Source organism: Stegostoma tigrinum, chromosome 6 (genome assembly GCF_030684315.1).
Source record: "Stegostoma tigrinum isolate sSteTig4 chromosome 6, sSteTig4.hap1, whole genome shotgun sequence".
Taxonomy (NCBI): Eukaryota; Metazoa; Chordata; class Chondrichthyes; order Orectolobiformes; family Stegostomatidae; genus Stegostoma; species Stegostoma tigrinum.
The window spans coordinates 109,071,164-109,215,342 of NC_081359.1; the positions used below are offsets into that span (position 1 = coordinate 109,071,164).

At 44.7% G+C, this 144,179-nt stretch overlaps 2 protein-coding genes across 3 annotated transcripts in view; both read left to right on the plus strand.

The window, feature by feature from the left end:
* The window catches only part of LOC125453589 (olfactory receptor 52P1-like), a 7,432-nt gene extending 2,298 nt beyond the window's left edge, over window positions 1-5,134 (plus strand). Inside the window, exon 2 of the mRNA XM_048533355.2 lies at window positions 5,076-5,134. Coding sequence (XP_048389312.2) covers window positions 5,076-5,134 — 59 coding nt within the window. The remainder of the gene's footprint in view (window positions 1-5,075) is intronic.
* A 9,425-nt stretch (window positions 5,135-14,559) lies between these two features.
* On the plus strand, window positions 14,560-108,018 carry slco2b1 (solute carrier organic anion transporter family, member 2B1). Of its 2 annotated transcripts, XM_048532954.2 has the most exons (15): window positions 14,560-14,696; window positions 51,952-52,065; window positions 55,342-55,479; window positions 56,399-56,561; window positions 57,755-57,976; window positions 64,791-64,889; window positions 66,458-66,588; window positions 71,880-71,988; window positions 75,591-75,755; window positions 80,646-80,850; window positions 81,742-81,892; window positions 92,921-93,081; window positions 97,928-97,992; window positions 99,066-99,186; window positions 102,809-108,018. In XM_048532954.2, exons 2-15 carry the CDS (start codon window positions 51,970-51,972, stop codon window positions 103,014-103,016), a joined length of 2,034 nt encoding a protein of 677 aa, XP_048388911.1. In that variant the 5' UTR covers window positions 14,560-14,696; window positions 51,952-51,969; the 3' UTR covers window positions 103,017-108,018. The 2 variants fall into 2 exon arrangements, with proteins under 2 accessions (XP_048388911.1, XP_048388912.1); XM_048532955.2 differs by lacking the exon at window positions 57,755-57,976.
* Window positions 108,019-144,179: the final 36,161 nt, after the last annotated feature.

Here is a 144,179-nt window from a genome sequence, read left to right on the forward strand (position 1 = left end):
TGAAGGCTCCCAACTTCCTAACCTCATCCCTTGCCTGGAGTGTGGTGAACCTCAGGTTAAACTCACCGTCTTTCTCTAATGAGGGGGAAACCCCTCTGTGATGGGGGTGACTTTATTTTTTACACAGTCTTCCAGCTGAGGTCTAACAAACAAGTTCAACCTCACCTCCTTGCTCCTGTACTATATTCATACTAATAAGAGATCACTCCATGTCTTATTAGCCACCCTCTCCACCTGCCCTGCTGCCTTCAAGAATCATATATATTTTCTGATAGTGACATTCAGTCAAATATAGGCATACGTTTTCTACAAAAACAGTGATATGTTCAGATCCGGCATTTAGTTTTAATTATTTGGAAGCTTCGGGGAACCCATAGTTTCCCATAGTTTTCTCCATGGTAACACCTCAGCCAACTGCCAACCAATCAGCATGCTTTACCCTTTAACATACAATTGATATTCTTGCATTTCATCCTAGAAGAAATTGTTCAGCAACCCGTCTGTCTCTTCATAGAGTCATACAGCACAGAAACAGACCCTTTGGTCCATGCTGAACATAATCCCAAACTAAACTAGTCCCATCTGCCTACTCCTGGCCCGTATCCCTCCAAACTTTTCATAATCATGTACTTATCCAAATGTCTTTTAAATGTTGCAACTGTAGCCACATCCATTACTTACTCTGGCAGTTCATTCCACACACAAACCAGTCTGTGCCCACGTCCACCACTTCTTCAGGAAGTTCATTCCACACACAAACAACTCGTTGTGTAAAGAATTTGCACCTCAAGTATTTTTGAAATGTCTCTCTTCTCACCTTAAAAATGTTTTGAAATCCCCCATCCTAGGGAAAAAGTCAACTACTATTAACTCTATGTATACCCCTTGCTACTTTATGAACTTTTATAAGATCGCCTCTCAACCTCCTAAATTTGTCCCAGCCTATGCGTGGTATGGTGGCTCAGTGATTAGCACTGCTGCCTCACAGAGCTAGGGATCCAGGTTCAATTCCACCCTGGGTGACTGTCTGTGTGGAACATAGAACATGACAGCGCAGCATAGGCCCTTCGGCCCTCAATGTTGCGCTGACCTGTGAAACCAATCTGAAGCCCATCTAGCCTACACTATTCCATTACCTTCCATATGTTTATCCAATGATTGAGTTTGTACATTCTCCCTGTGTCTTTGTCATAGAACTTGGAACATTACTGCACAGTACAGGCCCTTCGGCCCTCGATGTTGTGTCGACCTGTCATACCGATCTCAAGCCCATCTAACCTACACTATTCCATGTACGTCCATATGCTTATCTAATGACGACTTAAATGTACCTAAAGTTGGCGAATCTACTACCATTGCGGGCAAAGCGTTCCATTCTCTTACTACTCTCTGAGTAAAGAAACTACCTCTGACATCTGTCCTATATCTTTCAATCCTCAATTTAAAGCTATGCCCCCTCGTGCTCACCGTCACCATCCTAGGAAAAAGGCTCTCCCTATCCACCCTATCTAACCCTATGATTATTTTATAAGTTTCAATTAAGTCACCTCGCAACTTTCTTCTCTCTAATGAAAACAGCCTCAAGTCCCTCAGCCTTTCCTTGTAAGACCTTCCCTCCATACCAGGCAACATCCTAGTAAATCTCCTCTGCACCCTTTCCAAAGCTTCCACATCCTCCTTATAATGCGGTGACCAGAACTGTACACAATACTCCAAGTGCGGCCGCACCAGAGTTTTGTACAGCTTCACCATAACCTCTTGGTTCCGGAACTCGATCCCTCTATTAATAAAAGCTAAAACACTGTATGCCTCCTTAACAGCCCTGTCAACCTGGGTGGCAACTTTCAAGGATCTGTGTACATGAACACCGAGATCTCTCTGCTCATCAACACTACTAAGAATCTTACCATTAGCCCTGTACTTTGCCTTCCGGTTACTCCTACCAAAGTGCATCACCTCACACTTGTCTGCATTAAACTCCATTTGCCACCTCTCAGCCCAGCTCTGCAGCTTATCGATGTCAGTTTCCTCCCACAGTCCAAGGATATGCAGGGTAGGTGGATTGGCCAAGCTAAACTGTCCATAGTGCCCAGGGATGTTTAGTTTAGGTGGGTTAGACATGCAAAATGTTCCTCCAGTTCCATACTGTGCTGCCTCTAATTTCAGCATCTGCAGATCTTGCTATGTACTGTTGACCTGATACTCCTCAACTCCGTTTTCCCGCCTATTCCCCGTAATCTTCAATTCCCTTACTGATTAAAGATCTGTCTATCTCAACTTTAAATATACTGAACAATCCAGGCTTGACAGCCCTCTGTGATAACGAATTGCACAGATTCACGTTCATCTAAAAGAAGAAATTCCTCCCCATCTCAGTCTTAAATGGGCAACGTATTATTGTAAGGTTATGCCCTCTAGTTCTAGACTCTCCCACAAGTGGAAACAATCTCTCCACATTTGCTCTGTTAAATATCTAAGAATCTTGTATATTTCAGTCCTCTGAATTCTAAAGTTCTAAACTAACAATTGCAGTGCTAGTGGCTGTGCTGAACTTGGTTCATATTATTAAACTGGAGAGAGTTCAGAAGACAATTACCAGGATGCTGCTGGGTATGGAAGGTTTGAGTTATAAAGAAAGCCTGGATAGAATCATCATAGAATCCCTACAGTATGGAAACAGGCCATTCGGCCCAACAATTCCACACTGCCCCTCTGAAGAGCATCTCACCCAGACCCATTCCCTGACCTGAAACATCAACTTCCCTGCTCCTCTGATGCTACCTGTCCTGCTGTGATCCTCCAACTTCACATTGCTTTGTCTCAAATTAGCCATGGTCGCATTGAATGGTGGAGAAGACTCGATGGGCTGAATGGCCAGCTTCTGCTCCTAAGGCTATGGTCTTATGTTTTTGTAAGTACTGACCTAGCCAGAGACACCCACTTCCCAAGAATTGATCAAAAATGCTTTGTCTTAAGCAATTTATTTGAATCGCCCATCAATTTTATATAAAAAAAATCATTTGGAACTGTGTTAGAACACCATGAACAGCACAGTTTGTTACACCTTGCCAGATTGAAAAGAGCCGGGAGCTTCCATCAAAACAGCTCTGTACTCCTGCAATATCTGTTTTCTCTCAGCAGGGGGCAACGTTTTTACAGTAATTGTTTTCAGTTCAACCCTCTCAGAGTAAAGAACTCACAGCTACCAGAAAATAACTAACTTTCCCTTATAATTTACTTGTACACTAAATATTTACGGTTGTGCAATCCTTCAATAATTTAAAACATATTTTAATTTTAATGATTGTTCATAAGTAGGTTATGCATCATAATTAAAAATCAGAAGAACTGCAGATGCTGTAAATCAGGAACAAAAATAGAAGTTGCTGGAAAAGCTCGGCAGGCCTGGCAGCATCTGTGAAGGAAAAAAGTCAGCGTTAACGTTTTGGATCTGGTGACCCTTCCTCTGGACTGACTGGACCTGAAACATTAACTCCATTTTTTGCTTCACACACGTTGCCACACCTGCTAAACTTTTCCAGCAACTTCTGTTTATGAATCATAATTGCCTGTTTATTTTTATCACCCTCACAATTCAGCACTTAATGCCAGGGTAATTTCTCAACAAGCTAATTGTCTCTCTGTCTGCCTATCTATCTAGCTAATACTTTATCTGTCATTCTCACTCCATCCTTTTCTCACTTTCTCTTGCTGGATAATCTAATTTGCATTCATATTGCATCTTTAATCAAGTAAACCATCCCAATATGCTTTATCATTGGTGTTACCCTGAGGCTTGATAGTGAGCTAGGTAAGCGGATATTGGAGCTAATGACTTAAATCTTGGTCAAAGTGGTAGATTTTCAGTAGTATCTTCAAGGAAGTGGAGAGTTGTCCGGGGACAGAGGAGGATAGGGAGGATGTTCCAGAGCTTTGAGCAACTGAATGCATGTCCCCTGATGGTTGGAAGTCGAATTTGAGGGAGATATGAAAGACTAGAATTCAAACAATACAGATGGCTCAGAGGTTAATAGGCCTGGATGAGGTCAGACAGTTAGAGAAGGGTAAGCAATGTAGCGATGTGACAACAGTTATAAGAAATGAAGGCTGTAGAAGCAGAAAAAACAGAAAGCGCTGGGAAAACTCAGTAGGCCTGGCAGTATCTGTGGAAAGAGAAGCAGACTTAATGCTTTGAGTGACCCTTCTTCAGGTTTTTGTTTTATTTTACGGCTGAAGAAGAGCTCTGGAGTCAAATCATACCAGACTTGAAATGTTAACTCTGTTTCTGTCTCCACAGATGTGGAGATGTGGAGGTGTCAGTGTTGGACTGAGGTAGACAAATTCAGAAGTCACATGACACCAGGTTATAGTCCCACAGGTTTATTTGAAAACACACAAACTTTCTGAGTGCTGCTCCTTCGTCAGGTGAATTAGAGGGAGTCAGACAAATTCTGTGCCTGTGCACTTCCATCCACCTCACCTGATGAAGGAGCAGTGCTCCAAAAGCTTGTAATTTCAAACGTATTGGACTACAACCTGCTGTCCTGTGACTTCTGACTCTCTCCACAGATGCTGTCAGACCTGCTGAGTTTCACCAGCAATTTCTGTTTTTGTTTAAGAAATGAATGCATTGCTTAACATGGAAGCAAAATAGCTAGTGAGTTCTGGGTTGATGGAACTTGAAGCAAGTTAAGAACAATAGATTTCTGCCTTGATCAGAAGGAATGTGGGTGACTGGCCTGGAGTTCATTTGAATAATTACATCTGTGGGTAAAAAATGCCTTGAGGAGAGTTTCAGCAGCTGTGTTCCATGATTCTGGGTGAATTTACATGACTTTGGAACAGTGAGGCGGAGCTGTGAGCACAATGGTGTGATCATAAAATGTGAGGCTGGATGAACACAGCAGGGCCAGCAGCATCTCAGGAGCACAAAAGCCGACGTTTTGGGCCTGAACCCTTCATCAGAGAGGGTGTGATTGTTGTGTTTGTAATCCAGTCACAAGGAAGTGGGATTAAATCCCACCAGGAGATCGAGTGGAATTTAAATTCAATTTAGTGATTAAAATATTTAGATTTCAAAGTCAGCATCAGAATTGATAATAAACACTGTTTTGCTCTCTACAGGAGCTGCTAAGCCTGCTGAGTTTCTCCACAACTTTGTGCTATTGTACCATTAGAATTAACTTCATTGTTAAAAATCTATGTGTTCATTCCTCCTTTAGGGAAGGAAATCTGTTGTTCTTCTGTGGTTTGTGTGAAACTCCAGACGAATAAAGTCTGAAATGGCCTAGAAAGGTAATAACAGATAATAAGACATAGGAACATAAGTGGTCTATCCACTCTGATAACCCTCAACTCTATTTTCCTGCCTTTTCCCATTAACCTTCGACCCCCTTACTAATTAACAATCTGTCTCTCTCAGCCTTGAGTACTCGCAATGACCCAACCTCTACAGACCTCTGTGGTAAAGAATTCTACCAATTCACTATCCTCTGAGAGAAGAAATTCCTCCTCATCTCTGTCTTAAATGTGTGGCTCCTTATTCTGAGATTTTTCCCTCTGGTCCTAGACTCCACCACAAGGAGAAACAGTCTCTCTACATCTACCCTGTCAAGTCCCTGTAGAATCTTGTACATTTCAATAAGATCACCTCTCATTCTTCTGCACTTCGTTGAGTATAGATAACGACAAACCAGCTAGCGCTGATTTGATTTCATTTCATTTGGTGTTGTCCCGTGTCCCAAGATAGAATGAAAAGCATTGTTTTGCATGCTATACATGCAATTTATACCATACAAAGTGCAAAGTGCACCAGGGCAGCAGGACAGAGTGCAGAATACAGTGTTTCAGATGCAGAGAAGGTGCAGACAGAGATCAGAATTAGCATTTGAGAGGTCTGTTCAAAAGCCTGATATCAGCAGGGAAGAAGCTGTTCCTAAATCCATATATTCAATTTTTAAAATATCTTTTGCTCAATAGAAAAGGGTGAAAGTGAGCATAACTAGGGTGGGAGGGGTCTTTAATTGTGTTGGTTACATTCCCAAGGCATGGAAAGTATAGATGCGATCAATGGATGGAAGGCTGGTTTGTGTGTTGGACTGGGCTGTGTTCGAGACTCTCTGTAGTTTCTTATGCTGTTGGGAAGCGCAGTTGCCGTACCACGCTGTGATACATCCAGATTGTATGCTTTCTATGGTGCTTCTATAAAACTTGGTAAGAGTCTTTATGGACATGCCGAATTTTCTTAGCCTCCTGAGGAAGAAGAGATGTTTTAGATTAATTAGATTAGATTCCCTACAGTGTGGAAACAGGCCCTTCAGCCCAGCAAGTCCACACCACCCCTTGAAGCATCCCACCCAGACCCATCCCCCTGTAACCCACACACCCTGAACACTACGGGCAATTTAGCATGGCCGATCCACCTAGCCTGCATATCTTTGGACTGTGGGAGGAAATTGGAGCACCCGGAGGAAACCCACGCAGACACGGGGAGAATGTGCAAACTTCACATGTTGTTGTGCTTTCTTGCCCATCTTGTCGACATGGATGGGCGAAGTTAGATTGTTGGTGATCTTCACTCCCAGGAACGCGATGCTCTTGATTATCCCCACCTCCGCAGAGTGCCTTCCACCCTGCCTCTTGAAGTCAATGGCCAGCTGTTTTGTTGAAATTGAGGGAGAGATTGTTGTCTTTACACCATGCCACTGAGCTCTCCATCTCTCTCCTGTGTTCTGTCTCTTCATTCGAGATCTGACCAATAACAGTGGCATTGTTAGCAAACTTGTAAATGCAGTAGGCATGGAATTTGTTCACACCATCATGAGCGTACAGGGAGTATGGTAGGGGGCTGAGTATGCAGCCTTGCGGGCCACCATTGTTGAGGATTATGGTCGAGGAGGTATCATCACCTATTCTTAGTGATTGCAGTCCATGGGTCAGGTAGTCACTTACAGAAGGTGAGCCGAGACTTGGGTCGTTGGAGTTTAGAGAGGAGTTTGTTTGGAATTATAGTGTTGAAGGCAGGGCTGTAGCAAATAAGTAGATGCCAGATGTAGTTGCCATTGTTATCCAGATGATCCAAGAATGAGTATATGGCCAAGGAGCTGGTGCCTACTGTAGGCTTGTTACGCCAGTAGGTAATTGCAAAGGGTCAAGGCAGGCTGGGAATCTCCAGGTGATGTGAGCCATGACTAACCTCCCAAAGCACTTCATTATTATGGAAGTCAGAGCCACTCGCTGGTCATTGAGGCACGCTACATGATTTTTCTTTGGCACGGGGACGATGGTGGTCTTCTTAAAGCAGATGGGGGCTTCAGATCATAGTTAGGAGAGGTTAAAGATTTCTGTGAATACTCCTGCCAGTAGGTTCCCACAGGATCTGAATGCACAGCCAGGAACTCCATCTGGGCCTGTCATTTTCCTTGGTCTCACCCTCAGGATGGCTGATCTAACGTCAGCGGCAGTGGCTGTGGTCACCGGTATATCTAAGGCTGTTGGAGCAGGTGTCATCATTTCACTGACGTTCTATTCAAAGCGAGTGTAGAATGCATTAAGTTTGTTGTGTAGGAATGTACTGTTGCCCACGATTCTGTTTGACTTTGCTTTGTAGCCCATTATATCGTGTAAATTGCCTGTCTCCCACGATGAATTTAAAAAAGTGATAAAAACCTTTGATATAGTCGCCTTCAGTTTAGGCATGGGAGCCACGAAATCCACCACTTGAAACACAATGCAGTGCTCAGACAACATGCTGCAGTGCTGCTAGCTCTGATGAAGGGTCTAGGCCTGAAACGTCAGCTTTTATGCTCCTGAGATGCTGCTTGGCCTGCTGTGTTCATCCAGCTCCACACTTTGTTATCTTGGCTCACAAATGACCATTAGGGAAGGAAACTGCCATCGTTACCTAGTCTGGCCTACATGTGACTCCAGACCTCACAGCAGCTCAGAAGTTAGGAATACTGCAGCGAGTAACTCACTTCCTACCTGCCCAAAGCCTGTACACCATCTACAAGGCACAAGTCAGGAGTGTGATGGAATACTCCCCACTTGCCTGGATGGGTGCAGCCCCAACAACACTCAAGGCAATTTTGGTCTCATTTTCTGGGGAAGGATGCTTTTACTCTTGAAGGAGTGTAGCGAAAGTTTACCAGGCTGATTCTGGGGATGGTAGGCTGACATATGAGGAGAGATTGACTAAGTTGTGATTGTTTTTGCTAGAGTCCAGACAAATGAGGGGAGATCTCATAGAGACTTGTAAAATTCTAACAGAACTGGAGAGGGTAAATGCAGGGAGGATGTTTCTGATGGTTGGTGTGTCCAGAAATCGGGGTAACAGTATGAGAATTCTGGGTAGACGATTTAGGACTGAGATGAGGCGACATTTCTTTACTTAAAGAGTGGTGAGCCTGTGGAATTCATTGCCACAGGAAGTAGTTGATGCCAAAGCAGTGAAAGCATTCAAGACGCAACTAGATATAGCACTTGGGGTGAATGGGATCAAAAATTATGGGGATAAAGCAGGATAAAGCTCTAGAGTTGGATGATCAGCCATGATTGTGAAGAATGGCAGAACAGGTTCAAAGGGCTAAATGGCCCCCTCCTGCTCCTATTTTCTATGTTGAAATCCAGGATAAAGCAGCTGCTTGATTGGCACCACATCCACAAGCATCCACTCCCTCTACCACTAACATTCGGTAGCAGCAGTGTGTACTATCCACAAGATGCACTTCATGAATTCACCAAAGGTCCTTTGAAAGCACATTCCAAACCCATGACCACTTCCACCTCAAAGGACAAAGGCAGAAGATACAGGGGAACACCGCCAACTTCAAGTTCCCCTCCAAGCCTTTCACCATGCTGACTTGGAAATATATCACCATTCTTTCAGTGTCTCTTCGTCAAAATCCTGGAATTCCTGCCCTAATGGAATTGTGGGTCTACCTAAGGCACACGGACTGCAGCGGTTCAAGAAGGCAGCTCACCACCACCTTCTCAAGGACAGCAATGGGCAATAAACTCTTGTCTGCCAGTGATGCCAACATCCCACAAATCAAAACAAATATAGGAGCAGAATCAGGCTGTTTGGACCATTAAGTCTGCTCTGCCATTTCATCCTGGCTGATATGTTTCTCAACCCCAATCTCCTGCCTTCTTCCTGTAACTCTTTATCGCTTTACTAATCAAGAGCCTATCTATCTTCATCTTGCATACACTCAATGACTTGGTCTCCACAGTCTTTTGCGGCAATGACTTCCACAGATTTACCACCCTCTGATTGAAGAAATTCCTTCTCCTTTCAGTTCTGAAGGGTCGTCCCTTCGCTCTGACGCTATGCCTCTGTGTCCTACTCTCACTGGTGGAAACATCTTCTCCACGTCCATTCTATCTAGACCTCTCAGTATTCTGTAACTTTCAATGAGATCCCCCCTCATCCATTTAAACTCCATCAAATACAGACTCAGAATCCTCAACTACTCCTCATGTGACAAGCCATTCATCCCCAGGATCGTTCTAGTAAACTTCCACCAGACCATCTCCAAGGCCAGCACATCCTTCCCTAGATATGGGACCTATTTCAAAGTTGGAAGGTTGGGAGAAGGGGATGCAGACCCCTAAGACCTTTTCAGAATAGGAATGAAGTGGAGTGGGGAAGGTTGGGAGGTAACAGGAGATGTTCTGTATTCTTGTTTAAGTGGTTGAAAACCTTCCTGCTGCAGGACCCAGTCCTTGAGATTGTGTTGTTTATTTCTACATTCCAAAAAAGATCCGATGAATTAAAGCTGTTTGTCAGCTGCAGTTTCAGTCAAACAAAGAACAAAACATTTGTACAGCACAGGACTAGGCCCTTTAGCCCTCCAAACCTGTGCTCTGACTAAACTAAAAAAACAAACCTGCTGCCCTTATTCGGTCTGAATCTCTCTATTCCCTTCCTATTCATGTAACCAACCAGATGCCTATTAAATGTTACCAATGTAATGAAATGTGAGGCTGGATGAACACAGCAGGCCCAGCAGCATCTCAGGAGCACAAAAGCTGACGTTTCGGGCCTAGACCCTTCATCAGATGAAGGGTCTAGGCCCGAAACGTCAGCTTTTGTGCTCCTGAGATGCTGCTGGGCCTGCTGTGTTCATCCAGCCTCACATTTCATTATCTTGGATTCTCCAGCATCTGCAGTTCCCATTATCACAAATGTTACCAATGTGCCTGCTTTCACCAGCTCCTCTGGTAGTGTATTCCAGGTTCCTAACTATTCTCTGCGTGACAAAATTTCTTTGTACATCTCCCTTAAACTTTTGCACTCTCACCTTGAACATGCGCTCCCTTGTAATTGAAACTTCAACCCAGGGAAAAAGCCTCTGACTATCCATCCTATCTATGCCTTTCATAATTTTGAAGCCCTCTGTCAGCTCCCCTCTGAACTGCTGTCTTTCCCGTGAGCTCCAGTCAGAACTCCTTATGGCTCAGAGCCCATGAGCCCAAAATCCCAGCTTGCAACATCTCACTTTGAGATGTCTTGCTGTAAGGCACCATCTGAATTTCTATGGGCCCCCATGAACTTTGGAGAGGTGGGGTTTATGGGGGGAGGTTTGAGGTGGGACGTCAGATAGGAGACTCTCACCAAGGTCAAAAACAGAAATTGCTGGAAAAGCTCAGCTGGTCCATAAGACCATAAGACATAGAAGTGAAAGTAAGGCCATTTGGGCCATCAAGTCCACTCCGCCATTTAAATCATGGCTGATGGGCATTTCAACTCCACTTCCCTGCACTCTCCCCGTAGCCCTTAATTCCTTCTGAGATCAAGAATTTGTCGATCTCTGCCTTGAAGGCATCCAACATCCCGGCCTTTGCACAGGTCTGGTGGCATCTGTTGGGAGAAATCAGAGTTAACATTTCAGGTCGATGACCATTCCTTAGAACTCATCAGGGGAGAGATGAAAAGTCCTGAGAACTGTATTTCAAACCTGTGACCTCAAGTGTTGACCTTTTCAGCCTGATGTGTGACAGGGAGGCAACTGTGCTTGTGCTAGGAGCAGAAAATCCTGACTTCCTTCTACCCAATATTTCATGGCAGAATCATGCAGTTTCTCTGGTCCAGAGAATCGGGCAAGCAGTCTGATCAATCAGGGACTGTGATGCAGGGAAGAGTGGAGAGAATTGGCGGAGGTTTGGAGTCGCGTGTTATCTCTGCATATATCGCGGGGAACGCTCTGCCTTTCCAATGAAGCCACTGAGGGACAGCATTATGCGTATTTTTCATTCACTGGGAAAAGGCATCATTGCCATGGCCAGCATTGACCGTCCATCCCTGACCGCTAAGAAGGCAGTTATGTGTCAACCACATTGGCGTGGGTCTGGCATCACTCAACTCAAGGACAGTTAGGGATGCGCAAAAAGTGTTGGCCTTCCCAGCAACACCCTCATGAAATAATTAAAAGGAGAAACCATGCATCTATTGAGAATTGGAATCAAGCCTGTTTGGTTGACATTCAAGATTCATCCAGTTAGGTCATAAAAGTGTCATTTGTTTTCAGTTGGTGTAGGAAAACCGCAGTTGCAAGGATGCACATTCATGGGATGTGTATATCACTGGTTGGGCTGGTACTTATTGTCAACCACTGGATTGCCTGATGGCTATTGTGGTGAGCTGGCATCTTAAACCATTGCAGTCAGTGTGGGTACAAGACAACAATAGCAGGGGAATGGGGATAGGGGATTTGTTTGCAATCAATCAAGTCTTTTGGCAAATTTTCTGGAATATATCCAACTCTCTCTCTCTCTATCTATCTATCTACTTATCTATCCTTCATTAATATTGTTGTATTCCTTAAAGATTAATTCGATGCATGCACTATATTTGAGCGATGGTGGCCTTTTCCTAACTTAGATTCACCATTTGGGAATGCAGCGTAAGTTAATTGTGGTCTCTCGCGCTTTATACTTCCCCAGTCCATTTTGATGTGTGTGGGTAGGGGATGGAGTGGATGTGTGAGACGAGGGTAGTTTACAGTAATACACTCAGAGTGAATCTAAACCCCGGGACGGTTGCCATGTTGGACATCAATATTTGGAAAGCAATAAACTTCTATTTGTTTGCAATCTGTAGATCCATGTCTGCGGATTAGTCAAGCAGCTAATTTTATCTTAAGCATTTCACATAGACTGGTGGAGAATAGTTTGAAAGGCTTATGCAATGCACTGACAGTGTCCCTGCCTCTGTGCAAGTGGCTCAATGTCAAGTCTGACTTGCCTTAAAACAGTCAAGGATTTTGCTTCCTGTGCTAATAGCTTCTGAGAAATAGAGTTCCAAAGACTCAAGGCCCTGAGAAAGAGGAAAAAAATATTTTCCTCATTCTGTTTGAATGGGTGACCTTTGGTGTTGAGACAGTGACCATTAGATTCTCCCACAAAGGGAACCATCCTTTCCACCTCCATCAAGATGATCAGAGGATTAGATAAGATGGACAGTGAGAGTCTTTTTCCGAGGATGATGACATCAGCGTGTACAAGGGGGCATAGCTACAAATTGAGTGGTGATGGATTTAAGACAGATGTCAGAGGCAGGTTCTTTACTCAGAGAGTGGTAAGGGCGTGGAACGCCCTGCCTGCCAATGTGGTTAACACAGCCACATTAGGGGCATTTAAACAGTCCTTGGATAAGCATATGGATGATGATGGGATAGTGTAGTGGGAGGGGCTTAGATTAGATCACAGGTCGGCGCAACATCGAGGGCTGAATGGCCTGTTCTGCGCTGTATTGTTCTATGTTCTATGTTCTATGTTCTATAATAAAACAAAGAATTGTAGATATGAAATAAAAACTGAAATTACTGAAAAATCTCAGCAGATCTGGCAGCAGCTGAGGGGAGAAAGTAGAGGAGAGAGATAATGGGAACTGCAGATGCTGGAGAATCCAAGATAATAAAATGTGAGGCTGGATGAACACAGCAGGCCAAGCAGCATCTCAGGAGCACAAAAGCTGACGTTTCGGGCCTAGACCCTTCATCAGAAAGTAGAGTTAACTTTTCAGGTTGAGTGATTCTTCAGAACTGTTAGCAGATAGGAAAATGTGGTATTTATGTTAAAGCTGGGTGAAGGAGAAGGGGGAGATGAAGCCCAAAGAGAGAGACACAGAGAGAGTACAGCCCTGTGTCATAACAGGACTGGGTGTGAAGTGTGTAAAAAACATGGCCCAATGGAATCAGATCTAAAGCTACTGAACTTGATGCTGAGCCTTGAAGGCTACAGGCTCTCCAAGTGGAAAATGTGATGTGATTCTTTGAGCTTGCATTGAGGCTTGTTGGAGCACAACAGCAGGTCTGTGGCAGAAATGTTGTTAAATGCTGAGCATTATCTGCTTGGGGACCCTGCAGCCTTTAGGGCCCGGTATCAAGTTGAATAAAATCAGATCCTGATTCCACCTGTTCATGTTTTTTACCCACCTCACACCCGGTCCTGTTATGACATGAGTTGATTTAGCACAATGACAATTCTCACTTACTCCCCAGTCTATTTTCACATTATATGGGTTGCATTTAGTACAGCTCACCTCTGTTCTCCTACTCTTAGCGCTTGTCATAATTTATTCAGCTTTTCTACTGTGCTGGCCATGAAGGGTCTAGGCCCGAAACGTCAGCTTTTGTGCTCCTGAGATGCTGCTTGGCCTGCTGTGTTCATCCAGCTCCACACTTTGTTATCTCCAATAGATTCACGAACAGCTTCTTCCCTGCTGTCATTAGAGTTCTGAATGATTCTCTCAAATTTAAAGCTTAATGGTGTGGTCCTTCTTTCTGCACCTCCTCTGCAGCCATAGCATTGTACTCTGTTCCATTACCCTCATGAAGATCTGCCTGCACTGCACGCAAAACAAAACTTTTCACTGTATTTAGGTACATGTGACAAGAATAAATCTGACCAAGCTATAAAAACACTTCCCCACCAGTCCTCTTCCAAGTCACACAACATCCTGATTTGGGACTATGATGGTGCCATTCTATAATCAAAATCATAATCAAATTAAAATTCCGTTCCTAGCAACACTTTGGGTGTCCCTATACCCCAAGGACTGCAACAGTTCAACAAGGCATATCATCATCATCTCCTACAGAGAAAATAAAGATGGCAATAAATATTGGCAATGCCCATTTCCCATGAAAAACAACAACAAAAAGGCTATATTAGAGAGCCAGTACAGCTCTGCCTGGCATGTTCTCCATATGCCAGCCTGATTTTCGGCTGGATGCTCTCCCGTGCTCCAAAGATGCGCAGGTTAGGGTGGATTGGTCATGCTAAATGCCCTACAGACTGCAGGCAAGATTGGGTAGCCTTGGGAAATGTAGGGATTCTGGGGTGGGTCTAGGAGGTAATGATCTTCGGAAGGTCAGTGTGGACTCGATGGGCCGAATGGTCTGCTTCCATGCTGCAGGGGTCCCATAATTCTATACTTCCAATCTCAATCTCCTTTCTGCAGTCGAATGAATGCTGCAAGAAATTATGTTCTAAATTGATTAATTTCCAAGAAACAATCTTTGCAGTCAGATGTGTGTGCGCGTTTATTTGTTTCATGTTCCTGAATGGACGAGCTTCCTTAACACACCCTGGCCCTCCTCCCAGAGTTTTGCCAGCAAAACCGGAGCTCCTTTGCCGAGTCAAATCCAAACTCACGCGAGCAGTTTGCCAGGGAAAGTCGACAAGGAACTGTGAGTAAAAGTTCTTTCCAACTTAATGAAAAGTTCCTTAAAATCCTAGCAACCGAGGTGGACTGTAGAGGGAGAGAAAGAGAGGAATTGTTTCGATCCGTGGCAACATTTTACTTTTAAAAAAATGTAGAACTCTTTCGCTTTCTTTTGGACGCCTGTAAACTTTGATCTGAGTTCGTTCGAATCGGGGAAGTAGGGCTTTTAAAATTCCACAGTGGGGTTTAATTTGGATTACACTGTTACCCCTCTCACAACTTACACTTGCAAATTGTCCGGCAGGAATTCTGACAAGTCCCCCCAACCTCCAGCCCCGCCGTATTCTGTCAGCGGCTCGCTCTGAAGCCAGAGCTTGGCATTTGAAAAACCATTAAGTTCTAAAAAAAACTTGCCCGTGTGTTGGGAGGAACGAAAGTTTTCTCGTTTAACAGATACGTTATCAGGTGCAGATTATGCGAGAAACACCAATCAGTTAGGCAACAGACTTATTTTCAAAACTTTAGATAACTGGGGCTTTTTTTAAAAAGAAGCTCTAACTGACAGATCTGTTAGTGGAAAAGTCATGTTTTCATAGCTTTTGAGATTATGCTGGAGCCCAAGCTATGTCTCCCCAACCACTAAAAGCACATTAAACTTACATAAGATACAAACCCGGAGAATTCTGGCAGCATCTGCAGAGAGGAAGCAGAGTCAATGTTTCAAGTCAGGTTTAGCACTTCTTCAGAACTCCCTTTTTGTGGGTTTCTCTTGGGAGAAGGGCAACATTGTACAGCAGTAGAATTTTTGATTAATTTATAAGGAAACAAGACCTGCATTTATATAGCAACTGCAGTTGATGTTGATGACTTAGCCAGGCGGTCTGCTGTCATGGTATGTCACAATTTTTTGCCCTGCACCGTCCTATCACACCCATTGTAGCTGATCTGTAGCTGCTCAGTTGCATCAACCAAGCAACTGTGTTGAGTTTGGCCTCCTTTCTGCTTCCAGCTCTGGTGTCAAGGGCTCACCTACTGGGTGAGTTAAGCTAATAGCAGAGCTTCAGCTCACCCGTCAGAATTTCCATTAAGAGATGATGATGCACAGAATCGGCAGCCAATTTATCATACTGCGATGATGATTAAGGATTTCCTTTGCCTAGAGCTGTATGAAAACTGATAGCCCATGTTCAATTTCTTTGTCCACCTGGTCCACTCCTCTTTCACTCCCATAGCCCCATGCCAACTTCATTTGCAACTGCAGAAGGTGTAACACCTGCCCATTTACTTCCCTCCTCACTATCCAAAGGCCCAAACATGCCTTCCAGGTGAACCAGCACTTTACCTGCAACTCACACAAGATAGTCTACTGCATTCACTGTTCATAGTGTGGTATCCCCTACACCAGGGAAATGAAGTGTAGACTGGGTAGACACTTGGTGGAACATCTACATGTCGTCCACAAAAAAGACCCTGAGCTTTCAGTTGCCTGTCACTTCAACACACTACCGTGTTTCCTGGCCAACATCTTCGGCTTGCTGCGGTGCCCTGAGGGCAGCTTAGTGCAAGCTGGAAGAACACCACCTCATTTTCCTCTTGGGAACTCTTACAGCCTTCTGGACTGAATATCGAGGTCGACAATTTTAGGGCTGCTCTGCTTTAATTCAGTTCTGAGGAAGGATCACCGGACTGGAAACGTTAACTCTGTTTTTTCCTTCACAGATGCTGCCAGACCTGCTGAGCTTTTCCAGCAGGGATAATGGCAACTGCAGATGCTGGAGAATTTCAAGATAATAAAATGTGAGGCTGGATGAACACAGCAGGCCAAGCAGCATCTCAGGAGCACAAAAGCTGACGTTTCGGGCCTAGACCCTTCATCAGAGGATGAAGGGTCTAGGCCCGAAACGTCAGCTTTTGTGCTCCTGATATGCTGCTTGGCCTGCTGTGTTCATCCAGCCTCACATTTTATTATCTTGAGCTTTTCTAGCAACTTGGTTTTTGTTCCTGATTTACAGCATCCACAGTTCTTTCAGTTTTTATTCAACACTTTGGGGCGGCACAGTAGCTCAGTGGTTAGCACTGCAGCCTCACAGCGCCAGGGACCCGGGTTCGATTCTAGCCTCAGGTCTGTGCGGAGTTTGCACGTTCTCCCTGTGTCTGAGTGGGTTTCCTCCGGGTGCTCCGGTTTCCTCCCACAGTCCAGAGATGTGCAGGCTGGGTGGATTGGCCATGCTAAATTGCCTATAGTGTTCAGGGGTGTGTGGGTTATTGGGGGATGGGTCTGGGTGGGATGCTCCAAGGGGCAGTGTGGACTTGTTGGGCCGAAGGGCCTGTTTCCACACTGTAGGGAATCTAATCTAATCTAACTTTCAGGGTTTGAGGCACCTTCGTCCATGTCCTTAGCCAAACTCCACACACCAGGCCTTGTTATAACATGGTCTGTTATTACACATTACCCATTGTTAGCCAATAATTGCCCTCATTACAGCTATTCATTGTCCTAGGCTGATGTTTATCCACTCCTTGTCCAATTATCCTTCTCTCCCTTTGGGGTCTATCTCCAACTATTGTTTACTCCTTAATCCCACCCTATTTTCTGCATTAAAAGCCAACATTTTCCTAACAGCCATCAGTTCTGAAGAAGTGTCCCCGACCCAAAATGTTAATTCCGACTTCTCTGCATGAATGCTGCGGACCTGCTGAGCTTTTCCGGCAATTTCAGTTTTTGTTTCTTATTTCCAGCATCCTCCGGTTTTTTTTTTTTAGTGTTTTTTTTCAATTCCATTGTGTCAGCTTTACAACATTGGGGTTTCAGGAGCTTCTGGAAACAGAATCAGACGATCAGCGTCAGCCACTTCTGTTCATTTTTCTTTGAAAAAATGGAATTTAAAGAAGAAAATGCAGAAAAGAGCACTGTTTGTTTTGGAATTACTCTTGCTGTCTGGACATGTCAGTGCTAAGGCAAGGAATTTGGGTTAAACCTGGTTAAAACACTGGTTTATTTTCAACTAGATGTTGTGCCTGGTCCTTAGCACCATACTTTAGGAAGGAATGTGCAGGAAGGGTTTTTTTCATTAATTCACAGGATGACATCACTGGTTGTAATTATTGCCCATCCCTAATTGCCCAAAGGGGCAGTTGAGAATCAATCATATTGCTGTGTGTCTGGCCTCATATGTAGATCAGACCAGATAAGGATGGCAGATTTCCTTCCCTAAAAGACATTATAGAACCAGATCCGTTTTCCATCGTCATCGTCATCCACAGTCATCGTCAGACTCATAATTCCAGATATTATTGAATTCACGTTCCACCCAGAACATTACCTATTTCTTTGGATTAGTAATCTTGAAATAATACTACCAGACCATTACCTGCCCTTTGGCAAGGATGGTATCAGGAATGAAGAAATTTAGTTCCCTAAATAGATTGGAGTCAATCCTGGAGAAGGGAAAGCTGGAGAGGAACATCTAATAAAAGCGCTAAAAATCATGAGAGACTGAGACGGACTAGGTGGAGAAAAAAGCAGTTCCCATCATTGGATGGGTTGAGAAGCAGAGGACACAGATTTAAAACAATTGGCAAAATAAGCAATAGTGACATGAGGGAAAGCTTTTCAATGCAGTGAATGGTCAGGAGATTAGAATGAAACTGATGGAGGCAGATTCAACTGGAAAAGAAATTGGATAAAAGTCCAAAGAGAAAGAAATTGAATGGAAGGGCAAGAGAGTGGGGCTTGCTGAGTTGATCTTCCAGACAGTAACATCGGCACAAGGAGGTGAATGGCATCCTTTATACGATTCGATCTGACTGGATTGGGTCTTGAACCAGAGGCAAGGGAGCAATTATAAGACAATAAGCTGTTGAAGCAGACATAGGCCATTCAGCCCATTGAGACTACTATTTTGAGACACCATTTAATGATGCCGTGGCTGCGTTGATCAATCTCAACTCCACTCTCCTGTCTTTTACTGAAAACCCTTGATTTCCTTTTTGATTAAAAATCTATCTCAGCCTTGAATATACTTAATACCCAATCTTGACAACTGTCTGCAGAAAAGAATTCCACAGATTCACTACCTTTTGGGTGAAGAAATTACTCCTCATCTTTGCCTTAAATGTATAACCCCTTATTCTAAGACGATGTCCTTTGGTCTATACTCTCCCACAAGGGGAAACAACTGCATGACACCTCCCTGTCAAGCCTCCTAGGAATTGTATATGTTTCAATAATGTTGCCTTTCGTTCTTTTATCCAATGAGTACAGGCCCAACCTGCTCAACCTATCCTAACTCCTCCATTCCCGAATCAACCTGATGAACATTCTTTGGACTGCCTCTAATACCAGTATATCTTTTGTTAGGTAAGGAACCAAAATGGGTTCACAGTATTTCTCTGGCTGTGGTCTGGATCAGTGCCTTGTAAAGGTTTTGTATGATGTCCCTATTTTATATTCCATTCCCTATGAAATATAGGCTAATTGATTCACAGCCCACAGTGAGAAAGCTCCATTTCCTACAGGATTTCCCTTCCAATTGTTAGCAAGAGCGAATGTATTTGAGGCACTGAATGGGTCAGGCACCCCTTGTGCGCCCGCAGCACACAAGACAGATGGAACAATAGCAAAACAATGGGTGGAAACTGTGAAGTGAGTGAAGACAACATACAGTCAGTTCTGCTACAACACATGTTCCTTCAATGCAAATTAGCTGTATTGTGATTGACAAAAAGGGGGAAGCTATTTCCAAAACGTGAACCTGTGTTGGCTATAATTCGATTCATCGGTGCGCGGAGGAGTATGTGTCAAAATCACATGATCGTTTCACAGGCATTGTCCTAAATGCGTACAATGTTAGCACCAAAGGAGTCTCCAGTCTGACTCATGTTATCATCTTGCAGGCTTTGTCATGAACCACTTCCTTGAGGGGTACTGTACTACCTTCTCCCCCATCAAGTCATCTCGATTTTTGTTTCAAGTCACTGAATTTGCTTTTATTTCATTATTAGATATGAATTAAGCATTTATTCAAATTGTGCTGTTCTTTGTGTTAGGCTTTTGAGTTATTTTTGAGTGAATTTTTTTGTTGGTCTGTCCCTAACTCAACTTTTTCTATAGGGCCTGTTATTTCTATAGTACAATTTTCTATAACATGATGTTGCACAGGAACACAACAATGGCATTATAGTAGAATCAACTGTACATAAATAGACTGGTTGATGAAAGGAGATTGATGATGGACCTGTCTCTCTAAGGTTGTGCCTAACCTGTTGGCCCTATGCCCCTGTTGTTACACTAATGCAGAAAGGTCAAATGGGAACTTTGTTGTCTTTAGAAGTGGATATTGAATTGAGCTCCGGTTTCCTTACATATCTGTATGTGGGTGTGAGAAATCCATCTGCCAGTATTCCAGCAATGGAGTAGGGAGTACTTCCCTTGTCTTGGCAATATTTGTCCCTCAATCAGGATCAGTTCAGTGAGCTGTGAGGCCAATAAGCAGAAACAACAGCTTTAAAGTAAGCAGTCAAGCACTGAGAGAGGTTTGGAGGAGTAACCTCTTTTAGCCAGAAGCTGTTGGAATTCTGGTAGTCACTGCCTGAAAGGGGGATAGAGGCAGAAACTCTGGCTGTATTTTAAAGATAGTTGGATATGCAGTTTAGGTGCTGTAACCTTTGACCTATGGGTCAAGATTTGTAAAGTGGGATAGGCTGCGTCATCAGATTTTGGCAGTGCGCAAATTGTGGGCTGAATGGCCTCCTTCTGTTCCTTGAATTTTCAATGTTTTTGACATCGCCACAAACATTATTTATCACAATGCTGCTTCTGAGAGCTCACCGTGAGCAAATTGGCTGACGCGTCAACTTTAAGCTTTTGTGCTCCTGAGATGCTGCTTGGCCTGCTGTGTTCATCCAGCTTCACACTTTGTTATACTTTAACACATGAATTTGTACATCATTGGCATCAAGTACATGTGGCAGGTAGGCATTGCAGAGAATTCTCAAGTCATGGTGTGGTTATAGTACGGAAGAAGGCCATTCAGTCCATCATATATGTCTCAGCTCTTTGCCAGACCTACTCAGCTAGTCCCACTCCTTTTCTTCATTGCTCTATATTGCTATTTCCTTCCAAAACAGTGATCCAATTCCTGTTCAAAATGAATCTGCTTTCACATCTTAACCACCCTCTGTGTAAATGAAATGCAGGGCCATTTAAACTTTTCCTGCACGCCAGCGTGTGAATGGAAACTTTTTGTTCACTCCTGTTATCCCTGTGAAGATGTGGAATGTAATCTGTGCCTCGTTCAAATTAACACATTGAGTCAGATTTGCTGATTCTGACTTCAAACGATTGCTGAGGGGAAAAAACCAGCAGCTGTCCGCGATACCATGAGTTTAGATCCCATCACAACAATCCGATCATCAGGAAAAGTAAACAGGGAGCCTTCAGAACTGAAAGAACTGCAGATGCTGCGAATCAGGAACAAACACAGAAGTTTGCTAGAAAAGCTCAGCAGGTCTGGCAGCATCAGTGAAGGAAAAAGCAGAAGGAAAAAATGTTAACTCTGTTTTTTCCTTCACAGGGAGCCTTTAGAATGTTGTTAAAACATAAATCGTTCATTAATGTTCCAATAAGGAAGAGAACTTAGCATTCTTACCTGGCTCTTGATCTCAGTGACACAGTTGGTGTCAATCTTGCTGATCAATCAGAAGGTTGTAGGCTCAAGTCCCCTTCAAGACTGACGCTCTTACAAATATATAAATCAGGAGCAAGGGTAGGCCATATGACCCTTCAGCCTGCTCTGTCATATGGGGCAGATGTGATTGCTCCATACTGTCATCTAGTCCCTTGGGGCTGATGGCCTGGTGCTGTTAACACAAGACAATTGGTACTGAAACCTGGGGACCCAGGTTCGATTCCGACCATAGTAGCTGTTGGAATTTGAATTGAATGGACATCTCAATTTAAGAGTCTAATGATGACCATTGTCAGGGAAAGCTACCATCATGATACCCTTTAGGGAAGGAAACTGCAGCCTTTGGAGATAGCAAGAACTGGCATCCTGTAGAAGGGTCTAGACCTGAAAGGTCAGCTTTCCTGATGTTGCCTGACCTGCTGTATTTTTCCAGCTCCACACTGGATCGACAGCTCTCCCTACCTGGTCTGACCTCCATGTGAATCTAGAACCAAAGCAAAGATGATTGACTTTTGACTGACCTCAAGGCACTTAGGGATGAGCAATAACAGCTGGCCTAGCCAGTGACACCCACATCCTGTAATTAAAAAAAAAACACACCCACTGCAATACTAGAAGAGTGTTGCACTGAGGGGCAGCACGGTGGCTTGGTGGTTAGCGCTGCTTCCTCATAGCACCAGGAACTGAGGTTTGCTTCTAGTCTGGGCAACTGTCTGTGAGTTTGCATGTTCTCCCGGTGTCCATGTGGGTTTCTTTTGGCTACTCCAGTTTCTTCCCACTGTCCAAAGATGTGCAAATTTTGTGGATTAGCCATGCTAATTATTTTCTGCAGTATCCAGGGATGTGCAGGCTCGGTGGATTAGCCATGGGAAATACGGGGATAAGGTTGGGGACTAGGTCCGGCTGGGATGCTCTCTGAAGGATTGGTGTAGACTTAACTGGCTGAATGGCCTCATTCCGCACTGTAAGAATTAGAAGATTCCAGTGAAGACATTATCCTTTGTTGAAATGTTAAACACATTTGCCCTCACTGTTGCATATAAATGATCAGATCCCTAGCACTAGCTTGAAGAAAAGCAGGTGAACTCTCCCCATATCCCAGTTGGTTTATATGAGAATAAGAGAAATAGAAATGGGTGAGATCATTCAGCCCATTGACCAAATCAGTTTGATCATGGCAGATCAGAACAGTGACCCAAAGTGCACTTTCCAGCTTATCTTTAACAGCCCCCATTGTTAAAGTACAAGTCATTCACCAGCGTTCTGATGGGGATGGAAATCTGCCATCTCTACCTTGATTGGCATGACTTAGTTGGCATCAATCCAGCTGCTAAATCAAAAGATCCCACTCTCACTATCTCTCTCACACACACACACACACACACACACACACCCACACACACCCACACCCACACCCACACCCACACACACACACACACACACACACACACACACACACACACACACACACACACACACTCTCTTTCTGACATACACACACTCTTTGTCTTACACACACGCACGCACACACACTCTCTCTGACACACACACACTCTCTTACATACACTCTCTCTCTTACACACACACTCACACACACACCCTCTCTTACACAAACAAATACTTTCTCTCTTACACACACACTCTCTCTCATACACACACTCTCTCTTACATACACACACTCTCTCTCTCTCTCTCTCACACACACACACACACACACACACACACACACACACACACACTCTCTCTCTCTCTCTTACACACACACAAACTCTCTCACGCATGCACACGCATGCTCACGTGCAAACGTACACACACGCAGACACACATGCACACACACTCTCCTTCACATACACATGCGCGCACACACACTCACAATTTAACAGCAGGAGTCACTGAAAATTTAACTCAGCCTTGAATATATTTAATGACCCAGCATCCAGTGTTCTCTGGGGTAACGTGACTGGAACTGTACACAGGACTCCAGGTGTGGTCTCACGAATGCCCTGTACAGCTGTAGCAAGACTTCCCCATCCTTGACCCTCCATTCCACTTGTAGTAGAGACCTATTGGCTTGGATTGCAGTCTGTTTGAAAAAGAAAAATGACCTTTCAAATGCCCACAGTATCCATAAGTAGTTTAGCATTTTGATCCTTTGACATGAGTGCTACTCAGCAGGGTGGCATATTTAAAACTGAGTTGAGGAGAAATTACTTTTCAAAAGGCATGAACCTGTGGAATTCACAATCCCAGAGTTCAGTGGATGCTAGGACATTGAGTAAATTTAAGGAGGAGATGGACAGATTTTAAGTTAGTAATGATTAAAGGGTTATGGTGAGTGGGCAGGAAAGTCGAGTTGAGTCTGGGGATTAGATCAGCTCATCAAATGAATGGCCTACTGCTGCTCCAACTTCCTATGTTCTAATTTGACATGGCAGAATATGCTTCTGGTGCACACAGGCATGTAATCTGGTCCACCGTAAAACATCATGCCGCACTCGTGATGTAGCGGAGACAAAAGCTTCCAAAGAATCACAGCTGTAACTTGCAGTTCCACCACCTCAGGATATCCCAGTGCACATTCCAGGCAATGAAGCTTTGTCACTGCTGAGATGTAGGAATCCTTGTAGCCAACATGAATTAGATCCCACAAGCAACAAAGAGATAACGACAGGATAGTCTATTTCTCGTGATGTTGGTTGAGGGAGGAATATTTGTCAGGACACCAGGGAAGGATCTCTCTGCTCTTCCTCACATAAGTAAGGAGACAGCTTGATGTCACATCTGGTAAGCAGCTGACAATGCTGTACACCCTCAGTAATATCCTGGGTGTGTCAGCCTAGGTTTTAAGACTGTGCGATTATTCAAAATAGGAACAAGAATAGACCATTCAGGCCCTTCAGCTTGTTCCACCATTGATTAGGATCATGGCTGATCCAACTTTCCCTTTCCCTGTAATCCTTGATCAAAAATCTATCTATCTCAGCCTTAAATATGTGTAAGGAGTCTGCGACCCCCTCCCCCCCCAAGCTCTCTGTGGCAAGGAGTTCCAAAGGCGTGCAAGCCTCTAAGAGAATAAATTCCCACTCATCTCAGCCTTAAATTGGTGCCCCTTTATTCTAAGACTTTATTCTATTCCCCTCTGGCCCCAGATTCTCCCATGGCAGGAAACATTCTCTCAGCATTTACCCTGTCAAGCCCCTTAAGAATCCTATATGTTTCAATGAGATCACCTCTCATACTTACAAACTCTGGCGAGCAGGCTCCCAACCTGTTATTATTATGCTCAAGCCTCTGGGTTACTCTTGAGCATTTTTGCTTGATGATGCCAACCGCAGTCATTAGGGCACTGAACGAGGCCATTGAGGCCATTCAGCCCATCCAAGTCATGCTGGATCACTATCAGGCAATCAGGTCAACCTCATTATCCTTGCACTGCACATTTGTTCCTCTGACCAAACCAATTATTGCTGTCGTCATTTGTAATGAAGTATTATAACCTAATCAAAATGCAACTAATCTGTTGCTTGATTTTGTAGAAACTGCTCCTTCCTCATCTGCTCTGCAGTGTTCTCTGGGGAGATTGGTTTATGCAGTTCCGTAATTCACCACAGCCTTCAACAACCTCAACCACACCAGTCTACATTGGTATTCCAATATCAAAGTCTTGAAGAAAGCTGTCATTGCCAAATGGAAGCTAGGAGCTATAAGAAATGTTCCTGTACTCAGGATTAGTAGAGCTATTGAGGAGATGGAGGGAACTAAGACTTAGCAACAACGTGCATTTGTATGGCATCTCAAATGTTGCAATGAATCTCTAGGGACTGCACAAGAGAAAACAGAAACAAAATTTGACACTGAGCCGCTTAAAGAGATCACAAATCCCATGGGCAATGGCTTGGTCAAGGACAAAAACAGTCGCTGGAAAAGCTCAGAGATAATGGGAACTGCAGATGCTGGAGAATTCCAAGATAATAAAATGTGAGGCTGGATGAGCACAGCAGGCCAAGCAGCATCTCAGGAGCACAAAAGCTGACGTTTCGGGCCTAGACCCTTCATCAGAGAGGGGGATGGGGAGAGGGAACTGGAATAAATAGGGAGAGAGGGGGAGGCAGACCGAAGATGGAGAGAAAAGAAGATAGGTGGAGAGAGTATAGGTGGGGAGGTAGGGAGGGGATAGGTCAGTCCAGGGAAGACAGAAAGGTCAAGGAGGTGGGATGAGGTTAGTAGGTAGATGGGGGTGCGGCTTGGGGTGGGAGGAAGGGATGGGTGAGAGGAAGAACCGGTTAGGGAGGCAGAGACAGGTTGGACTGGTTTTGGGATGCAGTGGGTGGGGGGGAAGAGCTGGGTTGGTTGTGTGGTGCAGTGGGGGGAGGGGACGAACTGGGCTGGTTTAGGGATGCAGTAGGGGAAGGGGAGATTTTGAAACTGGTGAAGTCCACATTGATACCATTAGGCTGCAGGGTTCCCAGGCGGAATATGAGTTGCTGTTCCTGCAACCTTCGGGTGGCATCATTGTGGCAGTGCAGGAGGCCCATCATGGACATGTCATCTAAAGAATGGGAGGGGGAGTGGAAATGGTTAGCGACTGGGAGGTGCAGTTGTTTGTTGCGAACTGAGCGGAGGTGTTCTGCAAAGCGGTCTCCAAGCCTCCGCTTCGTTTCCCCAATGTAGAGGAAGCCACACCGGGTACAGTGGATGCAGTATACCACAGTTCGCAACAAACAACTGCACCTCCCAGTCGCAAACCATTTCCACTCCCCCTCCCATTCTCTTGATGACATGTCCATCATGGGCCTCCTGCACTGCCACAATGATGCCACCCGAAGGTTGCAGGAACAGCAACTCATATTCTGCCTGGGAACCCTGCAGCCTAATGGTATCAATGTGGACTTCACCAGCTTCAAAATCTCCCCTTCCCCTACTGCATCCCTAAACCAGCCCAGTTCGTCTCCTCCCCCCACTGCACCACACAACCAACCCAGCTCTTCCCCCCCACCCACTGCATCCCAAAACCAGTCCAACCTGTCTCTGCCTCCCTAACCGGTTCTTCCTCTCACCCATCCCTTCCTCCCACCCCAAGCCGCACCCCCATCTACCTACTAACCTCATCCCACCTCCTTGACCTGTCCGTCTTCCCTGGACTGACCTATCCCCTCCCTACCTCTCCACCGATCTTCTTTACTCTCCATCTTCGGTCCGCCTCCCCCTCTCTCCCTATTTATTCCAGTTCCCTCTCCCCATCCCCCTCTCTGATGAAGGGTCTAGGCCCGAAACGTCAGCTTTTGTGCTCCTGAGATTCTGCTTGGCCTGCTGTGTTCATCCAGCCTCACATTTTATTGTGCTGGAAAAGCTCAGCAGGTCTGGCAGCATCTGTGGAGGAGAAAACAGAGTTCTTCCTCAGAACTCGGGTCACCTGTCCCGAAACGATAACTCTGTTTTCTCCTCCACAGATGCTGCCAGACCTGCTGAGCTTTTCCAGCAACTTTGTTTTTGTTCGTGATTTACAACATCCGCAGTTCTTTTGGTTTTGGTTTGGTCAAGGAGTTGGGTTTTAACGGGCAGGGACCTTAAAGGAAGAAAATGAGGTAGAGAGGTAGTTCAGAGATAGAATTCCAAGGCTTGGAGACTTGGGTTTGGGACCGAGTCAACTGAAGACACAGCTGTCATTGGTGACGTTGTTAAGATCAAGGATTAGCAAGGGGTCAGAATTGGAAATGGCAAAGGACCTTAGTGTGTCGGGCGGGGGGGTTGGCATCTGGAAATTTGAATTTTGATTTGCTTGACGTCCACTGCTTTTCATCATTTAATTAAATGATCTGGATGTGAACGTAAGAGATATGGTTAGTAAGTTTACAGAGGACACTAAAAGTGGAGGTGTAGTGGACAACAAAAAAAGGTTACCTCAGAGTACAACGGGATCTCGATCAGATGAACAAAGAGACCTTGGAGTGCAGCTTCATAGTTCTTTGAAAGTGGATAGGTAGATAGGATGGTGAACAAGGCTATTGATATGTTTGCCTTTATTGGTCAGTGGATTGAGTGTAGGAGTTGAGAGACAGGACATTGGTTCAGCCACTTTTGGTGTATTGCATGCAATTCTGGTTTCCCTCCTATAGATAGGATGTTGTGAACCTAGAAAGAGTTCAGAGAAGATTTACAAAGATATTTCTGGGGTTGGAAGGTTTGAGCAATGGGGAGATGCTGAATAGTTTAGGGCTGTTTTCTCTGGAATATTGGAGGCTGAGGGGTGACCTTATAGAGTTTTATAAAATCATGTGGGACGTGGATAGGGTAAATGGGCAAAACTTTTCCCCAGGAGTCCAAAACTAGAGAGCATAAGTGTAATGCGAGAGGGGAGAGCTATAAAAGGTAGATAAGGGACGACTTTTTCATGCAGAGGGTGGTGCGAATATGGAATGAGCTGCAAAAGGAAGTGGTTGAGGCTGGTACGATTACAACTTTTAAAAGGTATTTGGATGGGTATATGAATAGGCAGGGTTTAGAGGTATGGGCCAATTGTTGGCAGATAGAGCTAGATTAATTAAGGATATCTGGTCAGCATGGATGAGTTGGATGGAAGGGCCTATTTCTGTGATATATATCTCTATGACTATGACTCTATAACTCTACTGACCAAGTCAATAGAAAAGAAATATTCCACTAGTTGAGCAGTCTAGGATGGGGTGTATAGTCTAAAAATGAGAAAATGCTGATAATGTCTTTCATCTTGTACTCATTAGCGCAAAATTGCAAGAGTACCAAATCTGAAAGGTGAGAATGGTAAAGCAGACTCTAAGGGCCAAATGGCTTATTTTCAATGTTTTCGTCTTCTGATAATAGTCTAGTCATGATCTCATGGAATAGTGGAACAGGCATAGGAGCTAAATAGCCTCCTTCTCTCCCACGTTACTTCACTTAAATGCTGAATATGAAGAAATGTTATTTGAGGAAAAATAAATTGGTGTTTACTATGGTCTTTCATATAATCAGGTTTGTATTTATAACTAAATGTTATGTAGCTGCTAATTTCTGTCACATTGAAGACATCATCGGGTCTCATGCCCTGTCATTTTAAAACTATTTTGTAGCCTACTATTTTACACAGTTTTACACTAACTCAGCTGATGTTAACTCCTGTGTCCATTGTGGTACTGTAGTCACTGATGTAGGCATAAATATTCAACAGATAGTTTGAGGCATGAAGGTCCCGTAAATAACAATTTTAAAATAGCCATCAAAATAACTTGTGGTGTTGTTGGTTGTGTGATAAATATTGACTCAGGCTTAGGGGGAACTCCCTTGCTCTTCTTTAGAATAGTTTCTATGTGACCTTAGAGGGCAGACCAATTTTAAAAAAAACTAGAATACCACCCCCTCCAAGTTCGCCTCTAAGCCTCTCACCAACCTGACTAGGAAACATATTGCCTTTCTTTCACTGTTGCTGGGTCAAAATCCTGAACTTTCTTCCCTAAGGGACATTATGTGTCCACCTACAGCACATGGGCTGCAGTGGTTAAAGAAGGCAGCTCACGCCCACCTTCTCAAGGGGGCAGCTAGGGACAGGCGATAAATACTGGCCCAGCCAATGACACTCATGTTCCATGAAAAAAAATGCATGTACTGCTCTGCAGAGAAAACCGATGCTTAAATACAGAAAAGGTTAGTTTGCTTGTCACGATCTATGAGCTCCAACTGAACAGTTGCCCCAGATATGGTGGTTTACCCATGTGGTGATATCCACAATCCATGAGCGAAATGAAAAGAAATGCTCAACAGAACAGTCAGTGTTTGTGGAGAGAGACGTTATGTTAATATTTCAGGTTGGAATGGCAAGAATACAAAATCTCAAAGGGAACACCAATTTATCCTGCATGAGAGTAAGGTGCTGATTGGTTGGAAAGTGGGCTGTAATTGGTAGAGCTGTTCATAAATCATCGAGTCCCTACAGTGTGGAAACAGGCCCTGTGGCCCAACAAGTCCACACTGACACTCGGCACATCCCACCCAGACCCATCCCCATGTAACCCACCTAATCTACACATCCCTGAACACTACGGGCAATTTAGCACGGCCAATTCACCTAACCTGCACATCTTTGGACTGTGGGAGGAAACCCATGCAGACACTGGGAGAATGTACAAACTCCACTTAGACGGTTGACCGAGGGTGGAATTGGACCTGGGTCCCTGGCGCTGTGAGGCAGTACTGCTAACCACTGAGCCACCGTGCCACCCCCATTGTCATGGAGCATTCATCAGCGACAGGAAATGGCCAAGCTATTGGCTTTTCCAGAGAATGCAATTTCAGCATTTCTTTTTATTATTTCCAATTTTAAGGACAGACAGAACCTTGGACACTTACTGGGAATCAGTTAGCTGGATGGCTGACTTGTGATACAAAGTGATGCCAGCTGTGTGGGTTCAATTCTTACACAGGCTGAGGTTACCATGAAGGGCTCTCCTTCTCAACCTTTTCCCCTCACCTGAGGGGTCCTGATGCTCAGCTTAAACTGCTGTCTGATGACCCTGTAATGAGAAAGCAACCTCTGGGATTATGGTGGCTTTGCATTTGTCCACTTCAAGGGCAATAGTGAATGGCTATCCAGTCTGAAGAAGGGTCACTGGACCCGAAACATTGACTTTGCTTTCTCTCCACAGAAGCTTTCAAAACTGCTGAGTTTTTCCACCAATTTCGGTTTTTGTTAAAGGATCAGATGGGTTCTTTGACATTTGAAGATGGTTTCATGGCCATCATTACTGATAACAATTTAGGACTTGCATTTCAATTCTGGCAGCATTTTTTGGCATTATTCGAACCCGCATAGTTAACCTGCACCTTTTAGAATACCAGTCTAGTGATGCCACCACTGTGCCACCAACTTCCCCCATCCACACTGTTACAACCTAGGCCACTCTTAGAATACCCCATTCAAATCTGGTCTCCCTGCTATGGGAAAGATGTTGTTAAATTTGAAAGGGTGCAATAAAGATTTATAAGGATGTCACCAGGGTTGGAGGGTTTGAGCTATAGAGAGAGGCTGAATAGATTGGGGCTATTTTCCCCGAGCATCAGAGGCTGAGGGCTGACTTATAGAGGTTTATAAAATCATGAGGGGCATGGATAGGGCAAATAGACAAGGTCTTTTTCCTGGACTGGGGGAGTCCAAAACAAGAGGGGCATAGGTTTACGGTGAGAAAGGAAAGATTTAAAAGGGACCGAAGAGGCAACTCTTCCATGCAGAGGGTGGTGTGTGTGGAATGAGCTGCCTGAGGAAGTGGTGGAAGCTGGTACAATTACAACATTTTAAACACATCTAGATGGATTTATGAATAGAAAGGTTTCAGAGGGATATGGGCCAAATGCTAACAAATGGAACTAGACCGGTTTAGGACACTGGTCGGTATGGACAACTGTATGATTTTATGACTTAGGACATTTCAAAATACTTTAGCCAATGAAGTAATTATTGTAATGCAGGAAATGCAGCAATCAATTTACATTTAATTAGCAATGTGATATTGACTGAACATTCTGTTTTAATAATAATATTGGTGAGGGGATTTATCAATGACAGTAGGCAAGACCCCCATGCTCGCTCTTCTGAAATAGTGCCATGTGATTGTTTGCTTCCAGGTCAGATAGTAGACAGTTTGACTGTTTTTAAAAAAACCGCACTGCTAACAGCATAGGTACTGCATTGGGAGAGTCAGTTGGAATTCTTGTGCTCCTGTCTGCACGGTTGGACCTGAAACTGTCACCTCTCAACGGCGATAACAGTATTAACCCCCGAGCCACTGCTTTGAGCCTAGAGGCAGCTGCAGACACAGTGCCCCCCAACCTCCTCGCTACCCCTTCAAGGCTGAGATGACTAAAGACCATTGTCTCAATACAGTTCTGATATTGTCTGATTCATATGTAGATGCTGCAGCTGCCCTCTGATGTGGTTCCCCGTAACACATTGATTTTATTTACAATCATCATTTTCGTCTGTTTCTGGGGTATTAAGGAGGGACCACTCAACTTGATCTGTCAGTCTCTCTGCTAAAGGAATCTAAATTTCTTTCCTTAACTACTGCACATCTCTTGATGGAATGTGGGCATTGTTGGCTGGGCAAGCATTTATCGGCCATCCTTAATTGCCCTCAAACTGAGTGGGTTGCTCAGCCATCTCAAAACGCAGTTAAGCGTCAAGGCAATTGTTGCGGGTCTGGTGTCACGCGTAGTCAGATTGGCTACTTATGGCGGATTTCACTCCCTAAAGGCACATTAGTTACACGGTCATTATGACACTGGCATCTGCATAAGGAGATTGATGCTTCCCTTAAATTCCCCCCTGCTACTGCCCACAGCCTACCCAAAAGTCAACAAAACCTTTTGTTCCATGATCATGTATTAAATAACGTCAACATGTGTAGGTTAATCATTCAGTCTAGTGGCAATATCATGGGACTATTAATCCAGAGACCCAGATAATACCCCCAGTTTGAAACCCACTACAGCAGATGATGGAATTGAATAAGTTGAGTCAAACACTGGCCATGAAATGACTGTTGTAAACATCCATCTGGTTCACTGAAGCGCTTTCGGGAAGGAATTTTGCCATCCTTACCTGGTCTCACCTACTCGTGACTCCAAACTCACAGCAATGTGGTTGACTCTTAACTGCCCTCTGGGAAATGAGGGAAGAGCTGTAAATACTAGCCTAGCCATTCACACCCACATCCCATGAATGAATATCTTTCTATATTTACAAAAATAAATCGATGGGAGTAGATGTCAAGCGGGTCACGATGGATAATTTACTGGAATAGCAATAGGGCTGGGGATCTTCAGTGAATGTGGAGCGACTGGAGGAGCTGGGATTAATCTCCTTAGAGCAGAACAGTTTAAAAGGAGACTTAACTAAGTTTAAAAAAAAAACTTGTATCAGTGATAATGGGAACTGCAGATGCTGGAGAATCCAAGATAACAAAGTGTGAAGCTGGATGAACACAGCTGGCCAAGCAGCATCTCAGGAGCATAAAAGCTGAAGTTTCGGGCCTAGACCCTTCATCAGAGACCCTCTCTGATGAAGCGTCTAGGCCCGAAACATCAGCTTTTGTGCTCCTGAGATGCTGCTTGGCCAGCTGTGTTCAACCAGCTTCACACTTTGTTATCTAAAAAAAGCTTGGTCAGATTTCAGAAGCATAAGGAGAGACAGGTAACCAGAAAAATTTAAGGTGGAGATTCCCAGCCTAGGGCATAGGCAACTGAAGGCACAGCTGCCAATGAACTGGAAGGGCACAGAGACCTGAGACAGCTATAATTTTGGATGATATTATAGAGGTAGGGAGCAGCAAACCCACAGAGCGAACTGGAGGCAAAGATCAGAATCTTAAAATTGAAGCTTGGAACTAATTTGATAGGTATGGTTGGTGGGATGGGTGGTGCATGGTGAACAAGGTTTTCTATGAGATAGAAAGAAAACCGTCTTGGAAGAGCTGACATTTACCAAAGTATGTAATATGGAAGACAAAGCAGCAGAGTTTTGGAACGCATATATATACACAAAGCATCATCCTCCGACAATTCCGCCATCTACAATCCGACCCCACCACCCAAGACATTTTTCCATCCCCACCCTTGTCTGCTTTCTGGAGAGATCACTCTCTCCGTGACTCCCTTGTTCGCTCCACGCTGCCCTCCAACCCCACCACACCTGGCACCTTCCCCTGCAACCGCAGGAAATGCTACACTTGCCCCCACACCTCCTCCCTCACCCCTATCCCAGGCCCCAAAATGACTTTCCATATTAAGCAGAGGTTCACCTGCACATCTGCCAATGCGGTATACTGCATCCACTGTACCCGGTGTGGCTTCCTCTACATTGGGGAAACCAAGCGGAGGCTTGGGGACCGCTTTGCAGAGCACCTCTGCTCGGTTCGCAATAAACAACTGCACCTCCCAGTTGCAAACCATTTCCACTCCCCCTCCCATTCTTTAGACAACATGTCCATCATGGGCCTCCTGCAGTGCCACAATGATGCCACCCGAAGGTTGCAGGAACAGCAACTCATGTTCCACTTGGGAACCCTGCAGCCCAATGGTATCAATGTGGACTTCACCAGCTTCAAAATCTCCTCTTCCCCCACCGCATCCCAAACAAGCCCAGTTCGTCCCCTCCCCCCACTGCACCACACAACCAGCCCAGCTCTTGCCCTCCACCCACTGCATTCCAAAACCAGTCCAACCTTTCTCTGCCTCCCTAATCTGTTCTTCCTCTCACCCATCCCTTCCTCCCACCCCAAGCTGCACCTCCATCTCCTACCTACTAACCTCATCCCACCTCCTTGACCTTTCTGTCTTCCCTGGACTGACCTATCCCCTCCCTACCTCCCCACCTATACTCTCCTCTCCACCTAACTTCTTTTCTCTCCATCTTTGGTCCGCCTCCCCCTCTCTCCCTATTTATTCCAGAACCCTCACCCTATCCCCCTCTCTGATGAAGGGTCTAGGCCCGAAACGTCAGCTTTTGTGCTCCTGAGATGCTACTGGGCCTGCTGTGTTCATCCAGCCTCACATTTTATTATCTCCAGCATCTGCAGTTCCCATTATCACAGAGTATTGGAACAGTTGACTCTTGTTATAGAAGTGGCTTGGATGATCAGATGGATATATTCAGGATCTGATAAGATTCTGATAAGACACATATTTGGCCTGTGGGAGGAAACCCTCATAAACACAGGGAGAAACACATGCAGCCACAAGAGCAGGTCAGAAGGTAGGAATACTGCGGTGAGTAACACAACTCCGGACTCCTCAAAAAAATCAAGGGTCACCTATTTAAAACAAAGAAATATTTTATTCTCTCAGAGGGTTGTAAACTTTGGAACTATCTTCCTGAAAAGGTGGTGGAGGTTGAGTCCTTGAATAGTTTCACGATGGCAGTGGAAAGATTGTGATTAAGACTCGGAGCGAGAGGTTATCAGGGGTAGGCAGTATTGTGGCATTGAGGTTACAGTCAGACTAGCCGTACTGAGCGTGGATCAGATTCCGGAGGCTGAATGACCCTCTCCTGTTCCTATTTTGTGCTCCGTAGTGTGTCAGGATCGGAGGTGTGGGAATGTTTTGGGGCGGGGCATGAGCACACTTGGCATTGCCACGGATGTGTGTTTACAAAGCTTAGCTCAGCTACAACACCAGAATAGTAAAGAATTGGATTCCCTGTGCACACAAGCGGCTGTAAGTCATCAGAGGGTGCTCTGTGGTGGCTGGAAAAATGAGTTTGTAGCAAGGATCAAATTTCATCACATTTCCTGACATTTAATTGGAAGGAATTTTCTCTCATGGCTTCCACGATCTTGCATTTTTTTCTACTTTAGAATCCTTACATCCATTCGATCCATGGAGTTCACGCTGACCATGCAAAGAGCATCCCTCCCACACCCACACCCCCTACCCAATCCCTGTAGCCCTACTTTTCCCATGGCCACCTCACCTGGCCTGCACACTACGGGAAATTTAGCTTGGCCAACCCACCCTAACCTGCACATATTTGGCCTGTGGGAGGAAACCCTCATAAACACAGGGAGAAACACATGCAGCCACAAGAGCAGGTCAGAAGGTAGGAATACTGCGGTGAGTAACACAACTCCGGACTCCTCAAAGCCTGTCCACCATCTACAAGGCACATGTCAGGCGTGGGATGGAATACTCCCTACTTGCCCCAACAACACTCAAGAAGCTTGACACCATCCAGGACAAAGCAGCCGCTTGATTGGCACCACATCCACAAACATCTCACCCCCTCCACCCCCAAAGCTCAGTAGCAGCAGTGTGTACTATCTACAAGACGTACTGCCGAAATTCACCAAAGATCCTCATACAGCACCTTCCAAACCCATGACCACTTCCATCTAGAAGGACAAGGGCAGCTGACGTATGGGAACATCACCACCTTCAAGGTAGTAAAAGAACTATCACAATGAGGTGGGGTTGTTATAGGGCAGAGGCCGAGACTCTTGTCACAATGGATAACGTAGAGAGGGGAAGATGGACTTGCAACAGTGAAGTTCCATTAGACAACACCTTCCAAACCCACGACCACTTCCATCTGGAAGGACAAGGGCAGCAGACACGTGGGAACACCAGCCCCCTGCAAGTCCCCCTCCAAGCCACTCACCGTCCTGACTTGGAAATATATCACCGTTCCCTCAGTATCACTGGGTCAAAATCCTGGAATTCCCACCCTAAGGGCATTGTGGCTCAATCTTTAGCAAATGGAAAGCAGCAGTTCAAGAAAGCAGCTCACCACCGCTTTATCAAGGGCAACTAGAGACAGGCAATAAATGTTGGCTGAGCCAGCGATGCCCACATCCCGCAAATGAATAGAGAAAATAGAAAAGAATGTGTAAACTCTACACAGGCGATCGCCCAAGGCTGGAATCGAGCCTGGGTCCCTGGCACTGTGAGCCACTGAGCCGCTTTACTTGTAAGTCTTTCTTCAATTTCTTTTGGAAAATTCTTGCTGAATCCACTCCCAACACATTCCAGATCACAACAGCTCCCTGCGTCTTATCTCCGTCCTTGATTATTTTTTGGCAATTAAAGTAAATCTTTAGTTCCAGTCTGTCCACCAAAAAGATTTTGTTTTTCTGTATCTAGTCTATTAAAATTGTTAAGTGAAGCCCTTAGTCTGACATCCTGCTTATAGTTCACCTTTACCATCTTTGCGATTGTCACAAATAATCTGCTGGTGCAGGAAATTGAACTTGTAAAAATCACTTTCACTCTCACAACCAGCAGTTGAGGTGAAATTTACTGATGCATTTAAAGGGAAGCTGATTAAAAAAATACACAAGGGAGAAAGGAATAGAAGGTTAAGTTGATGGATTTTGATGAGACCAAGGTTGGTGGAACCTCAGGTGGAGCATAAATTCTAGAAGAAACCAGTTTTGGGCCGAATGGCCTGTTTCTGTGCTTTCAGCTCAATGTAATGTGTTATACAATGATTAATGGTGTCGTGGGTTAGAATAATGCTCAGAAGGAAAAGAAAACTACTTTGCAAGATATAAATGCAGCAGCCTTCGGAATTTTCCAAGGCATGAGATTTATTTCTTGTTAAAACCTCCTCAGTAACATTTGGCAAGCAGCAGTGGAACTGCTCCAAATTTGGTTTAACAAAATGTCCCCTTTACAAGAGTTCTATAGTTAATCGGTTCAAAAACAGAAAGACATCCTGTCTTTTCCACTATACTCTCTCCAGTTGACAAACATCAAAGTTGACATCATGGACCAAAGTATAAAATAAGTAATTAACAGAACAGCTGTTTACCAGAGAATTCGACGTATTGGATTTAAATTCATCCTCAACTTGGTTTACCTTTTTGTCCTGTGGAGGGCTAGTTCACTCAGCCGGCTCAGTCGGTAAAATCTGGTTCTAAATAATGTCAAACACTGACATTCTATCCCTCTTCTGCCTGAGGTAGATTTCAGGCCTGTTTCATCACCCTGCCCTCTAGTAACAAAGAGTAAACTCTGGTTCAGTGACTCTCAGATATTCAAGAATATTACCTTGAGCAACAGAAATATTTTACAGGCTTCACGTGACATCAATATTGGATTGAGCTGTGGTCATTTCTATCCCATAGAGTGCCACGTAGTCTCTTCCTCTGCATCACATTCAGTATGATGTAGACTGTGTTACATCTGAGTATTCAAGTCTTGAAATTGAGTACAATTTGAAGGGTTTCAGCATCTTTTACATATTTATTCTTAGCATGTGAGGTTGGGCTAGTATTTATTGCCTATTCCTAGTTTGCCGCATGAGAAGTTTGGGGTGAGCTGCCTTGAACCGCTGCAGTCCGTATACTGGAGGTAATAGACTCATGATGCCATTAGGGAGGGAATTCCAGGATTTTGACCAGTCGACAGTGAAGGAGCAGTGACATATTTCCAAGTCAGGCTGCTTGGAGAGGAAATTGCAGGGGGTTGTGTTCCCATGTGTCTGCTGCCCCTGTCCTTCCAGATGTAAGTGGTCATGGATGTGGAAGATGCTATTCTTAGAGATTGGGGAGTCTCTGAAGTCCACTTTTTGATAGCATACTATGGCATTGACTCCAGGATAATACCCCACAAATTGTATGTGGAATAAGTCTTAAATATTGCTGAAAAGAAATATTTGTTCCTGAAACTTGTCATCCAGCATCCATCAGGACACTTTGCAAGAACACCAAATTTCAAGTGAGCACAAGATTCACAGCTTGGGAGAAGATAGTGCTTGTGGGTTGACAAGTCAACTATAAATCGAAGTCGTGAAAGCTACATGGAAATGTAAATTAATCCAAAAAATGAGCAATACTTGACCACATTTATTTAAAGACCATGGTCCCCATCATATGAATCTGTTGCCATTCTAAGAAGCTGAAATAAACCATATTATGAGTTATAGTCTTACAGCAAGGGAACAAACCCTTTGGTCCAACCACTCCATGCTGAACATGATCCCAAACTAATCTAATCCCACCTGCTTTCTCCTGGCCCATATCCCTCCAAACCTTTCCTATTCACGTACTTATCCAAATGAATTTTAAACATTGTAATTGTGCCCACACCCACCACGTCCACAGGAATTTCATTCCACACAAGAGCCGCCCTCAGTAAAAAAAAAATTGTCCCTTGTCTTTTTAAACCTCTCTTCTCTCACCTTAAAAATGTGCCCCTAGTCTTGAAATCCTCAATCCTAGGGAAGAGACAGCTACAATTAACCCTATCTATACCCCTTATTATTTTATACACTTCAATCACGTTGCCTCTCAACCTCCTATTCTCCAGTGAAAAATAGTCTTGGCCGATCCAGGCTTTCTTAATAACTCAAACCTTCCATACCTGTAACATTTAGGTAAATCTCTTCAGCACCCTCTCCAGTTTAATAATATCCTTCCTGTAACAGGGTGACCAGAACTGACATGACTGACTATATTAAGGTGGCTATTAGTTTGCCATTACCTCAGTCAGGGTTGTTTAACAAGTGCCGCACAATTTCAAAACTACAACAAACAATAGAGAGAATAAATCTTCACTTGCAATATTCATTTAGTTAGCCAAGTGTTAGGTATGGAACAAGTCTTGAATTAGAGTTGTTGCAATAAGGAACCCATGACTCTTAGCTGGACTCAATGAGTTCAGATTTCTATTCCGTGAGCATTCAACTGTTGGAGTACTGGGTAACAGTCTATCTGAAGCCTCTGTTATTTTTGGGCGAGGCGTTTAGTTTTGCAAGTTGCGAGGAAAACCAACAAACTGTTAATCAGAAGGGAACATTACTGAATGAATGTGTCTGGTTTGATTGGCTGCTTTCGAAGTAGTATGTGGATTTGAATGAGCTAATTGTGTTGCCTCTGCTGTTGGAACGGATATAAAAGGAATTTCCAAGTGACAGCCTGAGAGTGAAGAAACCAGAACAGACAGCAGCAGAGTAAGGGAGCTCATTCAGAATTGGAGTTTGCCACTGACTGAATCTGGCACTTATCTATTGCTCCTGGAGAGGTAAATTAAAATTAGTTTGAGCACCAGAATGGTGTGATTAGGATTTCAAATTGATCACCTGATTGGGTGATTGATACAGATTTAATAATAGTCTTCAAGAAAGGGAATTAGATAAATAGTCAAAGAGAAAATAATTGGAAAGATATGTTGGAATGAGTGTGGTGTATTGGACTGACCGACATTCGTCTGTGTAAGAACTGGCAGAAACTGGATAGGTCGATTGGTCACATTATGTGCTACATTATTCTACAGTTAGTTAATCTGGGGTTTTGGTGGGGCAGATCTGGAACCTGCTTTGACAATGTGGGCACTGTAATGTGGGATATTCAGTGAATTGAAGTTTTCACAGATGATTGTGTACAAATACTGAGGAGAGTTTATGTTTGAAAATGGTGCAATTAGCTTCACTCCACAAAGCACATGTAGAGACAAGTCTTTGAAGGATAAGCCCCAGATGGTTAATACTTAAGGGCTGGTACATAATGCAGATGGAGACATGTAGATGATCACTGGCCGAGCTGGAGGGGGTGGGTGTGGAGTAGTTTAAAGTGAGTGGTTGCGCGCAGTACTGCGAGAGAGCTGCACTGTTGGAGGTGCCATCTTTCGCATGAGGTCTAAAGCTTTTCCTGCCCTCTGGGAAGACAGTGGCCTAGTGGAATTATCACTGGATGGTTAACCCAGAGACCCAGATAAAATTCTGGGTTGAATCCTGTCATGGCAGATAGTGAAATTTGAATTCAATAAAATATCTGGAATTAAAAGTCGAATGATGACCAAGAACACATTGTTGATTGTCAGGAATGCTCCCCACTTGCCTGGATGAATGCAGTTCCAGCAATACTCAAGAGGTTCAGCACAATCCAGGACAAAGCAGCCACTTGATTGGTGCCACATCCACAAACATCTACTCTCTCCTCCACCGACGCTCAGTAGCAGCAGTGTGTACTGTCTACAAGATGCACTACAAAAATTCACCAAAGATCCTCAGTCATCTCCTTCCAAATCTACAGCCACTTACATCTCGAAGGACTAGGGCAGCAAATACATGGGAAAACCATGCCCTGCAAGTTCCCCTCCAAGCCACTCACCATCCTGATTTGGAACGATATCACCATTCTTTCGGCGTCACTGGATTTAATTCCTGGAATCCATGCCCTAAGGGCATTGTGTATTTTACCTTAATCAACTGAACTGCAGGTTTTGAGAAGATAGCTGATTAATGCCTTCTCATGGGCAACCGGAGAGGGGCAATAAATGCTGGTCCAGCCAATGATGCCCATGTCCCAAGAATGAATAAAATCATCTGCACAGATTGACAGTGCACTGGAGCTAATGAGAAATCATGGGGAAAGGGAGCTTAGCTGCACTGCTCTTGCAGATAGTCACAATGAGTTGAATGGCCCATAATACTGCAACCAAACAATGATGGCCCTCAAGGCTCTGAAATGCAGAGGGATCTGGTTGTTTTGGTGCATGAATCACGATAGGTTAGTCTGCAGTTCCAGCAAGTAATTAAGGAAGTTAATAAAATGTTATTTTTCATTTCAAAGAGAATTGAATGCCAAGAGTAGAGAGATTATCCTTCAGTTATACAGGACATTGGTTCGGCCAGATCTTGAGCACCGTGTACAATACTGGTACCTTTATTTAGGAAAGAGTGTAAAACAATTGGAAGCAGTTCAGAGAAGGTTTACCAGACCAAAGCCTGGAATGAGCAAGGAAAGATTGGACAACTTAGATTTGTATTTGCTGGAGTTTAGAAGAGTGAAATGTGACTTGATTGAAATATCTCAGAACCTGAGGGTTCTTCAGAAGATGGATGTGGGAAAAGATGTTTCAAAAAAAAGTGAAGAAAATATGGTCACTATTGCAATGTGGCCATTCAATTTGCACGCTGCAAGATCCACAATATTCAATTTTTAAAAAGATCTGCGTGTTGGAAAGTGAGAACATTTACCAAGCAGAATACAATAACAACAGATAACAAAGTGTGGGGCTGGATGAACACAGCAGGCCAAGCAGCGTCTCAGGAGCACAAAAGCTGACCTTTCGGGCCTAGACCCTTCATCACTGATACAACTTTAACCTCACTGCGAAGCTCACTGATACAATAACAACAGGTTGGGCAGTTAACACTGCTCTTGCCAAAGTCAGGCTATGGATGAACTTGAAGCAGTGCGTTAGAATTTATCCGAAGGAAATTTAGCTATTGATGTTGTAACAGAAAAGATTGATGGGGAGTGGTTCTTTTTCAAATTCGTTCACGGGATGAGGGCAGTTCTAGCTAGGCCAACATTTATTGCCCATCGCTAATTGCCCAGAGAGCAATTAGGAGTCAACTACACATGGTTGTGAGTCTGGAGTCCCATGTAGGCCAGACCAGGTATGGATGGTAATTTTCCTTCCCTAAAGGACATTAATAAACCAGGCAGGCTTTTGCGACAGTTGGCAATGGATTCGTGGTCATCATCAGACTTTCAATTTCAGGTGTTTATTGAATTTAAATTCCACCATCTGTCCTGGTGTGATTCAAAGCAACATTGCCAGGACATTACCAGGGATCTGTGGATTAACAGTCCAGCAATAATACCACTACACCATCGCTGCCCCTTTAAACAAGCAGGAAACAGGACTCATTGAATGGTTTTTTTCCCCAGTCTGACACAAGTCTGATGAATAGAATGGACTTCACCTATGATATGAGATTCTACAATTCTCTGACATTCAGTTCACTTGATATTTAATTTGAAAAAGAAAGATCTTTCACTGATGATCCTTTGCCTGCAACGGTAGTAGATTCGCCAACTTTAGGTACATTTACGTCGTCATTGGACAAGCATATGGACGTACATGGAATAGTGTAGGTTAGATGGGCTTGAGATCGGTACGACAGGTCGGCACAACATCGAGGGCCGAAGGGCCTGTACTGTGCTGTAATGTTCTATGTTCTATGAATCCTGGAGCTCCCTCCCTATCAACACTGAGAGAGCCCCTTCCAAAACATGTACAGCGGTGGCTCAAGAAATCAGCTCACCACTTCAAAGGGTAACTAGGGATCGGCAATAGATTATGGGTCCAGCCGTCAATGCCCACATCTTATCAATAGTTAGTTGTTTGCTGCTGATCTAAATTATTGACATGCCTACTTCAAGAGCTGATTTATTGCACAGTGATAATTATTCCTTCAGTTACAGCAATATGACACTTCCATGACAATTCAGTCCAAATTCTTGCGTTTTTATGGTCAAGGAAAGAGGAATGGCAGTTTCTAACTTCATAAAGCACAAGAAGCTAGTGGACAGGTACTGAAGGTAACTGAGAAAAGGCTAGTAGGATGTTGATCCTTACCACTAGAGGGTGGGAAAACAAAATTTAGGAATTGATTCTGTGGACATGCAGAATCTTGGTCAGACCCCACCTGGAAAATAATGTTCAGATACAGTGAGCACAGGAGTCTAGCTCAGACTCACCAGCACTAAACCGGGGTTTTAAAGGGTTAAGTTACCTTATTATTAAATTACAGGTTGCCATTAACTTGGATCATATTCACTGGAGTTTTAAAGACTGATCTTAAATCAAGTGTTTCAAATGTCAAAGAGATTTGAGATGGAAGATGCATCTTCCCAGGCATGAAATGCAGAAAGCATTGTTGGGAGAGTTGGCAGTATCAACAGTGAGGGGCTAAAAGATTTTGTGAGCAAAAATCCCATTTTCCTACCAAGGATTGTTCAGTGAGACATGACAGTCGCTAGAGAGAGCCCTGTCCCTGGAGAGTCACTAGACAGAATCCATTAACATAGTTTAACACCCTCCTTATCCCAACTCATTATTCTACAGTTCCCATTCTCCAAGCTGCTGGATAGAAACTAAATAGCACCAATTCCTAACATGAAAGTCAAGACTGGGCAACTCCAACTGATCACTAGCTCCTCCAGATCTCCACCAGTCACCAATATCTCAGGGCACACTCTGTGGGTACATGTTCCCCCATCCAGCCTCTCATCCTCCCTCTGGCACCCTCTCACCCAGAAGAACCTCCAGGATTTTCCAAAAGCAGTGCCCAGTACTGAGGACCCTCCTCAGACTGATACATCCAGGGCAAATAAAACACTCCTTGCTGGTTATCTGTGGACTGGCAGCTGAGCTCCTGACTTTAGTGTGTGAGGGATAATGACAAGAGGTGAAGAATGATGGTTAATGAGATGGGTTTGTGAAGATAGCACGAGAAAATTTACCAGGGTTAGCAGTGAAAAACACTCCATGAAACCCACCTAGAAAAATGACATTCTGGTCCCTTTCCTCTATTCATTAATGCAATGTGGATGTTGCTGAATAGTCCAGCATTTAATGCCCATCTCTAGTTGCTCCTTGCATCCTGCCTTCTTGATCCGCTACTGTCCATGTGTTGTGGGTAGGCCACAATGCCGTTACAGAGGAAATGCCAACATTTTGACCCAGTGACACTGAAGGAATGGGGATATATTTCCAAGTCAGGATGGTGAATGGCTTGGAGGGGAAGTTGGAGGTAGTGCTGTTCCCATGTGCCTGCTGCCCTTCACCTTCTAGATGGAAGTGGTCCTGGGCTGTCTAAGGAAGGATTTGGACCCCAGGGAAGTTATTTCCTCTGGTGGGAAAGCTCTGAGCAAGAGTCCATAATGTTAAAAGTTAAGCCAAGTCAACTGGGAGTGAATTCGGGAATCAGAGTTTCACATAAATGATAAGAAGTCATTCTGCCAACCCTTTCTGAGCTACCTTTTTGAAAAAAACAAATGCATTTATTCTACTCCTCTTGATCCACATTCTTGTAATTTTCCCTGCTGCTTTGACATGTGAGGCCCAGGCATAGAAGCAGCTTCTGAAATTGGATGTCAATGCATTCATATACCTGACTGTATGTGCGGGCTCCTCGAGTGATTGTGGGCCACATGGTCACATAGTTTAGTGTGGCGGGGGGCCATTGCCTTTCTACCAATCACCACCTCTGACTACTCCCGTACCAATCCTCTGTTGCTCCTTACACATAGCCCCACAAATCTTTCCTACATGTCTTTAGACAATTTCTAACCTTTTTTTCTCTATTCATTTTGTGGGACGTGGGTGTCTCCGGCTGGCCAGCATTTCTTGCACATCCCTAGCTGCCCTTGAGAAGGTGGTGGTGAGCTGCCTTCTCAAACCACTGCAGTCTATGTGCAGTAGGTTGACCCACTATGCTATTCGGGAGGGAATTCCAGGATTTTGACCCAGCGACAGTGAAGGAACAGCAATATATTTCCAAGTCAGGGTGGTGAAAGGCTTGGAGGTTCTCATATATCTGCTGCCGTTGTCCTTCTAGATGGAAGTGGTTGTCATTTTGGAAGGCGCTGTCTGAAGATCTTTGGTGAATTTCTGCAGTGCATCTTGTAGATAGTACACACTGCTGCTACTGAGCGTTAGTGGTGGAGGGAGTGGATGCATGTGGATGTGATGCCAATCAAGTGGCTGCTTTGTCCCGGATGGCGTCAAGTTCTTGAGTGTTGTTGGGGATGCACTTATCCAGGCAAGCGGGGAGTATTCCATCACACTCCTGACTTGTGCCAAATAGATGGATTTGGGGAGTCAGGAGGTGAGTTACTTGCTGCAGTATTCCCAGCTTCTGTCCTGCTCTTGTAGTCACTCTGTTTATGTGGTGAATCCAGTTGAGTTTCTGGTCAATGATAACCCCCAGGATGCTGATAATGGAGGATTCAGTGATGGTAACACCATTGAATGTCAAGGGGCGGTGGTTAGATTGTCTCTTATTGGTGATGGGCATAGCCTGGCATTTGTGTGCCGCGAATGTCACTTGCCATTTGTCAGCCCAAGCCTGGATGTTGACCAGATCTTGTTGCATCTGAACATGGACTGTTTCAGTATGTGAGGAGTCGTGAATGGTGCTGAACATTGTGCAATCATCGGTGAGCATCTCCTCTTCTGACCTTATGGTGGAGGGAAGGTCATTGATGAAGCAGCTGAAAATGGTTGGGCAGAGGACACTACCCTGAGGAACTCCTGCATAGATGTCCTGGAGCAGAAATGATTGGCCTCCAACAACTACAACCATCTTCCTATGTGTCAGGTATGTCTCCAACCATGGGAGCATTTGCCACCTGATACACATTGATTCCAGTTTTGCTAGTGCTCCTGGATGGCACACTTGGCCAAATGAAGCCTTGATGTCAAGGGCTGTCACTCTCACTTCACTTCTGAATTCAGCTCTTTTGTCCATGTTTGAACCAAGGCTGTAAAAAGATCAGGAGTTGAGTGGCCCTGGCGGAGCCCAAACTGGGCATCACTGAGCAGGTAAGAACTACCTATCAAAAACAAAGTTGATGGAAATCTTCAGCAGGTCTAACAGTAAATGTGAAGGAAAAAACAGAGGTAACATTTCAAGTCCAGTGACCCTTCCTCAGAACTGGCCTAAGAACTGCTGATTGCTGGAGTCAGATAATTTTTTTCTGAAGAATAGTCCTGATCTGAAATGTCAGCTTTCCTGCTCCTCTGATGCTGCTGCCTGGTCTGCTGTGTTCCTCCAGCTCCATGCTGTGTTATCCCTGAGCAGGTTATTGCTGAGCAATCTGACACTCCCTGTCCATATGAGAAAGCTGTGGATGAGGAGGAGCTCATGAAAAGTCCAAACTTTGAGGATGGCAGAGATTTTCTTTCAGTCAAGAGTGCCAAGGGAAATGGAACAAAGGCTGGCCAGTGGGGTAAAGGTGCAAAACTGATCATGCTCTAATGAGGAGATAATGGGAACTGCAGATGCTGGAGAATTCCAAGATGATAAAATGTGAGGCTGGATGAACACAGCAGGCCAAGCAGCATCTCAGGAGCACAAAAGCTGACGTTTTGGGCCTAGACCCTTCATCAGAGAGGGGGATGGGGAGAGGGAAATGGAATAAATAGGGAGAGAGGGGGAGGCGGACCGAAGATGGAGAGAAAAGAAGATAGGTGGAGAGAATATAGGTGGGGAGGTAGGGAGGGGATAGGTCAGTCCAGGGAAGACGGACAGGTCAAGGAGGTAACCTCATCCCACCTCCTTGACCTGTCCGTCTTCCCTGGACTGACCTATCCCCTCCCTACTTCCCCACCTATACTCTCTCCGCCTATCTTCTTTTCTCTCCATCTTCGGTCCGCCTCCCCCTCTCTCCCTATTTATTCCAGTTCCCTCTCCCCATCCCCCTCTCTGATGAAGGGTCTAGGCCCAAAACGTCAGCTTTTGTGCTCCTGAGATGCTGCTTGGCCTGCTGTGTTCATCCAGCCTCACATTTTATCATCTTGGAATGCTCTAATGAGGAGTTGAGTTTGTTGGTGACCTTGAATAGCCTCTCAAAAAAATAACCTTTTGCACTCCACCCCATCTGATATCAGATTGGGTGAAACTGATGCAAGTTTGACATTAACTCCATTGGAACCATTAGTTTATACCTCATACACCATGAGGCTATACCCACAGAAAGCAACTGGCCCAGACAGAGTCCATAGCTGTGCTATCTGACTGCAAACTGTAAAGCTATGAACTTGCCAAATAATGATTTGACCTACCAGGCATGAGTGATCTGCTTTTATTTGGGTTCAAAGTTGTTGCTTAATTGAATGTGTTGTTTGTTTAAAAAGTTTAATGTTATTTATTGTCTGTGGCACTCAGCCTAATTGTTAATCGCACTTCTGCATTCTTTTGAGTGCTGACCCCAGTTTTCACTGAGAGTAAGTCAACAACATAAGATTAACCATATGCCTCCATCCATCCACGCCCAACTAACATGGTCAAAGAAACTTAAGACTCATGCTTGGAATATTACACAGAATTTACAACATATAAACAGGGCAGTCCATCCAAGCCATTGTTTATATTTGCTCTGTTATATCTTCTGGTTACCACCCACTGGTGGCATTTGTCCCTTGGTACCTTACTTCACTGACTCTAGAGACTCATGGAAAATATGAGGCTTTTTCCCAGGACAGAGGGGTCAATTACTAGGGGACACAGGTTCAAGGTATGGCAGGGGTAAGTTTAAAAAAGAGATATGCAAGGCAAGTTTTTCACACACAAAGGGTGGTGAGTGCCAGGAATGTTCTGCCAGAGGAGGTGGTGGAAGCAGACAAAATAGCTGCATCCAAGTAGCACCTGGATAAATCCATGAAGAAGGGAATGGAGGGATACAGATCCTGTAAGTGAAGACAGATTTAGTATGGAAGGGCAAAATGTGTTGGCGGTCCAAAGGGCCTGTTCCTGTGCTGTGCTGTTCTTTGTTCTTTTTATATAATTATCAGTGGCAAAGGATAAACCACTACCAAGGCTTAAGAGAAAAAGTCACTTGTCTCACATAACAAGGTGTAGTTTATTGCATAATAGCAACAGATAAAGCTGAGATTAACTGATTAGGCATAATTACAACTCTCAGCACCTAGGTATTTCCCTTCCATTCCAGGACTTTATGCAAGGCTGAAACAAAAACAGAAATTGCTGGACATACTCAGCAGGTCTAGCAGCATCTACGGAGACAGAAAGACACAACATTTAATGCTGAGATAGCACGGTGTAGAGCTGGATGAACACAGCAGGCCAAGCAGCATCATAGGAGCAGGAAAGCTGACGTTTCGGGACTAGACGCTTCTTCAGGAAAACCTGAAGAAGAGTCTAGGCCCAAAACATAAGCTTTCCTGCTCCTATGATGCTGCTTGACCTGCTGTTTTTATCCAGCTCCACTCCATGTTATCTCCCACCTGAGTTTATGTGGATTCCCCTTAGAAGCAGATCAACTCGAACTTCACTCAAACGTATCCTGTGGTAGCTAGTTCTGTTTTTTTTATCAGTTTTTGAGTGCAGACATGGAATTTATTACTGTCCATTGCTACAAACAGATTGTAGGTTTTAAAATAAATCTGTTTTCCCATTCTTACTACACATCTATAAGCAGACTACAGACTTTATTTCTCCATTTTTTTTAAAACAGTAGGAGTGTATTACCCCCACTCCATCTGTCTGCAGATTCTGCCTTCATAAGGACCCTCACAACACCTGTTGTAACATTAAACCACAAATAGGGGTAACCTCAAATGTGCTTAGATATGGTGGAGTACTTTGCCACACGCATACTCACAAGTATTCAAGAGAGAAGGACAGGCAATTAGTGACAATTTACATCCAATATGATTGGTGGGAATACCTCTTTATCAATGCTCTTGCTTTTAGAGTCCAGGAATTGGAGTTTAGTAGAACCAACTCAGCCATAATCTCAGAGATAATGGGAACTGCAGATGCTGGAGAATCCAAGACAACAAAATGTGAGGCTGGATGAACACAGCAGGCCAAGCAGCATCTCAGGAGCACAAAAGCTGACGTTTCGGGCCTAGACCTCTCTCTAGGCCCGAAACGTCAGCTTTTGTGCTCCTGAGATGCTGCTTGGCCTGCTGTGTTCATCCAGCCTCACATTTTGTTGTCTCAGCCATAATCTCATTGAGTAGTGGAGCAGACTTATTGGGCTGAATGGCCTACTTCTGTTCCCAGCCTTATGGTTTTATATGTGTTAAAATTGTATTTTCTGTCCATTCGTGGCACTATTGTGAAGGTGTTTGTTTGCTGTTAGTAATGTTACTATAGCAATCCTAATCTACAGAGCAGATTAGGAGTTAAGGAAAGTTTACAATGTAATAATTGTGTTGAAGTTGATCTTGCAGTAATTTTTTTTCAGCCTAACTCTGTATCTAACCCCAAGTAGCCCCTACCTAGGCTCTGTTTGATGGGGACAATATAGAAGAAGTTTTCCTCTATGTCTAACCATGTGCTGTCCCTGTCCTGGGAGTGTTTGATGGGGGACACTGTAGAGGAAGCTTTACTCTGGATCTAAACCTGTGCTGTCTCTGCCCAGAAAGTGTTTGATGAGGACAGTGTAGAGAGAGCTTTACTCTGTATTTGAGCCCATGCTGTCCCTGTCCTGGAGTGCTTGTTGGGGATAGTGTTAGTCTGTATTACTCTTCAAATTAATTTTCTTGAATACTTTAAATCAGTGCCCTCTTGTTCTCAATTCTTTCCTGAAAGGGTGCAGTTTCTCCCTATCTACCCAGCCCAAATATTTCATGATTTTGACAAGCTATTCGAATTCTTCGATGATGTAACTAAGAGAGTTGACTGGGGAGGCAGTGGATGTACTTTATTTGGGCTTTCAGCAGGCTTGTGACAAAATCCCACGTAACAGATTAATGCGTGAAATGAATGTGCATGGGATTGGAGGTAGTGTATTGAGAAGGATAAAAAGCTGGTTGGCAGTAGTGAAACAAAGAGTAGGAATAAAAGAGATAACGCAGTGTGGAGCTTGAGGAACGCAGCAGGCCAGGCAGCTTCAGAGAAGCAGGAAAGCAGACGTTTCGGGTTGGGACCCTTCTTCAGAAAATGGCTTTGCAGTGGGGTTATAACTCACTCCGACTAAGAATTGCTGATGCTGGAGTCTGCAATAACAGATTATGAAGCTGGAGGAACACAGCAGGCCAGGCAGCACCAGAGGACCAGGAAGCATTTTCTGAAGAAGGGTCCCAAACAGAAGCATCAGTTTTCCTGCTCCTCTGATGCTGCCTGGCCTGCTGTGTTCCTCCAGCTACACACTGTGTTATCTCTGACTCCAGCGTTAGCAGTCCTTATTATCTCTATAGGAATAAAAGGAATCTTTTTCTGAATGGCAGGCAGTGATTAATGGGATACCACAACGATTGGTACTACGACCCCAGCTATTCACAATATGTATTAATGATTTGGACGAGGGAACTAAAAGAGAACTCTCCAAATTTGCAAATGACGCAAAGCTGAGTGGGGAGAATGCAGCAATGTTTCAGGATGATTTGGGCAGGCTGAGTGAGTACACACATGCATGGCAGATGCTGTATAATGTGGATAAATGTGAGGTTAACCACTTTGCTCACAAAAACAGGAAGGCAAATAATTGTTTGAACAGCTCTAAATTGAGAGAGGAGAATGTTCAATGAGACGTGGGTGTCCTTGTCATAGAATCCCTACAGTGTGGAAACAGGCCCTTTGGCCCAACAAGTGCATACTGACACTCAGGACATTACACCCAGACCCATCCCCCTATAACCCAGCTAAATTACGCATCCCTAAATACAATGGGGCAATTTAGCATGGCCAATCCACCTAGCCTGCACATCGTTGGACAGTGGGAGCAAACTGGAGGAAGCCCATGCAGACGCAGGGAGGATGTACCAACTCCACACAGACAATCGCCCGAGGGTGGAATCAAACTCAGGTTCCTAGTGCTATGAGGCAGCAGTGCCAACCACTGAGACACCGTGCCACCTGTCGCTCAAAGTAAGCAATGTAGGTGCAGCATGCAGTGAAGAAGGCAAATGGTATGTTGGCCTTTATAACAAGAAAGTTCAAGTGCAGGGACAGCGTTGTCCCGCTGCAATTATACAGGGCAATGATGAGGCCACACCTGGAATACTGTGTGCTATTTTGATCTCCTTGTCTGAGGAAGGATGTTCTTACTATGAAGGGAATGCAGCAAACATTTACCAAGTGTGTGGTCCTTAACCTGAATCTGATATCTGCAAACTTTTCCAATGTAATTATAATGAATGATCCTCTTTGTGAAGGCAAGTGTACCCAGATCCTGATTTTCTTTTTAGTTTAGCCTTCCATGGGGATGTGAGCATTGTTGGCAAGGGGAGCATTTATTACCCATCCGTAACTGCCCCTTGAACTGAACGGTTTACTGGGTCATTTCAGAGGGCAGTTAAGAGTCAACCACATTGGCGTGGAGTCACATGTAGGCTAGACCAGATAAGGATGGCAGATTTTCTACCCTGAAGGGGCATTAGTGACATTTTTTTATGGTAATCGATGACAGGTGTTATGGGTCACCATGACAGAGATGAGCTTTCAATTCCACATTTAAGGATTTCTGGCGCAGAGCAACTAGCTCCCCTGGTGGAGCACATAACCTGAGAATAAGATCCAGGCAATTCAGTGAGTTTTATCAGAAACATATCTTCACACAAAGCAGGATGTGGAAATCTGGACAATTCCATTTACCCCTTATCAGAGAGTTTCAGACTAAATGGGATGGAGTGAGCAGATTCAATTGAAAATTGCAGAAACCGAGATTGATGAGTTTGTGCTAAATAAGGCATCTTAGGGATATGGAAACAAATACATGGGTTTGAAATACCCATTAGCCACGATCCTATTGATTTTGTTTTGATTTATTATTGTCACATGTGCCGAGGTACAGTGAATAGTTTTGTTTTGCGCGCAGTACAGGCAGATCTTACCATATAGATTGCATAAGGGTAATAGAACAGAGCAAAGAATACAATGTGATGGCTGCAGAGAAGGTACACAAAGATTAAGATTAACACTAAATTTAGAATTTTGGGAGGTCTATTCAGAAGTGTGATAGCTATAGGGAAGAAGGTACCCTTGAATCTGTTAGTATATGCGTTCAAGATTTCGTATCTTCTTGCTAATGGAAGACATTGGAAGAGATTATAACTGGGGTGGGAGGGGCCTTCGATCATGTCTGCTGCGTCCTAAGACAGCGAGAAGTGTAGATGAAGTCAGTGGATGGAAGGTCGGCTTGCATAATGGACTGGTCTGTGTTCACAACTCTCTGTAGTTTCCTGCAGTCCTGGGCAGAGCAGTTGCCATACCAAATCATGATACATCCAGATAGAATGCTTTCTATGGGGCGTTTATACAAATTGATAAGAATCTTTGCAGACGTGCTGAATTTCCTTAGCATCTTGAGGAAGTAGAGGTGTTGTTGTGCTTTCTTGACCGTAGCATAACCAGGACAGATTGAATAGTGAAAAAAGCTCAAAAGTCTCAATGGTCTCCCTCCGCTCTGATCCCTTTTCTTTGACTGTTAGACAAATGGAAATATGTGTTGAACATCATGGGCCTAATTCTGTAGCCATTGAAATAACTTCTGCTTATAATCCATCTTGTAATGTGGGTGAAGCTGGCTGATGATTGTGAGCAAGAGAAAGGAGCTCGAACACACTAACCAATAAATGTCTGGCTTTCTCCTGGAACAGAGATACGCAGCCTAGAAGATGGGGATGACTGGGCCTCCGACAACTGCATCAAAGCCTAACCACACTGAGAAACAGCCCAGAAGATGTGCCATGAACCCATTTCACAGTATAAAGGTGGGTATGGGAGTCATAGAATCTTACAGCATGGAAACAGTCCTTTGCAGTTCAACCTGTCCATAACCATCATAATCCCAAACTAAACTAGTCCCACCTGCCTACTCCTGGCCCGTATCCCTCCAAACTTTTCTTATTCATGCACTTATCCAAATGTCTTTTAAATGTTGTAACTGTGCCCACAGTCACGACTTCCTCTGGAAGTTCATTCCACATACAAACCACTCTCTGTGTCAAAGAAGTTACCCCTCATTTCTTTTTTAAAATCTTCCTCCTCACGCCTTAAAAATATATCCCCTACTCTTGAAATCCCCCACCCTAAGGAAAATAAACAAGCCATTCACCTTATCAATATCCCTCAAGATTTTATAAACCTCCATAAGGCCACTTCTTGATTTACAATGTCGCCGGTGAAAAATAGTCCCAGTTTACCCAGCCTCTCATTATACCTCAAACCCTTCCTGCCCAGTGACATCCTGGAAATCTTCTCTGAGCTCTCCACAACTTAATAATAACCTTCCTACAACAAGGAGACCAGAACTGGACATAGTACCTTAAAAGAGGCCTTACTAATGTCCTGTACAACCTCAACATGACTTGAAAACACTGATACTCAAAGGGCTGAGCAATGGAGGCAATTGTGCAAAATGCCTTTGTGGCCAAGCTGTCTACTTGTGACATAAACTTCCAAGAATCATGTATCTGAACCCCCAGGTCTCTCTGTTCGACAACACTACACAAGGCCTCACTTTTAATTGTATAATCATAGGATATTATTCCTTAGTGCGTCTAATACCTGCTTCTACTTGACCTTATTTAGAATCTGCTTGTATGCTAATTCTTGCCGATTCCCATTCACCCCCTGTGCTCACTGATCTACACTGTTTCCAGTTCTGGCAAAACCTCAGTTTGGGAAGTCTCATTTATTTTCAAGCTTATTCTTTTGTGTAAACTTCTTCCTCCTCACACCCTCCAGGGTCTCCTCATCTCTCCAATCCTGGACTCCTTCAGGTGTCTCCAGCTGCCTACATGCCAAACTCTGGAATTCCTGCCCCAGATCTCTCTGTTTCCTTTCTCTCTACTCCTTTAAGGCATTCCTTAAAACTGCTACTTTGTCTATTAGCCCTCTTACCTAATGCAGCAAACTTAATTTGATTGCTCCTACATTAAAGGTGCTATAAAATGCAAGTTTCCTCATACATTCAGGAAATGTGGGCATCACTAACTAGGCTAACTGTATTGCCCATCACAAGTCAACTACATTGCAGTGGGCCTGGAAGCAAATCGCATGTAGTTTAGACCAATTAAGAATGGTGGGTTTCCATTAGTGAACCTGATGGATTTTTAAGGCAATCTGACGAGGTTTTTAATTCCAAATGTTTTATTGAATTCACACTGAAGAACCTACCATGGCAGAATTTGTACCCATGCCCCTGGAACATTAGCCTGAGAGTCTGGATTGCCAGTCCAGTGCTATTATCACGAGACAACCATCTCTCTGCTATGTTCTGGGCTAGAATTACAAAGCAATGACCATAAATGAGATTATCTAAACCATCGGCCCTAGTATTCTGACCTCGAGGTTACCCTTTGGTGTTTCATATTTTGGGTTTTATGGCTCATGAAAGTTGGGAAAGAGCTGCATTGAGAAAATCAGTGGATAAATCTCAGACTGGAACATCAAACCTCGCGGTGAGCAATAAACAAATTCGTAGAAATATGGAAATTTATTTTCCAGTCACTAAATTCTAATAGGGTTCCAATGATTACAATTATTAAACTGAAATATTCAGTGGAACTTTAGGAGAACTTTTTTTATATTCTCCTAATGATTTCTCCTTTGGGATTTGATTAGATCAGTTCATTAGATGGCTAGATTATAGATGGGAATAACACCAACTGTCTGGGGTCAATATACTACATTGATTGTGGTGATTTCTGCAAAGCTATTTCGTGAACCTTTCCCAATGAGACTGGTGCCTCTCAAGCTATATACAACCACCTGCCTGTCTCAAATGGTGAGAGATGCTGATGGTCTATATTTAATAAGTTAAGAAATCTATAATTGATCACCTCGCCTCAATTTCCCCCTGAGCATTTTTACTTTTTTATGAGCTTATGATTTAGGAGCTGGAGTACTATTGAGCTCATTTCACTATTTAGTAAGATCGTGGCTGATCTGATGGTAACCTCAACTCTACGTTCCTGTTCTCCCCCATAACTTTTCACTCCTTGCTTATCAGAAATCTGTCTACCGCAACTGAAAAATAACCAAAGACTCTGCTTTGACTGTCCACTGGCAAAGAGAATTCCAAAGATTCTGTGAGAAAAACATTTCTTCTCATCCCTATCTTAAATGGGTGTTCCCTTATTTTTAAAGAATGACCCCAGTTCTAGATTCTTGCCAAGGAGAAACATCCTTTCCATGTTGAGTCAATACAGTGTGGAGCTGGAAGAATACAGCAGGTCAAGCAGCATCAGAGGAGCAGGAGAGTTGACGTTTTGGATCTGGACCCTCCATCAGGACTGTCATCCTCTCCATGTGTACCCATTCAAGACCCAGCAGGCCTCATGTTTCAACCTAAACTCCAATGGATACAAACCCAGGCTGTCCAACGCTTCCTCATAAGACAACCATTCATAGTATCCCTACAGTGTGGAAGCAGGCCATTCAGCCTGTTGAGTCCACCCTGGACCTCCAAATAGCATCCCACCCAGACCCACTCCTCCTACCCGGTCCCTGTAACCCTGCAGTTCCCATGGCTAACCCAACTAACATGCACATTCCCGGACACTATGTGAAATTTAGCATGGCCAATCCACCTAACCTGCACATCTTTGGACTGTGGGAGGAAACCAATGCGCCTGAAGGACATGGGGAGAACATGGGGAGAATGTGTAAATTCCACACAGATAGTTATGCAAGTGTGGAATCGAACCCACATCCCTGGTGCTGTGAGGCAGCACTGCTAACCACTGAGCCACACTGCTACCTTTATAAATTCTCCCCAGCAAATTTTCTCTGAACTTCTTACAATGCATTTACATCCTTCCTTAAACTTTGAACATTCTAGAGATAATTGATAATTCCAGAAAGATTGCTAACTCTGGATTGAGTATGATCTGGTTAGAGGTGTTGCAGGTTGAAGCATTGCCATAGGTAACATCTTGAGGAGGGGAATGGAGCCAGTTGAGGTCTGGGGGATTCAGAGAGAGAGCTACGTTCAGTACTGGTTTCAACTGACACTCAACTTTCTGTGTTCCCTTCTTCCACAGTTTTTTGTGCTATGTCACGGACTGTTACAACTCTCCCAACTCTTAGTATCGGGTTATCTGAAAAGTATTGTCTCAACCATTGAGAAACGATTTGGACTTTCCAGCCAAACCTCGGGAATGCTGTCCTCTCTGAATGAGGTAAGTGTGCAAAGTCCGAGGAATGTTGGAGTGTGAGAGCTGGAGTCGGCCGTTCTGCCCCTCGGAGCTGCTACATTCGTCGATTGGATCATGAGTCCAGCTCAATACCACCTTTCATCTGATCCTCATATTTTTAATTCCCAAAAAAAGTACAACAAACCTTGAATAAATTCAGTAACTAAACTATCCATAAGCTTCTGAGTGAAGCAATTTCACTTCATCTCCTCTGAGACTATATTTCCTGATTCTAGGCAATTAGGGATGGACAACATCATGTAAAGAAACTCCCTCCCCACAAACCATACCTTGAAAGTTGCCATTGAATCAGATGGCGGCTTTCTCATTCGTTCTTCGCATACCAGTGTCAGTAGCTCAGATACCTCTTATTGCCGATCCCTAATTAGCCCTGCGCAGATTGCAGAAACCTCCTTACAATGGAATGGGTTGCTCAGCTATTTCAGAGGATTGCTAAGACTTAACTATGCTGCTGTGGGTCTGGAGTCACATGTAGGCCAGATCAGGTGAGGACAGCAGATTTCTTTCCCTAAGGGGCATTAATGAACTAGATGTGTTCTTCCTACAATTGACAATAGTTAAATGGTTGTAATTAGGTAATTCCAGCATTTAATCCTCATCCCCAGTCGTCCAGAGGGCAGTTAAGAGTCAACCATGTTATTGTTGGTCTGGAGCCAAATGTAGGCCAGACCAGGTAAGGATGGCAGTTTCCTTCACTAAAGGGTGTTAGTGCTGGGTTTTTGCAACAATTGAATAGTTTCATTACCATAAATGACCCTTATTGATGAGTCTGGTATTTTAATACTAGATTTATAAAATAATTGACTTTAAAATCACCCAACTGCTTTGGTGGGCCTTGAACCCCATTTCTTGTCATCATGAGGTCCTGATGTTGTCATTTCAGATTGGAAGCGCTGTGTTTATTGTGTTTGTCAGCTACTTTGGCAGTCGAGTTCATCGCCCCCGGCTGATTGGCTGTGGGGGTATCCTCGTTAGTGTTGCTGCATTCACAATGGCCTTGCCCCACTTCATCATGGGACGGTATACATACGATCACACCACCACAAGTAAGTATTTCCCATCTTGCAACAGTTTTATGGGAAGGAGTTCTTGCGTCTAAACACTTAATGGGGCGGATTCTCCAGATTACTTTTGAACTAAAGGAATCCCATGACAGTAATCAGTGGGAAAATATGATGCAAAATATAAGAGAAGGTTTTTGAATTCAGATTAAACATTCATTCCATCCACTACCAATGCTCAGTCGCAGCAGTGTATACCATCTGTGGCAACTCTCAAAGCTCTAGGGGCAGCACCTTCCAGTCCCATGACTAGCACCATCTAGAAGGACAAGCGCAACAGATACATGGGAACACCACCCCCTTGCAAATTCCCCTCTGAGCCACTCGCCATCCTGCCTTGGAAATATGTCCCCATTCCTTCAGTGTCACTGGGTCAAAACCCTGAGTCTCCCTCCCATTAAGGGTTTACCCACAGCATACAGACTGTAGCGATTCAAGAAAGTAGCACATCACTACCTTCTCAAGAGCAGCGAGAGATGGGTAATAAATGCTGGCCCAGCAGTGACACCTACATCCTATGAATGAATGAAAGAAAGAACAAAATTATATCTTCTCCTGACTTGGCCCATTGTGGTAAAAATATTTGCTCTGGTCAGCATGCCAAGGTAAGAATTGAATGAGCAAGATAAGGAAATCATGTCAAAGCTTCACAGATCACAACTAAGGCGTCATTTGGATTTTAGTGTCAAATTCTGGGCACCGTTTTTAGAAAGGACTTAAGTCCTTGAGAGGGTACAGGGTAGATATAGGTCTTAGAATTAAGGAGATCGAAGGTTGTGAAGAAAAAGCGGGAACAGGGGACTGTGTTGGCTGATAAGCCATGATCATTTTGTCATAAGTCAGATGACACTAGGTCCAACAGGTCTATTTGAAATCATAATGTTTTGGAGCACTGCTCCTTCATCAAGTGAAATCCTGTTGGAGTATAATCTGGTATCATGTGACTTCTGATTTTGTCCACCCCAGTCCAACACCGGCACCTCCACATTATGATTATTTTGAAGGGGGAGCAGGTTCGAAGGCCCAATGGCCTACTCCTGTACCTGTCTTTTTCTATTCTTTTTATGCTTCACAACATTCCTGTGAAATGCCTTAAGATCTTTTGTTATATTAATAGAGTACTTTAAAAATATTGTTACTGTAATTTATTTCAAAAAATCTTCATTTTACTCTTACAGATAATGCTAGCACTGTCTCTGATATCTGCCACTTGATGCCTAAGGACCAGAATTTAAACAGTGAAAGCTGCAGTGTGGAGAAAAGCAGCAGTGGTTATGAAACACTTTCGCTGCTGGTAGTTGGGCAGTTACTGTTGGGAGTTGGCGGTGTTCCCATTCAGCCGTTCGGGATATCATATGTTGATGACTTTGCCAGCAATAGGAACTCCCCTTTGTATCTCGGTGAGCTGAATACGCTTTTGTTCTGAACGTAAAATTTTGAGAATAGGAGTTGGGACATCACATTGAGACTGCACAGGATGTTGATGAGGCCTCTTCTGGAGGACAAGTCCAGTTGTTTTCACCCTGTTAAAGGAGGGATTACTTAAGCCGGAGAGGCTTTGGAAGAGATTCACCCAGATGTTGTTAGGATTGGAGGGCTTGAGTTATAAGGAGAGTCTGGATAGGCTGAGAGATAGTAAGAACTGCTGATGCTGGAGTCAGAGATAACACAATGTGGAGGGACACAGTAGGCCAAGCAGCATTAGAGGAGCAGGAAAGCTGACATTTCCTGACCCAAAACATGAACTTTCCTGCTCCTCTGATACTCTCTGACCTGCTGAGTTCCTCCAGCTCCACATTATGTTATCTCTGGATAGGCTGGGACTTTTTTCTCTGGAACGTAGGAGGTTGAGAAGTGACCTTATAGAGGTTTATAAAATGACGAGGGGTATAGATAAGGTGAATGGCAAGTGTATTTTCCTTAGGGTGGGGGATTTCAAGACTAGGGGACATATTTTTAAGGTGAGAGGAGAAAGATTTAGAAATGACATGAGGGTCAATTCTTTTACACGGAGAGTGGTTCACGTGTGGAATGAACTTCCAGAAGAAGTGGTGGATGTGGTTGAAGTTACAACATTGAAAAGACTACATGAGTAGGAAAGGTTTGGAGAAGTATGGGCCAAGCACAGGAAGGGTGGGACTAATTTAGTTTGGGATTATAGTCATAATGGATTAGTTGGACCAAAAGGCCTGCTTCTGTACTAAATGACTCTATGACTTTGAATTTTTAGAATTCACTACAGTGTGGAAGCAGGCCCTTCGGCCCAGCAAGTCCACACCACCCCTTGAAGCATCCCACCCAGACCCATTTCCCTATAACCCACACACCCCTGAACACTACGGGCAATTTAGCATGGCCAATCCACCTAGCCTGCACATCTTTGGACTGTGGGAGGAAACCGGAGCACCCGGAGGAAACCCACGCCGACACGGAGAGAATGCCTTGCTTGTGTAATGCAATTGATGTATTCAAGAATTTCCACAAAGCATATAATAAAGGCCAAACCAATTGGCTTTTCAGCAAATTTGAAACCCCTAAGATCTAACGATCTTTGTTGTAGGCACGTGCAGGAATTAGTACTGCAATTACATGCACAGGGAGTGATTCCTCTGCAGTTCTGACATAGGTCTTGGGTTTGCCCAGGACTGGATACTAGGACGCAAGGAAAGATTTCTGTTATCGCCATATGACAAGAAACGGTCATAAAGGAGTTGCAGAAAGCAAGTTTAAAGGCTCGTGAATATTCTGGAGGAAACTGCAGAACAAGGTGATGATTGACTATCCACCAGCATGGCCAAGCAGACTAGAAAATGGGTATGAGAACATAGGAAACAGGAACAGGGGTAGGTTATTTAACCAGTCAAGCCTGATATGCCCCAGCCCTCAACTTCTCTATGTGCCAAATCCTCACGGCCCTCAACTCCACAATATTTCAAAAACATACCTACCTCCCATTTTAATGCTTTCAGTAATGTCGCCTTCACATTGCTTAGAGGCATTCTAGAGTATTCTAGACATTTACTAATTCTGGGAAAAAAAGTGTTTTTCTAAACTCCAAGCCAATAAATACCTACTGTTTTTGTCTATTCTCCTTAAGTCAAATGCTTCATCCCAGGACTCAGCCTGGTGATTTTTTTTTTGAACAGCCTCCAATGCCCGTACATGCTTCCCAACAACACCCTTAAAATTTGGGGAAACCATACAGAGTCCTCCAGGTACAAACTTTTCAACGTCCTGTACATTTGTAACAACTGTAATTCCCTATTCTTAAACTCCAATCCCCTAACAATGGTGTAATTCTATTTGCCTTCTTAACTACATGCCGAACCTGCATGCTAAACATTGATAATAATTTAAAAGTTAAGATCAGTCTCTAAATTGTTTGTGAAGTCAATTGTTGATCATTAAACAGTTAATTGTGGGATTCTTGGTTTTATAGATTTGTTGAAGTACTTTGATCCTGTTGCATTTTGACAGTGGCTTGCTGGAAGCACTCAGCGAGATTCTCCTTCTGTTGTTGGGTTTAGTTTTGACTGACTTACCAGCTAGTTGAGTTCCAGCACTCAGAGAGAATTAGTGTCTTTTTCCTTTCATGACCTGCATTGAACAGGTGTTTAATGGCTGATCTCAGAGCTGTGGCCTTTAGAGCAGACTGCTCCCTTATACTGAGATATGAGACCACTGACCACGGTTGAAACTTACTATTTAACCCCAGTGTCTCCTTGAAATAGGAAACATGATGTGTTTCTTTTCCAGGCTGCGGTGTTTTTATTTCATTGTGGTCACAGCCTGAAATATTCACACGGGATTACAGTGCAGTTTCTAGCACATTTCTCCATTTTAGGTTCAGATAGGATTTGGCATATTCCGAGGAACTTCAGTTACACAGTTGTTGCGAGTGATGAGTAAATATGTCCCTCTGAGACAGGCAAGAAGGGGTAAGATAAAGGAACCTTGGATAACGAGAGCGGTGGAGCTTCTTGTGAAAAGGAAGAAGGTAGCTTACATAAGGTGGAGGAAGCTAGGGTCAAGCTCAGCTAGAGAGAGGATTACACACAGGCAAGGAAGGAGCTCAAAAATGGTCTGAGGAGAGCCAGGAGGGGGCACGAGAAAGGCTTGGCAGAAGGAATCAGGGAAAACACAAAGGCATTTTACACTTATGTGAGGAATAAGAGAATGGTCAAAGAAAGAGTAGGGCCGATCAGGGATAGCATAGGGAACTTGTGTGTGGAGCCTGAGGAGGTAGGGGAAGCCCTAAATGAGTTTTTTGCTTCTGTCTTTACGAAAGAAACGAAGTTTGTAGTGAATGAAACCTTTGAAGAGCAGGTGTGCATGCTGGAATGGATAGAGATAGAGGAAGCTGATGTGCTGAAAGTTTTGTCAAACATTAAGATTGACAAGTCACCAGGCCCGGACCAGATTTGTCCTCGGCTGCTTTGGGAAACGAGAAATGCAATTGCTTTGCCACTTGCAAGGATCTTTGCATCCTCGCTCTCCACTGGAGTCGTACCTGAGGACTGGAGAGAGGCAAATGTAATTCCTCTCTTCAAGAAAGGAAATAGGGAAATCCCCGGCAATTACAGACCAGTAAGTCTCACGTCTGTCGTCTGCAAGGTGTTAGAAAGGATTCTGAGGGATAGGATTTATGACCATTTGGAAGAGCATGGCTTGATTAAATGCAGTCAACATGGCTTTGAGGGGCAGGTCATGCCTCACAAACCTTATTGAGCTCTTTGAGGATGTGACTAGAAAAGTTGATGAGAGTCGAGCTGTGGATGTGGTGTATATGGACTTCAGTAAGGCATTTGATAAGGTTCCCCATGGTAGGCTCATTCAGAAGGTCAGGAGGAATGGGATACAGGGGAACTTAGCTGTCTGGATACAGAATTGGCTGGCCAACAGAAGGCAGCGAGTGATAGTAGAAGGAAAATATTCTGCCTGGAAGTCAGTGGTGAGTGGTGTTCCACAGGGCTCTGTCCTTGGGCCTCTACTGTTTGTAATTTTTATTAATGACTTGGATGAGGGGATTGAAGGATGGGTCAGCAAGTTTGCAGACGACACAAAGGTTGGAGGTGTCGTTGACAGTATAGAGGGCTGTTGTAGGCTGCAGCGGGACATTGACAGGATGCAGAGATGGGCTGAGAGGTGGCAGATGGAATTCAACCTGGATAAATGCGAGGTGATGCATTTTGGAAGGTCGAATTTGAAAGCTGAGTACAGGATTAAGGATAGGATTCTTGGCAGTATGGAGGAACAGAGGGATCTTGGTGTGCAGATACATAGATCCCTTAAAATGGCCACCCAAGTGGACAGGGTTGTTAAGAAAGCATACGGTGTTTTGGCTTTCATTAACAGGGGGATTGAGTTTAAGAGTGGTGAGATCTTGTTGCAGCTCTATAAAACTTTGGTTAGACCGCACTTGAAATACTGCGTCCAGTTTTGGTCGCCCTATTATAGGAAAGATGTGGATGCTTTGGAGAGGGTTCAGAGGAGGTTTACCAGGATGCTGCCTGGACTGGAGGGCTTATCTTATGAAGAGAGGTTGACTGAGCTCGGACTTTTTTCATTGGAGAAAAGGAGGAGGAGAGGGGACCTAATTGAGGTATACAAGATAATGAGAGGCATGGACAGAGTTGATAGCCAGAGACTATTTCCCAGGGCAGAAATGGCTAGCACGAGGGGTCATAGTTTTAAGCTGGTTGGAGGAAAGTATAGAGGGGATGTCAGAGGCGGGTTCTTTACACAGAGAGTTGTGAGAGCATGGAATGCGTTGCCAGCAGCAGTTGTGGAAGCAAGGTCATTGGGGTCATTTAAGAGCCTGCTGGGCATGCATATGGTCACAGAAATTTGAGAGTGCATACATGAGGATCAATGGTCGGCACAACATTGTGGGCTGAAGGGCCTGTTCTGTGCTGTACTGCTCTATGTTCTATGTTCTATAGGACTTGCCCCAGGTGAAGAGAAGATTGAGTCGAGATTTGATCAATGCGTTCAAAACTGTGAGGGGTATGGACAGATTAAATACAGAGAAATATTTCCCATTGGTCAAAGAATTGAGGACGAGAAATTACAAATTTAAGATGATTGGCAAAACCAGTAATGGTGACATGAGGGAACATGTGCTCATGCAGCAAATGGTTAGAGTCTGGAATGCACTGCCTGACAGTGTGGGAGAGTCAGGTTCAATCAAGGCTTTCAGAAGAGAAGTAGACAACTATGTGGAGAGGGATAAAAATACAGAGCCACGTGGAAAAGGACAGGCATGTGGCACTAAGCAAGTTGCTCTTGCTGACATCCAGCACTGAGGTGACAGGTGAATGATGTCCCTCACAGCTGTAACCACTCTGTAATCCTGAGCTTCCAGTTGCCTGCTACTTCAACACACCACTCTGTTCCCTGGCCAACATCTCTGTCTCAGGCTTGCTACAGTGCTCCAGCGAAGTGAAGCTCAAGCTGGAAGAACAGCACCTCATTTTCTGCTTGGGAACTCTAGACTTCTGGACTCAATATCGATGTCAATAACTTTAGGGCTTGAGCTACTCCCATATCCTTACCACAATCCCCACACACCAGGCCTTGTTATCACATTGTCTACCAATACATACAATCCATTGCTATCCACTAATAGCCCCCATTAACCACTATTCATTCTCCGAGGCTGATGGTTATCCACTTCTTTATCAGTTCATTTGTTGTTCTTTCTCTTTGGGCTCTATCCCCACCAATTGTTTACTCTTTATCCCCACCCCCCACTCTATCTTCTGCATAAAAAACACCATTTTCCTAACCACCATCCGTTCTGAGGAAGGGTCATTGGACTTGATTTCAGTTGTGGGTAAATTGTTGAAGGTGATTAGAAGAGATAGCATTTTTGGACATTTAGAGAGGCAAGAATTGATTAGGGATAGTCAGCATGGTTTTCTGCGTGGAAAATTGTGTCTCTCAAACTTGATTGAGTTTTTTTTAAGGAAGTTGCCAAAAAGATTGATATGGCAGAGCAGTAGATGTTGTTTATTTGGATTTCAGTAAAGTATTTGACAAGGTTCCACATGCTAGGCTAATTAGTAAAGTTAGGTCACTTGGGATTCAGGATGAGCTTGCCAATTAAATGCATAATTTGCTCCACGGCAGGAGACAGAGAGTAATGGTGGAGGTTGTTTTCAGACTGGAGGCCTGTGATCAGCGGTGTTCCACTGGGATTGATTTTGGATCCTCTTTTGTTTGATATTTGTACAAATGATTGGGATGAGAATCTAGAAGGCAGAGTTAGTAAGTTTGCAGACAGCATCAAACCTGGCAGCATGGTAGACAGTGAAGAAGGTTTTCTAAGAAGTTTGTGTCACATATAGACAGGATTGTTAAAAAAAGCATTTGGCTCATGCCTTCATTGATCAGTCCTTTGAGTATAGGGAGTCGGGAAGTCAGGTTGAGGTTGTAAAGGACTTGGTGAGGCCTCCTCTGGAATATTGCGTCCAATTCCAGTGGCCCAGTTATAGGAAGGATATTATCAAGCTGGTGAGGGTTCAGGACAGATTTACCAGGATGTTACAGTAGTTTGAGTTATAAGGAAAGGCTGGACAGGCTGGGAATTTTTTCACTGGAGCGTAGGAGATTGAGAAGAGACCTTATAGAAGTTTATAGATAGAGTTAATGGTAACTATCTTTTTGCTAGATTGGCGGTTTTCAAGACCAGTACACTGAGAGGGGAGAGATTTAAAAATGACATGGGGGCAAATGTTTCACACGGAGGGTGGTTCGTGTGTGGACTGAACATCTTGAAGAAGTGAGGGATGGATGGATGGGGTACAATTTAATGTTTACAAGAAATTTGGATAGATCCATGGGCCCATGTGGGTACCCATGGCCACCCCCTTTTGTCTATAGGAAGTGGGGGGAATTTAAAGGGAAGTTGTTGAGGGTGAGGACAAGTTTGGCTAAGCAGAAAGAGGTCTCAGTGGGAGAGGGACTGGTCGGGCCTGCGGGACAGGAAGAAGTGGAGGGCCTTTAGGATTATGTCTGGCATGGACTGGTTGGGCCGAAGAGTCTGTTTCTGTGCTGTACGACTATGACTTTATGACTCTACGACTTTGATTTCTCTCCACGGATGCTGCCGGAGCTACTGACATTTTCCAGCAATTTCTGTTTTTGTTTCTGTGATCTTCTTGTTGAATGCTGAGGAATTTCACTCCCTGACTACTGTGTTTCCTCCTCTAGGAATCTTGTTTGCAGTTAGTGTCCTCGGACCAGCATTCGGCTTTGTTTTAGGTTCTGCCGTTCTCCGTCTCTACGTTGACATTGATAAACTTTCAGCTGGTGAGTGCTTCAGACAAACGCTGGTGTTTCCCAATCAGTAGTGATCCTTTGACACGAGAATTGTCTTATGAGCAAAAGTTAAACAGGTTGGGACTCTGCTTACTGGAGTTTAGAAGAATGAGAGGTGATCTCATTGAAACATACAGGATTCTTAAGAAGCTTGGCAGGTTACATGCTGAGAGGATGTTTCCTCTCATGGGAGAGTCTAGGACCAGAGGGCATAGTCTCAGAATAAAGGGGCACCAATTTAAGACTGAGATGAGGAGGGATTTCTTCTCTCAGAGCATTGTGAGTCTTTGGAACTCCTTGCCACAGAGAGCTGTGGGGGTAGAGTCCTTGTGTGTATTTAAGGTTGAGATGGATAAATTCCTGATCAGTTGGAGAATCAAGGCTTTTGGGGAGAGGGCAGACAAGTGGCTGTGAGGAATGTTGCATCAGCCACGATCCTATTGGATGGCAGAGCAATTTGGAGGGACCAAGATGCCTTCTCCTGTTCCTATCTTTTACAGTCAGTGTAAAATGAACAAATTCAGACTGGCACAAAAGCAAAATACTTGAAATATACAATAAAAACTGAAAATGGTCAAGAAATTCAGCAGGTCTGGCAGCATCTTTGGAGAAAGGAGCATTTAATGTTTCAATCAGGTCTGACTCTTCATCATAACTGAATGTAAAGCGTGAGAAGCATATGCTAGTAAGTTGGATGAGACTGAACAAGGAGTAAATGTAGCATCAAGGAAGGAAAAATAAGTTGAGTGGGGCAGAAGCAGGCTGAAACAATGGATCGGCCAGTCTGTTTACAGACTTTCAAAAGAAGGTCAAACTAGGTTGTTATGTGTGGGTGTTGCAGGCTGGGCCAGCACTTATTTCCCATTCCTGATTGCCGAGACAGTAAGAGTCAGCCTTTTCCGATGAAGGACCTAGGCCCGAAACATCAGCTTTTGTGCTCCTAAGATGCCGCTTGGCCTGCTGTGTTCATCCAGCTCCACACTTTGTTATCTAAGAGTCAGCCACATTGTTGTGGGTCTGGAACGCACGGACGCAGAAGCACATGAATTTGACTGGGACAACACATCCATAATAGCACAAGCCAAACAGTGACATGCCACAAGATTCCTGGAGGCCTTGTATTCCAGCTGGAACTCTATCAACAACCATATTGGGCTAGACCCAATATACAAACCACTGAAAAACAGAACTGGAAGTGATGCCAACCACCCCAGCAAACCGAGGCATATAAATAACTAGTCAGACAGAACACCAATGCTTCATCAGAGTTGCACTGACAATGTTACCTAGCACATGACGAAACACCTGCAAACACACCAGCTCGGCGAGCAAGTCTACAACCTCATCCACAACCCGAGCTACAAATCTTCTCAATAACTTCATACACTATATATCTCTAGGGAAACATTATCTCCCCAAGTTGCATTTGAATAGTGCCTTTTGTTACCCTGAATGTTGTCTCCATCAGCCATGCCTTTTGGCTTTGGTGTTCTGAAATGCACATTCTCATCTTACTGGGCCTGGGTAATTATTCAGATTTTGTTTCCTCTCTGTCGCAGCTGATATCGATTTGGAGTTTGGAGATCCACGTTGGGTGGGAGCTTGGTGGCTTGGATTCCTAATGGCTGCTAGTTTTGTCGGCATAGTCTCTGTCCCATATTTCTTTTTCCCGAAAGAGATGCCCAAGGAGGTAGGTCCACTGCCGGATTTTCCAACCTGGAGGATTAAGGGGCATTATATAAGACACCATTCAACCTCTTGAGCCTGCTTTTGTTTCAAAATATATTCTGCCCTAGGAGGAATTTTCTTTTTCAGGAGGTAGTAACCCTGTAGAATTCCTTACTGGGTTGCAGAGACTGAGTTTTTATGTATATCATGGCTGAGATAGATTTTTAGTCAGTAAGAGTTATGGAGAAAAGGCAAAAATGGATTATCAGGTTAACTATGATCTCATTGAATGGTGGAGTGACTCAATGAGCTGAATGGCCTAATTCTGCTCCAATGTCTTGTTCACTTTTTAATAGCATCACCATTCACTCTTCAAAACTCCAGGGAGTGAAAATTTCACCTCCTCAATCCTCCCTTTAAACTGTCCTTAATAAACACTCCCAGGACAGGAACAGCATGGGTTTAGAACATAGAACATAGAACAGTACAGCACAGAACAGGCCCTTCAGCCCACAATGTTGTGCCGACCATTGATCCTCATGTATGCACCCTCAAATTTCTGTGACCATATGCATGTCCAGCAGTCTCTTAAATGTCCCCAATGACCTTGCTTCCACAACTGCTGCTGGCAACGCATTCCATGCTCTCACAACTCTCTGTGTAAAGAACCCGCCTCTGACATCCCCTCTATACTTTCCTCCAACCAGCTTAAAACTATGACCCCTCGTGCTAGCCATTTCTGCCCTGGGAAATAGTCTCTGGCGATCAACTCTATCTATGCCTCTCATTATCTTGTATACCTCAATTAGGTCCCCTCTCCTCCTCCTTTTCTCCAATGAAAAAAGTCCGAGCTCAGTCAACCTCTCTTCATAAGATAAGCCCTCCAGTCCAGGCAGCATCCTGGTAAACCTCCTCTGAACCCTCTCCAAAGCATCCACATCTTTCCTATAATAGGGCGACCAGAACTGGACGCAGTATTTCAAGTGCGGTCTAACCAAAGTTTTATAGAGCTGCAACAAGATCTCACCACTCTTAAACTCAATCCCCCTGTTAATGAAAGCCAAAACACCGTATGCTTTCTTAATAACCCTGTCCACTTGGGTGGCCATTTTAAGGGATCTATGTATCTGCACACCAAGATCCCTCTGTTCCTCCATACTGCCAAGAATCTAATCCTTATTCCTGTACTCAGCTTTCAAATTCGACCTTCCAAAATGCATCACCTCGCATTTATCCAGGTTGAACTCCATCTGCCACCTCTCAGCCCATCTCTGCATCCTGTCAATGTCCCGCTGCAGCCTACAACAGCCCTCTATACTGTCAACGACACCTCCAACCTTTGTGTCGTCTGCAAACTTGCTGACCCATCCTTCAATCCCCTCATCCAAGTCATTAATAAAAATTACAAACAGTAGAGGCCCAAGGACAGAGCCTGTGGAACACCACTCACCACTGACTTCCAGGCAGAATATTCTCCTTCTACTACCACTCGCTGCCTTCTGTTGGCCAGCCAATTCTGTATCCAGACAGCTAAGTTCCCCTGTGTCCCATTCCTCCTGACCTTCTGAATGAGCCTACCATGGGTTTAGATACAGAGTAAAGCTCCTCTTACATTGCGTCCATCAAACACTCCCAGGACAGGGACAGGACATGGTTATAGACAGAAAAATAAATCAATTGCTGACTAATCTGGCCTACATGTAATTCCAGGTCTACGACAATGTGATTGACTCTAAGCTGCTCTTTGAAACAGCTGAGCAAGTCACTCAGTGCAAGGAAAATTACTAATGTAAAATGCTGACCTTGCCAGTGACAGACACATCCCATGAATGAATACTTTACTGAGAAAAATTTTACATATCTAAACCCCTTGCATAAAACCACACTGTAACATGCCATGAATTTAATTGTATAGATGTGTCCCCACAATAAAGTGCCTTTACATCAAAAATCAGGACCAAGCTAGTAAGAATTTCTTTGAGATTTATAAGAAGTACAGACTGATGTAGACACACCAGCCCTTTGACACAATCCAATATAGTTCCCATGATGATATTGATGCTCCCTGCACAATCCTGCTAATCTCCAGTGAGTGTCGAAAAATCCTCTTTTTCCATCTGTTCTCTATAATCCTTGCCTCCCATTTAGTTGCAAACTCTGTCCAACCAAACCTCGAATATATTTCATAATCCAACCTCCCTCTTCCGCCCTCTGGATGAAGAAATCATCAAATATTCGTGGCTATCTGAGAAAAGTATTCCTTCTCATCTCCATCTTAAATAGGAAATTCCTTACCTTTAAATTCTACCACCTGGTTCTAGATACCACCTTGAGTAGATGCATCTTCTCAGCATCTACACTGTCAGGCCATCCTAAGGATCTTACGTTTCAATAGGATTACCTTATCTCCATTGAGAACCGGCTCAAACTGCTCAATCTTTGTTTGGAAGACAAAGCCTTTATTCCCAGGAATCAATTTAATGCAGAATCAAATTTGCTGGATAAGCCCAGTAGGTCTGGCAGCATTTGTGAAGATACTGCCAGACCTGCTGGGCTTTTCCAGCAACTTTGTTTTTATTCCTGATTTACAGCATCCACAGTTCTTGCAGTTTTTATCAACTTAGTGCACCTTGTTTGATGTGCTGTCAAAGCAAATATGCTCAAGTACAGAAACAAACACCATACATTGTTCTCTAGATGTGTCTCGCTAAGGCCTTAGAGGGAGTCTATATGTTTATAAGAATAATATCTGGACTTCACGGTTTAAGACATGAGGAGAGATTATACAAATTAGGCCTGTTTTCCCCAGAATTAAAAGGTTAACGGATGATCTGATCAAAGTCTTTATGATACTAATAGGAAAAGGCAGTGTAGATAAATTATTTCCACTGGTTGGGGATTTTGGAACTAAGGGCTACAGTTTGAGAATTAGGGCCGGACCATTGAGGAGAGATGTTAAGAGGCACTTCTACACACAAAGGGTGGTAGAAGTTTGGAAGTCTCTTCCACAAGCAGCAGTTGATACTAGATCAGTTGTTTAGTTTGAATCTGAGCTAGATAACTATTTTTCTGAAGCAAGGGTATTAAGGGATATGGGCCAAGGGCAAGTATGTGGAGTTAGGCCATAGATCAGCCATGATCCTATTGAAAGGCAGAGCAGGGTTGAAGATCTGAATAGCCTACTCCTGTTCCTAATATACCCCTGCTTTTATGCTTCAACTACTTTGGAGCAAAGGTCAACATTCCATTTGTGTTCCTAATCTCGTGCCTGTTAACTTTTTGTGATTCCTGCAGAAGGACACCTGGCTCCCTCTGTATCTCTGAGTCCTCCAGTCTCTCTCTGTTTTGTTTGAATATTTTGTTTCTCTATTCTTTCTGTCAAGTTGGATAACGGCAAATTTCTCACATTGTACTCTGTGTGCCAAATTTTTGTCTCTTGTAATATATCTATATTGCTTTGCAGACGGTACATGACCTTCATAAAATTTGCTTTCCTTCCTGTCTTTGTATCAAAAGCAAACTTGGCAACGGTTCACTGTGCCCATTCATCCAGTTCAATAGCACGGATCCTGGTTATTGCTTATAATTTGCCAACCTGAGAATGACCCATTTATCCTGGTTTTCTGCTTCCTGCTGCATAACCAGTTCTCTTGTCATGTTAATATATCACCCCAACAACCATGGGCTGCTATTTCCTTTCGTAGTGTTTTATATGACACCTTACCAAAATTATCTTGGTGATTATAACTCGTACCACACAGAGACGATATTTGGTTAGAATCCAGCTACCCTTTGTCTGCAGATTCTGTAGAAAATTAATTGCTAACCACAGCCGAGCAGTCCTCACAGCTTGTTGGAATTTAGTACTGCCACAAGTGACTCTGTTACAACACTGTAAAAAAACTCCAACTGGCCACTTCACAGTGAACGATTAGTAAACAACACTTGACATTGAGCCACAGGTTAATCTTGTTAAAAAACTTGGTTGCTGGCTGGGCCTTTGTTGCCCATTGTTGTTAAGAACCAACGCGTTGCTCTGGGTCTGGAGCCACATGTAAGCCAGACTGGGTAAATCCTTCCTTTAAAGGACATTAGTGAACCAGGTGGGTTTTTACAACAATTGATACACGGCCATTACTCCCAACTTTTATTGACTTCAAATTTGCATCATTGACTGTGGTGTGATGTGAGCCGTTGACCTCCAGACTTTGCCTTGGGGTTACAAGCCCAATGGCATTAAAACTGAACACAACCACACCTGCATAAGCTGGCTTTAGCTCAGACAAAAGTGTAGCTGTTAGAGGATGGCTCAGAGAGTGTTCTAACGGAAGAGCTGGGAGGAGAGATATATGGATGGAATTCCAAGGCTCAGGAGACACAGCCATCAATGCTGAAATATTTAAAACAGTGAATTTCTAAGATACCAGCATTGGAGAAGTGTGGACTGGAGTAGATTAAAGGGTTAGGGAGAGCTTTGGGGCCATGGAGGGATTTGGAAGCAAGTGTGAGAATTTTAAAATCAAGGTTCAAGCAGTTCAGGGAATGCAGGTATGGAGAACAGGTTGAAAGAACTTTGTGCCTTAGAGAGGACAGCTGCCCTATCCTTATAAAAACTGAAAGAACTGCGGATGTTGTAAATCAGAAACGAAAACAGAAATTGCTGGAAAAGCTCAGCAGGTCTGGCACCTTCAGTGAAGAGAAAAATCAGAGTTAATGTGTCGAGTTCTGTTTTTGCACCCCATCCTTGTCTTCTGAATGGCCTGAATGAGAATCCTGGCCATTGCCTCTTGACTCTATTCTGACCTCCTCCATCATCACCACCCACCAGGACTGGTCTCCTTCTGCACTGTAATGACCCAATGTGGCTTTTGCCCCCAGCTGGGCCAGCATTTATTGCATTGAGGGCATTTTGGCTCAGTGACACTGAAGGAAAGGTGATATATTTCCAAGTTAGGATGGTGAGAGGCTTGGAGGGGAGTTTGCAAGGGGGTGATGTTCCCATGCATCTGTTGGCCTTTCTAGATGGATGTGGAGGAGCTGGTGTTGGACTGGCATAGACTAGGTCAGAAATCTCACAACACCAGGTTATGATCCAGCAGGTTAATTTGAAAGCACAGGCTTTTGGAGTCTTACTAATACCTATACTAGGAGTAAGACTCCAAAAGCTCGTGTTTTCAAATAAACCTGTGAGACTATAACCTGGATTTGTGTGATTTTTCTGACTTTCTAGGTGGAAGTGGATGTGGATGTGGGTTTGGAAGGTGCTGTTGAAACGTCAAACGTGTGAAACTTATCCTCTTTTTCTTTATCCAGGACTCCAGGGATCCCGAAGGAGAAGTCAACACAGATAAAAAATTGAATGAATTAAAATCAAAACAAGACGATGTAACACAGGGCCTATCATTACTCCAGTTTATTAAGAGTAGGTTTCTAAGCAAGTTGTATCGGCTGGTTGGGGATGGGATTGTAAAAATCACATGTTCCCGAAGAAGCTTTTCAATCCAGTTTTCCATGTGTTCCCTCTGGAGGAGAGTTGTCTAATTAATCCCTCAGGAATCTTCACAGGAAGGTGAACAGATAACATTTCATAGAATCATAGAATCCGTACAGTGTGGATACAGGCCCTTTAGCCCAACAAGTCCACACCAAACCTCAGAGCATCCCACCCAGACCCATGCTCCTTATAATCCACCTAATCTACACCTCCTGGAATGAAAACCCATTTCTGGGGCTGAATCAGAGAGCGCCCAATCAGAGACCAGCAACTCTCATGCTCCATTGCCCTTCTGAGGGGGTAGTGGCAACTGTAAGAATTAACCTTCATCCCTGACGCAATACAGAGGCTCAGAATTGCAGAGGGACTGTGGAGGAAGGAAAGTAATGTAGGGTGGTGATTGTATCAGGTGGGAGTAACAGGGCGGGACAAAGTTGTTTCAGAAGCGCAGCCAGGCGTGGGCAGCTCCCAGGTGGTACCTGTCTGTCCAATGTCCAGTCCATTGATCAGGCACTTTGATCGAGGGTAAATCCAGACCTCTGTAGGGTGACCCACTACCAGCTCGGTAATGGCTTTTGGGCACGATGAACAGTGACAGGTCCGTAGAGATGGGCAGATGGCCATGTGTTATCTTTAACTGGCCACTGAAGGCCCTCAAGGGGAGAAGGTCAATGGGACTCTCCATACACTACCCTCCCAACCACCCTGCCTAATGAAGTGCCCTTCGGGAAGAAGAAGATTTTCCCTGGGATTCCAGAGTTTAGGAATAAGGTGGCTGAAGGCACGGCCACCGATGACAGAATGGTTAAAAACCAGAGTTTGTGCAGGAGGCCAGAATTTGCAGAACGCAGAGACTCTGGAGGGTGATGGGAAACAAGAGTGGCCTGGGCCTCACAGGGCTGTAGACGTGAAGATGAGAACTTGCAATTGGAGCTGTATCTGCAACAAAACCAAAGTTGCTGGAAAAGCTCAGCAGGTCTGGCAGCATCTGTGGAGGAGAAAACAGAGTTAACGCTTCAGGTCCGGTGACCCTTTCTCAGAACTGATGGTGGCTGGGAAGACGTTAGTTTATGTGCAGAAAATAAGGAGGTGGGTGGGGCAGGAAGTAAACAATAGGATAGAGCCCAAAGAGAGAGAAGGACAGTTGGACAGACAAAGGAGTTGCTAATGATCAGGCTGGGAGCGTGAGGAGTTGTTAATGTGGACTGTTAGTCACTAACAACAAGGGGTGTGTAGTGGCAGGCTATGTGGTAACGAGGCCTGGTGTGTGGGGTGGGGGTGGTGGGACATGGGAGAGTTTAGGCTCTAGGAGCTGTTTCCGCGACAGGGAGCAGGGCAGGTCAGCGAGCGGCCACTATCGACATCTGTTCAATCAGATACTGCCAGGCTTCCTGCTCCTGTTTCCGGCAAGATATCAGTGCCAACTTCAGACAAGATGCCACAAGCCCAAAAGAGCTGCCAAAACAAGACAATCCAAACCATAGGAGGACAAGCAGTCATAGAGGATTTATTCCTGAAGTCAAAATGCAAAGTATTCCTTCTTTTGAGGAGGGAACGATAAGGCCCTAAGGCAAGATCTAAGAAGTGATCAGAGATTGTGTTTCTCAGGGTAAGACATTCACCTCTGGAATAACTGAGATGTATGCTTATTTTATCTGGAGAGTTTAGCTTTACAATGGAATAGAATGAGACTATTCAGCTCCTATCTTAGGAGATGGGTTAGGGTGTGGGACAAGTTTTTTATTCATTCACAGGATGTGGGCAACACTGACTAGGCCAGTATTTATTGCCCATCCCTAATTGTCCGGAGGGCAGTTAAGAGTCAACCACATTGCTGTGGGTCTGGAGTCACATGTAGGCCAGACCAGATAAGGATGGCAGTTTCCTTCCCTAAAGGACGATGGTGAATTATATTTCTTTTTCCTGACAATTGATTCACAGTCAACATTAAATTCATAGAATCCCTACAAGTAAGCAGACCATTCGGTCCGTCAAGTCCACACCCACCCTCTGAAGAGCATACCATTTAAATGCATTTCCCATGGCTATCCCACCTAGCCTGTACATCCTTGGATAGTATGAGTAATTTAGCACGGCCAATCCACCTAACCTGTACATCTTTGGACTGTTGGAGGAAACAGGAGCACCCGAGGAAACCCACACAAACACTGCTGGGCCTGCTGTGTTCATCCAGCCTCACATTTTATTATCTTGGATTCTCCAGCATCTGCAGCTCCCATTATCACAAACACGGGGAGAATGTACAAGCTCCACATAGACCACCCAAGCTCCACCGGAGGCTGGAATTGAACCCGCATCCCTGGCACAGTGAGGCAGCAGTACTAACCTCTGAGGCACCATGCCACCCAATAAGATTAGACTGGTAATTCCAAATTTTGAATGAATTCAAATTCCACTATCTTCCTTAACAGGATTCAAACCCAGGTTCCCAGAACATTACCTGGCTCTCTGGATTAATATTCTAGTGATAAGGCTGTCTCCTCCCTTTATCTTCGATGGTGGCAATGTTGTTGTCATCTATTTCAGAATGCATTCCCAGGACATGCGTGTTGCTTGCTGGGCTAGTAGTTATTTCCTATGTATAATCCTGCTTGGGAAAGTGTTGGTATTCTGCCTTGTTACATTCGACCTGGAATATTCCCGTGCATTTAACTGATGTCCATAATTTCAAGTGTCATCCTGATAAGCTATTTTCCTTCTAATTTTTTGTATTGACTGTGTGGGTCTTCAGAACTTCCAGAAATGGAAGCCAGTGGCTACAATCAGCTTGACAACATCAATCAGTTTGCACTGAACATCAGAGCAGAGGGAGTATTGCTGATAAAGCTCATCTGGTAAACCCAGACTTCCTTCCTAAAGTTCACACAATGCTCCAAATGTGACCATCCAGGAGATTTGCCAATGCTTACAGAGACGTCTTTGTACCTTATTTATTTCAATCAACCTGCTCCAACCGGCCAACTATGACACAATGCTGGGGCAATTGGGTCATTTTCCTGGGCCTTCTAGCTCAAAGGTAGGGACACCTCCACCGTGGTACAAGAGCCCCCTTTCTTGTTTGTATAAATAATTTTTAATCAACCTGTTCAGTGTCTGTCAGTGCCTCTTCATCATTGAAATGCTCCATCCCAGGCAACATCCTGGTGAATATCCTCTGCACCCCTTCCTGTGCAATCACGTCCTTCCCATAGTGCGCTGACTAGAACTGCACACAGTACTTCAGCTGTGGCCTAATTAACATCATATACAGGTCCACCATGAAATCCTTGCTCTTGTATTCAATGCCTTGACTAATAAAAGCAAGAATCCCATATGCCTGTTAGCCACCTTATCTCCCTGTCCTGCTGCCTGCGAGGATTAATGGATGTGCACATCAAGTACCCTCTGATCCTCTGTACTTCCCTAGGGCCCTATCATTCAAAATGTACTCCCCTTGCCTTGTTAGCACTCCCAAAATTCATCTCCTTTCAGTTTTGCTGATTGTGCTGTTTGCTTTTTTTCTCCCTCAGGTTTTCCGTGTATCTTACTGAGGACTTTGAGGAGCTCCGTTTACCTCCTCGTTGTATTAGCTCAGGTCTGTATGTCGGCTCTGATGTCTGGATTAACCGTCTTCATTGGCAAGTTTCTGGAGCAACAGTTCACTGTGACGGCCTCGTTTGCAAATTTACTGATTGGTGAGAAATGCGAGTAAAAAGTTGAATCTTGCTGAAGTTCAGCTGAGATCACTTTGAGATCTCGTTTTCGGATGTTCCAATGTTCGCAAGGATAGCGTGGTAGAAAGGGATGGGCACAATGCTGTCACAGACACCTGGCCTCCACCCCATTGACTCCCTCAAATCTCATCGTTTAGTCAGGAATGGGAAATCAGATTAATTGTCACGTAAACTTCCCAAGGATTGAATTAAATTGAGAGTAGGATAACTTTTTCCTATTTGGTTGTGGGCCATGGGCATCCCTGGATTTCCCATGCCTAATTGCCCCTTGAGAAGGTGGGGCTGAGCCACCTTCTTGAGCCACTGCAGTCCGTGTGTCGTAGGTAAATCCATAATGCCCTTGGGGGGGAATTGCAGGATTCTGACCCAGCAACAGTGAGGGAACGTCAATAAATTTCCAAGTCAGGATTGCGAATGGCTTGGAGGGGAGCTTGCAAGGGGTGGTGTTCCCATATATCTGCTGCCTTTCTCCTCCTAGATGGAAGTGGTTATGGGTTTGGAAGGTGCTGTCAAAGGATCTTTGGTGAATTTCTGCAGTGCATTTTGCAAATGGTACATACTGCTGCTTCTGAACGTCATGGAGGAGGAAGTGGACGTTTGTGGATGTGGTGTCAATCAAGCGGGCTGTTTTGTCTTGGATGGTATCGAGCTTCTTGAGCGTTGTTGGAGCAGCACACATCCAGGCAAGTGGGGGGGTATTTCATCACACTCCTGACTTGTGCTTTATAGATGATGGACGGGCTTTAAGGAGTCAGGAGGGGAGTTACTTACTGCAGGATTCCCAGCCTCTGACCCATTCTTGTAGCCACAGTGTTTGTGGTGAGTCCAGGTGAGTTTCTGGTCAATGGTAACTCCCAGGATGTTGATAGTGGGAGATGGTAACACCATGGAATGGCAAGCGGTGGGGTTAGATTGTCGCTTATTGAAGATGGTCATAGTCTGGCATTTGTGTGGCACAAATGTTCATGTCCAGGAATCTTCCAACCCTAAGGCTTAGCAGTGGAAGTAAGGCCCATCGAGTCCACTCCGCCATTTAATCACGGCTGATGGGCATGTCAACTCCACTTCCCTGCACCCTCCCCATAGCCCTTGGTTCCTTGTGAGATCAAGAATTTATCAATCTCTGCCTTGAAGACATTTAACGTCCCGGCCTCCACTCTGCTCCATCGCAATGAATTCCACAAGCCCACAACTCTCTGGCTGAAGAAATGTCTCCTCATTTCCATTTTAAATTTACCCCCTCTAATTCTAAGGCTGTGCCCACGGGTCCTAGTCTCCCCGCCTAACGGGGACAACTTCCCAGCATCCACCCTTTCTAAGCCATACATTATCTTGTAAGTTTCTATTAGATCTCCCCTCAACCTTCTAAACTCTAATGAATACAATCCCAGGATCCTTCACCGTTCATCGTACATCAAACCTAGCATTCCAGGGATCATCCGTGTGAATCTCCGCTGGACGGACTCCAGCACCAGTATGTCCTTCCTGAGGTGTGGGGCCCAAAATTCAGTATTCTAAATGGGGCCTAACTAGAGCTTTATAAAGTCTCAGAAGCACGTCACTGCTTTTATATTCCAACCCTCTTGAGATAAATGACAACATTACATTCGCTTTCTTAAGCTACCTGCAAGTTAACCTTTAGAGAATTCTGGACCAACACTCCCAGATCCCTTTGTACTTCTGCTTTATGAATTTTCCTACCATTAAGAAAATAGTCCATGCCTGTATTCTTTTTTCTAATGTGCAAAACCTCACATTTACTCACATTGAATTTCATCAGCCATTTCCTGGACCACTCTCCTAAACTGTCTAAATCTTTCTGCAGCTTCCCCCCGCCTCCTCAGTACGACCTGCCTGTCCACCTGTCTTCGTATCATCGGCAAACTTTGCCAGAATGCCCCCAGTCCCTTCATCCAGATTATTAATGTATAAGGTGAACAGCTGCGGCCCCAACACTGAACCCTGCGGGACACCATTCGTCACCGGTTGCCATTCTGAAAAAGAGCCTTTTATCCCAACTCTCTGCCTTCTGTCAGACAGCCAATCCTCAATCCAAGTCAGTAGCTCACCTCGAATACCATGGGCCCTCACCTTACTCAGCAGCTTCCCGTGAGGCACCTTATCAAAGGCCTTTTGGAAGTCTAGATAGGTAACATCCACTGGGTTTCCCTGGTCTAACCTACTTATTAACTCTTCAAATTATTCTAACAGGTTTGTCAGGCACGACGTCCCTTACTAAATCCATGCTGACTTGTTCTAACCCAACTCTGCACTTCCAGGAATTTAGAAATCTCATCCTTAACAATGGATTCTAGTATTTTACCAAAAACCAAGGTTAGACTAATCGGCCTATAATTTTCCATCTTGTGTCTTGATCCTTTCTTAAACAAGGGAGTTACAACAGCGATTTTCCAATCATCTGGGACCTTCCCTGACTCCAGTGAGTTTTGAAAAATCACAACCAAAGCCTCTGCTATTTCCTCAGCCACCTCCCTCAGAACTCTAGGATGTAGCCCATCAGGGCCAGGAGATTTATCAATTTTTAGACCTTTTAGCTTTTCTAGCACTTTCTCTTTTGTAATGCCTACCGTACTCAACTCTGCCCCCTGGCTCTCCCTAACTGTTTGTTTTTGTAGCCTTTCCAATCTTCTGATTTCCCAGTGCTCTTGGCCACTTTATAGGCTGTCTCTTTTTCTTTGATACATTTCCTGACTTCCTTTGTCAGCCACGGCTGTCTAATCCCACCCCGGATAAGCTTTCTTTTCTTTGGGATGAACCTCTGTGCTGTGTCCTCAATTACACCCAGAAACTCCCGCCACTCTGCTGCTCCACCGTCTTCCCCGTCAGGCTCTGCTTCCAGTTAATTTTTGTCAATTCCTCTCTCATGCCCCTGTAATTACCCTTGTTTAACTGTAACACCATTACATCCGATTTTGCCTTCTCTCTTTCAAACTGCAGACTGAACTCTACCATATTATGATCGCTGCCTCCTAATTGTCCCCTTACTTTAAGATCTTTTATAAAGTCAGGCTTATCATCGCAGGTGTCAACAGTTTCACTAAAGCTTCAGGCCCCACTCCAGAGACATAAGCAGAGATTTGTTGTTTCCTATTCATTCATAGGGCATGGATGTTGCTGGCTGGTACAGCATGATTGTCCATCCCAAGTTGCCCGAGAGAAAGTGGTAGTGAACTGCCTTCTTCAACCACTGCAGCCCATGTGCTATAGGTGGAGTTTGTAGGGATTGCTGCAACCGAATGTATAATTAGGCAGTTAGGAGTCAATCACATTGCAGTAGATTTGGATTATAAGCAAGAGTGGGTTAATGATAGACTCATTGAGATCTTTAGCACAGAAAAAGGTCTTTTGATCCATCAAGTCTACCCTGGTCAAAAACACCTACCTAAAAATTCTTCCCCCATTTTCCAGCCTTGGTATCACAATTGCACATTTAAATAATGCCAAATTCCCTTCCCTAAAGGACATTAGTGAATCAGATGGGTTTTCTAACAATCAACAGTGGTTCCACAGTCATCATTAGACTCTTAATTTCAGATTGATTGTTTTGTTGGCTCAACTCAAATTCCACCATCAGTCACTGCAGGATTTGAAGCCAGGTCCCCAAAACATTATCTGGGTCAGTGGATTAATAGCCTAGCATAACATCACTAGGCCTTTGCTTCCCCCATAATTTCAGGCTGGCACTGATGGTGCCAGCTCTGGTGGAGTGCTACACTCTCCGAGGTGCCTTTCTCTTTGTGAGTTGTTGAGCAGAGTCATGTAAGTAGAAGTAGAATTGGAGTGAGCTTTATTGTCACATGTAGTCAAATGAGTACAGTGAAAAATGTACAAGTCACCGCTTCTGGCGCTATTGTAGGTACAAAGACCCCGTAGCTATAGATCCCTAGAGTTATACAGCATGGAGACAGACCCTTTAGCCCATGTCATCCATGCAGACCATGTTTCCTAAACTCAACTAGTCCCAACCCTCAGTTCTGAGGAAGGGTCACTGGACCCGAAGCGATAATTCTGATTTTCCCTTCATTGATGCTGCCAGGCCTGCTGAGCTTTTCCAGCAACTTCTGTTTTTGTTCTCAATTGCCTGCATTTGGCTCATATCCCTGTAAACCCTTCCTATTCTTGCAACTATTCAAATGTCTTTTAATGTTATAACAGTACTTGCCTCTACCATTTCCTCCGATAGCTCATTCTATGCACGCACCATCCTCTGTGTGAAAAAGTTGCCCCTCAGGCTCTTTTAAACCTTTCCCCTCTCACATTAAACCTGAGCCGTCTTGTTTTGGACTCCCTCACCCTGGGGAAAATACGTTGGCTATTCACCTTATCTATCTCCCTCATGATTTATAAGTCTCTATAAGGTTGCCCCTCAGTGTCCTATGCTTCAGGGAAGAAAGTCCCATCCTATCCAGCCCCTCCTTATAACTCAAACCCTCCAGCCTCGGTAACATCCTTGTAAATCTTTATTGCACCCTGACCAGTTTAATAACATGCTCCTATAACAAGGTGACCATTGGCCCCGTCTGTCCTATATTGTGGGGATACAAGGTCCCATTCCATGATGTTAGTGAGGAGCAGAGGCACTGTGCCAGGCCATGTAGCTGTTGGTGGGAGCTTGCTGTGCACAAGTTGGCTGCTGTTGTTCCTATATGATTGCAGTTAGGATCAACGTAGAGCCCCCACTTCAATTCGTTGGGACTGTCATTTATCATGCAGGGTCCTGATACTAGCCCATACCAACGTTTGCCTCGGTGCTGTCCCTTGTTTGGCTGCTACCTGGTGCCAATCAGTTTGGCTTGTCCATTTCAACTCTTCCATTTCCTCTCATTCCAGGAAGCATCCACGTTCCAGGAGCAGTTCTTGGCATCATATTGGGTGGGACCATCATGAGGAGGTTCCAAATCAATCTGAGGGGCTCAGCCATCATGTGCTTTGCTGCCATCTTTGCTTCCATTTGTGCAACTGCTCCGCTCCTGTTCCTTGGCTGTTCAACGCAACTAGTTGCTGGAATAAATGACAACGTCCATATCTCGAACAGGTAAGTGCACACTTCACACTCCGATATTCCTCCCTAAAGATGACTCCTGATGGTTTGTTGACTAACGTCTGCCTCTGCTGTCTTCAGCACAGAGAAAATTAGGAGTTTTTATTTTTAATTTTCTTCTTACGCTTGACGTAGGCATCGCTGGCAAGGTAACTCAAACTGAGCAGCTCACTCAGCCATTTTGGGAACTTTACAGAATTTTGTCCCAGTGACGTCCCAGTTGTCGCTGTGGTTTGGAAAGATGCTGGAATTGGGTGTAGGAGGTCCATCGATGAGTTACATAGAAAGGAGGAGAAAAGTGTCTTTCAAAAAACATGAGGGGCCTGGGTAGAGCTGATGGGAAGAAACCTGAACCCATTGGTGCAGGGATCAAGAACTAGACAGCATTAATTGGAGGTGATTGGCCAATGAAGCAATGGTGACGTGAAAAGGAACAATTTCAAGAAGTGACTTTTTAGCGTCGAGAATTTACTGTCTGAGAGTGTGGGGGGGAGGCAGATTCACTCGCGGGGTTAGGGTCTGGAATGTACCATCTGAGAGTGTTGGGGGGAGGCAGGTTCACTTGAGGGGCTAGGGTCTGGAATGTACTGTCTGAGAGTGTGAAGGGAGGTAGGTTCATTCGAAGCACTCAAAAGTGAATTGGACTGTTTAGCTGGAAAGGAAAAAGATATGAAGTCATGGGTAAACACAAGATCTCTTGTTCTTTTGGAGAGCCAGCACAGACAGTAATCATCTGGATATTCCACAGATTTATTCTGTGTTGAAGTCATTGCCAGCCGTGACCCTGGGAGGGTTAATCAAAACAGTGGGCAAAAATATGTTGGCTTCACAAAGTCATTGAGGTCAAAGGGAATTCATGTAATATTGTCTTCCATCACTGTCCAGCACATCAGGCTTGGAACTGAGCTGCAATCGAGGATGCTCCTGCAAGGATCAGGTCTACAATCCAGTTTGTACAGCAGATGGTATTGAATTTGTCTCTCCGTGCCACGCAGGCTGCATGTCTGCCTCCTTCGAAACTGATGGAAAAGTTGTGGTGAGTTAGGTCGAAGTGGTTCTAAGCTGTAATGCCGGGATGGTGTCCGGGGTGGAACTGATGGTGAGCTGACATCTGTGGCTCAGTGGAAAAGCTTTGAAACCGTAGGTTTTAGGTTTGAATATCACTGCAGAGAGGATAGCACATAATCTAGTCTGGTCAGCGAATGTGCATAAAAACATAGCGAATAGGCCATTCAGCCCGTTGATCTGCTTACTATTCATTATGTTCACAGATGATCATCAACTCAATGGCCTGTTCATGCTTTTCCCCATACTATTTGATCCTTTTAGTCATAAGTACTTCATCTAACTCCTTCTTGAAAACATTCAATGCTTTGTCCTCAACTGCTTTCTGTGGCAGAGAATTCCATTGGCTCCCCACTTTCTGGATGAAGACATTTCTCCTCATCTCAATCTTAACCGGTTTGCCATGTATTTTGTAGACTATGACCCCAGGTTCTGAACATCCAGGTCAATGGGAACATCCTTTCTGCACCTACCCTGCCTAGTCCTGTTGGAATTTTCTACATTTCTATGAGGCCCCTCATTCTTCTGAACCCCAGGCGATCATGTTGCTGCACTGTGTTCACTGGAACATCCTTCCTCAGATCAAGAGACCAAAACTTCACACAATGCTCCAGATGTTGTCTCATCAATGCTCTGTACAATTGCAGCAAGACATCCCTGCTTCTGCACTCGAATCCTCTCGTTGTGAAGGCCAACATATATTTACTTTCTCCTGCACCTGCAATGCTTACCTTCAGTGACTGGTGTACAAGAACACCCAGGTCTTGTTGTATGTATTATTCAGATAATAATCCTCCTTCATGTAACACTATATTCCAAACTCTGTTCTGCTACCCTGATGCAATTTGTACAGTACGGTCTGCCTGTGTAGCGCACAAAATAGCAGTTTTCAGTGTATCTTGGGTTCACAAAGCAACATTAAATCAAATCAAGTCAAATTGGATAATTTCACATTTATCCACATTATACAGCATCCGCCCACTCACTCAAGTTGACTAGATCGCACTGAGGCATCTCTACATCCTCCTCACAGCTCACCCTCCCACCCAGCTTTGTGTTGTCTGCAAATTTGGAGACATTACATTTAGTTTTCACATCCAAATAATTACCATATATTGTGAGTAGAATCCCTCTGGTGTGGAAGTAGGCCATTTGGCCCATCAAGTCCACACCAACCCTCCAAAAAGCATCCCACCCAGACCCAACCTCTACCCTATCCCTGTAACCTTGCATTTCCGTGGCTAATCCACCAAACCTACACGTCCCTGGACACTACGGGCAATTTCCCATGGCCAATCCACCTAACCTGCGCATCTTTAGACTCTGGGAGGAAACCCACACAGCCACAGGGAGAATGTGCAGGCTCCACACAGACAAGCACCTGAGGATGGAACCAAACCCAGTCCCCAGCACTGTGAGATAGCAGTGTTAATCACTGAGCCACAGTCCCACCCAAATAGCTAGGGTCCTGGTTCTGATCCCTGTAGTAGTAGTCACCACCTGCCATTCAGAAAATGGTCTGTTTGTTTCTACTGTCCATTTCCCATCTATCATGGAGCTAAATTAGGCCATTTAGCCCCTTGTTCCTGTTCTGCCATCCAATACGCTCATGACTAACTGGGTTGTGGCGTTAGCTCCACTTTCCTGCCGAGCTCCTTTGACTCCCTTGTTAGTCAAAAATGTTTTCACCTCAAAAATAAAACAAAGAGCTGCAGATGCTGGCAATCTAAAACAGAAACAGAAACTCAGCTGGTCTGGCAGCTCCTGTGGAGGGAGACCTGCTGAGTTTCTCCAGCAATTTCTGTTCTTATTTCATCTATCCACCGCTGGATTACGCATATTAAATACCTTCGTTGCCCTCTGAGATGGAAAATCCCACAAACTCATGACTCCCATCTCAAGAGCAATTCAGGATGAGCTATAAATAGGCCACTTTTGGAATACTGCGTTCAATTATGATCTCCCTCCACGAAAGATAGTTTTAAATTTGACAAGGTTCAGAAACATTTACAAGGATGTTGCTGGGATTAGACGGTTTGAGCTATCGGGAAAAGCTGAACAGGATGGGGCCATTTTCCCTGGAGCGTTGGAGACTGAGGGGTGATCTTATAGAGGTTTATAAAATCATGAGGGGCATGGGTAGGGTGAATAGCCAAGTTCTTTTTCCCATGATAGGGCAGTCTAAAACTAGAGGGGTATAGGTTTAAGGTGAGAGGGGAAAGATTTAAAAGGGACCTAAGGGGCAACTTTTTCAAGCAGAGGGTGGTGCGTGTACAGGATGAGCTGTCAGAGGAGGCTGGTGCAATTACAACATTTAAAAGGCATCTGGATGGGTATATGAACAGGAAGAGGGATATGGGCCCAATGCTGGCAATGGGACTAGATTAATTTAGGATATCTGGTTGTGGGGCAGTTGGACTGACGAGTCAGTTTCTGTGTGGTAGATATCTATGACTCTAAATCCTGACCTAACCTGCAATGCCCACATCTTGTGATTAAATGAAGAAATATTTGAAACTTTTCCCTGTCTGCAGATGCTGCCAGACACGTTGACTTCTTTTTAGCGTTTTCTGTTTTCAGCCCCTCACCTGCCTTAGTGGGAAACATATTCTGACCATCTACCCTATCGAAACCCCTCAAATCCCACTCTTTTAATCATTGATCCAGACCTCTCCTAAGTAACTCTAGCCTCAGTAAATAGTCACTGCCATTACTCGAGTGAAACTTCCCTAAACTATATGTCACCTTTCTTAAATAAGGAGACCAAAGGTGGCCACGCTGCTCCCAGTGTGGTCTCGAGAAAGCAGTGCAGTACTGAGTGGGAGGGTGGTCTACTCTGCTGGATGTATCTTATTTTTGGATGTGAAATTAAACCATTATGGAACTTGGAAAGATCACAGGATACCATTGGCAGAAAAGCCGGGGAGTTGTCCCCGGTATCTATCCCTTCACTAGCATGACAGGAAAAGATTATCTGGTCATTGGTTTGTTGCTTTTCGTGGGAGCTTGCTGTGCATATATTGATATCCTCATTTCCTGCAAGTACATTTAAAACAATTATTGAATGGCTGTAATGTGCTTTGGGCCACCCTAAGATTATGAAAGATGCCACAGAAAACAGTTTCTGTCTTTGCCTGTAGTTACTGAGGTATAACATGTTAATGCTTCAGTGACTGGATCTGCGCAGATTGTAAAGCCAGATTATCAGTTGAAATCTCAAAGTAACACTCACTAATACGATATTTGTTATTTACTCTTGAGACATGGGTGTCACTGGCTGGGCTCAGCGTTTATTGCCCATCCCTACTTGCCCCTTTAGAAGGTTGGGGTGAGCTGCCCTCCTGAACCACTGCAGCCCATGTGCTGTGAGTGGACTAACAATGCATTTAGGAATGGATTTGCAAGATTTTGACCCAGTGGTACTGAAGGAATGCAGATATCTTTCCAAGTTAGGAAGATGAGTGACTGAGATGGGAACTTGCAGGGGTGGGGGGGCGGGCTGGTGTTCCAATATATCTGCTGCCCTTGTCCTTCTAGATGGAAGTGGTCGTGGGTTTGGAAGGTGCTGTCTGAGGATCTTTGGTGAATTTCTGCAGTGCATCTTGTAGACAGTACACACTGCTGCTACTGAGTGTCGGTGGTGGAGGGAGTGGATGCTTCTGGATGTAATGCCAATCAAGCGGGCTACTTTGTCATGGATAGTGTTGAACTTTCGAGCGTTGGAACTGCACCCCTCCAGGCAAGTGTGGAGCATTCCTTCATACTCCTGCTTTGTACCTTGTAGTTGGTGAAAAGGCTTTGGGGATTCGGGAGGTGAGTTACTCACTGCAGGATTCCTAACCTCTGACCTGTTGTAGCCACTGTGTGTTTATGTGCTGAGTCCAGTTGAGTTTCTGGTCAATGGTATCCCCCGGATGTAGATAGTGGAGGATTCAATGATGGTAACGCTCTTGAATATCAAGGAGCGGTGGTTTGATTGTTGTTTAAATAAAATGCTTTGTCCTGATCATGTTTCTTGAGTGCTGTTGGAATTCCAGGGAATTTGAGCTTGATGAGATAGTGAAACCCAGCAAATAAGGCTAATTGTAATCCATTAACTGTGACGCACTTTGCAAAGCATTAATGAAATGAAAGTAAAAATACAGTCACTTTAAACAAAAAATTAAGATCAAAGCACAAGGATGAGCACCCATGCTTGGAGTTTGCAGAAGTTCAACAAAGTGGTCGAATGACTAACTGCACCATGTCAAGTGAATGACTTTTGTTTTATTTGAGAGGTTAGTTTCCTGTTTTCAATCCCTCGCTCAAAGCCCTATCACTTCTCCATCCTGTCACTTGTTTCTTGTTCAATGTCTGTTGAGTTTGCCATGTTGGGTAGCTTAGACGTCACAGCCTCTCACCTTTGAAGTGAGACCATTTTCAAGAGCTAAACTCAGAGTTTTAACAACAGCACCTGGAAAACAATCAAAAACAGCAACCCTAGTTAGGTGCTTGAAAATATTGGTGACCCATGAGCATGGGAGGAGGGTAGCTAAGAGAAATGGGGGGCAGCTAAGGTAGTGGACGAACTGTCACAATGAGGTGGCGAGGGTATAGGGGAGAGGCTGAGGGTCTTTGTCACAGTGGATTGGGTAGGAGAGAGGAAAAGGGACTTGTGACAGCAAAGTTCCATCAGACCACCACCTTCCAAACCTGTGATCACTTTCATCTAGAAGGACAAGGCCAGAAGATATATGGGAACACCACCCCCTGCAAGTTCCCCTCCGAGTCACTCACTATCCTGACTTGGAAGTATATCTCCATTCCTTCACTGTCACTGGGTCAAAATCCTGGAACTCTCTCCCTAAGGGTATTTTGGTGTTCTTACACCACATGGACAGAAGCATATCAAGAAGGCAGCTCACCACCACCTTTTCAAGGGGCAACTAGGAAAGGCAATAAATGTTGGGCCAACAAGCCGACATCCCATGAATGAAAAAAATAATATTAGTCATGTTAAATAACAGCTAGGTAGCTGTACCTTATCCAGGAACTGCAGTGAACTAATCTGCTATGATCCAAAGTGAATGGTGGTTCTCCAAAATGCAGGAACATAGAAGATAGGAGTAGGAGTAAGCTATTCAATTCCTTGAGCCTGCTCCATCATTCAAGATGATCATGATTGATCATAGAGCTCAATACACTAATCCCACCCTCCGCCCCCATATCCCTTGATCCCTTTAGCCACAAGACCTATATCCAATTCCTTCTGGAAAACATTCAATGTTTTGCCCTCAAATGCTTTCAGTGGCAGAGAATTTCACAGGCTCTCCACTGTCTGGGTGAAGACGTTTCTCCTCCTCTCCATTCTAAAAGTTTACCCCTTACCCCTAAACTGTGACCCCTGGTCAGGATGTCTCCAACATTGGAAACATCCTTCCTGCATCGAAGATAACGCAGTGTGGAGCTGGATGAACACAGCAGGCCAGGCAGCATCAGAGGAGCAGGAAAGCTGACTTTTTCCGGTCTGGACCCTTCTTCAGAAAATTTAGGATATTAGGGTGTGAGCTCAAAGATCAACTATGATCATACTGAATGATGGAGCAGGCTTGAGGGATTGAATAGCTTACTCCTGCTCCTATCTTCTATGTTTCTGCATTTTTTGAAGAAGGGCCCAGACCCAAAACGTCAGCTTTCCTGCTCCTCTGATGCTGCCTGGCCTGCTGTTTTTCGTCCATCTCCACACTGTGTTATCTCAGACTCCAACATCAGCAGTTCCTACTATCTCTTCCCACATCTAATCTGTCTACCTCTGTCAGAATTTTATAGGTTTCTGTGAGACCCCAATTCATTCTTCGAAACTGCAGCGAATACAATCATAATTGAATCAACCTCTCCCCACAAATCAGCCCTGCTGCTCCAGGAATCAGTCTGTTAAAACTTTGCTGCACTTGCTCCATTATCAGAACATCCTTCCTCAGATAAGCAGTCCAAAACTACACACATCACTCCGTGTGTGGTCTCACCAATGTCATCTACAACTGCAGTCATTATAGTCTCGAAGAATTCCCCCATCACGTATCCCTATTTACTGCCATTTCCATCAATCCTCAAAGGCCATTCTTGCTGTGTTCCTTGGCTCAGTAATTCAGGGAAAGTGCTCTGGAATATTCCCTGAATCTGTGCCGAGGTTACATTTTTCACTGACAGGATCATCACTGAATTGAAAAACAGCATATGCCTGGAGAGGATAAAACCTGAGAGAGTTGAACGTTGAAAAATGCAGCAATTATTATTTGAGCAGGGTAAAATGCTGCCAGAAGAAATAACTCAAACATGCATGCAAGTAACCTAGCAAATGAACAGCAAATAAACAATAATGGTTGAAATGTGCGTCTCCAAACCATGAAGAATTTCCAGTCCAGTGACATTATCGCAGTAAATAGTCTGCCTTCTGATGAAATATCAACACTCCTGAAATTATGGACAAGGTTGGTGATCAGGAGGCACACTATCATTAATGTGATTACTGCCCCTCACTGATCTGGATTGGTGGTAAAGTTACACGAATCAGAGGCTCAGATGGAGGCGCAGATAATACCGAAACAGCTGAGGGGATTTGAATTCAGCATAAATATATCCGGAATTGAAAGCTCCTCTCAGGGATGGTGACCATGACAACTGTTGTACAAACACACCTGGTCAAAGCCTTTTACAGAATCACAGAATTGTTATGGCACAGAAAAAGGCCATTCAGCCCATTATGCCTGCCTTGGTTCTCTTCCCCAGTGCCAACCTCCTGCCTTTCTCCCCATATTCCTTGCAAGCTGCTTCTCTCGAAATAACCAACCAATGTCCCTCTTGAATGCCTCAATTGGACCTGGCTCCACCACTTTTCCAGGCAGTTCATTCAAGACCTGAACTACTTGCTGTGTGAGGGAGTCCTTTCTCACATCACCCTTGCTTCTTTTGCACATTAATTTAAATGTGTTCTATTCCATTCTTCTTTTCACAGCTTCACCCTATTTACACTCACTCACTAGTTTGAAATCTCCTCCCAACCATCTTCTCTCCTAGGAGAACACTCCTGACTTCTTCAATCTCTCCTCAACATTGAAGCTTCTTATTCCTGGAACTGTTCTTGTAAATTGTGAGGGAAGGAAATCTTCAGTGCTTACCTGTTTTCGCCTGCACCCAAACCCAGACCCGCAGCAACATGGTTGACCCTCGAAAGTAGCTGAGCAAGCTTCTCTGCTCAAGGGCAATTAAGGATGGGCGAAAGATCCTGGCCCTGACAATCATATCCCATATAAATGCCTCTTTTTAATTACTAGTTTCTAAAAGGGAAGCAGTGTAATGGGTTAACATAGCTGCGTACCTTCGATGTCGTAACACAGTGTGGGTGGACTGGTTTAGCTAACCCACACACCCCTCCTTTGCATAGTTTCACTAAAACCTGTTGGATCTTGCTCAGTTACAGACAGACCCAGCGACAGGAATATAATAACTCATCTCAGTCAACCTTCTATGACAGAATATCCCTGGCCAGTGTTGAGTTCACAATAAGATTCGATTTTGACGTCTACAATTATAAAGGACATAAAGATTTGCATTTCTGTAACACTTTTCATGACCTTAGCCATTCCAAAGCCCTGTACAGTCAATGAGGTACTTTTGAAGTCTTGGGGTAATGTAGGAAACACAGCAATCAATTGGTGGACTGAAAACTCCCACAACAGTAATGTGGTAATCGCCAGAAAAGTTTTTTTTGGTCATACTGGCTGAGAATCATGGATTAGGATCCCTACAGTGTGGAAGCAGGCCATTCAAGCTATTGGGTTCACACCAACACTTCAAAAAGCACCCCCACCCAGACCTACATCCCATTCCTGTAACCCTGCATTTCCCAAAGCTAACCCACCTAACCTGCATATCCCTGGACACAGTATGGGCAATTTGGCATGGCCAATCCACCCTAACCTGCACACCCTTGGACTGTAGAAGGAAACCAGAGTACCCAGGGGAAATACACATGGACACGGCAGAATGCCCACACAGACCGTCACCCAAGAGAAGGATCAAACCCAGCTCCCTGGTGCTGTGAGATCAAACTGCTAATCACTGAGCCACCATACCACCTAAGGAATAAATAAATATAGGCAGGGACATCAAGGAGATCCCACATGCACTTTTTTGCTGTACTGCAGTGGGATTTTCATAGATCATTGAATCCCTACAGTGTGGAAACAGGCCATTCAGCTTAACAAGTCCACACTGCCCTTCTGAAGAGCATCCCACCCAGACCATTCCCCTACATTTTTTCCGTGTCTAACCCACCTAAACTAAACATCCCTGGGGACTATAGCATGGCCAATCCACCTACCCTGCACATCTTTGGACTGTGGGAGGAAACCAGAGCCCCCAGAAGAAACCCCCACAGACACGGGGAGAATGTGCAAACTCCACACAGATGATTGCCTGAGGCTGGAGTTGAACCCAGGTCCCTGACGCTGTGAGGAGCAGTGCTAAGCACTGAGCCGCTACTGCTTCACGTGTAAGACAGTAGATAGTTTTGGCTGACTCTGCCACTGTTTAAGGAGATCCTTGTAGGCTGTAATGAATATATACAACTAATGCTGAACTTGCCAGTGAAAGAAGCAAAAAGCTTATATTTATATAGCCTTTTTGTATGGCCATTGAAGGTGTCAAAGCCCTTTACAGGTCATAGTTTTAGGATAAGGGGTGGCAGATTTAAAACAGAGATGAGGAGGAATTACTTCTCTCAAAGAGTCAAGAATCTGTAGAATTCACTCCCCGAGCGTGAGAACAATGCTTGAGGGCACTGAGTAAATTTAAAGAGGAGATGGATTTTTAATTAGTAATAGGTTAAAGGGTTATAGGCAAGGAAGTGGACTTAAGGCTGAGATGAGATCAGCCATGATCACATCAAATGGTGGAGCAGGTTGAAGGGGCCGAAAGGCCCACTCTTGCTCCTAATTGTTCGTTCTTACAGCGGTGGAGTGTTTTCTATTCATTCAGGGGATGAGGGTGTCGCAGGTCGCCCCTAATTGCCCAGAGGGCAGTTGAGAGTCCACAACATTGCTGTGGGTCTGGAGTCACATGTAGGCCCGACCAGGTAAGATTGGCAATTTCCTTCCCCAAAAGACATTAGTGAACCAGATGGGTTTTTACAACAATGGATTCATGGTCATCATTAGGCTGTTAATTCCAGACTTTTTAAAATTAAATTCAAATTCCATCATCAGCCATGATGGGACTTGGACTCAGATCCCCAGGACATTACTTGGGTCCTTAGAGTAACTGCCCTTAACCATCATCTCTCTGTGTAGTAGGTGTTATAATCTAGAAAATAAGGCTGCTAATTTGCACCATAAAGAACATTATAATAATAACACGTAATTCTATTCCAACTATTGATTGAAGGATCATTATTGGCTGAAGCACAGAGGATAAGTCCGCTGATATTTTTCAGATAATAATCTGGGATCTTGAGATCCAGCTAAGTAGAGAGATGTAACCTTGTCTTAATATTGCATCCAAAAGAGTCACCCCCGATCAGCTTTGACTGCTGTGCTCAAATCCTGGAGTGAGTCTGATGGTGGTATGGTAATGTCGCTGGGTCAGTAATACAGAATCCCAGGTGAATGGTCTGCTGACTATGGGGCAAGATGGCAATGTCACTGGGCTAGTAATGCAGAGAGAAAGACTAATGTTTGAGGACTAGTGTTCAAATCCTGCCGTAGGAGTGTCTACCAGGAAACATAATCTCAAAGTAGGGTGTACATAAGAAATAAGAATGGAAGTAGGTCTTTTGGCTCCTCAAGCCTGATCCATCATTCACTGGGATCATGACTGATATAACATTCATGACTATTTTCCTGTGATTTCTCCATTGACCCTTGATTCCCCAACTGATCAAGAATCTCAGCCTTAAATACACACAAGGATTCTGTTATTACAGCTGTCTGTGACGGTGAGTTCCAAAGGCTCTCACCCTCTGAGACAAGAAATTTCTCCTCAACTTTAACTAAAATGACAGGACATTTCCCCTCATGGGAGATTCTTGGACCAGAGGGCATAATCTCAGAATAAAGGAGTATCAGTTTAAGATAGAGTTGAGGAGGAATTTCTTCGAAATTCTTGAGAATCTGTAAAAAATCAAGGCTGGATTATTAAACCGGAGCCATGCAGATTTTTAATTAGTCAGGGAATCGAAGGTTATGGGGAAAAGGCGGGAGAGAGGAATTGAGGATTATCAGAGCAGCCATGATCTCATTGAATGGCAGAGCAGCCTTGATGGGCTGAATGGCATACTTCTTCTCCCTCAAGGTCTTATGGTGCCCTGGCAGATGGTGACATTTCAATTCAGTGAAAATCTGGATTAAACAACTAGTCTAATGGCAACCACCATCAATTAGTTTAAAAACCCATCTCACTGACCAATGTCTTTTAGGGAAGGAAATCCGCCAGCATTACTTTGTCTGACCTACATGAGACTCCAGAGTCCACAGCATTGTGGTTGACGCTTAACTGCCCTCTAGTCATTTAGGGGTAGATAATAAATGGTGGCTGAGCGAAGGATGCCATCACTCTGTGAACAAATAAAAATAACACAGAGCGTTGTGATTCAGAGTGAGAGTGTTACCCTCTGAGACAGTGATTCAGTGATACTCACATCCTGTAAATGAACTCACCAAAAGAAGCCCCTTAAGAAATTAAGATAACACGGTGTGAAGCTGGATGAACACAGCAGGCCAGGCAGCATCAGAGGAGCAGGAAAGCTGATGTTTAGGGTCTGGGCCCTTCTTCAGGAAAAATCTGAATTTTTCTGAAGAAGGGTCCAGACATGAAACGTCAGCTTTCCTGCTCCTCTGATGCTGCTTGGCCTGCCGTGTTCATCCAGCTTCACACCGAGTTTTCTCAGATTCTCCAGCATCTGCAGTTCCTGCTATCCTTGAGAAATTAACTTGCCTCTTTGTGTGTCTTTCTCTCTTCCAAGAGCTACACCAACTGTTCCTGTGTTTCGGCTCAAACCCTGGTGAAGCCTGGCACCTGTGGTAGTGGATGCTACGAGCTTCTCTTGCCTTTTATGATCTTCCTGACCTTGGCTGGCTTTGTAGCCACACTTTGCCAAACACCTTCCTTCATACTGGTCCTGAGGTAAGATTATTTTATTTATTTATCTCTTTATTTTGCTGGCTTTTAGAGTTTCACATCAAGTTGGTCAACCCTTTTCAGGCCCATTCATGTTTGATTCTGTGCAGAAGTTTGATTTTTTTCTTTGCAGTTTCAGAACAACAGAATTGTTATGGAATAGAAAGAGGCAATTCAGCCCATTGTGTTTGCATTGGCTCATTAAGTGAACAGCCCCTTTCCATTGCTTTCCTCTTTGTTGTCACGAGTTATAGACCAGACCAGATTCCCTCAAACTATTTTAAGAAGGAAACCTAGACCCCAACTTTTTCTTATTTTTAAGACAAATGTAAAGTGCTGTGTTCCAGATGCAATGTGACTGGTCAAACAACTCGATGTTAAGCAAAAACACAATTTATTTAAACGCTGCGGTTAAAATGCAACCAAAGAAAAGGTTTCGAATAGCTTAACTCTATTAGAAAACCTAACAGAATAACAGATACAGTAACTAATACTAATTAACAGCTCCAATGTAATAACATCCCACAAACACGCCCTTTGGCAAAAAAGCAAATTCAGAAAATGTTTTTGTCACATGCAATCCAATAGCCTAGGAACAGAATTCCCAGTTTTTGACTGTAATTGAGAGAGGAAAAAAAATAGCATCCTCTTTGTCAAGCTTACAACAACAACTGCCTAAATCGAAACATAAAAACTGAAAAAAAAAAGGAAATCCTGGTCTGTGAGAGCTGGCCACACCTAGCCAAGCTGCTTCTATTGTCCTAACTTAAAAAAAAACCTCAAGGCCACACAAGCTGTTTACTTTAGTGGCTTTGGTAGACCATTCAATACCCTTGCCTTACAACCTATCTGGACAAAATAATCTTAAAGTCCCAGCATCATCACATGCATTAGCAATGTCTCTTGGGGGGGCAGTGTTTCAGTGTTGGGTGCACTTATTCTCAGACAATATCAGACCAGACCTCATGGTGTTTCTTTAGATCAGGATTGATTAGCAACAGAAGAGCTGATGATTGTATAGATGAGCACGTTGCTCTGGTTCCAATCTTCTCAGAGTCCCTCTCACCTGACTCCTGAAAGCACAGTTATAGGGACCCTCTCTGAGGCAAATTTAGAACTCTCTGCCTAAGTGGAGATAGTTCATAGAATCTCTAAAGTGTGGAAACAGGCCCTTTGGCCCAACAAGCCCACCCTGACCCCCAGAGCATCCCATTCAGGCCCATCCCCCCATAACCAACCTAATCTACACACCCCTGGACACTACGGGTAATTTAGCGCGGCCAGTGCACCTAGCTGCACATCTTTGGACTGTGGGAGAAAACCGGAGCACCCGGAGGAAGGCCATACAGGCACGGGGAGAATGTGCAAACTCCGCGCAGACAGTCGCCCGAGGCTGGATTGAACCTGAGTCCCTGAGAGGCAGCAGTGCTAACCACTGAGCCTGTATCCTGATCATTGAACACTTTTAAGGCAGAGGTGGATATATTCTTGTTGGGCTGAGAATGGAGAGTAGATGGGATTATGGAATTTGAAACACATTAGATGAGTCATGATCTTATTGAATGGTGGGGCAGGTTTGAGGGCTGGATGGTCTACATCCACTCCTCTGTTTTGTGTTTAGATTTGTTAGATGATCAACTGCTTGTTCATTGAATTGCATCTCTACTTTTGTCCAAGAGTTGAGTGTCCAAGAGGAGGGAATTAGAGGAATGCAGAGATCTTGAAGGGGTCTGGAAATGGAGGAGGTTGCAGATAAATGGAGGGAAGAGGCCATGGAGGGATTTGAAAAGGAAGATGAGAATTTTAAAGAAGTGGTAGTGCCTAATCAAAAGCCAGTATAGGTAGTGGACGGGGTGGAGCTGTAGGCAAGAAGGGCTAGGTGTGAGAAAGGATGTGTGCAGCAGAACCTTGGATGAATTTGAGTTATGGAGAGTGGGAGCCTGGCCGAGAATGCATTGGAAGAGCCAGATCTGGGGGTAATGAAGGGGTTCAGCAGCAAAGGAGCTGAGGCAGGCCCTCGGTCAGGAGATGTTTTTGGAGGCAGAAATAAACAGTTTTAGCAATGATGTGCGCTGCATCAACATGGACTGGGCAGGCAGAAGAGATTAGTTTAATTTGGCATCATATCATGAGCTGAATGGCCCATTCCTGTGCTGTACAGTTCTATGTTCTGTACAGAAAGAACCCATCAAGTCTGCACCAACCTAACCAGATCCACCCTATCCCTTCATTTCCTATGGCTAATCCACGTAACGTGCACATTCTGGGACACTATGGGCAATTCAGCATAGCCAATCCACCTGACCTGTTGTGAGCTCCAGCACTTTTATTTTTTAGCACAGATTCTAGCATCTGCAATAAATTGTCCCCAGATGGAGGCACAGATGACAGCCTCACAGTGCCAGGGGCCTGGGTTTGACTCCAGCCTTGGGTGACAGACTTTGTGGGGTTTGCACATTCTCCCCACTGAAATAACTCCACAAAGGCTGGTAATCCTTCACCGAGTCACACTTTATTTACACGTGCAAGTACATGACATTGACCCAGCTAGCTCAGAGCCGGCCGTCGTAGAATGAAAAGAATCCCTGACACCCCTGTTTATATTTGTCAGCCCGGGCTCTCTAATTGGAACAGGTTTACAGCCCCAATCAGGGAAGTCATATTCTATGAGATCCACCCGGCAGATATTGTTCTTATCATTACACCTGCGTTTGTGTGGGTTTCCTCCCACGGTCCCGAAATATGCAGGTTAGGGTGGCTTAGCTGTGATAAATTGCCCATAGTGTCCAGGAATGTGCAGGGTAGGTGGATTATCCATGGAAAATGCAGGGAAAGGGTGGATCTGAGTGAGCTGCTCTTCAGAGGCTTGTTACATACTTGATGGGTTCTTTATTCATAGAATATAGAACAACACAGGAATGGGCCTTTGAGCCCATGATGTTGTGTTGAGCATAACACCAGATTAAACTAATCCCTTCTGTGTGCCTTTGGTCCATATCTCTGCAATCCTTGCATTTTCACGTGCTTATAAGTTCCTTAAATGCCCCTATCGTATCTGCATCCACCAACCCTGGCAGTGCTTTGCAGACTTCTACCGCTCTCTGTGTAAAATACGTGACCATCACATCTCCTTTGCATAACAGCCTGGCAATTTACAATGATTAAGTAGTGAGAAAATACAGAGAATAGGAGCAGGGATAGGCCATTCAGTCCTTCAAACCTGCATCACCATTCAATATGTTCATTGGCTGAACAACTTTGTGGGCTGAAGGGCCTGTTCTGTGCTGTACTGTTCTATGTTCTATGTTCTATGTTCTAACCAACACTGTGCCCTGTTCTTGCTTTCTCCCCCATACACTTTGGTTCCTTTAGACCTAAGAGCTATCTCTGTCTCCATGGGAAAGCATTCAACATTTTGGCCTCAACCACTTTCTGTGGCAGAGAATTCCACAGGCCACCTATTCTCTGGGTGAAGACATTTCTTCAAGAGGTGGTGGGGAGGTGACACTGACTGTGTTTTTTGGATGATGTTGTCGAGGTTTACCATATGCAGGGGAAGGCAATGGTCTAGTGGTATTATTGCTGGACTGTTAATCCAGGGGCCTGGATAACCTGGGTTCAAGTCCTGCCATGGTAGATGGTGCAATTTAAATTCTGTAAAATAAAATCTGGGACTAAGAGCTTAATGATGGCCGTGAATCCATTGTTGGTGGAAAAACCTATCTGGTTCACTAATGCCTTTTAGGGAAGGAAACTGCCATCCTTACTGGTCTGGCCCACATCTGAGTCCAGAACCACAGCAATGTGGTTGACTCTTGACTGCCCTCTGGGCAATAAATGATGCCTGGCCAGTGATGACCTTATCCCATGAATGATTTTTCTTAAAAATGTAGACAAGAAAGAGGCAAAGACCAAGAATAAGATCCATGGGGGATAGTAGTGAGGTCACCATACTCCCACCCGGCCATAGGGCTGCTCTCTCATTAGAGAGAAATGATTGGTCGTGGTTTAATCTGAGGGCCACCATGCCTCAGGGGAGGGGAGTGGAGAGGTTGAGCAGAAGAGTCCTTTATGGTAACCTCAGCTGGTTTGGGAACTGAACCCAATCCACTGGCATCACTCAGCCATACCTCTAACTGAGCTGAACTGGTAAACTGAACTAAGTAGGTAGATAAGCTGACAAACTGAAAGGGCCAGCTAATATAATGGGAGGAGGTTAACGTGTGTTCTGGTATCATCTGATTGGACCAATATGGGCCTGTTTCTTTGCTGCATTGTCCATATAATGCTGAATGATCTGACAGGACAGTGTCACAGACTTGGACCTAAAGATTTATTACGTGCATTTATAAAAATAATTATGTTGCTTTATTTGTTCATTGGATGTGGGCATCACTGGATATGTTGTCCATCTCTAATTGCCCAGAGACATCCAAGAGATGACCACTTTGCTGTGGATTTTGGGGGCACGTATAGGTCTGACCAGGAAAGGAGAGCAGGTTTCCTACCCTGAAGGACATTAGTGAGCCAGGTGGGTTTTATAACATTAAGATCAACAACAGTTACTTGGGTGCCATTAAACTAACTTTCAGATCCAGATTTTTCATGGATTCAGACCATGTCCCCAGAACATTAGCCTGAATGTCTGAATGACTGCATTACACTCTCCCCCCCCAATCACCGATTCTACCCACATATTTAATCACCCTCCCACAGCCCCGTGTACACTCTTTCCCCCGCATCACTGACTCTACCCACATATTTAATTCCCCTCCCATGACCCAGAGAGATTCTCAGTACACCACTGCCTCCCTATTTCCTTTGTAAATGCTTTTGTATTTGTTGATTTCAGGTCAGTGAAGCCTGAAGATAAATCTTTGGCGATTGGGATTCAGTTCATGTTGTTCCGTGTTCTGGGTAAGTACAAAATTACCTTGATCTAACTAAAGGTCAGTGAGAGGCCTCTAGTTAAAGATTCCTCCAACAGAAAAAGTGATCTCTCAGCATTTAGCCTGCCAAGCTCTGTAAGAATCTTATTTATTTCAATAAGATCATAACAACTGGGGGAGGCCATTCAGCCCCTCAATCCTGCTCTGTAATACATGGTACAACTCCAGTTATGCACTGTTTCTCCACATTCCTTGAAACCCTTACACCAACAAAAATAAAAGTCCATCAATCTCAGTCTTGAAGTCTACCAATTGATAACACAATCACAGTAAGTTGCATTGACTATTTTCATTTGCCTTTTGTGTCGAGAGGTGTTTCCTGATTTCTCTCTTAGACTGTCTACCTCAATGAAAGTCACCTTCACAATCTGGTATAAATATTCAATAAAGGTCACTTTCTATACCACAGAATTACAGAATTGTAAATGTACATGTCTACCACATTCCAGACCCTAACTACTCACTGTGTGATCAAGTCTTTTTTTCCATATGGCTCACTGAAGAAGACTAAATGGAACAAAGGAATGTACGAACCAGGAATAGGTCACTCAGCCCTGGTTGTGGATCGTGTGCCACCACAAGATAACATCGCAGCTTATCTATGGCTTCAACTCCACATTCCTGTCTGTCAACCTTCCCGGACCCTTGACTCCCTTTAGAGTCAAACATATTTATTCAGGGCTGAGTAATGTCTGAGAAAACGCATCCCCCATATGGTGACCTCATTGCTGTCCCCAAGGATCTTATTCTTTCACATGAAATGGGCATCTAAATGGAAGTGGGTAGGGTGCACACGGGGTCATGGGAGGGGGATTAAATATGTGGGTAGAACCAGTGATGGGGGGGGAGAGTGTACACAGGGCTGTGGGAGGGGAATTAAATGGGTGGGTAGGGTCACTGATGGGGGGGAGGAGTGTACACAGGGCTGTGGGAGGAATATTAATGAAGGCCCATGATCAATGTCGCTCATTCCGATCTAGGACACCCACAGAGTATTGTGAACCACATTAAACATGCTCTCGTTGTGATTCTCTTCCATAGCCTGGCTGCCAGGGCCGATCCTGTATGGAAGTGCAATTGACACCACCTGTATCCAATGGGAAAAGAAATGCAACAAAAAGGCTTCCTGCAGATACTATAACCTCGATCTCTTCCGGGTCAGGTATGTTCATGGCTGTTACATATTCTTTCCATGGAGAAAAAACTTATTAAGGCTCATTTTACTACACTTTCTAAATCCACAACCTGTATCATAAGATATAAGAACAGAAGTAGGCCATTCAGCCCCTTGAGTCTGCTCTGCCAATCAATCCTGGCTGATATGATTCTCAATACCACTCCTGCCCTTGATCACCTTTATGAATCAAAACCCAATTTAGCTCTGGCTAAACACGTTCATTGATTTGTCCTCCACACCCCTCTGTGGCATTGAGTTCCACACGTTCACTTCCCTTCGGCTGAAGAAATTCCTCCTCATCTCAGTTCTAGAGGGTCATCCCTTCGCCTTGAGGCTGATCATCCGGATCCTGGCCTCTCCTAGTGGTGGAAACATCTTCTCCATGTCCCCTCTATCCAGGCCTCTCAATATTCTGTAAGTTTCGTTGAAATTCCAACACCCTCCCCTGCATTCTTCGAGATCAAGTACAGACCCAGGGTCCTCAACCAATCCCCACGTGACAAGCTCTTTATCCCTGAGATCATTCTTGTGAACCTCCTCTGCGCGCCCTCCCAACCCCTCCAAATTGTCGGCACATCCTTCCTTAGATACTGGACCCAAAACTGCTCACAATATTCCAAATGCAGTCTACCCAGAACCTTATACAGCCTCAGCAGTACATCTCTGCTGTTGTATTGTACCTCTCTTTAAATGAATGCTAACATGGCATTTGCCTTCCTAACTGCCAACTAAACCTATATGTTAACCTTAACAAAATCCTGAGCTAGGATTCTCAAGTCCCTCTGTACTTCAGATTTCCAAAGCCTTTTCCCATTTAGAAAATAATTACGCACCTATTCCTCCAATCAACATGCATAACCTCATACTTTGTTACATTTTATTCCACCTGCCACTTCTTTGCCCACTCTCCTATCTGTCCAAGTCCTTTTGGAGCCTCCCCACTTCCTTGACACTACCTGTTCCATTGTTATCTCATCTGCGAACTTAGCAACAATGCCCTCAATTCCGTTAAATGCTGAAAGGACTGCGGATACTGTAAATCTGGAACACAAACAGAAGTTACTGGGAAAGCTCGGCAGCATCTGTGAAGAAAACATCAGAGTTAACATTCAGGCCAGATGACCCTTCCTCAGAACTGATCATTAATGTATAACATGAACTGTTGTGGCACCAACACAGACCTCTGCAGAACTCTACTCGTCAATGATGGCCATCCTGAAAAAGGTCCCTTTATCCCCAATCTCTTCCTCTTGTCAGTCAGCCAATCCTACATCCATGCCAGTACCTTGCTCCTCACTCCATGGGTTCTTATCTTACTTAACAACCTCCAGTGTGTGACACCTTGCCAAAGACCTGCTTGAAATCCAAATAGATCACATCCACTGGCTCTCCTTTGTCTAACTTGCTCATTATGTCATCAAAGAATTCTAACAGATTTGTCAAGCATGACCTCCCCTTGACATAGCCGTGCTGTCTGAGTCCTATTTTATCATGCACTACCAAGTTCTTCACCAGCTCATCCCTAATAATGGACTCTAAAATCTTATCAATGACTGAGGTTGGGCCGACACCACCCAGAGGAATTATAGCAGCCAATAAAATGGATCAGTGCAAGTTCCCCTCAAAGCCACTCGCCATCCTGACTTGAAAATACATTGTCGTTCCTTCACTGTCACTGAGTTATAATTTTGGAGCTCGATTCCCGGTAACATTGTGCATGTATCTACTGTAATGCATGTTTCAAGAGGCAACTCATCATCACCTTCCATCCTTATATGGCCAAGTGTATCATAATAGAATAGAAATAATAAAATATTGGCACTTTTCATTAATTCCAACACTGGACTCAAGAATGCCATTTCATTCTAGTGTACACTATGACTTAGTGATAGATGGTGGTTTGATGGAAAAGTCATTGGATTCATTGAACATGCTCTGCGGAAATGGGTTCCAACTGCAGCTGGTGGAAATTAAATTCAATTTATAAACTTGGATTTGAAAGCAATGATGGTGAACACATAACCATTATTGATGGTTGTAAAAGCTCATCTGTTTCACTAATGCCCTTTAGGGAAGGAAACCTGCCGTCCTTATCTGGTCTGGCCCACATGTGACTCCAGACCACCAGCAATGTGGGTGATTCCTAACTACACTCTGAAATGGCCGAGCAAGCCATTCAGCTCAAGGGGCAATTAAAGTTGGCGAAAAAAGTTTGGCTTTTGCCAGCAATGCCGGCATCCTAATGAACAATTTAAAATTTTGATAAACTTTCATGATAAATGGTGTATGATGTCTGCTAGTCCTGCCAGTGACAGACATATTCCGTGAAAGGGAAAATCGTTTTACATTTTGCAATCAAACAGGAAAGATAGAAAAGGGGAAAATAGATAGATAAGAATTAGAGAAGGATAAAGAAGTAGAGGAGTGGTTAACTGATTTTGTTTTATTTTCTGGAAAAAGAATAAGCATTTTGTCAAAATTTTTCACCTTGAACACTCAGGATAATTTAGGAGAATACAAATCTCATGGTAAACTGTCATTCAGTCCTAATTGTTGCCTTCTCCAGGATAATGCCTGTAACCAATCACTTGCCAATCCACTTACAAACCTATCAGCACTCTCCTCTCATGCAGTCAAAATGGTGATTTCCTCCTTGAACTGGTGTTCTTGCAAATTATCCTGCTGAACGAGTGATGAAAATAGGAAATATTTGTCATTTTTGAGCAACACTCAAAGCCTTTATTGCCACATGACTGGTACACTGTATCCGCTGTTCCCGTTGTGGCTTCCTCTACATCGTGGAAACCAAGCGGAGGCTTGGGGACCGCTTTGCAGAACACCTGCGCTCGGTTCGCAATAAACAATTGCACCTCCCAGTCACGAACCATTTCAACTTCCCCTCCCATTCCTCAGACGACATGTCCATCCTGGGCCTCCTGCAGTGCCATAATGATGCCACCCGAAGGTTGCAGGAACAGCGACTCATATTCAGCTTGGGAACCCTGCAGCCCAAAGGTATCAATGTGGACGACAAGCTTCAAAATCTCCCCTCCCCCCCACTGCATCCCAAATCCAGCCCAGATCATTCCTGCCTCCCTAACCTGTTCTTCCTCTCACGTATCCCCTCCTCCCACCTCAAGCCACATCTCCATTTCCTACCTACTAACCTCATCCCGCCCCCTTGACCTGTCCATCCTCCCCGGACTGACCTATCCCCTCCCTGCCTCCCCACCTATACTCGCCTCTACAGGCCCCATCCCCACCCCTTTAACTTGTCTGTCCCCTCTCCACCTATCTTCTCCTCTGTCCATCTTGGATCCGCCTCCCCCTCTCTCCCTATTTATTTCAGAACCCTCTCCTCATCCCCCTTTTCTGATGAAGGGTCTAGGCCCGAAACGTCAGCTTTTGTGCTCCTGAGATGCTGCTCGGCCTGCTGTGTTCATCCAGCCCCACACTTTGTTATCTCGGATTCTCCAGCGTCTGCAGTTCCCATTATCTCTGACTGTTACCATTGTTCATTTGTGAACTGGATCCCTGGGTCATCAGTTATTGATTGATAAAGATATTAATAATATTACTCAGCATTGTGCTTTCTCTTTTTGTTTAGATATATTGGCCTGCAGATGCTGTTTCAGTGCGGGGCCTTTCTACTCTTTGTGATGGCCTATTATTTCCTAAAGAAAGAGACTTTGAGAAGGGAGCAACAAGCCAAAATGGCAACTAAGGCTGCAGTAGACCCTAGAGTTGAGGAAGAGAGAAAAAGACTGATGGAACAAGATGATGGAACCAAATTACACCTCGAATCAAAAGCTTAACGTACTAGTGGGGAAGTGGTGAGGGCAGAATTTATTTCTAACTTAAATCTGACCTCGACACAGGACACAGGGAGAGACAATGCCTGGCCTCTGATGGTAGTCTTTGAGACACTTCATTTTTTATTGGTTTTCATTCACGTGTTCACTGCTTTTTCTCCAGGAAACCTCCTGGACTTTCTTGGATTTTTCCTTCCCTCGGTCACACACTGTTGATCAGATGGTTGGAACCATCAGTGAAAGAAGCATTTATTTTACTATTACATGTTGTGAGGGTCAATCTCTTCATACTGCCAGACTCCCAGGAGATGGGTCATGCTCTTATTCCTAGGTCCAGTTGGCTGAAGTTTTTCTCTGCTTGATCATCCTTTGACCCTATTGCAAACCGTCCTTTGGCCTCTGAGTGGATTCTATGTGCAACAGGGACACTCCATATGCGGGAGATGACAATTTCACTGAGCTAGTGGGGCAGAGACCCAGACTAATGCAGTGAGGAAATGATTCGAATCCCACTATTTCAGATAGTGAAATGGAAATTTGACGAATAAAATCTGGGATTGAGAGCCAATCTCGGCAAGTGACCGAGACACTTTTTTACATTGATGTAAAAAGCCCATTTGGGTCACTAATGTCCTTTAAGATTAAGCAATCTGCTGTCCTTACCCGGACTAGCCTACAAGTGACTCTCGGCCCACGGCAATGGGATTAACACACAACTGCCCTCTGAAATGGCCAAGCAAGCCACTCTGTTCAAGGTGGCAGTTCACCTCCAGCTCGCAAGGGCAAAAAATGCTGGCAAAGGTGAGAGACTCCTTGCATCTGTTAGGGTTAGGGAGTTCAAAATAAAGGGGCATATATTTAAAGTGAGAGGAGAAAGATTTACCAAGGACATGAGTAGCAATATTTTGTTACACAGAGAGTGGTTCATGTGTGAAATGAGCTGCCAAGTACATGGATCAGAAGGGTTTAGAGGGATATGGACCAATTGCAGGCAAGTGGGACTGGTTTAGTTTAGGAACATGGTTGGTATGGACTGGTTGGGCCAAAGGGTCTGTTTCCGCGCTGTATGACCCAATGATTCTATGTATCTTCACTTTTGCAAAAGTTACTCAAAAGTTGCTTCCACGTTTGAGTGAATTGATTAAACTGTCTAGGAGGCCATGAACTAATGGAGTGATGGAACATGCTGAAGGGGCTGAATTGCTTTGCCCTCCTGCTCTTTGGCTGAGGAATCTATAATTCTAGTCTCATCTGCTTTCAGTTTCTTTCAGCTTTCCATTACTCATGGTTAATTCAGCCTGGCTAACTGTACTGACCAATATGTACAGAGGTATATCAGGAATTGACTGTAAACTGTTTGACCTTATGCATTGCAGGGATGCCCAGTGATCAGCAGAAAAGGCACAGTGTGAAACCGTGCCCATTTTGTCCATTTCATCCTTCTTTTGCTATTACATTCTTGAGAATAATATAGATGAAGCAAGGTATAAATCCATCTTGAGAATTAACATTTTAATTTTGCTTTTCAAATGAAACCAGTGATGAGAAATTTTGGTGGAACCCAAATATGGTTTCACCGATTCATTTTTGTTTATTGTCTCACCGTACACAATACAAAGTGATTCATGCTTTGTCTCTCCATAATTCTGTCCTATTTCTTTACTCCTGAGTTCTGCATTGGGCACGGGTACAGTTCCACAAGTGTCCAACCACTCACCAGTCCGTCCCATACAAGGCGCTCAGTTGTTTCTTTGGGATTAGGGAAATGGGAGATTAGCTCATTTATGGAGTTGAAGCTGCAATCCAATCACCCATGATCTTACTGAGTAGCAGAGTGGATTAGAGGGGCTGAATGGCCTGCTTCAATTCATATGTTCCTGTAAACCGGTCAATGAGTGCCTGCATACTGCGCGTTCTATTAGCTTTCCCGATTACTCGTACCTGCGTACTAGCCTTTTGTGATCCATGCACCAAGACACTCGGATCCTTCTGCATCTCAGTAGGCTGCGGGTTGGCTTTCAACAGCAGTGTGCATTGATATAGCACCTCGAACATGGTAAAATGTCTCAAAGGATTTGCACATTATCAAAACAAACGTTATGAAACAAGTGTTCAAGCTGGGCCACTTAGGAGACATTGGGCTAGGTGATCCTAAGTTTGGTCAAAAGCATAGGGTTAAGGAATGCCTTAAGATAGTGGCAGAGAGGTATAGGAAGGGAATTCCATATCTTTAAGGACTTGGCAGCTGAAAGGCACGGCAGCCAGTCAATCAAAATGTGAGATACAAAAGGGCCAGCAATGGTGGAGTATGGAGATCTCAGGGGATTGTGCAGCCTGATGAGCTTTACTGTTTTGTAAATAGACAGCATGGCCAGAGACTCTATCTCAATGGTCCAGTAAAGTAGAATGTAATGTTATTTAGAGCTGATCAAAATAATAATTCATACATTTATACTGATTTAAAATCATATAAAATTTATATACAAATATATTTTTGCACATTTATGATTCAACTGTGAATATACTCATGAAATTAATCTTTATTGAGTTGAAATCAGATTTGAAATTTCAAAGAACTTGCAATGAGCCACGTGCATTCTGAAAGGCGGGTGGGAGCTCTGTTATTTTAGCGCAAAGTGTAAAAGAAGGAATTGGAGGTGGGGAGGAGGTAGAAAGACTTTTTGGATGGAGAGAGTGCCCTCTGCACCAATCCCCACCCCGAGATATTAACCCCCTTCCTCTGTTGCTGCCCGCCTGATGTCCAAAACCAAACTCCCCACTCTACTCCCCTACTTCTCCCCACTGCCCACTCCCCCACCTCTCCACTCTCCTCTGTCCCACCTCCCTACTCTCCTCTCCCTCACCTCTTTTCCTAGGTTGCCAAACCCCAGTTCCCCACTTGCTCCTTTCACCCCTTCAAATCCCAGGACTTACCTGCGCTCCTGCTGGTTCCCATTGTCTAAGCAATGGCTCTATATGACTAATGGAGGATCAGAAGGCTGAGAGTTCTTCCTCCCATTGAGACGTCTCACTCTCTCTCTGCCCATTTCTCTGTAGCACGGGGCTTCCAGCTGAGGAGTGAGCTTCTTTTTTTAGGGGAAAGTGGGTGTAATGAGCACCTCCTCAGGGAATTTAGCCCCATGCAAGCCCTTTACTTAGATCAAATGAATTATTGAAAATCAATTTTGAAAAAAATAGATTTTTGCTATTGAGGAATTTGGAGCCAATGGACATTATCAAAATTCTTTCATGGGCTGCAGATGCTACTGATTGGCCCAGCATTTATTGCCCGACCCTAATTGCCCCTTGAGAAGGTGATGGTGAGCAGCCTTCTGGAACTGCTGCAGTCCTTGGGATGTGCTGTTAGGGAGGGAATTCCAGGAAATTTATACATTGAGAACATTGGAACAGGCTCAACCCTACATACTGGATTTTTAGAAATCCTGTTCACATTCTTTTGTTTGATATCATTAAAGCAACAATTGAATGTAGACATGGATGAAAAATGATTTCAACTCATTTAAAGAACAATGCTCACGTTTATGCAGAGCTGAATAGAACTGGTGACTCTGAGTCGGATGGGTCCTGAGGTTAAGCCCCACTCCAGAGGCTTGAGCGCAACATTGATACTCCCAGGGTCAGCATTGAGGGAGTGCCTTTGAGGAGCCATCTTGCAGTTGATGCATTAAATCAGGCCCCCCATGTCTCTGGTGAATGCAAGAGATTCTATGGAATTATTTGACAGAAGATCCCAAGGTGTCTCCTTCATTGCCCCTAGCCAACCCAGCTTGTGACTGGATCAGTAGGGGGTCCCTCACCCAACAATGCCGAAAGCTGATGATTTGGTCACCGTTCACATTGCTTCTTATGGGTTCTTGCTGTGTGTAAACTGGCTGTCATGCTTTCTCCACTGACGCAGTGACTAGGGTTGTGCTTCATCAATTGAAAAGCACTTAGAGGCATCCTTTGGAGGATTCTGATGTCAGATGGACAGGAGATTGGTGAAACACATGCCGACATTCGTTTTCTGCAGTTTGTTTCTCCTCAAATGGGGACAATAGATGGAAACGAGAAGGCAAAGCCACTCTACACCCATCACAGCTGAGCCAGGATGTCTCCCACACTCGGAGCCTGCCAATGGTATGGATTATACAGGCTGATGATTAACCTGTTTGGTTTTATTGTGGATGCATCTGTCTTGGTCACTGGCTCTCGGAATGGGACTTGAACTCTCAGTGCGTAGCTCAGAGGCAAGGATACTACCTACTGCATCACAAGGCCTTCTTCAAGGATGTGAAAGGCGAGATAAAACACAAGTCTTTTTTTCTTTTCAGGGTTCCCCCTCAATCTTTTGTAAAAGGCTTAACTTCAAACCAAAAAGCAGGAAGACCACGTCACTGCCAGAGCCAAAGGTACACACTGACTGATCCTCAGGGTGGCACGGTGGCTCAGTGGTTAACACTGCAGCCTCACAGCACCAGGGACCCGGGTTCGATTCCAGCCTCGGATCACTGTCTGTGTGGAGTTTGCACATTCTCTCCACGTCTGCGTGGGTTTCCTCCAGGTGCTCCGGTTTCCTCCCACAGTATGTTCGGGCTAGGTGGATCGGCCATGTTAAATTGCCCGTAGTGTTCAGGGGTGTGTGGGTTATAGGGAAGTGGGTCTGGGTGGGATGCTTCAAGGAGCGGTGTGGACTTGTTGGGCCGAAGGGCCTGTTTCCACACTGTAGGGAATCTAATCTGATATCACTAGCACCAGCCTAATTCTCATGGGGATTAAGGCATTATTCCACAGCAACAAAAACTTGCATTTATCTTATGCCTTTAACCCAGTCAAATATACCATGGTGCTTCACAGCTGTGATGTCAGAGGAGTCAGAGGGTGGTGAGCCAGTGGAATTCTTTATCGAAGAATGCAGTTGAAGCCAAAACACTGAACGTTTTCAAGAAGCAGTGATAATGGGAACTGCAGATGCTGGAGAATCCAAGATAATGAAATGTGAGGCTGGATGAACACAGCAGGCCCAGCAGCATCTCAGGAGCACAAAAGCTGACGTTTCAGGCCTAGACCCTTCATCAGAGAGCCTAGGCCCGAAACGTCAGCTTTTGTGCTCCTGAGATGCTGCTGGGCCTGCTGTGTTCATCCAGCCTCACATTTCATTATCTTGTTTTCAAGAAGCAGTTAGGTAGAGCTCTTGGGGCCAAAAGTACTGGGGGAGAAAGTGAGAACGGGAGACTGAGTTGGATGATCAGCCATGATCATATTGAATGGCAGAGCAGGCTCAAACAGCCGAATGGCCTACTCCTGCTCCTATTTTCGATGTTTCTTTCTTTCTTTCTAAGACGTGATACTGAGCCATAACACCAGGTATGTAGCAGATTTCCAGAAATGGCAATACTCTGAGGGAAAGATCGAGTCAGAATGGCTAGTATAGGATATTGAAATGTTGGAGTTAATGTCTCAGTAATTAAGAGGAATATTCCATGGTTTTTGTGCAAGATCTGGAATTAATGTTGGTATCAGTTGCAAAACACATTTTAAATGTAAAACAGATCTTTCGTTTACTAGAAGCCAATGCTAACTGCAACTGGCTCTGAGGCAGAAGATAGTATTTGGGTTCCAAGCAAGACAAAATAAAATGTGTTAAAAAAGACCAGCAATCAAATCCTGGGAATAAGCTTGATTTTTACAATCCTTGCAGAAAGAAAGACCTGCCTTGACAACATAGGGCTGTCTCAAAGTGCTTCAGAGTCAATTAATGACTTTTCAAAACGTGGCCACTGTTGGAGCATAGGAAGCCCAACAGCCAACTTGTGCATAGCAAGATCCCATAAACTGCAATGCAATAATCCTGGGTCACTGTTGGAATGTAAGAAACACAGCAGCCAATTCATGCATAGCAAGATCCCATAAACCGCAATGCGATAACAACCAGATCGTCAGCTGTTGACTGATTGATAGAAAATTGCCTGGACGCTCGGGAGCACCCCACTGCTTTATCCAAAGAAAGGGCGGTGGAGATCTTTTCCATCCACCCCACGGGGAGACTGATGGTGGGGGAGGATGGTGTGGGGATTGACATCAGTTTAACGTCTCACCCAAAAGATGACACCTCGAGCACTGGAAGTGTGGGCCTGGATTGTTTGCTCAAGCCGCTGGACTGAGACTCAAGCTCGAACTCTCAGCCTTCAGATTGAAGCCAAGAGAGCTACCCACTGTGATTCACTGAGGGCGGAGGGAATGCGCGAGAGACTGTGAGGAGGGAGGGAGGGAACGTACAGTTTCACTGGTGATAGCCGTGGCTGGCTTTGTGTCTGCCACAATGGACAAACAAACTGTGACTTATAAACTTAAATACTGACAAGATCAAGGAACAACAAAATAATCACCATGGTGAACATTTCTAAAATGTGAAATTTAATTCCAATTGTATCTGTTGTATAAACAATATTATTAACTTCTTATACTCAACAGCATTTATAAAGCAGTTAAATAAACAAGTCTTTAGTAATGTACTGTTTGTGTGTGATTTTTGCTTCTAACATTTTATTACCAAAGTGAACATTCAATCAGCTTTGCAAAGTCACATTGAATGTAGCTTTGGGGTGAAAGTGGGGTTTGCAACTAATTAAATAGTCAGACTGAATCATTAACCTGGGGAGAGGACGGAAAGATTTGAAGGAGGACCTGAAAAATAAGACATTACTTTGTTGCTGTGACAGCAGCTCAGATGGGCCATTCGGCCCATTGTGTATGTTCTGGCTCTTTGTATGAGCTATCCAAGTAGATCCCCTTCGTGGCCTCAACTTGCAGTGGGCATACAATCCTTATCCAACCCCCTTTTGAAAGTTTCTCTTGAATTTGCTTCCAATGCCCTTTAAGGCAGCCTTCCCAGTTTACAACAACTCACTGCATGGGGTAGGAAAAAAAAAATTATTTTGGATCCTCGAGTTTGTCTGGATGGGTACAAACTATAAACCTTTGCCTACTTCACCAATAATAAAAACAGTCTTCTCATCTTGCCCACTGCTCCTTTTGCAAGTTGCCTTATTGTCACTGAATGTTCAACCGCTGGAAACAGTTTCTCTAGGTTTATTAAAACCCTTTGTGATTATAAAAACCTCTGCTAAATTTCTTTTCAACTTTACTTGCTGTGAGAAGAATGATCTCAGCTTTTTTAGGTTCCCCCTGAAGTTGCTCAGCCGTGGAACTGTTCTACTCACTCTCCAGCAAGTGGAAACAATTTCTCCCTATTTATCAGGCTTCTCTGCCCTCATTGACTGTGCATGAGGGCAGCTTGTGTTCAAGGTTCTTGGTGTCACTTCAATCTGCGCTGACTAACTGTGCAATTTGACTCATCAAACTTAGTGGAGATTTATTATTCATTCACAGTTTTGCCGGCAGAGCAAGCATTGATATCCCATCACCAGATGTCCCCACGATGGTGGTGGTAAGCAGGCAGGTGGAGGAGATAAAGGGGGTAGCTTTTCCAAAGAGTCAGTACAAGGACAATGGGCAGAATAGACTCTATCTATCAAATAGCTATCACACCCGTCCACACCAACACAGCTCTTTCTTACAACTGTATGTATTTGACCTTTAAGGCCACTCAGTTAAACCATAAAATCATGAGACGTCGGACAGAATTATAGCATTCAACCCATGAGTCTGCTCCCCCATTCGATCATGGTTGGTAATGTTTCTCAACTCCATTCTCCCTGTAACCCTGGATCCCCTTACTAATCAGGAGCCTATCTACCCCTGATAACAAAGTGTGGGGCTGGATGAACACAGCAGGCCAAGCAGCATCTTAGGAGCACAAAAGCTGACGTTTCGGGCCTAGACCCTTCATCAGAAAAGGGGGAGGGGAAGAGGAAATCGAAATAAATAGGGAGAGAGGGGGAGGCAGATCCAAGATAGACAGAGGAGAAGGTAGGTGGAGAGGAGAGTACAGGTAGGGAGGGGATAGGTCAGTCTGGGGAGGACGGACAGGTCAAGGGGGCGGGATGAGGTTAGTAGGTAGGAAATGGAGGTGTGGCTTGAGGTGGGAAGAGGGGATAGGTGAGAGGAAGAACAGGCTAGGGAGGCGAGGATGAGCTGGGCTGGTTTTGGGATATAGTGGGGGGAGGGGACATTTTGAAGCTGGTGAAATCCACATTGATACCATTGGGCTGCAGGGTTCCCAAGCGGAATATGAGTTGCTGTTCCTGTAACCTACGTGTGGCATCACTGTGGCAGTGCAGGAGGCCCAGGATGGACATGCCGTCTAAGGAATGGGAGGGGGAGTGGAAATGGTTTGCGACTGGGAGGTGCAGTTGTTTATTGCGAACCGAGCGGAGGTGTTTCGCAAAGTGGTCCCCAAGCCTCCGCCTGGTTTCCCCGATGCAGAGAAAGCCATACCGTGTACAGCGGATGCAGTATACCACATTGGCAGATGTGCAGGTGAACATCTGCTTGGTGTGGCAAGTCAGCTTGGGGCCTGGGATGGGAGTGAAGGAGGAGGTGTGGGGGTGAGTGTAGCACTTCCTGCGGTTGCAGGGGAAGGTGCCGGGTGTGGTGGGGTTGGAGGGAAGTGTGGAGCGGACAAGGGAGTCGCGGAGAGAGTGGTCTCTCCAGAAGGCAGGCAAGGGTGGGGTTGAAAAAGTGTCTTGGGTGGTGGGATCGGATTGTAGATGGCCGAAGTGTCGGAGGATGATGCGTTGTATCCGGAGGTGGGTGTGGTGGAATGTGAGAACGAGGGGGATCCTCTTGGGGCGGTTATTGCGAGAGTGGGGTGTGAAGGATGAGTGCGGGAAATGTGGGGCATCCCAGGCCCTAAGATGACTTTCCACGTCAAGCAGATATTCACCTGCACGTCTGCCAATGTGGTATACTGCATTCACTGTACCCGGTGTGGCTTCCTCTACATTTGGGAAACCAACCGGAGGCTTGGGGACCGTTTTGCAGAACACCTCCGCTCGGTTTGCAATAAACAACTGCACCTCCCAGTTGCAAGCCATTTCAACTCCCCCTCCCATTCCTTAGACGACATGTCCATCCTGGGCCTCCTGCAGTGCCATAATAATGCCACCCATAGGTTACAGAAACAGGAACTCATATTCCACTTGGGAACCCTGCAGCCCAATGGTATCAATGTGGATTTCACAAGCTTCAAAATCTCCTCTGTCCCCACTGCATCCCAAAACCAGCCCAGTTCGTCCCCGCCTGCCTAACTTGTCCTTCCTCTCACCCATCCCCTCCTCTCACCTCAAGCCGCACCTCCATTTCCCACCTACTAACCTCATCCCACCCCCTTGACCTGTCTGTCCTCCCCAAACTGACCTATCCCCTCCCTACCTACCGGCGTGTGTGGGTTATAGGGGGATGGGTCTGGGCGGGATGCTCCAAAGGGCGGTGTGGACTTGCTGAGCCAAAGGGCCTCTTTCCACACTGTAGGGAGTCTAATCTAATTTACCTCCCCATTCATAATCTCCTCTCCACATATCTTCTTCTCTATCCATCTTCGGTCCACCTCCCCCCTCTCCCTATTTATTTCAGAACCCTCTCCCCATCCCCTTTTCTGATGAAGGGTCTAGGCCCGAAACATCAGCTTTTGTCCTCCTGAGATGCTGCTTGGCCTGCTGTGTTCATCCAGCTCCACATTTTGTTAATAAAATGTGAGGCTGGATGAACACAGCAGGCCCAGCAGCATCTCAGGAGCACAAAAGCTGACGTTTCGGGCCTAGACCCTTCATCAGAGAGGGGGATGGGGAGAGTGAACTGGAATGAATAGGGAGAGAGGGGGAGGCGGACCGAAGATGGAGAGTAAAGAAGATAGGTGGGAAGGAGAGTATAGGTGGGGAGGTAGGGAGGGGATAGGTCAGTCCAGGGAAGACGGACAGGTCAAGGAGGTGGGATGAGGTTAGTAGGTAGGACATGGAGGTGTGGCTTGGGGTGGGAGGAAGGGATGGGTGAGAGGAAGAACAGGTTAGGGAGGCAGAGACAGGTTGGACTGGTTTTGGGATGCAGTGGGTGGTGGGGAAGAGCTGGGCTGGTTGTGTGGTGCAGTGGGGGGAGGGGACGAACTGGGCAGGTTTTGGGATGCGGTGGGGACAGTATCAGGAAGTTGGACAGTATCAGAGATAAAGAGGGAAGAATGGACAAGGGCATGGATGGATTTGAAAATAAGAATGAGAAGTTATAAATTTATAAACTTGACTCTGTTCCAGATCCATTTGTAACTTAATGTTTTGCAAGCATTATTCATTGAAAAATCTCGCTTCCTCTGCAGCATGAAAATTCAGGAGTAATGACGAATGAATTAGTTGCATTTCACTGACATTGTCTAGGCAATTACTCACCATTGGTTTTATTTCAATCAACTTGTCTCAATAAATTTTCAGTGACGCCCACATCTCGAGAATTAATTTTTTTCAAAAGGAGAAATCTCAATTAAACTCTGTTCTCTCCACAGCCCTTGAACTATTATTAATTTACCACGTCGGTCTCATTTAATCACTGGTAAATCTCACACTTAAAATGAGCAGTTTATTGAATCTTTTTTGATGAACAAAGATCAAAAATGCCAACGTGGGCATCCCTAGGGTGAAAAATTTAGCTATGAGCAGAGAGGCTGGGAATCTGGCAGTGACTAATTCACCTCCTGACTCCTCTCCAAAGTCTGCCACCATCTACAAGGCACAAGTCAGGAGTGTGAGATAACAAAGTGTGGAGCTGGATGAACACAGCAGGCCAAACAGCATCTCAGGAGCACAAAAGCTGATGTTTCGGGCCTAGAACCTTCATCAGAAAAGGAGGAGGGGGAGAGGGTTCCGAAATAAATAGGGAGAGAGGGAGAGGCAGATCCAAGATAGGCAGAGGAGAAGATAAGTGGAGAGGTAGGGAGGGGATAGCTCAGTCTGGAGAGGACGGACAGGTCAAGGGGGCTGGATGGGGTTAGTAGGTAGGAAATGGAGGTATGGCTTGAGGTGGGAGGAGGGGATAGGTGAGAGGAAGAACAGGTTAGAGAGGCAGATATAAGCTGGGCTGGTTTTGGGATGCATTGGTGGGAGGGGAGATTTTGAAGCTTATGAAATCCACATTGATACCATTGGGCAGCAGGGTTTGCAAGCGGAATATGAGTTGCCGTTCCTGCAACCTTTGGTTGAGAGAAAAACATTTCTCTCAGTGAATAATTAGGGCCTGGAATACACTGCCTGGAAATGTGGTGGAGACAGATCTAATTAAGGAGGGGCATTGGATGCCTATTTAGATGGAAATGGTATGCAGGGCTATTGGGGAAAAGGCTGCAGAGTGGCACCCAGTCATACTTCTCATTTGATGAGCTGGTGTGGGTATGATGGGATGAATGGCCTCCTTCTGTTCTGACTCATTTCTGTGATCCTGTGAAGTTTTTAGGTGGAGCATGACTACATAATTCCAGATGAAGGCTAACATTGCATTTGCCTTCCTAACTGCCACCTGAAGCTGCATGTTAACCAGAAGGGTTGATATTCGTGAAGTTATTTTGTGCTTCAGATACCAAAACCTTACTCTATTTAGAAAACAGTCTGCACCTCTATTCTTCCTACCGAAGTGCATAACCTCACACATTCACACATAGTATTTCATCTGCCACTTCTTTGAGCACTCCTCTAGTTCTTCTGCATCCTTCTCCATTCCCCAACACTACCTGTCCCTCCACCTAACTTTTGTTTAGCAAATTTAGCAACAATCCCTTTAGTTCCTTTATCTAGATTATTAATGTATAACGTGAATAGTTGTGGCCCCAACACGGACCACAATAAAACTCCGCTAGTCACTGGCTGTCATCTTGAGAAAGACCCCTTTATTTCTTCTGCCAGTCAGCCAATCCTCTATCCATGCCATTACATTTCCACTAACCCAATGGGCTCTTATCCAAGTCTACAGCCTCCTGTGCCTTGCCTTGTCAAGGCCCTTCTGGAAATCTAAATGGATCACTTCCACTGGCTCTCCGTTCTCTAACTTGCTCATTACCTCCTCAAAGAATTCTGACAGGTTTGTCAGGCATGACCGCCCCTTGATGAAGCCATGCTGACTCAGCCCGATTTAACCATGCACTTTCACAGCACTTCACAATCTTATCATCAATAAGGGACTCTAAAATCTTACCAATGACCGATGCTAGGCTAACCAGCCTATAGTTTCCTGTCTTGTACCTCCCTCCCTTCTTAGAGAATGTTTTGCATTAACCATTTTCTAGTTCTTTGGGACCCTTCCTGACTCCAATGATTACTGAAAGATCACCATCAATGCCTCCACAATCTCCTCAGCTACCCCCTTCAGAACTCTGGAGTGCTGTCCACACGGCCGGGTTGATTTGCCCACCTTCAGACCTTTCAGCTTCCCCAGCACCTTCTCCTTAGTGATGGCCACTACGCCTCCCCTCCGGCCCTGACTCTCTTGAAATTCCGGTACACTACTGGTGTCTTCCCCTGTGGAGACCGATGCAAAGTGCATACAGTTCCTTCAGTACCAACCTAATTCTCCCTGTCCCCCATGATTATTGCAATTATCTTTCCTGCATGCTTTTTCTATCACCTAATTATTTTCTGCACCACATCCTGTCTGCGGCGCAGAGCCTGTACATAACTCCCATCAAGGTCGTTTTTACTTTTGCAGTTCTTCAACTCAAACCATACAGATTCTATGCCTTCCAACCTTATATCGCTTCTTGCTATCTATGTAATTTTGTTTCTTACTAACATTCAGTTCCCAGCCCTGATCCTCTTGTGGTCATCCGGGTGGGCATTGGCCGAGTGGTATTGTCATGCAGCTATTAATCTAGAGATGCTACTAATGTTCTGGGTACCTGGGTTCAAATCCTGCCACAGCAGCTAGTGGGATTTGAATTCAATAAACATCTGGAATTAGAAGACTATGAAGCTGTTGTTGATTGCTTCTTGAAGGAAAAACCATCATGCTCACACTAATGCCCTTGAGGGAAGAAAAACTCCATCCTTGCTTGATCTGGCCTACCTGTCACTCCAGACGCACAGAATAGGAGTTGACTCTTAAGCGCCACCTGGGCAATTAGGGAATGGCGATAAATACTGGCCTAGCCAGTGATGCCTTCATCCAATGAATAAATTTAAGACAATGAAGCCATGTCCCTGTGTTCCTCTCTGCACACATGCTGGCAGACCTGCTGAGTTTCTTCAGCATTCTCTGTGGTTGTTCCAGATTTCCAGCATCTGCAATATTATGTATTCTTGAAGAGGGATCTTAGTGTTCCAGTGCTTGAATAATAAATGGATAGAATGCCGGCTCAGCTAATGATTAAGATGTTAATGGGATCCTTTCCTTTATTACAAGAGGAACTGAATATAAAAATGAATACATTACGCTTCAGTTACACACAGCATTCGTGAGCCATATCTCAAATACTGCGTGTAGTTTAGTCTCCCTATTTAAGGGAGGTTGTAAATGTATTGGGGCTGGTTCAGAGGAGGTTTACTGCATCGACATCTGGAGTGAGCAGGTTGTCTTTTGGGGAAATGTTGGACAGATTGGGGGCCTGTTTCCACTGAAGTTTAGAGTGAGGGGTGATTTGATTGAAATGAATCGGACCCTGAATGGTCCAGACAAGGTGGATGTGTGAAAGATATTTCCTCTTGTGGTTTAGCCCAGAACCAAGGGGCGCTGTTTTACAATTAGAGGTCACCCTCTCAGGACAGAGATGAGGAGACTTGTTTTTATCTCGGAGAATTGTGTGATTTTGGAACCTGCATCAGAGGGCAGTGGAGGTGGGATCATTGAACATTTTCGAGGCAGTGGTGGGTAGATTCATGTTTGGCTGGGAGTCAAGGGTTATCAAGGGTTTCCTTTAGTGTCATTGACTCAAAATCCTGGAATTCCCTCCCCAAGGGCATTGTGGTCCTACTTATAGCAAATGCACTGCATCACTTCAAGAAGGCAGCTTACCACCACCTTCTCAAGGGCACCTAGGGGCGGGGAAATAAATGTTAGTTCAGACAGTGACACCCACAACACATAAATGAATTTTAAAAAATCTAGCTCAAATATTGCCTACTTCTAAACAAATGCTTGTTTCGGTCATGCAGAGCTTGAGCATTGCCGAAATTTGATGGATTATGTAAAGCTTATCATCTCGCACTCATAAGAAAATAGGAACATATACCCCACCCATTTCATGTGAACAAATGGACAACTGCTATTCATTAGCTCATTCCTCAGAAATCAATCCGAGTCAATCTGAGATAATGGGAACTGCAGATGCTGGAGAATTCCAAGATAATAAAATGTGAGGCTGGATGAACACAGCAGGCCCAGCAGCATCTCAGGAGCACAAAAGCTGACGTTTCGGGCCTAGACCCTTCATCAGAGAGGGGGATGGGGTGAGGGTTCTGGAATAAATAGGGAGAGAGGGGGAGGCGGACCGAAGAGGGAGGGTAAAGAAGATAGGTGGAGAGAGTGTAGGTGGGGAGGTAGGGAGGGGATAGGTCAGTCCAGGGAAGACAGACAGGTCAAGGAGGTGGGATGAGGTTAGTAGGTAGCTGGGGGTGCGGCTTGGGGTGGGAGGAAGGGATGGGTGGAATTTAAACAATGAGTAGCAGTTAACTGTCGCCAGGCATCGTGCTGGTACATTATCCATGACAATACCCCTACCAACAAGGTTCTGCTTGCTTACCATCCATACAGTAGAAAACATTGCTCCCCACTTACATTGGTCTTCTTGCAAATTGTCTTGATATGTAAGAGATAAAGAGTTTAAATATAATGGCTATGTTGTTCAGAAATACGCAGGTATTATTTCAAGCTGCCTTGCGATCACATTCCAGAATTTCCTAAGGAAAATATTCCTATTTGCTAACTCCTTGTTAATCCCACCAATACTCCCTGATGCTCTCTGCTTCCCCCATCTCTCACCTAAGTCTTTTCCCCATTTGCCTGAAATTGTGCTTCCTCTGAATGTATTTATTTGTCGAATGCTTGATAATGAGTTCTCAACACTTTCCATCTGTTCCTTTATGGCACAAATCCAGAGCATATTTCCGTAAATTACTTTCAAAATTTCCCAATAATTGAGCTCTACTTTGAACATCAACATCTTAAATGAGGATCTCAGCAGTTTTAATATCACTCAGTGTTTGTTATTCCACAGATGTTACAAAGAATTGTAGTGCATGGTTTCTGAAGAATTTTATTCCTTGATTGTGAGCTTTCAAGCAATCAGCAGGACATTGCTTGGCTGGCGGTGAGAGGGGCTCTGCCTGTGAGATCGTTTATGCACGCCCGGAATCTCTGCACCACCGCACGCCGTCCTCGAGGTGGCTGTGGGGGAGACGAGGCTGTCAATGGCCTCCTTCTGGAGTGTGTCTATGCGCAGGAGGTCTGGAGGGGGATGCAGTGGTATTTGTCGAGGCTCGTCCCGAGCAGCTCCGTCGCATGGGACTCCGTGCTATACGGGCTGTTTCCCGGGACGCACACCAAGACCGACATCAATTGTGCCTGAAGGACCATCAATGTGGTGAAAGACGCTCTTTGGTCTGCCCGCAACTTGCTGGCCTTCCAGCTGAAAGAACTGACCCCGACCGAGTATTGCAGACTGGCGCACTCCAAGGTCCAGGACTATGTGCTGAGGGACGCACTAAAGCTTGGGGCAGCTGCCGCCATGGCGCGGTGGGGAAAGACCACCATGCGAGACCCTTCGGTTGCAATGTAACAGGGGCCCCAGTCAGTAACTGGGCCCAGTTGGCGCGTTCCCCAGCTGGGGAGGGGGCCAACGGGGACTGTGCGGGGAGACGTTCGCTGGGGTAATTTCTTTTGTTTTTGTGTTTTCCTTTAGTTGGTGTACGTACCCCCAGGGTAACCTGGAGCAGCTAGCATGACTGGGTAGGTGTGTAAATATGTTTATTTTTGTATATTCTACGAATAAAGTACATTTTTTTAAAATTAAAAAAATTGTTTCTTCGTTGTGTTTTTGTCTGTGACCACCATCATCAGCAGCTATGGGATAGTTTCCTGCCCTGCATCTAAGAAAAACAAATGCCGAGGACTTAAACTAAAGCAGAAATTGCTGGAGAAATTCAGCATATCTGGTAGAGTCTGTGGAGAGAAAAGAGAGCCATTATTTCTAGTCAAGTGACTCTTCTTTTTCTCTCCCTTGATGTGGCCAGATCTGCTGAGTTTCTCCTGCTAATTTCGGCTTTTGTTTCAGATCTTCAGTTCACAGAATCCTTACAGTGTGGAAGCAGGCCATTCAGCCCATCAAGTCCACACTGGCCCTCCAAAGAATACTCCTCCAGACCTGAGATAACACGTTGTAGAGCTGGATGAACACAGCAGGACAAGCAGCATCAGCAGAGCAGGAAGGGCCTAGACCCTTCTTCAGAAATGGGGGAGGGGAAGGGGGATCTGAAATAAATAAATTTATCCTTGAAAATTGCCACCCAGATTGACAGAGCTGTTAAGAAGGCATACAGTGTTTTAGCTTTTATTAATAGAGGGATCGAGTTCCGGAACCAAGAGGTTATGCTGCAGCTGTACAAAACTCTGGTGCGGCCGCACTTGGAGTATCGCACACAGTTCTGGTCACTGCATTATAAGAAGGATGTGGAAACTTTGGAAAGGGTGCAGAGGAGATTTACTAGGATGTTGCCTGGTATGGAGGGAAGGTCTTACGAGGAAAGGCTGAGGGACTTGAGGCTGTTTTCATTAGAGAGAAGAAGGTTGAATGGTGACTTAATTGAAACATATAAAATAATCAGAGGGTTAGATAGGGTGGATAGGGAGAGCCTTTTTCCCAGGATGGTGACGGTGAGCACGAGGGGGCATAGCTTTAAATTGAGGGGTGAAAGATATAGGACAGATGTCAGAGGCAGTTTCTTTACTCAGAGAGTAGTAAGGGAATGGAACGCTTTGCCTGCAATGGTAGTAGATTCGCCAACTTTAGGTACATTTAAGTCATCATTGGACAAGCATATGGACGTACATGGAATAGTGTAGGTTAGATGGGCTTGAGATCGGTATGACAGGTCGGCACGACATCGAGGGCCGAAGGGCCTGTACTGTGCTGTAATGTTCTATGTTCTAAGTAGGGAGAGAGGTGGAGGCGGATAGAAAATGGATAGAGGAGAAGATAGGTGGAAAGTAGACAGATCGGTCAAAGAGGTGGGGATGGAGCCAATAAAGGTGAGTGTAGGTGGGGAAGTAGTGAGGGAATAGGTCAATCCAGGGAGGATCGACAGGTCATGGGGGTACAATGTGGTTAGTAGGCAGGAAATGGGGGTTGGGCTTGAGGTGGGAGGAGGGGATAGATGGGAGGAAGGACAGGTTAGGGAGACGGGGATGAGTTGGGCTGGTTTTGGGATGCAGTAGGGGGAGGGGAGATTTTGAACCTCGTGAAATCCACATTGATACCATTGGGCTGCAGGGTTCGCAAGCGGAATAGGAGTTGCTGTTCCTGCAGCCTTCGGGTAACATCGTTCTGGCACTGCAGGAGGCCCACGATGGATTTGTCGTCTGCGGAACGGAAGGGGGATGTCATCCAGACCTGTCCCCTACCCCATACATTTCTCATGGCTAATCCATCTTGCCTGCACAATGTGCAGTTTAACATGGCCAATCCACCCTTCCTTTGGATTGTGGGAGGAACCTGGAGCGCCCAGAGGTAAACCCATACTGATGCAAGGAGAATGTGCAAACTCCTCACAGACAGTTGCCTGGGAACCCAGGTCCCTGATGTTATGAAAACCGGAAGAACAGTGGATGCTGTAAATCAGGAATAAAAACAAAGTTGCTGGAAAATCTCAGCAGGCCTGGCAGCATCTGTGAAGGAAAAAACAGAATTAACCTTTAGGGTCCGGTGACCTTTCCTCAGAATTCCATTTGCCACTGCCTGCTAAGCCATTTTGTAACTTTCTGCCTCCCTTTTCCTGACCATGTCCTGACGTGGAATATGTTGGTAGAACAGAAGGCGGACATTCAGTCCAGCATATCCCTGACTATCCCATTTCTGTTGGCACTGAGAACTTGTTGGAGTGAGTATGTGAAGACAATCTTAATTGTTGTGATAGTGTAAAACTGGCGAGAAGCAGCTAGTGGTCAGTTTTGCAGCTCTCCCCACTTCCCTTAGAGTTTAATGCGAGGACAGCGGTGGGAGGGTTGGCACTGGGGACAGGGGTATGATGGAGGTGGTGTTGGAGAGAGGGAGGTGTGTGATGGCCTGAGATTGTAGAGTGACAAAGATTATTTTCGCAGTCTGCAAGAGAACCACCTCGTCCTGGAATCTGAAAACAAAAATGAACACTTAGCTAGAACCTCAGTGGATCCATCATTGCTCAAGTCAGCCGCTCTCTCTGGCCTTTATACCCAAAAAACTACACCTTTGAAAGTGCAGTGACTGAAGCAGCTGATATCTCAACAATGGCACAGTGGTGGGCTACCAATCCATCTGTTTAGATTTTAGCCCTTTTAATTTGAGTTTTTGATTTATTATTGTCAGGTGTGCCTAAGTACAGTGAAAGGTTTTGTTTTGCATGCAGTACAGGCAGATCGTACCATACAAAATGCATTAGGATAGTGGAACAGATTGGGGAGTACAAAGTTACAGCTGCAAAGAAGGTGCGCAAAAAACAAGCTCACCATCAAATTTGAAATTTGAGAGCTCCGTTCAGAAGGCTAATAACAATGGGGAAAGGAAGTTCTTGAACCCGTGTTTAAGTTTTTGCACCCTCTGCCTGAAGGAAGTGGTTAGAAGAGATTATAACTGGGGTGGGTGGGGCCTTTGATAATATTGGCTGTCTTTCTGAGGCAGCGAGAAGTGTTGGAGTCAATGGATGGGAAGTGGGTTTGTGCGATAGACTGGGCTGTGTTCACAAGCCAGAAGTTTCTTACAGTCCTGGGCAGAGCAGTTGCTGTACCAAGCCATGATGCATGTAGATAGGATGCTTTCTAAGGTGCATCTATAAAAGTTGGTGAGAGTCCTCACGGACGTACTGAATTTCCTCACAATCCTGACGATGTAGATGTATCGTTGTGCTTTCTTGACCATTGGTTCAAATCCTGCTGTGGACAGCTGGTCGAATTTCAATTCAACTGAGAAAATAAGTCTGAAACTGAAAGCTAGTCTCTGTTGTGGCACTCGTAAAAACCCATCAGGTTTGCTAATCCCTTTTAATGGAAGGAAATTGCCATCCTTACCTGGTCTGGCCTCTATGGGACTCCAGGCCCACAGCAATGTGAGGGACTCTTTGCTAGTCTCTGAAATGGCCTGAGAAGGCCACTTGGCTCATGGGCAACCAGGGATGGGCAACAAATGTTGGCCTCACCAGTGACATCCCTGTCCTGTCACAGAAAATAAATTCAAAAGTAAACAAGAATGGTCATGCTTAGCTTGCATTAAGCCCTGATTAGACCTCACTTAGTTTATTGTGATGTTTTAGTGCAGATTGTGAGCTGGCTTAATTGAGATCTTTAATGTTTTGAGGCTGTTCAATTGAATCAACGGGGAGAGGATGTTTCCCTTGGTGTGCGAGACCAAAATTGGGCCCCTTAAATACGAGCTATTTATCAATAATACACTCTTATCGATACTGTCATGGGTGGATACATCTGCAGCTGGGTAAGATTGAGACTGGATAAGAATGAGGTCAGTATGCTTTTCCCTCTCTTGGTTCCCTCACAATCTGTCACAGACCCAATCTAGCAGCTGTATCCTTCAGGACCCAAACAGCTCGGTCTGTAGCTCTGCGGCTAGGCCACTCTCGGCGGTGGACATTGAAATCCCCCACCCAAAATACATGTTGCGCCCTTGCCATCCTCAGTGCTTCCTCTAAGTGTTGTTCAACATGGAGAAGTGCTGATTCATCAGCTGAGGGAGGACGGTATGTGGCAATCAGCAGGAGGTTTTCTTGCTCATGCTTAACCTAAAGGCTTTATGGTATCTGGAGTCAATGTTAAGGCTTACAAGGGCAGCTCCCTCCTGACTGTATACCACTGTGCCGGCCCCTCTGCTGGGTCTGTCCCGCTGGTGGGACAGGATATATCTAGGCTTGGTGATGGTGGTGTCGGGGACATTGTCTGTAAGGTACGATTTTGTGAGGATGACTATGTCATTCTCTTGCTGGGCCAGTTTTGACAGTAAGCCCCCAAATGTTAGTAAGGAGGACTTAGCAGGGTCAGTAGGGTTAACGTGGCAGTCAAGCAGGACCATTGCCTTTCCCTAGGTTGATGCCAGTTGATCTGTCTGGCTTCATTTCTATGTTGAGACTTCATGATGACTGACACAACTGAGAGGCTTGCAAGGCCATTTCAGAGGGCAGTTGAGAGTCAATCGCATTCCCATAGTTCTGGAGTCACACAGGCCAGAATGGGCAAAGATAGCAGATTTCCTCCTCGAAGGATATGAGTGAACCAGATGAATTTTTATGACAATAGCTTCATGGTTATCATTAGACTCTTAATTCCAGATATTTATTGAATTTAAATTCCACCATCTGCCATTACAGAATTCAAACCCCGGTTCTCAGAACAGTAGAGTTTCTGGATTAACAGTCTGGTGATAATACCATTTTACAATGTACAAAATCCCATGTCACTATTTTAAAAGTGCAGACGAGATTTCCCTGGTATTCCAGCCAGTATTAATGCTTCCAAATGAAACAGCTTATCTGGTCAATAGTTTGCTTTCTTTTGCGGAAGCTTGCTGTGCACAAATTGACAGTCGAGTTTCCTGCACTAATTAGTGACTATGTTGCTAACAATACTTCATTGGGTGCGAGGAGCTTTGGAACATTCTGAAGGAATGAAAGGCATAAGAGAAATTTGATCTCCGGGTAGCTCATGACTTTGTGTTTAGACTAAATGACAGAACAATGGTTACAAAGGCACTGAAGTGTGAGCAATTCACCTCTTACAGGAACTAAAAGCAGCTGGAAGCAAACCTAACTCTCTGCTTGACCCCACATATGGTGTCTCATTTCCTTTCTAGGAAACTATGTCACTGTTTCCTAGTGCTTTTGAAGTCATGTCAGCAAAATCGAGAGTAACTTCGTCACCAGTTGCTCTTGGAGGCTTTTGCAATCTCTCTCAAGGTGCTTACTATAAAAATTGATTCATGCCCTGGTCATTAGATCTCTCTCCCACTGCAACTCTCTCGTAACTTGTCTGTCTGTCTCCTCTCCACCTATCTTCTCCCCTATCCACTTTTGATCCGCCTCCCCCTCCCTCCCTATTTATTTCAGAACCCTCTCCCCCTTCCCCATTTCTGATGAAGGGTCTAGGCCTGAAACATCAGCTTTTATGCTCCTAAGATGCTGCTTGTTCTGCTGTGCTCATCCAGCTCCACACTTTTTTATCTCGGGTTCTCCAGCATGTGCCGTTCCTATTATCTCTCATCACAGATTAGTTTGTTTGCTTGGTTTATTTATTGTCATGTGTATTTTGTTACAAAATACGATGAAAAGTGTGTCGTCATGCTACACATCCACACCTTCTTACTTTCTCTCTCTATTGTGAGCAATCGATATATACAATGGGTGCTATTCTCTATATTGCAGACTGTGGCTGCAAAGGCCTATGATATATTCAGTGACTGCTCTTTACTATAATATACACAGGGACTACTCCTCCATGCTATACACGTAGACTGCTATTCTCTACAATGCACTCAAGGGCTGCTATTCTTCATGATATGCACAGGAACTGCTATTTAGTATTGTATAGTCTCGGACTACTATTTTGTACAATACACACAGAGTTTGCTTTTCTCTAGAAGATACACAGGGACACCTGTTCTCTATAATATACACAAGGGTTATTGTTCCCTATAGTGTACACATGGACTGCTATTTTCTACAATTTACGTAAATGCTGCTATTCTGTGTAATATTCACAGGGACTGCTATTCTCTATAATATACACAATATACAAACTGAGGAAGGTCAAAAGAAAAAGGGAGGAAAGGAAGGGAGAAAGAGAGAGAGTTTGAACTTGGAAAGTTGCAAATTAGATAGTATAGTTGACTTAATATGATGGAAATGAAGGTAGAAGATAAGCTTAGTGAGGAGGACGGTGATGATGAGCAATCCCATCATAGCCAAAGACCTGGTAGGGATATATACAAATATGCCAGAACATTACCAAAATTTAAATATTTTGCTATTCTCTGCAATATACACAGGCTCGACTATTTTCTATAATGTATAAAAGGGCTGCTATCCCCTATAGTATATACATTGATCGCTATTTTCTATCATGGTGATGTATTTCCAAGAAAGGATGATGAGTGGCGAAGAAAGGAACTTGCAGGGGGTGGTATTCCCATGTATCTGCTGCCCTTGTCCTTCTAGATGGAAGTGGTTGTGGGTTTGGAAGGTGCTGTCTGAGGGTCTTTGGTGAATTTCTGCAGTGCATCTTGTAGATAGTACATGCTGCTATCACTGTGCAGGGGAAGGAATGGATGCTCTTCTCCTGTTTCAACTTTCTGTTCCTCAACGTGAGTTCATATCACTTCTGTTATTCCAGCAGAATAACATCTGTAAGATCTTCATATGCATTTCTGTCTTTAATGCTCTTAGCCATCTCTTTGAAGCTGCTCTGTTTACTTCTTTCAAACTTAATTGGCCCGAAATGTCAGCCTTTCTGGTCCTCTGATGCTACCTCACCTGCTGTGTTCATCCAGCTCTACACCGTGTTATCTCTCATAAGTTTGACCTGGTTCCTTCCTTACATTTCTGAACCATTGTCTATATGCCTCTGGTACCAATTCTTGGCACTCAAAATAGCCTGTTTTATCTCTTCATAATCCCCTGACAACTCCTCTGACAGCACTGCAAACACTTCACTAGCCCTGCCTACCAACTTGGTCTGAATTAATATTACCCGCACAGTCTCTGGCCAGTTTATCTGTTTAGCCAATTTCTCAAAGGAAATGAGAAAAAGCTTCTCATCTTTTTCATCGAATTTTGGCAATATATTGACATATTTGTATATATCTCTACCAGGTCTTTAGCTAGGATGGCTTTGCTTATCATCACCCTCCTCCTCACTAAGCCTATCTTCTGTCTTCATTTCCATCATCTTAACTGGGCTGTCTGTCTCATTTGCAACTTCTGAAGTTCAAACTCTCTCTCTTTCTCACTTTTTTCTCTCGCTTTTTATTTTTGTCTTTCCTCAGCTTATATCCGTAATTCAAACAGTTCCCTTTCCTGTTCAAGCTGCTGGATCTGCAATTGAATTCTAGCCATTTCCAAACATTCTGATGGCCTTTCCAACAAATTTAAATGTCAAGCTATTGCTGTAATTACCTCTTCTTTTCTCACAGGCAAAGGCAACCCCAAATCTAGTTTGTCTGCCAATCCCACTAACATAATTAGCGAGATCAACATCAGGCAAAAAATAAAGAAACCCGAACACACGCACCAGCAGGTTCAGGAACAGCTTCTTCCCTCCTGTTGTTAGACTGACGAATCAACTCTCTAACTGCAAATCACGTTGATCTTGCAAACGTTGATCTTGCTTTGCTCATGTCTTGCGCGGCATAACCTGTATGCCTCCATCCAAGCGTTCATTTTTCACCCTATGACCTGTATGTCCTTGCTTACTATGATCTGCCTGTACTGGTCATAAATAGAGATTTTCACTGTACGTAGGTACGTCAAAATCAAACAATCAATCAATACTTTTCATCCTGGAGACCAGTTACTAGTGGTGTACCGCAAGGGTCAGTGTTGGGTCCACTGCTGTTTGTCATTTTTATCAATGACCTGGATGAGGGCGTAGAAGGATGGGTTAGTAAATTTGCAGATGACACTAAGGTCGGTGGAGTTGTGGATAGTGACGAAGGATGCTGTAGGTTGCAGAGGGACATAGATAAGCTGCAGAGCTGGGCTGAGAGGTGGCAAATGGAGTTTAATGCAGACAAGTGTGAGGTGATGCACTTTGGTAGGTGTAAACGGAAGGCAAAGTACAGGGCTAATGGTAAGATTCTTAGCAGTGTAGATGAGCAGAGAGATCTCGGTGTCCATGTACACAGATCCTTGAAAGTTGCCACCCAGGTTGACAGGGCTGTTAAGAAGGCATACAGTGTTTTAGCTTTTATTAATAGAGGGATCGAGTTCCGGAACCAAGAGGTTATGCTGCAGCTGTACAAAACTCTGGTGCGGCCGCACTTGGAGTATCGCACACAGTTCTGGTCATTATAAGAATTATAAGAAGGATGTGGAAGCTTTGGAAAGGGTGCAGAGGAGATTTACTAGGACGTTGCCTGGTATGGAGGGAAGGTCTTATGAGGAAAGGCTGAGGGACTTGAGGCTGTTTTCATTAGTGAGAAGAAGGTTGAAAGGTGACTTAATTGAAACATATAAAATAATCAGAGCGTTAAATAGGGTGGATAGCGAGAGCCTTTCTCCTAGGATGGTGACGGCGAGCACGAGGGGGCATAGTTTAAATTGAGGGGTGAAAGATATGGGACAGATGTCAGAGGTAGTTTCTTTACTCAGAAAGTAGTAAGGGAATGGAACGCTTTGCCTGCAACGGTAGTAGATTTGCCAACTTTAGGTACATTTAAGTCGTCATTGGACAAGCATATGGACATACATGGAATAGTGTAGGTTAGATGGGCTTGAGATCGGTATGACAGGAGTCGGCACAACATGGAGGGCCGAAGGGCCTGTACTGTGCTGTAATGTTCTATGTTCTATGTTCTATAATTGAGTCTGCACCAACAAAAGAATTACTCAAAACATTAGACATTGCCTCTATGCCACCAGCTTCCTCATAGAAGTCGATCTCGAGGAGGTTAGAAAGTCTGGGGCAGGAGTGAGCTTGGAAGGATTTAATAAACAAGGTAACAATTTTAACATTGACATCTGGTCTAAAATCAGGCTGTGAGCAGCAGAATTTTGAATGCATTTTAGTTTATGGAGAGCTGAATATTGGAATCCTCCATGAGAAAAAAGTTGTTGATTTAACAGGTTCCCCACTTGGCAAACATCAGTTGTGTTAAAGAGTTACAAAGAATCTCGGTGAGTCAACAACATAACTAGTTGCCAGGTTCTCATTAGCAGGAGCAATAGTGTTGACAGGGCCACTCTCCGACACTGAAAAGAGAACAATAAAACTGACAGCTCCTGTCAGTAGGCTTGAAGCTAGTGAGTCCTAGTTATCTGTGAGGTGACAGTGGCAGCAGAGCTGGGGACTCCTAGCACCCAATCCCTTCAGGTTACTATGTGCATCAATGAGATGGCCATTCACTCTTCTAAGTTCCAAAGGAGATAAACCTGACGTTTCTTAGAAATGTAGAAGAAAATAGGAGCAGGAGTAGCCCATTCAGCCCTTTGAGTCTACTCTGTTATTCAATATGATCATAGCCAATGATTTAACCATTCCTGTTTTCTCCCTATACCCATGGATTAACCCTAAGAACTAGATCTAACTCCTTCTTGAAAGCATTCAATGTTTTGGCCTGAACTGCTTTCTGTGGCAGAGAATTCCACCAGCTCCCCGCTCTCTAGTTGAAGACACTTCTCCCCAGCTCAGTCTAAAATTGCCTGCCCCGTATCCTTAGACTGTGGCCCCTGGTTTTAGGCACCGCAGTCATGGGAATATTCTTCCTGCATTTACACTGTCCAGACTTGTTTGAATTTTATAGCTTTCTATGAGATGTCCCCTCATTCTTCTAAACTCAAGTGAATATAATCCTAACCAATCCAGTGTTTCCTCATATGTCATTCCTGCCATCCCAGGAATCAGGCTGGTCAGCCTTTGCTGCGCTCCCTTCTTCATTTTATTTGTAAGCTAAGACCAACATCCTAGGAATATATGGAGGTCACGGGGAGGCAATGGCCTAGTGATATTATCGATGAGACCAAACGTAGACTAGGTTACCATTTCACCAAGCATCTTTGCCAGGCCCATAACGGCCAACCTAACCACCCCATCACTGCCCATTTCTACTCCCCCCGCAACTGCACCTCTGACATATCTGCCCTCATCCTCTTCTAGTGCCTCGATGATTCAGAACGCAAATTTGAGGACCAACACCTTATCTTCTGCCTGGGCACCCTACAGCCCAGAGGATTCAACATTGAGTTCTCTAATTAACTACCACCTTCCCACCCATTCCCCAGCTCCCTTTCCAGCCCAAACTCCTCCCTTCAGTTCCACCTACTGACCTTCCCTTCCAGCTATCAATCACATTCATTCCTCCCATCAACCAACCAGGTTGTATCTACCAGCAATGTCCACCTACCACCACTATTCTGCTAAACTCCTCCCAACTCTCTTTATCCGCAGCTCCCCCTAACCCCACATCCAGTCCTGGAGAAGGTTAACACCCGAAATGTTGACTTCTCCTTTTCCTCCAGAACCTGCCTGGTTTGCTGTGTTCTTTCGGGCTCCTGTTTTGTCCACCATTAATTCAGAGACCCAGGCAATGTTCTGGGGATCCAGATTCAAATGTAGAGTCTAATGGTGACCATGAATCCATTATCGATTATCGGAAAAACCTATCGCGTTCACTAATGTCCTTTAAGGAAGGAAACTGCCATCCTTACCCGGTCTGGCCTGAGTGTGAGCCCAGACTCACAACAATTTGGTTGACTCTTAAACCACTCTCTGGCATGGTCAATAAATGCTGACCTAGCCAGCAATGCCCTCAACCCCTGAATGAATAGAAAAAACTGAGCACATTCCAAACTGCTTCTAAAGCATTTACTGTCTCCTCTATTTTATTCACATTAGGGAACTTGGAGAACAACAAATGTACAGCCAAATGCTACAAACAGCAATGAAAACATGAAGTGGATCATTGACTTTACAAGTTATGTTATTTGAAGTACAAAGGTTAGCAATGTGGGGTGTATTTAAAAAGGAAAATTGGCAACTCTTAAGTTTGTTAGTGACGATTAAAGAGTTGCAAAATCTTACTCATATCTCTTGGCTGAGGCCAAGTTCCTGTGTCTGTGCCTGAGAAAAGTTTTGTTGTACTTGTTTTCAAACACACATAGATGTGAACGAATCATTTAACCCGTAGGCCTCCAACATAAGCAGGAGAACAGAGGAAATCAATGAAATTTCTGTGTGATGGTAATGCCCCTGTTAATATCTGTTAAAAAAATTCCTTAAAGAAAACAAAACTGCATTTCTATGCGAATGACATAAAAATTCCCAAGCATGTTGCAGGAGTGTTGTCAAATTTATCTTTGTACCAAGCCATGTAAGGAGAGATTGGGGCTGGTGGTCAAAAGCTGAGTTAAAGATTTAGGTTCAAAGGGTCAACATAAAGGAGGGTAGAGGCTGTGAGGTTGAGGGAGGGAATTCCGAGTTTGGGATTGAGGTAGGTGAGGATACAACCACCAATTAAGATCAGGGATCTCAAGTATTCAGAATTTGAGGAACATCGAGGCTTTTGAGGGTTTGCAATGGGGGCGTGGTGGGGAGGTTACAGAGATCGGGAAGGTTATGGCCATGGAAGGACTCGAACAAGGAAGGTTTTAGATGAGTCAGCTCCCAACCTTAGGGTGCCCCAAGGTAGTTTGCACCTAATCAAGTCTTTTCCAAAATGTAGTAACTGTCATAGGAAATATGACAATCAACTTGTACAGACCAAGCTCCACAAACTGCAACAATATTATTTTTATGATGACTTTGGTCAGGGGATAGACCTTTGTCTGCACTCTGTCCTTCTTCAAAACAGTGCCTGAGAGAGAAGTTTCAGCATGCACGTCTCGTCCGAAAGGTGTTGCTTCTGGCAATGTAGCACTCCCTCAGCATCACACTGGCACATCAGCCTGGATTTGTTCGTGCTCGTGGGCAGCATTGTGGCTCATTGTGTTAGTACTACTACCTCACAGTGCCAGGGCGCAAGGTCTAATCCCAGCCTTCGGTGACTTTCTGGTTGGAGTTTGCATGATCTCCTCAAGCCTGTGTGGGTTTCTTCCCACAGTCCGAAAATGTGCAGGTTAGGGGGATTGACTGTGCTAAATTGCCTACAGTGTCTAGGGAAGTGCAGGCTAGTTGAATCAGCCATGGCAAATGCAGGGGTACAGGGAGAGGGTAGAAGTGCGGATCTGGGTGGGCTCTTCAGAAGGCCATCGAACATAGAACACAGAACATTACAGCGCAGTACAGGCCCTTTGGCCCTTGATGTCGGCCTGTGAAACCAATCTGAAGCCCATCTAACCTACACTATTCCATTATCATCCATATGTTTATCCAATGACCATTTAAATGTCCTTAAACTTGGTGAATCTACTACTGTTGCAGGCAGGGCATTCCGTGCCCTTACTACCCTCTGATTAAAGAACCTACCTCTGACATCTGTCCTATATCTATCACCCCTCAATTTAAAGCTATGTCCCCTCATGCTAGCCATCACCATCCGAGGAAAAAGCTCTCACTGTCCACCCTATCTAATCCTCTGATCATCTTGTGTGTCTGTATTAAGTCACCTCTTAACCTTCTTCCCTCTAACGAAAACTGTCTCAAGTCCCTCAGCCTTTCTTCATAACACCTTCCCTCTATACCAGGCAACATTCTGGTAAATGTCCTCTGCATCCTTTCCAATGCTGACTCAATGGGCCAAGCGGCCTGCTTCCACACTGTAGGGATTTTATGCTTCAGATCTGTGGTGTTGGGGCCTGACTCCACACTACTTTAATCAAAAGGCAGTGATTTTACATTTTTCAACATGTTGGTTAACTGAGGTCCCATCTTCCTTGTGTGTGAATGTAGCAATCCCACGGCACTATTGCAAAGGAGGGCAGAGGAGCTTTCTCTGGTGTTCTGACTGATGTTTACCCCTCAACCAAAATGAGTAAGACAAACTAGAATGCCAGGCCATTATCACAATGCTGCCTGTGGGAGCCTTTTGTAAACAAATTGACTGTCATGTATCCTGTACTACATCAAATAAAGGCAATACTTCAAAAGCATTTCATTGGTTTGAAGCATCTGAATTCCTTAAAGATGGTGTATAAATATAATGTTTTTCATTTGTTGTTCTCGATAAGTCAAGGTCTTTCAAACTACATCGACCCTACAAAACTGTTCCTTCTGCGTTGCTGGCTCAGAATCCTGGAATTCCTTCTCTAAGGACATTTTGGATCAGTCTGCAGCACATGGACTACAGCAGTTCAAGTAGGCAGCTCACCACCTTCTCCAGAATGAGCAATGAAAACTGGCTCAGACAGCAATGACTACATCTCATGAAAGAATGAAAATCAGGATCCAGGCCTGTGGCTGGGCTAGAAGAGGGAGCCATTCCAAAGACCACCTAACTTTATTGAGATAAAACTATAAGATGAATTTTATTGTTTTATTTTTTGGCTATATATTTTGTGTTTTGCTTTATTTCCGTATTGTATGATGGCGCTCGAGGGTGGCAACACTAAACAACACTTCTCACTGTATTTGTAAGAAATGTACATGACAATAAATCACATCAAATCAAATCAGATAACAATGGTCGTTTGATAGTACAGGACATAAGCACTGCTGAACAAAGAATGATACAAATAATTACACTTGACAACCAATTTAGGATTGTCAATCAGGCTTGCAGTGTGATGTACATGCGCGTACTGGATCCAACATATATTAATTCACAGGACCCTGTTCTCTACAAAATATAACATTCAAAATGTTACATCTGGTTCAACTCAACAAAAATAGATGACAGCCATCTAGTGTTTCAATGTTCAGGAAGGTTAAGCAATAAATGTCAAAAGGCCTGGTTTAAAATTTAAAACAAAGGCTGGCAGATAGCTGTCAATCATCATTAATTGGTGCATATTCCATGGTAACATCTCTACCAATCAGAGTCGACTTGCAACTAATCAGCAGTGTCTTCTCAAGCAGCATAAATGTTGGGTTTCCCCAGTAATTTAGTATTTTTGCAAGTCATCCAGAGAAGCACAAGGGGAAAAGCTGAGACAAACATGCCCATTTTTGGTGATACTTGGAATAATAACATCATGACCTCTTTCAGGTCATCTAAGTCTAAAGGCAAGAGTTTCAGCACAAATCCTTTTGAGATCATTGACTCTGAGTTGAGTAAAAGTGAAACTAAACTTCTTTTTAATGCAGCCAAAATGAAACGGCTGAACGCAGATTGAACATAACTGACTGGGAGATTAGTGGGAAATAGTTCAGTTTCAAAAAGATCCCCGTCTGCCTTACACCTTTCCCGTGAAATGCTTAAGACTCTGACAGCCAAGGATAAGGGAAAAACAAAGGTAACAAGTAACTAGGGGAGGTAATGGCCTAGTGATGTTGGCACTCGCCCATGTTCTCCACCTCCCACCCCCCCCCCCCCCCCAAGTCACCCAGTCACCCAGGTAGTGCTCTGGGAACCCAGGTTCAAATTATGCCATGTCAGATGGTGCAACTCAAATTCAATAAAATGCTGGAATTAAGAGTCTATCTATGACTATGAAACATTTGTAAACACTCACCCCATTCTCCAGATGACATGTCCATCATGGGCCTCCTGCAGTGCCACAATGATGCCACCCGAAGGTTGCAGGAACAGCAACTCATATTCCGCTTGGGAACCCTGCAGCCTAATGGTATCAATGTGGACTTCACCAGTTTCAAAATCTCCCCTCCCCCTACTGCATCCCTAAACCAGCCTAGTTCGTCCCCTCCCCCCACTGCACCACACAACCAGCCCAGCTCTTCCCCTCCACCCACTGCATCCCAAAACCAGTCCAACCTGTCTCTGCCTCCCTAACCGATTCTTCCTCTCACCCATCCCTTCCTCCCACCCCAAGCCGCACCCCCAGCTACCTACTAACCTCATCCCACCTCCTTGACCTGTCCGTCTTCCCTGGACTGACCTATCCCCTCCCTACCTCCCCACCTACACTCTCTCCACCTATCTTCTTTATTCTCCATCTTCGGTCCGCCTCCCCCTCGCTCCCTATTTATTCCAGTTCCCTCTCCCCATCCCCCTCTCTGATGAAGGGTCTAGGCCCGAAACGTCAGCTTTTGTGCTCCTGAGATGCTGCTTGACCTGCTGTGTTCATCCAGCCTCACATTTTATTATCTTGGAATTCTCCAGCATCTGCAGTTCCCATTATCTCTGATTTGTAAACACTCGTCTGGTTCACTCATGCCGTTTTGGGAAGAAAACTGCTATCCTTAACTGGCCTGGGCTACATGTGACTCCGGACTCACAGCCATGTGGCTAAGCCTTTCTCTGAACAGCTACAGATGACTAATAAATGCAGGCCCAGCCAGCAATGACCATTATGATGAATTAATTCTAAAAAATATCAAAACTAACTTTCACAACAAGAACTCGTTGTTATTTCACAAACTCTGAACATTCCCAAAACCAGTGTTGTGCTTTTGTTGTAATGACGGAAGCTACAAATATGCAGAGCAAGGTCCAGAGCAGGAAAAAAAATTCAACTTCCTTAAGTTTGTGTCATTATTTCACCTTTGCTGGAAAGGCAATACAGGGCTTCATCTGAAAGATGGCATCTCTGATAGTGCCGCACTCTCTCGGCACTGGTAAAATAGAAAAACGAAAAGTTCAGATCACCAGTCCTTCCAAAGAGTCCACACTGGCACCGAGCCTCCAATCTTTGTTGGGCCATGACTCTAGGCCACACCTCAATGTTCCCAAGGCCAGGAGGCCAGTCTAGGATTACCTTGAGTCTGGAAGACCATGCTGAGGCCATACCAGGCCAAAAGACTGAGGGAGGGAGTTGGATCATTCAATACCTGAACAGTTGGCTGTATCTGCGCTTGAGGGGAAGGGCGGCACGGTGGCTCAGTGGTTAGCACTGCAGCCTCACAGCGCCAGGGACCCGGGTTCGATTCCAGCCTCGGGCGACTGTCTGTGTGGAGTTTGCACATTCTCCCCGTGTCTGTGTGGGTTTCCTCCGGGTGCTCCGGTTTCCTCCCATAGGCCAAAGATGTGCAGGTTAGGTGGATTGGTCATGCTAAATTGCCCGTAGTGTTCAGGGGTGTGGGAGTTATAGGGGGATGGGTCTGGATGTGACTCTTCAAGGGGCGGTGTGGACTTGTTGGGCCGAAGGGCCTGTTTCCACACTCTAGGGAATCTAATCTAATCTAATCTAATCTATGTTCCATTGTATAACTCATAGTAGCTCCTGTCAATCATGTGAAAAAAACAGTACCTTTGCCAGTATCATCATGCGGTTCAGAGCCAACATTTGCAGCTATGAAATGGATGAGGAGCAAAGGAGAATTCTGAACTGTGCTTCCAGATTGACCTTAAACTGAGAAAGCATCGCTTTATAAAAAAACCCCTTCGCATCATCTAGCAATTACTTACTAGCTGCAGATGTACAAAGTTCAGCTCAGGATAAGGCTATGTTGACTGGCATCCATTGAGCTTACATAAAGTTTTCAATGCATTCAGGACTGCTTTATTAAGTACTACTGGAGTGCAAGACAACAAAGTGTGAAGCTGGCTGAACACAGCAAACCAAGCAGCATCTCAGGAGCACAAAAGCTGACGTTGCAGGCCTAGACCCTTCATCAGATAGGGGAATGGGGTGAGGGTTCTAGAATAAATAGGGAGAGAGGGGGAGGCAGACCAAAGATAGAGAGAAAAGAAGATAGGTGGAGAGGAGAGTATAGGTGGAGAGGTAGGGAGGGGATAGGTCAGTCCAGGGAAGACGGACAGGTCAAGGAGGTGGGATGAGGTTAGTAGGTAGGAAATGGAGGTGTGGCTTGGGGTGGGAGGAAGGGATGGGTGAGAGGCCCCAATGTAGAGGAAGCCACACCGGGTACAATGGATACAGTATATCACATTGGCAGATGTGCAGGTGAACCTCTGCTTAATATGGAAAGTCATCTTGGGGCCTGGGATAGCCCTGCCGAATCTTCACCTTCCCCCCAGACCTCCCACTGACTGAGGACGAACGGTCAGTCCTAAGCAAGGGGCTCACCTTTGTCCCCCTACAACCACACATCAACGAATACCAGTCACGGTTGGACATAGAACAGTTTTTCCGCCGCCTTCGCCTCCACGCTTACTTCTCTAACCGGGAGCCTCACCCTCCCTCGACTGACCCCTTCACCCGCTTCCAACACAAGTTTGCCTCCTGGACACCATCCCCAGGCCTCCTACCATCCCTCGACCTCTTCATCTCCAACTACCGTCGAGACATCAACCGCCTCAACCTCTCCACCCCTCTCACCCAGTCCAACCTCTCCCCTGCAGAATGGGCAGCCCTCCGTCCCTCCGCTCCAACCCCAATCTCACCATCAAACCCGCAGACAAGGGTGGCGCAGTGGTAGTATGGCGCACTGACCTCTACATCGCCGAGGCCAAACGCCAACTCTCCGACACCTCCACCTACCGCCCCCTTGATCATGACCCCACCCCCTGAGCACCAAACCATCATCCCCAACACCATTCATGACCTCATCACCTCAGGGGACCCACAGCCTCCAACCTCATTGTTCCCCAACCCCGCACGGCCCATTTCTATCTCCTTCCCAAAATCCACAAACCTGCCTGCCCTGGCCGACCCATTGTCTCAGCCTGTTCCTGCCCCACTGAACTCATCTCCACATATCTGGACTCCATTTTCTCCCCTTTGGTCCACGAACTCCCTACCTACGTCAGTGACACCACCCACGCCCTCCACCTCCTCCAGAACTTCCAATTCCCTGGCCCCCAACACCTCATTTTCATCATGGACGTCCAGTCCCTATACACCTGTATTCCGCATGCAGATGGCCTCAAGGCCGTCCGCTTCTTCCTGTTCCGCAGGCCAGGCCAGTCCCCCTCCACCGACACCCTCATCCGCCTAGCCGAACTCGTCCTCACCCTCAACAACTTCTCTTTCGATTCCTCCCACTTCCTACAGACTAAGGGCGTGGCCATGGGCACCCGCATGGGCACCAGCTATGCCTGCCTCTTTGTAGGTTACGTGGAACAGTCCCTCTTCCGCACCTACACAGGCCCCAAACTCCACCTCTTCCTCCATTACATTGATGACTGTATCGGCGCCACCTCTTGCTCCCCAGAGGAGCTCGAACAGTTCATCCACTTCACCAACACCTTCCACCCCAACCTTCAGTTCACCTGTGCCATCTCCAGCACATCCCTCACCTTCCTGGACCTCTCAGTCTCCATCTCAGGCAACCAGCGTGTAACTGATGTCCATTTCAAGCTCACCGACTCCCACAGCTACCTAGAATACACCTCCTCCCACCCACCATCCTGCAAAAATTCCATCCCCTATTCCCAATTCCCCCGTCTCTGCCGCATCTGCTCCCACGATGAGGCATTCCACTCCCGCACGTCCCAGATGTCCAAGTTCTTCAAGGACCGCAACTTTCCCCCCACAGTGGTCGAGAACGCCCTTGACCGCGTCTCCTGCAACACATCCCTTACACCCCGCCCCCGCCACAACTGCCCAAAGAGGATCCCCCTCGTTCTCACACACCACCCCACCAACCTCAGGATACAACGCATCATCCTCCGACACTTCCGCCATTTACAATCTGACCCCACCACCCAAGACATTTTTCCATCCCCACCCTTGTCTGCTTTCCGGAGAGACCACTCTCTCTGTGACTCCCTTGTTCGGTCCACACTGCCCTCCAACATCACCACACCCGGCTCCTTCCCCTGCAACCGCAGGAAATGCTACACTTGCCCCCACACCTCCTCCCTCACCCCTATCCCAGGCCCCAAGATGACTTTCCATATTAAGCAGAGGTTCACCTGCACATCTGCCAATGTGGTATACTGTATCCATTGTACCCGGTGTGGCTCCCTCTACATTGGGGCCTCTCACCCATCCCTTCCTCCCACCCCAAGCCACACCTCCATCTCCTACCTACTAACCTCATCCCACCTCCTTGACCTGTCCGTCTTCCCTGGACTGACCTATCCCCTCCCTACCTCCCCACCTATACTCTCCTCTCCACCTATCTTCTTTTCTCTCCATCTTCGGTCCGCCTCCCCCCTCTCTCCCTATTTATTCCAGAACCCTCACCCCACCCCCCTCTCTGATGAAGGGTGTAGGCCTGAAACGTCAGCTTTTGTGCTCCTGAGATGCTGCTCGGCCTGCTGTGTTCATCCAGCTTCACACTTTATTACCTTGGATTCTCCAGCATCTGCAGTTTCCATTATCTCTACTGGAGTGTAGCAGTGTCGTAAAATGTGGCCACCAACTTGTGCACAGCAGGCCCCAACAAACAGTAATTTGACAATCTACAGGCAAAACTGTTATTCTGATGCTCAGTGAGCAGTCAACACAGGAAGGGATATTTGTTGGGAGTCCACTGACCTTCTTTTATGCAGTCGCTGGCATGTTTATACCTGTTAGGGGCAGAGTAGATGAAGTCTTGGTTGAGGCTTGGAGGTGGGGGGAGGGGGTGCAGGGTTGGGCAGGAGTAGGGTTTCGTTGCTGATGTGGCTGCTGTAGGAGGCAGTAGCAGCAGCAGCCCAAGCTAGTATGAGGTACTAGCATGGGCCCTGTGTCAAGTCTGAACCCAGTGCGGCCAACATCAGTGGAGGCAAGATGCCACCAAAACATGGTGGCACAGTTCCAGGTCATGGCTTGGCCTGGGTACCCTGACAGCCATCACAAAATACGGAAATAATGCAAAAAACTAAATGTATAGCCAGAAAAATAAAACAATAAAATTCATCTTGTAGCTTTATCTCAATAAAGTTAGGTGGTCTTTGGAATGGCTCCCTCTTCTAGCCCAGCCACGGGCCTGGATCCTGATTTTCATTCTTTCATGAGATGTAGTCATTGCTGTCTGAGCCAGTTTTCATTGCTCATTCTGGAGAAGGTGGTGAGCTGCCTACTTGAACTGCTGCAGTATTTGTGCTGTAGGGTGACCCACAATGCACTTAGGGAAGGAATTCCAGGATTCTGAGCCAGCAACACAGAGGGATCAGTTTGGTAGAGCAGATGTAGTTGGAAAGTTCATACTTTGTCTAGACCAAAAAATGAAAAACATTACATTTATACAGCAGATAACAAGGTGTACAGCTGGGTGAACACAGCAGGCCAAACAGCATCAGAGGAGCAGGAAAGCTGAAATTTCAGCTCTAGACCCTTCTTCAAATAAGTGTCTAGACCCAAAAAGTCAGCTTTCCTGCTTCTCTGATGCTGCTTGGCCTGCTGTGTTCATCCAGCTCTCCACCTTGTTATCTCAGGTCCTCCAGCAATTGCAGTTCTTACCATCGCTGATATTTATACAGTGTCTTTAAGGAACTCAGATGCTTCAAACCAATGAAATGCTTTTAAGGCATTGTCTATCTTTGATGTCGTACAGGAGACATGACAGTCAATTTGCTTACAGAAGGCTCCTACAAGCAGCTTTGTGCTAATGTCCTGGTTGTGGGTGTGAGTGGGGAATAAGGGCACTTGAGTGTTTGCAGACTGAGTGATGGACTATTTGGCTTTGTTTTTCTGGTGGTGATGACTTATGGCGGAGATGGGGATAGTGATCCGGACATTTCGTTTGCTTTTGGCTATTCCTTTTATTTCCGCTTCTGCTTTTAATCCTGCCCTTTGTATGCTAAGATGGTGCCTGGGATGTCAACTTTAACACTTTTCCCTGTAATCCTATATTCCAGTACTCAAGTACTCATGGCAGTAAAATCTAAATCTAAGTCTAAACAAAAACACAGAACTGACAGTACAGCACCCCCTCAGTTAAAAGTAAAACATTGCTGATGCTAGAAATTGGAAATAAAATCGAAAAAGTGCTGTAGAGAAACCACAGGTTTGAAGGGAGAGTTAACATTTCAAATCCAGTATGACTCTGCAAACTTCCAAATCTTCCTGTTTTTATTTATTCTGTTCAACTCCCCATGTCTGTGCTAATGTTTTGTAGGCTGAACCTAGGGTACTTTTGTGTCTTTTGTACTGAAACTGCACTTAAACTGATCTCATCTGAAAAGTCATTGAGTTGTGGGTGGCCCTACTGTACTGTCCCTGGTGAGCTGTGGGCAATTAATAAATTCAAACACTTTGAGGTTTTTCTGATAGATGTAGTATGCTCCTTTATGCACTGGAATTGAGATATTGTTTGTGCATCATTCCAACTCATTTTTAAAAAATGGTTTATTCTTGCAAGGACATAGATGGTGATTTACTGCTGGTTATTTGGATGAAATTTTTCTGGTTTTCATGAGATCACAAGAAATAGGAGCAGCTGTCAGCCATTTGACCCTTTGAACCTATTCTGCCATTACTGATCTGATTGCGGCTTCAACTCCACTTTCCTGTCTTCGCCCCCAGATTCTTAACTCTCCTGTCAATCAAGAATCTAATTCAGCCTTGAATGTAGTTAATGACCCTCTAGTCTCCGGTGCTCTCTGGAGAAGACAATTTCACAGACAAACAATGCTCTAGGAGAAGAAATTCCTCCTCATTCCCATCTTCAACAGAAGGCCCCTTATATTTCCACAAAAAACAGACATTTCTGGAGAACTCAGCAGGTCTGACAACAACAGTGGAGAGAAAGCAGAGCTAACATTTAACGGTCTAGTGACCCTTCATCAGGACCCTTTATATTTAAACTGTGCACCCGAGATCACTCCAATATTAAGCTTAAACAAAGCTTGGTAGTTAACCCTTAGTCATCATCTAACTGACACTTAGATTGGCAATGTCTCTATCAAGCAGAGTTCAATTTCTAATTAATCAACCTATCTTCTTGAGGAGTATAACTTAATATATTAGTATGAGGGGAGAAGACGCTCTCAGCATCTACCTGATGAGGCCCACTTCAGAATCCAATATGTTTCAATAAGATCATTCCTTGTTATTCGGAACTCCTTTGAGGAGAGGCCAAATCTGTTCAAATAAAAGCAAAGTACTGTTGGATACTGGAAATCTAAAACAAACATAGAGTGTGCTATAAAACCTCAGCAGGTCTGAAACAAATAAAATACCCCCACAGATGCTATGAGATCTGTTGAGGCATTGGACAATAATTTGGATAGAAACGGTGTGGAGGGATAGGGGAATAGGCAGGAGATGGGCATCAGGTAATTGAACCAGGGCAAAATGGACTGAATGGCTATCTTCTGCAGTGACAATTCGGTGACTCTGTGACCTGCTGAGTTTTTCCAGGTTTTTCTGTGTCTGCTCTCATTCTATTTGACCTGTCTTCAAATGCTCTGGGAATGTGGGTCCAAATGGCAACATGGCAAACATGAGCATAAGTCCATAAGAAATAGGAGCAGGAGTAGGCCATCTGTCCCATCAAGCTTGGCCTGCTATTCAATAGACTCAGCTCCACCTGCCTGCTCGCTCACCATAACCCTTAATTCCTTTACTGTTCAACAACCTTTCTTTGCCTAAAAATCATTCAACTCATCTGCTTCACTGGGCAGGGAATTCCACAGATTGGCAACCCTTTGGGCGAAGAAATTCCTCCTCAATGCAATTCTAAATCTGCACGCCCTCACTATTGTGAGGCTCTGCCCCCAAGTTCTAGTTTCACCCACCAGTGGAAACAACCTCCCTGCTTCTATCTCATCTATTCCCTTCATAGTCTTATATGTTTCCATAAGATCCCACTCATTCTTTTAAATTCCAGTGAGTATAGTCCCAGTCTACTCAATCACTCTCCATGCACCAACACTCTCAACTCTGGAGTCAACCTGGTGAACCTCCTCTGCAGCACCTCCAGTGCCAGTACATCCTTTCTCAAATAAGGAAACCAAAACTGTCCACAGGACTCCTGGTGTGGCCTCAACAGCACCCTATAGAGCTGTAACATAACCTCTCTGTTTTTAAACTCTAACCCTCTGACAATGAAGGACCATATTCCATTTACTGGGCAGTGAAACTTGAGTTCAAGTGTCAAATATTCTGGAATTTATTTTTTCAAATTACCAAATGATGTGTCCATTGTCATTAAAAAAATCCTGATTCAAATATGTTGAGAAAGTAGGCTTTGAGAGGGTAGGGGATGTGGTGAGAGGGCAGGAGCACAGGATTGAGATAACAGATCAGCCATGATCATGTGGACTGGTGAAGCAGGCTTAGTGGGCTGAATGCCTTCTCTTGCCCCTAGTTTCTATGAACATGGAAGCTGCCAGTCAGAGGCTGGTGCGTGGAAGATGATGCCAATGGGTTTTCTGTGACCAAGTACGGGACTGATATCCTGAAAACGGTCTTAGTAATTTCCAAATTCCAGTCCTTCATAGCTTCGAAAACCTTCAAGGTTCTGGCCATCTGTCATAGTCGAGGAGGTATAGAGATCTACAGCACATAAGATGAACAATCAAGGAAGGATGTGGAAGCATTGGAAAAGGTGCAGAGTAGATTTACCAGGATGTGGCTGGTCTGGAGTGAAGGCCCTATGAAGAAAGGCTGAGGAACTTGGGTTTGTTCTCATTGGAGAGAAGGAAGCTAAGAAGGGATTGAATGAAGACAGACAAGATGATCAGAGGATTAGATAGGGTGGGCAGCGAGAGTCTTTTTCCGAGGATGATGACATCAGCTTGTACGAAGGGGCATGGCTACAAATTGAGGGGTGATAGATTTAAGACAGATGTCAGAGGCAGGTTCTTTACTCAGAGAGTGGTAAGGGCGTGGAACGCCCTGCCTCCAATGTAGTTAACTCAGCCACATTAGGGGCATTTTAACAGTCCTTGGATAAGCATATGGATGATGATGGGATAGTGTAGGGGGAGGGGCTTAGATTAGTTCACAGATCAGTGCAACATCGAGGGCTGAAGGGCCTGTTCTGTGCTGTATTGCTCTATGTTCTATATCTTTTCCTCATGATAGGGATGTTCAACACTAGAGGGCAGAGGCTTAAGGTGAGAGGGGAATGATTTAAAAGGACCTAAGGGGCAAATATTTCATGCAGAGGGTGGTGCATGTATAGAATGAGCTGTAAAAGGAACTGGTGGAGGCACCTAGATGTGTCTCTAAATAAGAACGGTTCAGAGAGATATGGGCCATGGAACTAGATAAATTTAAGATATTGGTTCTGCATGGACGAGTTGGAGTGAAGGGTCTGTTTCTGTTCTTCTATAAGACTATGTTATTTTTTACCAGTCAAAAATCAACCATCTTTCTTTTTTCCTTATCATTCATCCACAGACGATGGCCTCACTGGCCAGGTCAGCATTTATTGCCCAGAGAGTAGTAAAGAGTTAACCACATTGTTTGGGTCTGGAGGCACTTGTAGGCCAGGCCGAGTAAGGATGGCAGATTTCCTTCCCAAAAGGGCATTATTGAACCTGATGAGTTGTCCCTGACAATCAATAATGGCTTGATGGTCATCATTAGACTCTTATTTTTGTGGAATTCAAATTCTACCATTTGCCACGGCAATATTCGAACCCAGGTCTCCCAAACATTACCTGCGTCTCTAGATTAATACTTTGGTGATAATATCACTGGGCCATCATGTCCTTTTATTATTGACCTATTCTAATCACATTTTCCTGCACTTGGCCCATAGCCTTGTCTGCCTTGGCATCGTAATTGCTATTATAATACTTCTTCAGGCAGTGAGTTCCAGATTTCCACCACCCTCTTTGCATTTGTCTGTAAAGTTAAAAACTCAAGAATCAAAACAATGCAAAATTAAGTTGAGTGACACTTTTCCATCTTTTTACGGCAGTGAGTTTATACAGTTAACACACTTAACATTCCCAGGACCTCACTTTCATGTTAGAAAGTAGCCTCCAGTTCTGCGCATCTGGTTGCTGTGAATTGAAATACAATGATTCAGTTGTCTAAACCCAGTGCCAGAGAAGATGCTGTTAATGTGATTAGTCCTAATTAGTTGGGAAAATGTCAGTGTGCTACAAGCATAACATGAGCAGACAAGAATGAAAATTACTTCTAGGTACTCTTCAAGTTAAACATTACTCCTTCTGGATGCTTCATGATTCAGTTGAGAAATTTCTTGAGGCAAGTGATTTTGGACCAATTCCCTTATTCTCATGATTTATTGTTCAACTCCAAATCCCCTAGAGCAGGAACTGACAGGACTTATTATTGAATATCTGCCATATGCATTCCATGTGCTGTAAGCAGACCTTTAATGTTAGGGATGGAATTACAGGGTTTTGACTCAATGGCCGTGAAGGAATGGTGACACTTTTCCAAGTCAGGATGATGAATGGTTTGGAGGGAGCCTTGAGAGGTGGTAGGTTTCCTATCTGCTGCCCTTGTCCTTCTTGATGGAAGCAGT

Excerpts from the sequence above, each read along its gene's own strand:
- slco2b1 (XM_048532954.2), top strand. The coding sequence starts at position 51,970 with ATGGGGATGACTGGGCCTCCGACAACTGCATCAAAGCCTAACCACACT. Across the intron at positions 55,480-56,398 it reads TGCTGTCCTCTCTGAATGAG|ATTGGAAGCGCTGTGTTTAT; the intron begins GTAAGTGTGCAA and ends TTGTCATTTCAG. Across the intron at positions 57,977-64,790 it reads GAACTCCCCTTTGTATCTCG|GAATCTTGTTTGCAGTTAGT; the intron begins GTGAGCTGAATA and ends TTCCTCCTCTAG.